This window comes from Chelonia mydas, chromosome 11 (assembly GCF_015237465.2).
Source record: "Chelonia mydas isolate rCheMyd1 chromosome 11, rCheMyd1.pri.v2, whole genome shotgun sequence".
NCBI classification, from domain to species: domain Eukaryota; kingdom Metazoa; phylum Chordata; order Testudines; family Cheloniidae; genus Chelonia; species Chelonia mydas.
This window is the reverse complement of record NC_051251.2, coordinates 42370236-42514414: the sequence shown is the minus strand read 5'-3', so window position 1 is coordinate 42514414 and position 144179 is coordinate 42370236. Positions and strand designations below refer to the sequence as shown.

Here is a 144179-nt window from a genome sequence, read left to right as displayed (position 1 = left end):
ATCCTCCAGATCATTAATGAAGATATTGAACAAAACCGGCCCCAGGACCGACCCTTGGGGCACTCCACTTGATACCAGCTGCCAACTAGACATGGAGCCATGGATCACTACCTGTTGAGCTTGACAATCTAGCCAGCTTTCTATCCACCTTATAGTCCATTCACCCAGCCCATACTACTTTAACTTGCTGGCAAGAATACTGTGGGAGACAGTGTCAAAAGCTTTGCTAAAGTCAAGGAACAACATGTCCACTGCTTTCCCCTCATCCACAGAGCCAGTTATCTCATCATAGAAGGCAATTAGATTAGTCAGGCATGACTTGCCCTTGGTGAATCCAGACTGACTGTTCCTGATCACTTTCCTTTCCTCTAAGTGCTTCAAAATTGATTCCTTGAGGACCTGCTCCATGATTTTTCCAGGGACTGAGGTGAGGCTGACTGGCCTGTAGTTCCCAAGATCCTCCTTCTTCTCTTTTTTAAAGATGGACACTACATTAGCCTTTTTCCAGTAGTCTGGGACCTCCCCGATCGCCATGAGTTTTCAAAGATAATGGCCAATGGCTCTGCAATCACATCCGCCAACTCCTTTAGCACTCTCGGATGCAGCGCATCTGGCCCCATGGACTTGTGCTCATCCAGCTTTTCTAAATAGTCCTGAACCACTTCTTTCTCCACAGAGGGCTGGTCACCTCCTCCCCATGCTGTGCTGCCCAGTGCAGTAGTCTGGGAGCTGACCTTGCTCGTGAAGACAGAGGCAAAAAAAGCATTGAGTACATTAGCTTTTTCCACATCCTCTGTCACTAGGTTGCCTCCCTCATTCAGTAAGGGGCCCACACTTTCCTTGACTTCCTTCTTGTTGCTAACATACCTGAAGAAACCCTTCTTGTTATCTAGCACTAGCAAGAGATGTTAAGAGTGTGATTTGGCCTTCCTGATTTCACTCCTGTATGTCCGAGCAATATTTTTGTACTCTTCCCTGGTCATTTGTCCAATCTTCCACTTCTTGTAAGCTGCTTTTTTGTGTTGAAGATCAGCAAGGATTTCACTGTGAAGCCAAGCTGGTCGCCTGCCATATTTACTATTCTTTCTATACATCGGGATGGTTTGTCCCTGTAATCTCAATAAGGATTCTTTAAAATACAGACAGTTCTCCTAGACTCCTTTCCCCCACATGTTATTCTCCCAGGGGATCCGACCCATCAGTTCCCTGAGGTTGTCAAAGTCTGCTTTTCTGAAGTCCAGGGTCCGTATTCTGCTGCTCTCCTTTCTTCCCTGTGTCAGGATCCTGAACTCGACCATCTCATGGTCACTGCCTCCCAGGTTCCCATCCACTTTTGCTTCCCCTACTAATTCTTCCCGGTTTGTGAGCAGCCAAGAAGAGCTCTGCCCCTAGTTGGTTCCTCCAGCACTTGCACCAGGAAATTGTCCCCTACACTTTCCAAAAACTTCCTGGATTGTCTGTGCACTGCTGTATTGCTCTCCCAGAAGATATCAGGGTGATTGAAGTCTCCCATGAGAACCAGGGCCTGCGATCTAGTAACTTCTGTTAGTTGCCAGAAGAAAGCCTCGTCCACCTCATCCCCCTGGTCCGGTGGTCTATAGCAGACTCCCACCATGACATCACCCTTGTTGCTCACGCTTTTAAACTTAATCCAGAGACTCTCAGATTTTTCTGAAGTTTCATACCGGAGCTCTGAGCAGTCATACTTCTCTCTTACATACAATGCGATTCCCCCACCTTTTCTGCCCTGCCTGTCCTTCTTGAACAGTTTATATCCACCCATGACAGTACTCCAGTCATGTGAGTTATCCCACCAAGACTCTGTTATTCCAATCACATCATAATTCCTTGACTGTAACAGGACTTCCAGTTGTCCCTGCTTGTTTCCCAGGCTTCTTGCATTTGCGTATGGGCACTTGAGATAACTTGCTTTCTTAGTATGAGGCAGGAGCCCTCCCCTCTTGCGCTCTCCTGCTTGTGCTTCCTCCCGGTATCCCACGTCCCCACTTACCTCAGGGCTTTCGTCTCCTTCCCCCGGTGAACCTAGTTTAAAGTGCTCCTCACGAGGTTAGCCAGCCTTCTTGCGAAGATGCTCTTCCCTCTCTTCATTAGGTGGAGCCCGTCTCTGCCTAGCACTCCTCCTTCTTGGAACACCATCCAAGTACTATAGTAGGTAGGTGAGGTTTTGACCTTCCTCTGAAGTATAAAATATTAGCCACTGCAAGAGCCATGATAGTTAGTACATGCATCATAGAAATACTTTTTGGAGTTATTTGGGGTCATAATAAAATCTGTTTTAGGTGGGTCTACATTCAGAAAACTCAACCCAATTAATACAAACTAGAAAAAAACCCAATTCTAATTTAGTTTCAAGTAAGTGGGTGAGGGCAGTGGTGAGCTGGAGCCAGTTCTCACGAACCGGTTTTTAAACTTTGAAGCAGTTTTAGAACTGGTTGTTAACCCGCTTCCCTGCAGGGGGCGCTGAGGATTTGATGGGCTCCGGCTGGGAAGTGATGTGATTTCTCCTCTGGCCGCCGGAGGCACTGCGCTGCGGGAGCCATTTGGGCTGCTGCCTGGCCCTGGATACTAGCCCTGTTGCTGCTGCTCCCCCGACCCTTGGCCCTGGGGTTCCCGCTGCTGCCCGGTGGGTCCCTGGCTGCTCTGCTGGGCCTGGGCTGTGTCCTGCTGCTCGGGCTGCTCCGAGCTGCTCTCCCCGTGAGCACCCACCACCCTGCCCGCAGCCAGCCCCTGTCTCCAGCCACCCCTTGCACCCCCTGCCCGCAGCCAGCCCCTGCCTCCAGCCACCCTCAATTGGGAAGGAAGGAAATCTCTATTGTGTGTCTTCCCCTCAATGAAAGTTTGTTTTGGTGGCTTCATTTATTGAAGAGACAATTTCAGAATGAAATGGCCATGCTGAGAAGCTTTTTGTTATGTATAAAGTAGGTTCTACATCCAACAGCTTCAGCTCGTATAAAGTCTTCGCTTCAGATTGTTCTACATCTTATGAAGGCCTGTTCTGAATGGTTCCGAAGTATGAAGGCCTGTTCTAGGTCCAGTAGACTTCCCCGTGCATGTGTTAGGTTTGCAAATGCCAAGTGCTTAAGCACCAGGTGTGAAACAATTACACTTCTTAGAACCATAAGTTTTAATTCCAGCAACATCCAACTAAGTCCATCATCCTTCCAAAGTAGATAGTCTTCCATGCATTTTACTATATGAGCATTTTTTCAATGACACCTTAGTAGATGAGGTCCGATGTGCTCTTTGTGGACATTGTATATCACATGGCAAGGATAAGACGATAAATAATACTGTTTGTGTGAGTGCATTTATGTATGTATGTAACATTTATAATTAAAATACATTTTAAATCAATACAAATGATGCATTTTTTAAACAGTCGCATGGTATTTTTCATAAATTAGGGTGTGGTGTTGGCCAAAAACATCCCAGCCTACGCTGTTCTGCTCTTTTCTATTCTGTTATGCTGTGGGCTAGTTGGCTGCTATCTTATTCTCTAGACATAGCTGACTTTCATTTGTGCTGTACGTACATAGGACCAGTCCTGTAACTGAATCTGAGCAGATTGAAGTTAATTTTGTTCTAGGCAGACACAATGGTCCACCTGCACAAATTCAATTGCATGAAGTAATCGGAGGTCTTTTAAGGTGATTTTTTTGTCATAAATTATGTTTACCTTGTAGGAACTGGTCCAATAATCCCACCAAAATTTGCTGTATTATTATATCGTTATTATATTCTGTACATAGAAAGCTGGTCCAAGATCCTTCATGGTCATAGACTCTGTTGTGGGGATAATTCTAGCATTAGCGAAGTCCTGGAAAGCTGATTCTAGGTGACTTCATACAGTGTTAGAGATTGTGAAAAATATTCTTGTAAACATGGATATTGGTTTAGTTAGGTTTTTAATATGTCCCTAAAGTAACAAACCAAGCAAACAGTTCTAAGAAATGATGTATGAGATTATAAAAATGGTAAAAAAAGCATATCAGTGAAGAAATCCTCTGAAGTGTTTAGAAAAGCTATGTCCAGACATATTAATAGATTCACTTTATCCAGCAGTTGATTTCATTGTCTGTTTAATGGCAGAGATATAGCAAGTAGAGCCATGCAGACTTTTAACTCCAGTACACACAGTTGTTCATGCATACTCCTTCCTATTTGAACATTTCACTGCTCCATATTATATTTTAGCAACCAAGTAAGTGTTTTGAAAATTAAACACAGTGAGTAAACTGTGTTTAAAGATGAACAGATTCTGTATAATTCATATTGGAGGATTGGAAGTTTGTTTACCATCTGTCTGCAAAACTTATCTAAAAGTTAGCCTTACTCAGGGTGTACAATGTATAAGAGTTTTCTGAAATAGCTTTTGTGTTGTAACATGTTTGAGAAACGCTTTTGTTGTGTTCAAGATAGATGCTTGATTTGGTATTTCATTCTAAATCATACATGTATACTGGTGTTGTGGGGGGAAAAAACAAAACCATGCTGTACATGATAATATAACCTAGCTTACTGGATATCTTTTGTGGCAATGTATTTTAAGATAACTGAATTGTGTACATATGAAAGTTGGAGGCACTTTTTGTGTTGCCTCTCAGGAAAGAGGACAACATGAAGTAAAATACTTTCCATGTTAAATTTGTAGTGTTAGGAATGAAATTGTATATGAAGAGTTGCTTTGGAAAAATACATTCTGCTAATGAGACTTTATAAACTACTTCACACCACTGGAATCCTGATGAAGTGAGCTGTAGCTGACGAAAGCTTATGCTCAAATAAATCTGTTAGTCTCTAAGGTGCCACAAGTCCTCCTTTTCTTTTTATAAAAATATTGCAGAACCTTGATCCTATAGGTGACCCCAAACTTTGAGGAAGTAAATATCTGGATCTGAACTTTGCATATGGCTCCTCTCTTTGAACTGAACCAAAACTGTGCGCACACTCCCAGTCTTCAGGAAATTTTGGATCTGGTTCCAGGCTTGGTGGTTTGTACATATCTCTATTTGAATGCAATACCGTATTCCAGATACTACTTAGTGTTACCTTTTATGTCGAAACAAGCATAATACAATGGTAACACAATGGAGTTAGAACTAAGCCAAGTCATTTAGAACCCAATCTTGTAGCTCAGATGGTAGATGCAGGAACTGCTGCACTGGGGGGACAAGGAGGAAAATGATGCTCAGCCTGGATCAACTCCCCCTCCCACCCCCGAACATTCCCTCCACCCTATCCAGAGCTGTGCCAGGAAGCCAACTCCCACTTTGGGGGCACTAAAACCCAGGTGGTGCCTTCTCTCCCCTACCAGTCCTCCTTCCCTCCCAAATGTGGCCTCCGGGGAAAACCACAGAGAAGAACCAGCCAGGGACTCCAACCAGTAGGAGCAGCTGCAGAAGCAGCCAAAGCATTCAGAGAGCTTTCTACAGTTTTGTCAGGACTTTTATCTGACTTGTGCTGATTGGCTGCTTGCTCTGTTTCTCTTCCCTCCTTCCCCTTCCTCAGAGCCTCCACATGTGAGCTCAACTCTATATGTGCTTTGTCCCACTCACCCCCTTCCCTTCAGTGTCCCCTCTGTCTTCAGTCTTCTTCCCATTTTGCTTATCTCGCCCTCCAAACGTGGAACGGACTTTGCCATCACATTGTTCACTCTGATGGTGTATTCTACTCCTTCCCCCACTCCCTCTGTCTTGTCTAGGTAGATTGTAAGATTTCTGGGGCAGGGACTGTCTACTACTCTGTTTGTACAGGGCCTTTGGGCACTACCATAATATAATAAATAATAATCACAAGCAGGCAAAAATGTCAGTGAAGTCAAGGGGGAGGGGTTGGTATTTTAGGCGTGGTGCCTCCAGCTGTTAGACACTGAATAAACCTGTGCATGGCCCCTGTGACAGAAAATAGCACATGGACATGGATCTGCTTCTTGTTGTCCATTATTTGTATTGCCCTAGCACTTGGGACCCTAGTCATGGACCAGGACCCCACTGTGGTAGGCACTGTACAAACACACAACAAAAATGATCTCTGCCCCATGGAGCTTACCAGCTATGTTTAAGAAGAGACAATAGATGGCAGGACTAGAGATGGGCTGAACCAAAACCCCAGATCCAACCCACCTGAATTTTGGAAATTTGAATTCAGAACAGATGTGCTGGCATCTCTGCTAACTCTAGCATGGGCTCAGCCAGGATGCGCCCAGATCCAGCTTCACCTCCCTAAATTTGTAGAAGCTTAGATATGGAATCTTAAAATCAAAGCTTACGCTAATGGACAACTTTCAAAGCAGGTTAGATTTTAAGTTAAACTATCTGAACATCAAGTAGAATGGCAATAATTTAAAATGTACAATGAAGCCAGCAAATGGCTTTTGAGACTTGCAGATAATACAGTTTAGTCTTGGGGAAGGGGCTGTTCTGCTTACATTTGAGTAATCTGTGCTTTTTTATTGCTATAAAGTAAAATTACCAAATATAGAAGTATTAAAAGGGGAATGCTCTGTGTTTCAAAGTTAGGATGTAGTCTCACCGCGTTGTACTGGAATTTATGCGCATAAACTGTGATAAGAACACACCCCTTCAACTACTGTCCACAAGAAAAGCACAGACTAAAATGGAATAATGGGCAAGGAGAGATTGAAAGATAAAATGTTAAGTGGGAAAGAAGAGAAGCAAATAAAAGACTATTGAACTAAATTGGAAGTATATGAAGGTAAATGACTCACTATAGGATTTCTTCCCCAGAAAACAAACAAAACCACAGTATGTTTCACATCTGCATGATGCTACCATCATCTTTATTTAAGGGACATGGATAATTGAAACAAAGTTGAAAGATACAACACTGACGTGTAGAGCAGTGATCCACTGCAAGGATGAAATGTCAGAAATATGACACTTTTTTGAAACATGTCTTCTCCTTCATGATCCAAACATTCAAGCAAAGTTATCATCTATGTAAAACAGTGGTGAAGATACTTTCTAGAAGACTTACTGGTTAGGTATAAGTGCTTTATCCCACATCAGACCAGTGGTCTATTTATGCCACTAGCATTATGTCTGTGATAGTTGTGAGTTCCAGATATTTCAGAGGAAAGTGCAAGAAACTCAGTATAGGTCAGCTATAGAGTAATCAATGTAGGCAAAGTTTCTTCCTAACACCGATCATTAAGGGGTTGGTTTATAACCTAAAGTAAATTGGTTTATTCTCTTCTAAATTTTTTTTAAAATCCCATCCAGTGGAACTCTGCTCTTATTATTCATAGTAATGTGTTATCCATGTTTTGAATACTGTTAAGCTCCTGACCTCAGTGATTTCTAGTGGCAATGAGTTCCATATATTTGTTATGAACTGTGGGAAAAAAATTCCTTTAATCAGTTTAAAATTTGTTGCACTTTCATTTAATTGAATGCCTCCTTGTTCATGTATTATGAGAAAAGTATAAATAGTAGTTCCCTGTTTACCTTCCAGTTTTTCAGTTCCAGTGTTTTCATCTCACATGGTACAAAGATAGCATGCACGAGAACATTGCAGCTAAATGCACTTGGCATACTTTTCATCATAGATTTCCTTCCTGATTGCTTATTAACTCACATTTGTTGCCACTATTTTGTTGCTTTTCTTGATTCATTTGTGTTGGTCATTCTGAAAGTTAGTGTGAAGATGAATGTTTATGCAGGGTAGCCACTCTCAGGAATACCACTTATCCTACTTAGTTTGAAAACATGTGCAACTTCACTGTGTTAACAGAGCCAATAGGCATGGCTTGCCAATCTTAATGATGGCCAAAGTATTACAGTGTTTAGAAAACGTTGTTACTTATAAGCCAAACAAAAGATGGAAGTTCCCTATTCTGTTGTTTCCTTCAACTTCTACATAAAGATGATGTTGATTTTTCCAGAGTATGCATTGAGAAAGACTGACATTTAATGGTAACTGTGGAATACAAGTTATTACTAAAGTGTGAGTGGCACCCAGAACAACCAGTAAGGATGCATTATGCAAATGAACTAAATCAGTTCTGAGATGAGCAGAATTACCTCTGATATCACAGTCCCACTTTACAACTCTTGTTTAGTTTCTATAGTTTCACTCAGGCTGCTCTGTACACCATAGACTCAGAAGCAGTGGACAAATCTGGAGGTGGATTAGCAATTTTAGTCCCATCTGGAGTCAAAACCAGGAGGTACTCACTCAAAGCAAAATCCTTCAAGTGTGTCCCCATAATCTGAGACACCAGAGACCAGGCTAATTTGAATGTACTGCTAATCTATAGACCCCCCAGACACCTTGGTTTCCCTGAGGGGCTGATTGAGACACTGTCTAACATGGTGATGAAGTTCACAAAGCTCATTGTCTGGGAAGACTTCAGTATCCAGGCACTGAAAACCGGTCTCACAGAAAAGCACAAAACTACCTTAAGATTTCTCACGTTCAGTCTCTGGATGCACAGATGAAACAACAGGCCATACCTTGAGCCTTTATCTCTGGATGATATGTGGGCATAAGGAGTACAAAGACCTCCTCACTGGTTTGATGACTTCCTCCTTTCGGTGGAAATGAGAACTTTCCTTGTCACATGGTAAGAACTGTGGCTGACTTCCCCCAAAGAGCTCATGTAAGCAGCCAAATCCCAAAACTTCCTCAAAGAAACCTCTCTCTAATCAGGAGGCCAGAGTGTAGAATCATTAGTGAAGCTGTGGTCATGGAGATAGATGTGATCAGTGAAGTGCAAGGGAGGTGTTTTTGTGCTGGGTGTCTGGCATCAAAATGCCCCGTCACGTGGCTGCCCACACGCACCTCCATGGTTCTTGGATTATCTGTGACAGAAACAGCATAAGGAAAAAAGATTCCAAGATGGCAAACATTTAGATTACACAGAGAGACTCTGGCACAAGGAATTATTGAAAAACCTATGCCACTTCCATGAAGGATGGGAAGAGATTCTACCACTCTTCTACCATAGAAGTAGCAAAGTCACACACTGCAGATCTCTTCCAGACTGTAAACTCAAGCTTCTCTCCACTCAACCCTAGAACTTCAAGCTGCAAAGAACTCTCGCCTTATTTCAAAAAGATGGCCTCTTGGGACAGGAACAGCAACCTGAAGAGAGAGCTAAAAACACAATACCCTCCCTCCAAGAATTTGACTCATCCACACCAAAATACTAGTTCTGGAAGCATTAATGGCAGTTACGGTTAGCACCTGCTACTGTAATCCCTGCCACTCCTAGCTAGTAAAAGAGTTAAAAATATTTGGGATCCCCAACAGAGAAGTAAACCACCTTCTTGGAAGAGGGAAAACTACCCTCAAACCCAAAGCTTGCAACAAGTTTAGTATTACACCCATACTAAAGAAGCCATCAGTCAGTGCTAAAATCCTCAGAAAGTACCACTCAGTGTCTAACCCCACTTTTCTAACCAAGCTGATTCAGAAGTAACCAATGAGAAATCTTCAGCACCTCCTGTCAATGGCCAGCATTCTGGATCCTCGTCAGGTGGCAGGCCCGTGCTCAGGACACAGATAGCACTTGTTGAGTGGATGTACAACTTCTTGTCCATGGACACGGGATATTTGTCCAGCTGGTTCCCTCTACAGTGCTGGCTGAGTAGTTGATCACCAAATACTTCCGTTCCACCTCCAAAAGCTGCAGGGATTAACAGAAATTACTTGAAGTAGTGCAGGTGTTTTTCCTCTCAGATCAAATTTACAGGCTCATCAGTGAGTAACGTCTTCACCACTTCTCAGAAGTTAGATCAAGACTGTGGAACTCTTTACCACAAGAAGATAGAATGGCTATTAATTTCATCACTTTTAGAGCTAAATGCCATCATTATTTTATTTATTTATTTAAAACCTTACAGTCAAAACAAACCAAGTAACTCCTCCCAATAGATGCTACAGTGACAGAAGCAGAATAAAAACCTACCTAGGAGGTTGCTCATTCCCTAAGAGAGAGAGGGAAGACCCCCTCTCTTGTCCTGAAGAGATGTTGGTTGGACTATGAGGTGTAATTATTATGCCATTGATATTCAAAGCCAAGGAGGATACAGGGTGGTCCAGGTATGTAAAAGCATGACCTGGGAATATCTGGGAAAATATCTGTGTTTCAGTGAGTTGTTAGGCTGAGTACATAAGAAATCCATATCCCCAAAAGAGTAAGTCATCTTTTCAGTTTATTGATACAGCCCCTTGAATAAACACATTGTGCCCCATGGAGCAATTACCACCCATTGATAATACTGTGTGGAGGAGAACGGGGGTAATTTAAACTGGGGCTGCTTTACTTTCCTCACTTTTTGTTCCATCTTCTTGCATTTCTTTTGCAGGGGAGCATACTGAAAAGGAATCTTGGTCCTGACCATGTGTAGATAGTACAAAATACTAATTAAATAAATCACCTGGTGAGCATAAAGCTTTCATTGCAGAGCATGAAAATATTACATATTAATATGTGTGGTAAATTTTCAGACATTTTTCTGATGACTTGGCTTGTCAATTTAAGTTAAACAGAGTGTCTTTCTGTTCCCAAACATATGGACATTTAAGCATTGTCTCACCTTCCAAACCCAGTCCAAGATGGTAAAAGTCTATTTGAAGTGAACATAGGTGACTCACGTTTCTTTATTCTCCCTGAAATGGGGTTACCACTTACTGTGCACCCCCTCATAGTCAGAGGAGCCTCTGCCCTGCCCTACCTTTGCTCCCCCTCTTTGGGATTCATAAGGAACAACGCACAGTGTTTCTCAGGATCACCACCAGCCACCGCTTGGGGCTGACTTAGTAACTGAAAACAGTTCAAAATTGTCCTTAATGCTCCACCTGTAAAGTCCATCATAGCAACACATTAGTTCATACTCCCCTCCAGGTCTTCTGCCACGTACTGAGCTCTTATACTGCCCTAGACTGCTATTCATGGAGCCACCAATCCCGTACTTCCCTGCAGAAGCTCAGTCATACAATCATAGAATATAAGGGTTGGAAGGGACCTCAGGAGGTCATCTAGTCCAACCCCCTGCTCAAAGCAGGACCAATCCCCAACTAAATCATCCCAGCCAGGGCTTTGTCAAGCCTGACCTTAAAAATATCTAAGGAAGGAGATTCCACCACCTCCCTAGGTAACGCATTCCAGTGTTTCACCACCCTCCTAGTGAAAAAGTTTTTCCTAATATCCAACCTAAACCTTCTCCACTGCAACTTGAGACCATTACTCCTTGTTCTGTCATCAGCTACCACTGAGAACAGTCTAGATCCATCCTCTTTGGAACCCCCTTTCAGTTAGTTGAAAGCAGCTATCAAATCCCCCCTCATTCTTCAGTCTTCTGGTTTTGTCTTTCGGTCCTCAGGGAAAAGGCAGCATATATACTGCGCTCCTTCGGAGAGCTTCCACCCCGAATTGGCTGTGAGAGAGGGGAGCTCTAACCAACCCTACACTACAGAGCTCCTGGTCCTGGGCCCTTCAGACCAGGATACTGTACCTTTCCCATCCAACTACTAATTTCCTGGGATTGCTTCCTGTCTTCCTGCTACAAGGCTGTTTCCAAGGCCTTTCTTTATTCCATTGTCCTTGGAACGGGGTCTTCTAGCCTCCTCTAGTCTTAAAGGGCCAGTATACCCCGTTACACTCCCAAATGCGTATTCTTCCCCAAAATTTTTGGCTATAAGTTCTTATTTTTAGATATCAGGACTTTCAGACTAGAATGACACCATAAATGTGGGTTTTACCCTTTCCCTCCAAAAACCCAGTAAATCCCCTCTTGACTAGAAACTACACAGGTAAACTGTTAACTAAATTCTAAGATATCTCATAACATCATGCCTCTAGACACAAATGATGTCCCAAGTTACTGCCCTTTACTTTCCATAATCAGCCTGTAGCTGTTTCCGCAAGCGTTGTGCACAACATTAAAAATTGCCACACAGTTAACTAATGTTCCGTTTAGCATTTTCTCAAAGAATAATTGACATGCATGCACAATCAATGCTGTCCATACTAACTTAAACTTAGCTGCTTCAGCTCTCATTAATTCAGCAATTGCATGAAAATGCTATATTCTTGTGGTGAAAAATTTAATAAATGAAATATAATTCCATATTGTACACTGTTGTAAGATTACGTAAAATAAACTAGGGTTTTGTTTATTTATTTAATTTGTAAAAGATGGTCCCAAAAGAGCTGAATATACTACAAAATCCTCAATGAACCTCATAGGATTTCTCTTTTAATCTGACTGTTTAACAGCAGTTTGTTGTGAAATTTGAATTATACTCCTTGATTTTAATGGTTAATCTGTTTAAAAAACTACCCACGCTTAATTGTAACATACGAAAGCCCTTATTTAGGGTACATTTCTAATTTGATTGCTGTCCACCCTGCTGTGTAAATAGTCTCTTGGGTAAGGATTTTTAAGAGTATGTGTTCTCCTTTACATTTCAGTGTATAACAATTCCTCTTTACACAGTCCTGCCATCCTCTAAGCAAACCAAGAGCAGACAATAGATACATACTAATGGAGCTGTGTATTTACCATCTGTAAGAGCAGCTGCTCTCCTGCATCTGTACAATATGTTGGAACTGAGAGCTTCACTAATCTGCATAATAAGGAGAAGGCTTATCCCACTCTAGCTAATAATCACAAGCAATCGATGCACTTCATTCCCTCACTATAGAACACAACAAAGTTTCAATATGTTTACCATATCCTCCAGATATACAGAGGTCAAGCAAAAGAGTGGACTGTTCGTTCTGCCTCAAGCTAAAAGTCACATTCCATGTCCTCTAAGCTATTTCATAATCTCACCAAAACTAGAGTTTTGTATTATTTTTGTATATAACTTAAACACAAAATAAGAAGTCCAAGGAAATAGATTAAAAATTCACTATTTACAATCAAGGATACTTTTGGGCTGTCTAAAATGTTGAATGTTTCATCACTTTAAAAACTCCCCCCTCCCCCTCCAGTAAAAATGTTAAAGTAAAATTTTAGTTGTCATTTTAAAATCCGTTATAATGCAAATAGAAAGGTGATGCTGACTAATTTCTCGTAGTATTAATTCATTACAGAAAAACACTTGTGGTACATTGAACAAATGTCCCATTTTTAGCTATCGTGCATATATGTGGGGAATTTAATATACACAGCCATTTTTAAGCTGGAGGTTTTTGTCAACAAGCATGATTCCCTTATAGGCAGAACTAACTCTAACAATATATTACACTGAGGAGCAGCAGAATGAGATAGAAAAATTGGCAGACGGTAGAGTGATGAGCAGCATTTATTTTCATTTCATTTATGATACCAGCATGATATGTATATCTCATTTCTTCCAATATCTTGTAGGAAGCAATACTGGCAGTAGCAGAAACAATGAGTACAATTATATATATAAAAAAACACTGTACGTTTGAAGGCATAAAATATCTGTATTCTTGCTTAAAAAAGAAAAGAAAAATAGCACCCACTTAAAATAAAAGCTATTCACACAGATGCATAGATTTTTAAGGCCAGAACAGACCTTTGTGATCATCTAGTCTGACCTCCTGTCAGAGGTGAAAGTAAGCCCTGGTACGGCATACCGGCAAGAGTCAGTTCGCCGTCCCAGGGAGGATTCGCTTCCTCAGGAGCAATTTAAAGGGCCTGTGGCTCCCAGCAGCGGCTGGAGCCCCCGGCCCTTTAAATTGCTGCCAGAGCCCCGCTGCCGGAGCCCTGGGGTTGCGGCGGGGGGCTGGAGCGGCTATTTAAAGGGCCCGGGGCGGTAGTGGCGGCCGAGCCCTAGGCCCTTTAAATCGTCCCCGGAGCCCCGTCGCCGCTTCCCCATGGCTCCGGCAGGCTCTGGGGACGATTTAAAGGGCCCGGAGTGGTAGTGGTGGCCAGAGCCCTGTCCCTGGAGCCCTGCTGCCGGAGCGTTGGGGCTATGGGGACAATTTAAAGGGCCTAGGGCTCCAGCAGCCGCTACCGCCCAGGGCCCTTTAAACCGCTGCCAGAGCCCCCGGCTGCCGCTATCACCCCGGGAAGGGGGAAGGAGGCACTTGCCAGTACAGGGTGGGCCGGGGCTGGCTCTAACCTCCCCCAGCCCAGCCCCTTCCACCCGAGGCCCCACCCCTTCAGGGGGCCAGAGCCGGCCCCAGCCCAGCCCCATACCGCAAAGTCCCTAGACTTACTTTCACCCCTGCCTCCTGTGTAACACAGGCCATAGATTCTTAGAGCAGATCTTTTAGAACAACATCCAATCTTGATTGAAAACTGGTCAGTGATGAAGAATCCACCACAACTTTTGGTAAATTGCTCCAATGGTTAATTACTCTCACTGTTTAAAAATTTGTGCCTTATTTCTAGTCTGAATTTGTCTAGCTTCAACTTCTGGCCATTGGGTCATGTTATATCTTTGTCTGCGAGATTGAAAAGCCCATTATTAAATATTTTGTTCCCTATGTAGGTACTTATAAACTGTAATCAAGTCACCCCTTAACCTTCTCTTTTTAAGCTGAATAGATTGACCTCTTTGGGTCAGTCACAATAAGTAGGCTTGGAAGGATTAGATTTTGTTGGTAAATATCAGTAAACATCAATTCTACCACACACACAAACTAAGAAAAATTTCATTGATAATAATCAAAATTTACAGACAGGCAAAGTAAGAAAAATGCTGCTTGAGAACATTTAGAGTCAAAATTCAGTGATTTAGACTATTGAATTAGGTTTGTTACAAATGGACTAGCAAATGAATAGTAAAAGCAGGTATGATTTATTGATTTAAGGATATTTACTTTGTATACTTTGATATGTGATGTTGACTATGTGCATTTCAACAGTTTATAAAGCTTTCACTTTCTGACTCTCAATGTCTATCATTAAATAATTGTCTGACTCCGCCCCCCCCCCAAACTTTCTGCAACTGAAAATATAAGTTGATAAAAATCTAAAAAAAATGCTTAAAATAAACATCAATATTATCCATCAAAAGTATTTAAAAATCTGCCAAACCTAACTATAAAGCATGTTTTGTAATCCTTTAATTGTTGTTGAGGCTCTTCTCTGAACCCTGTCCAATTTATCAACATCCTTCTTGAATGGTGGGCACCAGGATTGTACATAGTATTCCAGCAGAAGTGCCAATATACAAGTACAGTAACCTCTCTACCACTTGAAGATTCCCCTGTTTATGCATCCAAGAATCGCATTAGCCCTTTTGGCCACAGCATCACACTGGGAGCTCATGTTCAGCTGATTATCTGCATGACCCCCCCCCTTTTTTTTTCATAGTCACTGCTTCCCGGGATAGAGACCCTCACTGTGTCAGTATAGCCTTCATTTTTTTGTTCCTAGACGTATACATTTACATATAGCCATTCGAAACAACATACTGTTTACTTGCGTCCAGCTTACCAAGCAATCCAAATTGAGCTGTATCAGTGATCTGGTCTCTTAATTATTTACCACTTCCCTGATTTGTATGTCATCAACAAACTTTATCAGTGATGATTTTATGTTTTCTTCCAGGTCATAGATAAAGATGTTAAATTACATAGGGTTAAGAACGGATCCCTTCAGGATCCCACTAGCAACACACCAGTTTGACAATGTTTCCCTGTTTACAATTATATTTTAAAACGTATTAATTTTAAACTTTTTAATCTGTTTAACGTGAGACATGTTAATTTTATATCTTTTTTAGCTTTTAATCAAAATATCATGTAGTACCAAGTCAAATTCCTTACAGAAGTTAAAGGACATAGTGTTGATGTAATATACTTAATCAACAAAACTTGTAATCTCATAAAAAAAATCAAGTAAGTTTGACAAGATCTATTTTCCACAAACGCATGTTGAGTGGCATTAATTCCTTTAATTCTTTATGAATTGAGAACCATCTCCATTACCTTGCCTGGGATCAATGTCAGACTGACAGGCCTGTAATTACCTATGTCAGCCTGTTTACCTTTTTTATATATTGGCACAATGGTAGCTTTCTTCCAGTCTTATGGAACTTCCCTGGTGCTCCAAGACTTATTGAAAATCAACATTTATGATCCAGCAAGCTCCTCAGTAAGCTCTTGTAAAACTTTTGGATGCAAACTATCCGGACCTGCTAACTTAAAAACATCTAACTTTAGTAGCTGCTGTTTAACATCCTCCTGAGATTCTAGTGGTATGGAAACAGTGTTATCCTATGATCTGACCTCATCATATGTTTTTTCGCAAATACAAAACAGAAATTTTTATTGAACTTACTTTTGCTTTTTCTGTATTACTATTGATAATTCTGCCATTTTCATCTAGTAATAGACCAATGCCATTGTTAGGATTCTTCCCCCCCCCCCCCCCCCATATCCTTACCAACCTTTTTCTTATTGTCCTTAACTTTGTGGGTCATAGATTTCTCCTTGTCTCTTTGCTTCCCCTATCAATTTTCTACACTACCTATCTTCTTCTTTATAATTCATTACTATCAACTTCGTCTTTCATCCATTTGTTACATATTTTTATTTATTTTTTATAGCTGTCTTCACTTCTCTAAACCAGCTTGTTTTTTTTTTTTAAACCAATATGGCCTTCCTCGATTGTGGGATTGCGGTTTTGGGGACATCTAGTAAAGTGTTCTTAAGCAATTCCCAATTATCATTCACACTTTTCTAATTAAATTCTTCCTCCCAGCTGGTTTGGCTCATAATTGTTTTCAGCTTTGTGAAATTAGTCCTTTTAAAGGACAACGTGTGTGTGTGTGTGGGGGGGAAACTGGTCTGGACTTTATTCTGGTTACACATTATAAATGTGATCAAGTCATGATCACTTGTACCTAAGTTACCATTAATGTTTAGTTCTGTGATCAGTTCCTTTTTATCAGTCAAGACGAGGTCTAATATAGAATTCCTCCATGATGGCTGCAACACGCTGAGCAAGAAAATTGTCATCTCTAATATTTAGACATTCCAAAGATGTTTTAGTACTGGCAGCATGAGACCTCCAGCACAGGTCACTCAAATTGAAGTCCCCCAAGATCACAGCTTTTCCCCCTACCCATTGTAGGTAGATACATAAGGAGCTGGACATCCTGTTCCTGAGTGTGATTTGATGGTCTGTAGCAGAAAACAGCTAATCTAATCCTTTACTGTTAGAACATTGATCCACGAACATTTAAGGTAATTTTCTTCCGAGTTATCGGTGACTTGGATGCAGGTAATGCCAGTGCCACTGCCCCTGCACTTTTGCCTTCTTGATCCTTCCTAAATAGATTAGAACCATTGATTTGATTCCTTCTGAATCAGTTGCAGTTATATATATTTTCTAATGTTAATGAGAATTTAGCCTAGACTACATATAAGGGAAATAGTATTTTAAAATTGAATTAGATTTACAATGTTGAACTATATATGCAGTCACTGTAAACATAGTTAATATGTATCTCATTTCTACTGGCAACACGATTTTCAGAATGCAGCACCAGTCAACGAAATGCAGGGAAATGGGTCATCATTAGTGCAGGGAAATGGGGATCAAGTATTGTAGAAAGAATTGTTCCAAAAAGTAAAATATCTCGCTCAGCAATTGTTTTTACTTTTAATCATTTTGCCAACTTAAAACCTCATCTTTGAATGTGGAATGAAAGAAACTTTATTAAGAGGAATTCCTTGCTGCTAAAATCAATATTTCTGAACAGATACAGCAGCACAAGGAGTAAAATCCTGACAACTCTGGGAAATTACATTAGTCAGTGTTTCAGAAAAGTCTTATGCTGTGTCAAGGAAAACCAAAATAGCTCACTTGTTCCCACACATCTTGCTGACCTGCCCCGCACTGCAGTGCAATTAAACAGAGAGCAGTGCACCAGATGAGATTACAGGACCATTTCCACTTTCCCATTTTTAAAGCTGTATGCTCCTGCATGTCAAAAACTACACATTGTATTTAAAAGAATTACTAGAGAGCTGCTGAAACTGAAACACCTGACCTTCGTGAATACCTCACAGGACAGTACTCCTGGAGTATCCTTAAAAACATAGGGAAATGTGCAGGACCTATAGAAATTGATCTCCAGTTTCTGCATGGATTCTCATCAAACATGAGCTCTCCTTATAGAAAACTTCCATAGGACAAAGAAGAGAGAAAATCCATACATATAAGGAACAGAGGCAAAAAGAGTGAAGACACTTACCTGTCCTCCTTCCATCCTACTTTTCTTTACACTCACATTGTTGCATCTTGTCTTAAATTAGATCAGTGATTCTCAACCTTTTGCATACCAGGACGCTTGCAATCCCACCCCCGATCTGACCAGGATCTAGCACACTTGCTCCCATTTAGCAAAATGGGAAGGACAAGTTGGTCATGACTCCTTGAAACCTGTTTGTGACTGCCAGGAGGTTACAGCTCCTGAGCTGAGTTGGGTAATCAGCTCTTGGGGACAGGGAGTGTGTTTGTACAGTGTCTAGAACAATGGGATTGAGGCCTTTGGGTGTACTGCAATACAAATAATAAATCATAACATTAATGACGAGAAGAAAAACTGCTTCTGAACTGTGCTGTGAGCTTTCTCTCTCATGCTCTCAGGTTTTCAGCTTAGTCTAAACCAAGTGAGTGGCACATGTTTTGTTCTGCAAATGGAGTAACTGGATATAATCAGCAGGGCTCCTCTATCCTTAACAGTACAAAGACATGGTAATGAGAAAGAGGGTAGGGCATGCTTAAAGAAGGTACTAGAAATAAGGTATGGCATGTATTTAAAACAGTACTCAGGGGGTTGGTTAAAGAAGTGCCTGAATGTAAACACTATGGTAAACCCAGGACAAACAGCTACAAAAGGGGGGGGGTAGTAATTAGTCCCAGGGGCTTAAAAGGCCCCTCCCTATCCACTGAGGAGAGAGAACCAGGGGGCAATAAGGTTCAGCTGGAAAAGGGGTTGCTAGGGAACCAATTAGGTTCAGCTGACTCCAACTACTTGGGACCTTTTAAAACCCTCCCCTGGGTGGTAGGAGAGGGAGAGTGAGGAGCAGGGAAGCTGTCAGTAGGCTGTTTGTAGCAAGACACCAAACCTTCCCAGAAGGGAAGGAAAACAAGCACAAGGGACTGACTGAGGAGAGGAGTAGCAGGACCCTGTGCCATCTATAAGGATTCACCTTGCCCCAAACCTGAGTCTCCAAGGCTAAAAAGGACTGAGCCTACTGAGGCGAACAAGGTATTTTGCCACACACACCGATCTTCCTATATCAAAAATATTCTGTGCAAAGCCCACATCTGAGGACCCTCACACAGAGGCCTCTTCAGAGTGGCATTCTGCCACAGCACACCTCCTAGGAAGGTGATACTCTAGGTGAACTACTTGTTCTTGCATCCTCCCAGCTGGCCTGATGCCCAGCTTGGGCCCTCCACTCACATCGCAGTTCTTTCAAGCACAGTGCATCAAATTTATTTCTGGAGTGATGAGGCCAGTAGAACTATGTCAGGATGAATGTCCAGAAGAACTGGAAGATTCCTCTAACTCCAATAGCGTTTTTGTTTGGAAAAACTAGAAGGTACTAGCCCACCACGCTGAGATTCATGTGAAAGCTGCGACAATGCAATTAATTCACCTGGCCTGAGAAAAGCTTAGGAAAGTTGTTTTCATGCATCCATTTGTTCTTTTATTACATGTTGCATTTTTCCCAGCATGGCACTTGTTGCAGATACTGAATAAGTGGCAATAGACACCCCCATGAGATCATTGCTAACTTCCCAAGTAACTAGTTCACATTGGATTAGGGTGTTCAGTATTTGGCAAGTGGATTTCAATGGGTCATGGTGACAATAGTCTCTCCCTTTGGACTCAACCATCCTCCTTGGGGCCTGTGGGTCTCAGCTGTGGGAGCACCTATCGTTTATGTGAGCTTGTCTCTTTATGAGCACCTCCCTGTAACTGAGCCATGATGGCCTTTTATCAGACTCAGGTGCTTGTTGCTCAATTAACTGCCCTGCATGGGCTTCTTAAATTAGCTGGTCACAGGTAGCCTGGACCCAGATTCCCCTAAAAGAGGCCAGCAACCCGTGACAATCAATGTAGAAAGCAGGATGTGAATGGTTACCAATGATTTTGTCATCAGGCCCCCCAGCAGCTGGCACTGAGCAGAGACCCAGCAGTCACTGCCTCCCCTCCTGGCCATGCCTGAGACAGCAGCTCGGGGCAGACCTACGGTCGGGGGCTTGCCTCCTGCACAGGAAGTAATGAGCTGGGGTGCCTGCATCCCTGCCTAGTGGGGGAGCCTTTGCTGGGGCCACAGCGCTGTAGACTGAAGGGGAAGCACTTCCCTAAGCCCGAGGTCTCAGGCAGGACAGCACAGGGACGGGGGGGTGGGGTGGTTGCCACCCAGATGCCAAGACTTTCCATGAGAAGCAAGTGTTAGGAACCAGGGCCTGCAGCAGAGCCAGTCCCTGGGCCACCTAACGAGATCAGCTGGCCAGTAGTAGGCTGCCTGATTGGCTACATGGCCTGACTGGTAAAAAGAGGCAGCAGACCAGCTCTTAAGCCCAGCAGCAGCAGTAGTAGTTGAGTGGCTGCTCAAAGCATTCGCCCACAGCTCCGAGAGCTCCTATGCCTGCTTGTTCCCAGTCCTGCTCCCACCCTATTCCTGCCTCAGACCCAGCTCTGCCCCTGCCTTGTCTCACTCCAAATAACCCAGCGCTGACCCTTGGCTCCGATCCCTGACTCCAGCTCTGGTTCTTGGGTCTGGCCTCAGGCTCTGACCATAGGCTCCTATTCCTGGCTATTGACTCCTGCACCAACCACATGGCAGGACTGCCCACATCCTGCTGTCTGACAGCAAGGGTGATGGGGACTCATAGAGCTGCACCCGCCCTGGCACGCAAAGCATGGGCTTGGCATGTCCCAGTACTTCCTTCCCTCCTTGCAGCCACCCAAACCTGTCTATGGCTGGCTTTGCTCTCTGCGAGCCATATGCCAAGCTGAGCTGTACCCGCAAGGCATTCCACACACCACCCGTTTCTCTGCCTCATGACTGGCGTCCCCTGCTTGGGAGTAAACTACACTACAAACTGCTGCTGAAACTCCAACAGTAGATTGACTGTCGAGTTAACAACAAACAAAAATCAAACCACCATTTAACACTTATGTTGTAGTGGCAGATTTAGCAAACTGAACAATTGTCCAGGTGGTTTAATAACACGTAGAGGAGAAATTTCAAAAGTGATTAAGCGACTTAGGGGCTCAGTCCCATTTGACTTTCACTTGGATAGTTTTGAAAATTTTGCTCAAACTACAGTCTGATCACTGGTCCACGTGTCTCTGATATGAGCATGGCATAGAATCATGGGACTGGAAGGGACCTCAAGAGGTCATCTAGTCCAGTTTCCTGCACTCATGGCAGGACTAAGTATTATCTAGACCATTCCTGACAGGTGTTTGTTTAACCTGCTCTTAAAAATCTCCAATGATGGAGATTCCACAACTTCCCTAGGCAATTTATTTCAGTGCTTAACCACCCTCACAGGAAGTTTTTCCTAATGTCCAATCTAAACCCCTCTTGCTGCAATTTAAGCCCATTGCTTCTTGTCCTATCCTCAGCGGTTAAGAAGAACAGTTCTTCTCTCTTCTCCTTGTAACAACCTTTTATGTATTTGAAAACTTATCATGTCCCCCTCTCAGTTTTCTCTTTTCTAGACTAAACAAACCCAATTTTTTAAATCTTCCTTCATAGGTCATGTTTTCTAGACCTTTAATCATTTTTGTTGCTCTTCTCTGGACTCTCTCCAGTTTGTCCACCTCTTTCCTGAAACGTGACACCCAGAACTGGACACAATACTCCAGTTGAGGCCTGATCAGGGCGGAGTAGAGCAGAAGAATTACTTCTCGTGTCTTGCTTACAACACTCCCACTAATACATCCCAGATGATGTTTGCTTTTTTTGCAACAGTGTTACACTGTTGACTCATATTTAGCTTGCGGTCTACTATGACCCCCAGATCTTTCTGCAGTACTCCTTCCTAGGCAGCCATTTCGCATGTTGTATGAGTGCAGCTGATCGTTCCTTCCTAAGTGGAGTACTTTGCATTTATCCTTATTGAATTTCATCCTATTTACTTCAGACCGTTTGTCCAGTTCATTTTGAATTATAGTTCTATCCTCCAAAGCACTTGCAACCCCTTCCAGCTTGCTTTACTTCACTTCATGCATTGCTCTTCACTGCACGGTTTTATAAAGTTGCCAGATAATCATTGCTTAGGAAAATGTATGAGAAGGATCATGATAAAGGGATATGACATTTGCCATTTTTTCTTATGACTAGTAAATTATGAGGCCCAAATCACCATATGATCTAGACTCTAACATAGGAAATAAAGGGCCATTTAAAAAAAATCCAGAATGAAACTTCAAAGGAGGAACTACTTGACAGTCCTTTCCCGACTTGCTGAGACAGCCAGAGGCAGGAGGCCTGGCGGTAAGCTGTGGAAGAGATACCTCTGAGGACAGAACTAAAGACAGGCAAGGTAACTGTTGCCTTGTTGTTTTAAATTTTGATTTGCTGTATTAGGAAATGAAAAGGAAGAAAAGCCTGTCCAGAAGGACCTGAAGACTGGACAGAAGAGCCTATGAGACTGTTTGTTTGGTGTGAATGTAATGGGAGAGTTCTGAGGAGGGGACAAATTGTTAGCAGGGAACCACAGAGGCACACGGGGGTGCATGGGAGGAGGCCAACTATATGGATTTCATGACTTCATCCTGTCGAGGAGGGAAGTGGAAACTGAAGGGATACCATTAAAAGAGGAATGGATGACATTGTCCACTTGCTCACAGAACTGCAACAACCGAGTCAGGTCCTACTCCTATAACTTTTGCAAAGGCAATAGAAGTAGCAGAGGGATACAGTTTGCCAGCCAGCAGCAGTGGCAGGGGTCTCAATGCCAACAAAAGGAGCAGTTTCTGCAGTAACTAGAGACTTTTACAGGACTAATATAGGGCAGGGCAGGCCTGGCTTGGGCAAAATGGGGGCCCTGAGGATGACATTGATGCCTTTTTCTGCACCTTTGAGCAGGTCGCCCATGTTGTGGGTCAGGAAGATGCCACTTGGGCAGCCAGGGCGGTGCCATTTTTCACTGGTGAGGCTCAAGCTGCTTATGGAGCTTTGAGTAACTCACAGGCAAAACTCAGAGTCATACTCCAAATTGAAAGCAGCCATTTTAGACAGATTAGGACTGATGCCAGAAGCATACCTACATAAATTCTGCATGGAGCCATTTCCGCAGGGTGCATGGTCCCACGTGGTAGCCCAGAGGTTGTGGAATCTGGCTGAATGGGGTCTGAGTCCAGAGATGAATTCTCTGGGGAAAGTCATGGACTTCATTGTTCTAGAACAATTCTTGTAAATCCTGCCTGTGGGAGCTCAAACACAGTTAGAGCAGTTTTGGCTGGCATCAGCAGAATGGCGGGGAAGGCAGAGGCCTGGTTGGAAGCAGAGGGAGCCGAGCTGTTGGAGCAATGGGCCAGATCAGGACCACCCAATTTTAGGGGAAAGCCAGTAGCAGGGATACCCCAACCAGGAAAAGCCCACAGGGGGAAGAAGTTAAGACTAGCCCAGGAAGTTAAGACTAGCCTCAGAAGAATGATCAACAGCTCATCTATCCTGGCCGATTGGTTAAAAAAAAAAAACAAAAAAAAAAAACACCAAAACTCCATAAAGAATGGTAGAGAGACCCCCAGTAGTGTGTTTTTGTTGTAGGAAAGCAGAACACATTCAGAGGAACCACCTGTCATGGAATATGAGTTTACAGAGTATTATTTCAGCCACATGGGTAGCCTGGGGTCGCCTTCTAAAAGCCTATCCCCTCTGGGGAGGAAGGGGAGCCCCTACAAGGTATGTTTCTCATGTGATGCTGACAGATCAGGTGCCAGCTCATGCCAAGGCCCTTAGGCCTCACGGAACAGTGACAAATGCAGAGCTGGAAACCAGTCTGGCTCACCTTTGTGCTAGTATTGTTAAAATAGGTATTAGATTTATACAAATGTGTTTAGTATTTAGACTTTGTGAAATGCTTGTAAGTTGCTGCATGCATTAATTGCTGCATGCATTAATCTCAGTTATATCTTCTATACTCCATGTTATAAGGTTATATTACGTGTTTGCATTGTAAACCTCTAATTGTGTAAGTCATCAAACAGGAAAGGAGCATTAATTAATGTAAAATGCTGACTTCTTACAGAAGGTATTAGGTCCTGCTCACCAAGAAGGCCCATTAAAACTAAAAGAGCCATTTTGGAACATCAGAGGCCAAAAGACTGTTGATTACTCCTCCCCATACCCACGAAGAGGAGATGTGCAGGTTGGCTTATCCCATCAGCTTGAATTCTGGGGGAAGGGAATAAAAATCCCTGATGAAGAACTGGTTCTCTGTGCTGCTTAGACTTTGGGATGGCTAAGCATAAGCAAAGGATCCCAAGTGCTTGGCCTGGGTTAGCCCGAAAGGATTTATGGAGCTTGCTTATTATAGAAGCTTTTACCACCTTCTGGAACCTAACATTGTAACTCATTTGTGTGTGTACGTTTACCTGCTTTAACTTAGAAAAAGAAATGAGACTTATTTACAAAGTTAATAAATCTTTAGATCATTTATTATAGGATTCACTACAGGCATTGTCTTTGGTGTAGGATCTAGAGCGCAGTTGACTTGTGGTAAGTGGCCAGTCCTTCGAGACTGAGAGTAAACTGAATATTGTTGTGATTTTTGGTGTAAGGGACCATATATCACAAAGGCAGTCTTGCCTGGGTGGTAAGATAGACTGGAGACTGGGAGACTGTCTGTGACTCCAAGTTAAGGCTGTCATAGTGCTAGAGTTCACACTTGATGATTGGTTGGTGAAATCTAAATATAGAACTCACAACACATTTGCGGTTTGTGCCCTGGTTTGTAACAGCCTGTCCTGAAGTTGGTACCGAGGCTCGTGAGCCACCCAGACAGCTTGACAGTGGGATGGAAGGTCATAAGTGGAGTACTTGCTCTTTTGAAGACTGGAACCACAGGGAAGTGGGACATTGGTCTGAGGAGTACAAGATAGGGAACGAATCTTGCCAAAAATGGGACATGTTCACCAGGGAAATGTTGGTGTCATGTATAGTTTATTAGTTAAGGTGACCAGATAGCAAGTGTGAAAAATCAGGACGGGGGTGGGGGCTAATAGACACCTTTATAAGAAAAAGCCTGAAATATTGGGACTGTCCCTATAAAATCAGGACATCGGGTCACCCTATTGTTAGTAGACTTTATGAACTCCATGTATCTGAAAAGAGGCAGGAAGAGTAAGGGGTTCTGGCACACCCTATAGATATAGGAGAGAGTTTAGACCAGAAAGCCAGATCACTCAGGGAGGAAAGTTGTGAGACAGACAAAGTAGAAGTTTTAGTGTTAGGTCCCTGGCAGAGAGGAGTCCTGGAAAGCAAGTGCCGGATCAGGGGACAGTGGAACCCAAACTGTGCTCCAGGGGTTGCTGTTGGGACCCAGACAATGTCCTATGGGGAGGTGATGGGCACCTAAAAGGTGAGTCTTGAGTAGGGGTACCAGATAGCGACTGTGAAAAAACAGGACGGGGGTGGGGGGTAGTAGGCACCTATATAAGAAAAAGTCCCCAAAAATGGGGACTGTCCCTTTAAAAACGGGACATCTGGTCACCCTAGTCTTGAGGAAACAAGGGATAGCTCAAGCTCCTTCTCAGGGAACATGGGAGCAGTTAGTTGAGGAACATCAGGCAACCCTAAAGGAAAGGAGCTGGAGTCTCTGAAAACCCCGTTCTTGCATTCATATAGCCAGTGACACTGGTAAATTGTGGGTGGGTAGGTGGGTGAGTGGGAAGTATCTCCTCAAGTAGAACTTGCCCTGGGGTGGGTGATGTTTTAGGGGGGAGTGTAAGGAGGGATTACTTGTAAGGGCTGGAAGGCCTAGGGCGAGCCAGCCCTGATTATGAAAGAGCCACAGCTGGGCTGGATCAGGTGGTTTCACTATGAGAGCAGCAAGAAGCTGCAATGAAAAGGAAGCTGCTAGTCAAGGGGGTCATGAGAGTTACTGAGGCTGCTGGTGGCAGGAGGCCTGGCTGTAAGCTGTGGAAGAGACACCTCTGAGGACAGAACTCAAGACCAGCAGGGTAACCGTTAGGATGTTGTTGTCAATTTTGGTTTGTTGTATTAGGGAAATGAAAAAGTCTCCAGAAGGACCTGGAGGCTGTTTATTTGGTGAGTGTGTAATATTAGAGTCCTGAAGAGGGGAGGAATTGTTAGCAGGGCACTGCAAGGAAGCCGTGGCCATGAGGGGACCCTGCTACACCCATCTAGGAAAGGGCCCGGAGTGGCACTACATTTCACATTTAGAGAAGCTGGGAAATTTACACTGACCTAACTACTGGACACAATGAAATATTTGTAAATGGCAGGAGGAGTGGGGGAAGGCTGGGTATCTTGATGCCTGCTGGAGAAGGATAATTTGTAAGTATATTTCTAGTAATGGAACTCTGAAATCCTGACTAACATCATTGGGAGTTCTGCCATTGTTTTGAATGGGGTTGGGATTTCACGTCCAGAAAATAATATTTTTAATGATCATCACCCAAATGTTTCATAACAAGAGTATTTTATAGGTCTGGACTTAAGAAATCTATGCAAAATTAGAGCAACGTCTAATTCAGATATAACTTAATTGATGGAGAGACTTTAAAGAAATTATATCTGATGCTTTTAAAAGGAATATAGTGAACATCAGCACCAAACACAAATTAGGGAACAGGGTGGTAAACAAGTCGGGCTAGTTAATTTAAAGCCAGGGAGTACTCGTATGTCACTTCTGTCTGCTGACAGGCTGTAGGAAGCACATTTTTATTTATAAGATCTTTAGGAAGCAGACATCTGGTCTCCATATTTGTCTGCAGAGCATCTAGCACTTTTGGGGCATTAAAATAAAAAATACCATCCCTGAATGAATGAATGATTGATTGATTGATTTTTGTCTGTACTTGGGTATCCTCAGGGGACAACCCAAATCTTTGAGGCCTATCTCCAAATCATGAAATCTTCTTAACCCCTTTCCTCTGACAGGTTAGCATTCTCTCCATTTTAGCAAAGGTTTGTCACTTCAGTGCACTGCCACAAAATTCTTGTCTAACGTAGTGAGATTGACTATGTCACTCCATGTTCAGCAACATGAAAGGAGCGGTGGCTGCTGTTTTAGCTAGTTTCACTGGGTATAATCCATCAAATATACACCGTCTGCAATACAATGTGTCTGTGACACTGCCACTCTGAGAAAATGAGTGGTGCTATTGTACAGAAACAAAGGCCAACTGGATCTTCCCCTCCCTCCTCCACAACCAGACAAACTAAGCAGATCTTGTTGAACAGGAGCCAAACAGTAAATGATTACCAAGTGCTATATGTGGAGTTGTTGGCTGTGACAATATCTGTGCCTCTCTACATTTCTTTCGAGACACGAGACACGGAGGAGGACAAAGAATCTGGTTGTCTTAGACTGAGGAGTTAGTCACTGAGTCTAGCAGAGAGAAGGAAGCAATAATATTGACTGAGACTCCTAATATTCACAGTGTTTCTTCTAAGGAGTAAGAGGGTACTGGGATGGCACAAAACATGCCAGTAAGGAAAGTAAAAGGGTGTATACTTCGAAGTTTTTCAACCTGCATTATTTTCAGGTTTCAGGCAACGTCTATCTCACTAAGCATCCATTAGTGCCACCAGGGGCAACAGCAGAGAATCAGCAGGAAGGTAGGGTGGGCTGCAGTCTTATGGTTTGTTTTACATTGATCCTGAAAATACATGCTGGGTCATTTGCACTATCTGAGGCACATTAGACAATTGATGAAAGCAGGATGGATACCTAGGGATGTCACTGCTTAAATGACATTTTAGAAAGGAAACACCAGCTCTAATGGGACAAGTCCACAAAAACAAAGAGCATGGGTGGCTTTAGTGAAGAGGAGTAACAGGCATATTAGACACTATTTTAAAATCCTCTTGGATTATCTGAGTCCCCCCCCCCAAGTTTCTCTACTTTGTAGAACTTCTCAGAATGAGAACATTGTGAAACATACACACCCACATATAAACTAGAGTTCCCTTGCAGCATGAATAGCTATTTGAAGACGAGCAACACTGTGTTACATGGTATTACGGCAAACCAAAGTATCTACACAGAGCACTGCAAACTCTCCAATATGAATTAATAATGTAATTTAACATGTTCCCTAGAAAACTATTCTCACAAGTACTGACTCACTCTCAAACACCAGCAGAAATGGGTAAGGAAACACTCCAAAAATATTCCTGTTCTTCAGATCCCAGGGAGTTGGAATGTGCAACTGGTCATCCTCTTCAAAAATTCTCCTTTTTGTCCCATATAGGATAGATCTATCTTCTCTCCTCTCTTTCTCACTGACACACACTTTCTCACTCTTATTAAAATTGAAGAGTGAAACACTCAAAAGTTAGGGAATACCAGAATTAAGGTTGCCTATGCCAGTGCAATCTTAATGTGGCACCTTTGTGTGTTTTCATTATGATAGTTTTTTTAATTACATGGTCACATATTATTTTTTCCACAGGGACCTCTACCCCAGTCAGTGCACAGGATGGATAGTGTTCTCTTATTGAGAAGCTATTCAATATTTTGTTTTCTCTTAATTGTTTAATGTGTGGGTCTAAGCCTGTACTGCATGCTATTCCAAAAACAACAAAAAAGTGGAGAGGGCTCGAGAGCTTTTTGACAGGAGCAAAACAATGTATTATTTTGCTAGCCTCATTCTCAGAAAATATCAGCTAAACAGTTCAAGTTTGTCAAGTTTATAAGCAACTGAGAACATGGTCTTATAAGGGGAAGTGTCAAGCAACCTTAAGAATAGGTGGTTCCCACATCCCCTGGCTGCAGGAAGCTCTGCACCACCCCTCCCGCTGTTTCCTGCCCCCTTTGCTTCCCAGCCACAGTGGGAGCTGTCACTGGATGGGGGGACCTGCCTTCCCTCCCCATGTCTGCCCAACCCCCATGCATCTGGACTAAAAGAAAGGGTGCTAAAAGTTCACCCAGGCTGCGATTTTTCCCTAAGTCTGGCCCTTCCTCCAGATGTATCATAGGACCCATGAGACCGTACCAGGGTGCAGAATCTAAAGGAGCCTCAACAAATAAAATAATCTGAATAAAATGAAAGAAAGAAAGAACTAAACTTCTAACTAAGAACAACTAAAAGTAGCTATATCACTGCTAATTGAAGAAGTGGATCTAGGCTTGATCCAGACAGGTTCCAGTCTGTCTGCAACCATAGTTAGAAAGAACTGAGGCAGCCAAAACACCACACCTCCTTTTATAGGACCAGAGGGGGTATGTGAGATTGCTCCAACAACACTGCTGTGAAGTGTTCCACTGTCAGAGTTGCACCACCAACACTTCAAGCGTGGGAATCTGTAGGGATGCTCAAAGAACAATAGGAGGAGAAATTGATTTGATCATCTCTGGCTAGCCAAGAATCTGCATCAATTCCTACCAGAGGGCAATCGGGCAACTATGATGCATGCCTTTATCAGTTCCTGGTTGAAGTATAGTGACTTACTCTATCTGAGATGGATGGAAGGGACCTGGCTGTGCTACACTGGCATGCTACGTTGCTAAAGTGCACCCCATGAACCTCATAGGCTCCTTGTTTGATTCCAGATCCAGTTCAAGGCCCTGGCATCAGCCTACATGACTAAACTGATTGTGGCCAGGGAATCTCACAGACTGCCTCTGCACACGCATCCCATCAAGAGAGCTATATTCATCAGGGACAATGGAACTGTCAAGACCCAGGATGAAGCTGTCAGGATATGGAGGCTGAGAGCCCCTTGCAGAGGTCCCTAGACTATAGAGCACTCTGACTTGAAGAAATCATGCTGAGGCCAAGTCTCACAGTATTCAGAGCCGGATTTCTCATTGTGATGAGACAGAAGAGAATCATCACTTCTCACAAGAGGAGAAAAACTGCACCTATAACCACATCGTTTTCACCTTTTCTAACTCACGACTCCCCTGCACTGCACTGCATCTTCTCTCTCTCTCCAGCTTCTTCTTCATTATAGCTGCCTGCCACTCTTATAGTGGAACTACCTGATCCAGCCCACGTGTGGCCCCTTCTTAATCAGGGCTGGCTAGCTATAGGCCCTTCACCCCTTAAGAGCAAGCCACTCTGTTACAATGAGCTTTGTGATTCATAGATTTTATTTTTTTTAAGGCCAGAAGGGACCATTAGATCACCTAGTGCTGGCCTGTATAACACAGGCCCTAGAATTTCACCCAGTTACCCGCTATTGAGCCCATTTTACTAAAGCACATCTTCCAGAAAGGCGTCGAGCCTTGGTCTGAAGACATCAAGAAATGGAGAATCCACTCCTTGCCTGTTCCAGTGGTTAATCACCGTCACTATTAAAAATTGGTGCCTTGTTTCTAATTTGAATTTGTCTGGGGCCTTTTCCTAGTTCTTAATAGAGTACAGTAGGATACAATAAACATATAGAGTTGCAGACGTCTTTATTTTAATACATTTCAAAACATAGCTCTGTAATTTGTAGTAATTTTAGCCCATTTAGAAGCCAATAGTTCTTTAAAAAAATGGGCACATACATGTTGGGGGCTGTGAGCTGGCATGATTATTTTGAGGTCTTTGGGTAAAATCCTGGCCCTGTTAAAGTCAAAGGGAGTTTTGCCACTGACTTCTATGGGGTCAGAATTTTATCTCTGGCTTTTGTTTATAGGCACTGATGATCTGTTTGTGGGCTATTTGTGATTCTTTTTTTCTGACTGTTACCTTTGAATCACAAATTCCTATTGTAGGGGCTGGATTTGTTAAGATATTATATTTCATGTTGCATTTAATAAAGATTTTATCATTAGCATGGCAGCTTAAATGTAGAGGGAAAGCCTGTGACAGTAGGGTCAGACGTTGGTAAATCTGATGGCCTGGCATGAGGACATCATTGAAGAAAGACTTGGAGTGACTTTAAAAGAGCAGGTGATTGCTGAAGGATGGATGCATAGATGGCTCAAACCTCAGCATGCTTTTGGTATGGATTTTTTCCCTTGAGTTCAGTGTAGATTAGGATCAATAGCTGGAGACACTCTACATTAAATGGAGTGTTCTCCTTTTGCAGTTCTTTGCTTTCAAGACTGACTGAAATTATAGTATATATTCAACATGATACAAGGTTCTTTGACTTACTCCACCTTTTACCCAATCCAACCAGTCTATTCCATGCTGTCTAAAGAGAATAGCCCTTCACAACTGATGTATTTCATTTAATTTAATCCTGCACGTTTTTTCTTGTAGTCACCTTTTCCTGAGTGTGATTTCTTTGTTGTTGCAGTATTTGCATTGAATGTGCTTTTCTTCCATTTAATGTATTGTCATTGTTTTTCTGAAAGGTATGTTTGAAATAATGAAAATTAATCTAAAACCTTATTGGTGTGGCACTGTACATACATTTTACTCAGAAAAATATGTAATAGTTTGTAAGGCTGAAAGAGCACAGGGTTTGAAGACAGGAAGTTCTGAGATTTAATTCTGACTCTGCCACTAATTCATTGTGGATATGTCTACACTGCACATTAAGCCCAGGCTCTGACTCAGGTTTGAGCCCAAGCTCCCCTTCCATCCATATATCAGTCTGACTCGCCTCAGCAGTCACTCAGGACGTTGGCCCCAGGACCTGCTGGCCGGGGGTGGGGGTGGTGGTGGTGGTGTCAGAGCCCAACTCTTACTGTGGCTTAAGTCCTAGCCCTGTCAGTTTGCAGTGTGAACGCAGTTCAAGCCACAGACCTGAGATAGAAGGTCTGCATAGTGCAGTATGGGTGCATTAGCACAGCTGCGAAACCCAGATCCAGCAATTGTAAATCCAGGTTTACAATACAGTTGGAAGCTCCAGCACAGGCTTGGAAACACTATGTCCACAAGCCTGGGTCCCACAGACCCCAGCTTAGTGTGCAGTGTAGACATCTGCCTGGTCTACACTACAAACTTATCAGTACAACTACGTCGCTCAGGGGTGTGGAAAATCTCCCGTCGACATAGCTGCTGTCTCCCGAGGAGGTGGAGTATCTACGCCGATGGGAGAAGCTCTCCTGTTGGTGTAGGTATCATCTTCACTAAGCGTTATTGGGGCACAGCTGTGCTGCTGCAGCGCTGTCAGTCCTACCCTGGGTGACCTTGGGCAGTTCATTTTGCCGTTCTGTCTCCGTTTTCCCCAGCTGTCAGATGATAACACTGACCCTACCTCATTGAGGGGTTGTGAGGGTTACTTAATATATGTATGGTGCTTTTAATATATACAGGGCTATAATATGCCAAGTGTAAGTAGCAGTTTGTACTCATAAAACACATGCTTCTGTTATCATGGCAACCTTTGTCCTTTTATGCAAATGGCAGATTACATTTAAGCACCCAAGAGGGTAACTATGGATCAGTGGTGGGCAACTTGCGGCCTGCGGGCCACATGTGGCCCATCAGGGTAATCTGATTGCGGGCTGCGAGACATTTTGCTGACGTTGACCGTCCACAGGCACCGCCCCCCGCAGCTCCCAGTGGCCATGGTTCTCTGTTCCCAGCCAACAGGAGCTGTGGGAAGTGGCGCCTGCAGGCATAGGGGCCGCAGGGATGTGCTGGCTGCCGCTTCCCACAGCTCCCATTGGCCAGGAACAGAGAACCGCAGTCACTGGGAGCTGCAGCGAGCGGTGCCTGCGGATGGTCAACATCAACAAAATGTCTCGCGGCCTGCAATCAGATTACCCTGATGGGCCGCATGCCGCCCATGGGCCGCAGATTGTCCACCACTGCTATGGATAGTACTGGTAAAAGAAAAGACACTGGTCTAATAAGTAAAATATAAGTGTTTGTTAAAAAAAGCTAAAGCTGTTTGGAAGTTGATTTAATTCCTATAATAATTATTCATGTTTTACTTAGATTTTCACATTGTTTTTCAATAAAAATAAAAAGTTCTGGCAACTGCCGTAACTGACTATATGCATGCTACCTCTGAAATACAGTGCGAAGCATCTTCTGAGAGAAATACAGGGCTCCGTGTTCAAACCTTGACGTCTTTAACAGAACATTTGGATCCACAATGGACCGTCAATAGTGATGAGTTGTGTTCCATGGTAGTATGAAAGTGGGGTTTTGAGGTGGGGCAGAGCATTTGCAGGGCTCAGAAACCTCAGAGACTATAATAGATCCTAGGCAATAGCAGTGATTGAACAACAGCTCAAGATGTGGACAAGAAAGATTTCTTTGCCTAGCCTTAGCAGACATCTCCTGTACAAATCCCCTTGACTTGGGCTTTGCTTAAGAAGAAGGGATTTGAGCTTTCAATGCTCATTTTTTTAAAAATAGTAATAGTGCAAACAAGTGCAATTGTATCCCCATTAAGTGTGTCCTCGTCAGTTTTAGGCACAATGCGCTGGTGAATCTCTTTGAGTATTTAGCCCACTCTAACTGGAAAAGAGTAGCTTTAAAATATAGCAATTTCCATTAAGCTTAAAAGTTATTTAATTTTTTGTTTACTGTGTATTATGGGGCTTGTTTCTGTTTGGAAAATATGCAACAGGTGAACATATTTTTAGCTTCACGACAAGCAGTGTGTGCTTATCCTCAGGAGTCCTTGGCTTGAGTGTAAGGCCTTGGATTGGTGCCAGCAGGAGCTGTACTTAATAGACAAGGTAGAATTCTTGGTTTAAGAAATGTAAAACCACCACAGAAAATGACAGATCTCTTTGTCCTTAACATAGAAAAAAGCACTTTCTCCCTAAATCTGCAAAAGTGGGGAAAGGTTTAAAGCATTAAGTGATGCAAATCTAACAGATAGATTTAGATGGGATTTGGAAATGTGTTACCTCCACTGCCTATAAACATAATGGGCCAAATTCTGCTCTCATTTACACTGCAGCTACCCCCCTGAAATAAATGAGGTTTCCATTCTGGTATAACCGGGAACAGTATTCACAGAGTTGCCTCAGTTTAATTTAGAGCAGATTTTGCTCCAATAAACCTATTAAAATACTTTGTTCTCATTGTACCCCTGTATGCTGATAAAAGGTGTTGTCATACAGCAGGTGATTATATTGAGGTGAACTGTAATTGGCTCATATCAAAAAGAGAGATGTCGATCATGAGCTCTACAATTAGTGAATTACATTCTCTATGGGAGTATCATGCTTCCGATGAAGTGAGCTGTAGCTCATGAAAGCTCATGCTCAAATAAATTTGTTAGTCTCTAAGGTGCCACAGGTACTCCTTTTCCTTTATCAGAAAGTAGTTATCAGCCACCAGTGTCCTTGGTGGTAGTTTCTGTCAGTACACTGTTCATGACTCTAGGAAGTGCTTACACTTTTAAACCAATAGGAATTTTGTGAACAATTTCCCATTGCTACTACAACCGTGAGGCCAGAATCCATAAACTTTTCTGTCACACAGGAACAAAGTGCTGACTTGAACAGGGAGGCTGGGACTAGGAATGGGGTATTGAGAGAGGGTCATTAATAGTCCTCTTGAGTGGTTGTGGTCACAGTTTACCTTCACAGGATTAATAAAATGGGTGGTCTTTGTGCTTCTTTATTATTGGAGGGTTTTAATTTTGCATAGCACATATTTATGAATCAAAAATGGTATAGCTTTTAGCCTTTAAGCTGAAAGTATTTCATTGTGCTTTTCAAAGTAGCTATAAAACATAGGAAGGGCTTAGGGGGAGAAGACTGTGCTCCCACAGTAAATCAAAAGTGAACAGACAAAGGTCAAAATACCAAAAGCCACAAGAACATTAACACTTAGGATATAAAGATTTCCTCAGAAACTAATGCTTGTTCTTGCTTTAGATAAAGCAGACACCTTATCTTTGTGAGTTTACAAAATGGAGCCAAACTATACAAGTAACCACTTTAACTAAACCAAGGCCTGGATCTTTTAGCAGTCTGCAGTCATTAAAGCTCTCAGAAAGTCTCCCAGGAGCCAATATGCTTGCTTAAGTATATGCTGTAAAAGGTCCCTGAGATTTACAAGGAACTGCTCCATGCTAAACTAGGCACCATCTGATAAACAAGCAATTTTAGCTGCAGGCTAAATGATGCTCTTTGAGGCTTTGATTTACAATGCTGCAGATGATATATTTGTAGTTCTAGGATAAGTTCTGTTGTGGACCTGCTGTGATTACTCATCCATGAGCCAAAGTCGGGCTCAGATCTTCAACTAGGAGGTCAGAAAATTACCAGTGGAGCAAGAAATGTTTGATAAGGCTTATTTAGATGCAAAACATATAAAAAGCTTAAATTAAGCAAACAGTTGTGAATACGTGTGCTTTCTAGGGACCAAGGTACTTTGTAAGCTTGATTTTAGACGTATTTTAAGTCCAAAATATATGAAAATAAGTCCCAAATTGACTTTGTTGGCTAATTTTACTTTCATTAGATTATATTTTGAAAAGCTGCATCTACTTAGTTTATTATTATTGACATCTAAAAATAGGAAATACTCACTTGGAATTTAAATCAGTTTGGAAGTAAATAAAGCAAACTATATCATATATTTAAGAATCTTAGATTAGAAACTCTGAAAGCCTTGGGAAAAAAAGTGAAAACAGAATCCAGCACTCTGGAATTGCTTTGCTTTCATAATTCTTTCAGGCAGGTCAAGACGTGTGGGTCCCATCCTGCAAGCAGTGAAGTACATCCAGCAAAGTGGTGAGTGCTCTTAACTGTTCCTGAAGTCAGGGATTTTCTAGATATGCTAGTGACTTCCTTATCAGGAGCACATGATTAATGGATTAGAGAATATGTGATTAAAACTTGCCACTACAAATCCTTAGACTTATCCAAAAATACTATCACACAGATTATGCCTTGTCTGTTTGACCAGCAAAAATCTATAGCACTCCCTTTCTGCTTTTCAAATACAGCCCTACTTGCTTTATTTCACTTCTGAAATGCAAACCAGTCAACCAAGCTGACTTATTCATCACTAGAGCTGGTTGGGAAATGTACTTTATTTTCCATGACAAATGGAGACAAAAACAGTTCATATTCACCTAGTTTTTTCACAGAAATTTTCAGAAACGCTGAAAACTTGATTTTTTTCAGTTTTCAAAATATAATTTTTATTTTTATGGTTGTTGAAAGAATTTATGGGGTTTCAACAAGAACCCAAACACTTTCTGCATAAATTGACATTTTCACACCAAAATTTCAGTTCTGTTAGAGAACTTTTTGACCAGTTTTACTTGCCATTTTTGGACGATTTAGCTTATTAAGGACTCAGTTTTGTGAAATGCTTCATGTCCTTAACTCCCATGGGCTTCTTCAAGGAAGCATGGGTGAAACTGAGTTCAGATTTCAGTTTATGAATTCAGCATATCTGCTTTCATGGGAGGCAGCATGATCTAGAGTAACAAGCATATGACTGGAAGTAAGGAAGTCCTGAGTTCTAATTGAAGCTCTTACAATGACTTGCAATGCGACCTTGAGCAAGTCATTTAACCATCTGTAAAATGGCAGCTAGAAGTATTTAACTTCCTGGAGTGTTGAAAATATAAATGAATGACATTTTAAGTGAGCAGACAGTGGGCCAGATCCTCAGTTGATTTAAACTGACTTCAACGGAGCTATGTTAATTTACACCAGCTTGGGATCTGGCCCATAGTTTGTAAAATGCTGTGGTGTAGCAGTCATGCCAAGAGCAGATTGCTGTAGTTAAGGTTGGAAAACACTAGCATTAACCCCCTTTTCATATCTTTAAGTAATATTCCACAGGATCAAATTTAATATAAATTACACTTTCCTTGGAATGCAGCTAACTCCTAGAGCTGAAAACCAACTGATCTGCCTAAATGCCAGGTTCTGGACAGGCCAGCTACACTTAAACTCTGCCCCAATATATTGCTTTCTCTATCTTGTATATATTAACTTGCAGTGTGTGTGTGTGTGTGTGTGTGTGTGTGTGTATACACACACACACACACACACACACAATTAAGTCCTTTCACCACACTCTTTAATGGAAGTTGTAATTCATTTTTGTCACATATACAGTACTGGCTAGATAATGCAAACCACCTCTGGGAGAATTATATTCCATGAAGCTCACTATTAATGTTCTAACAGCTACAGTAAAATGATTTTTAATAGAATCAAACCAGGCATTGTGTATTGGCACCAATTCTGAGGCACTTCCAATGTCAAGGTCCCAAGGGACTTATTCTTCTCTTGATGCACTTGTATAATTCCCTGTAATGTGAAGGAGATTTACAAATGCTCTGCAAGAGGAAGGTATATATACATGCTGGCTACGGTAACAGGCTTTAATTAGCAATGTGTTGCATCAGTTAAAAGGAACTTGCTCTTTAAAAAACCTTTGAACTTGCCCTTTGAAGAAGTGCATAAGAGCAACATGGACACCTAGGAGGTTTATTCACTTGGGGCTCTTGTTTCTGTCTCAAACCATGACATGAAATAATATAATTTCTTTAAATGACAAAGATATCAGGCTTGAATGTCTCAAAAGTTGATATACACAACATATTTACATTTTTGGAAAAAAACTTTTTGAATAGTATTTTGCTAAAAGTGCTGATGCATAGTGTCTGTCCAAGTACTATTTCTAACAGTACATCTCATTTGCATGTCCTTATAACAAAAATCTATTTATTAGAACTCAGTGTGGAGAACCCTCTAAAAGTGAATTTTTCACATGCTGCTAACTCAAATACTTTTTCTTTTTTTACGGTACACCATTAGTTTCAAACTGGTAAATTATTTCTGTTTGCTATATATGTCTTTGTGGAGCCAATGTAACTTTTTACAGAAATTGTTTATGGAACACAGTATGACTCTGTATGGGGACAAGTTTACTAAAGGATCGTTACTCAGGCTTGACCTTCCGCCTTAGACATGATAAAATGTTCAAAAACTTAAATGCATGTGCTCCAACTCTGAGAGAAAACGCCAAGAAGAGTGGGGCTCGGACTTTTGTTAAGGATCTGGCTGCCCAAATGGGATTTTCAAAAGTGCTCAGAGGCCCCCAGACACTCAGCTGGGTATTTCATAACTTTGTCATGTCAGTGGCACAACTGAGCCAGCAAGCACAGATTAAGCCACTCAGGCACCAGCCTTGCCTTGATGTGGACATGGAAACAGTGAGACATGTATGCAATAGTAGGGTTAAACGTGGAGGTTGCATCTTTATTAAAACCCTTAACCAATAGGAATCATTTCCCTCAACTACCTGGCAGGGCTTTTCCAGTGCAGATTTCAATTAGAAACCAATAGCTCTGGGTTCTGCAAACCTGAAGGCAGCTATATGTGCAATGCTCCCTCTACACCCTCAAGCCCGCCCAGGGACCCTGGCTGGAAACCAAAGTCCCAGCGCATTCCCCTTTTCCACACAGGAGACAGGAGAGATGAAATGAGATGAGCCATGTGCTCCACAAGACAGGGAGGCAAATCTCTCACCATGTAATGTTGTGCTCTTGGCCATGTCCAAGCAGTCCACTGAGGAGCAGGGACCTCACCTTGTACCATATTTAAACCCACCAACTGCATTGAAACCCACTTAAGTTGTGACAATGTAATTTAAATCCTCCAAACCGGACCCCCAGAGTGTTGGATGGAAGGTTAAAAAAAAGCCACCCAGAAGTTTGCCAGATTCACCAGCTGGGAACATTCCTTCTAGACCCAAACAAAGTCTGGTGATCCTCCTAGCTCCCAGAATTGTAAGACATCTAGCTCATTAGGTAAGGCTGGGGCTGGTGACTTGCCAGCAGAAAGCAAAAGAGCTCAAAATGGCTACTCCCAGCAATAAACACAGGCAGAATTCACCCCCCTCAACCTCTCCTGGCAGGCAAGAGCCAATCAGCCAGTCCCTCATTGCACCACTGTCTGAGGGCAGCAGCAGCAGCAGGCAAGTCAAGCTCTGTTACCTTGGGCTAGCCTGCCACCTGAGGTGGGAAAGGAACCAAAAAGGAGCAGCACCCTCCTCCTGCCCTATCCACACACACTGTGTGTGTGTGTGTGTGTGGGGGAAGTAAGAGAGCAAACGTAGTATTGCCCCAACCACTCCTGCTTGGTGATCTTCATGTCCCCCTCCTGCCTTCCCACACACATGAGGGGACAGCCCTTTGCCTCCGAACCCATCAAAGTCACACCCCAGTGAGCAAGGTGAGCATTGGTTGCTCTACACATCACAGACCCGGAAACACAGTGCCAAACATGTTAAAAAACCTAAGGCACAGGAGGGATATGGGTGACACACATGCACATATATTGGCAAGAGCAATCGGGTAGGACCAGAGTAGTAGCAAGTGGGCTCCCAGGCTCTGGAACCCCAAGAAGCATATTTGATTTGGAAACACCAAAATATTCCCACTGTGGGAACATTTTGGTGTTTCCAAAACAAAATATTATGGAATTTCGCTTCCATAAACAATTTCAAGGTTTAGGATTTTTGTCCCAATTGGGGATTAAAATTTTTCCAGAATTTTTCCTGGAAGTGAAAATCAGTTTGGCTACAGCACTAGCTACACCCTTTCCGTCTGAGTCAGCCACCACCATCTCTAGCACACTATCCACTGCATCCTTTTAATGGAACAGAGGGATCGCCATTGGCATCAGCCAATCAGCTGCCTCTGCCTAGCTGGCTACTTCAATGATAGGGTGAGGCGTGCAACTGAGTAGCTAATCTTCCCAAAGAACAAGGATGACTTAGTAGAGATAATGGAGGAAACTCTATTAGACTGCCTGCTTTTCATCACTGCTAGGCATAGAGGATGGGACTCTGTGCACCTGACAGCTCTTAGGCTAGAGTATATTGCCAACAGGAAACACGCACACTCCATGAATGTGATGTATTTGTATGTGACTAAATTGCTGTTTACAACTGTGTCTAGGTTTTCCTGGATCCTACTATGACTTCTATATTCTAAGCAAATGATGCCTGCCTGCCTGCGCTGAGCAAGTGTGCAGCCATTACACTGGGTTTCAGCCTTGGCAAACAAAGATGAATGTAAGATATGCATTGCCACTGCACAGATGTCAGCAGTGAAGGGGTTAAGCTGTAACCTGTATCAGTATTGCCTCAGACTGTGCTCACAGCCCTTCAAAAGTCCCCAGATGCCAGTTTATTACATCAGTAATCCCTGCTAATGAATTCATATATTGGGTACTCTGTAGTAATGTCTCATCCATTCAATCCCAGATGTACTGACTGGTCTTTGCTCTGCATTATTTGCCTATTGTAGGCTGAAAGAAGCACATTTCACTCCTGCTCTGATGCAACTATTTCTGAGGCTCTTGTGCCCTATGGAGCCTGGATCCTAAGGGTATTGGGTTATCTTGCCCTTGGGACCCAGATTCAGCAGGCAGGGATAGCTGAATCTGAATTCTCATTAAAATGATTATGCCCCAAATCTGAATTTTGCCAGATTCTGAATGGTGGGACCTATCCACTCCCTTTGCAAGGCCTTTCATCTTGCAAAATAAAATAAATTAGTAAATCTCCATTCCAATTGCAGAAGATCAAATCCAGGCAGCTCGGAAAAATGTGGAAATATGCAAAGTAAACAGATTGTTTCTGACAGTAACAACATTGCAATTGCAAAAAGCATCATCAGATTGCAACATACACATACTAAGCTTTGAGAACAGCAAAATTCACAGTGACCTGAATGTCTACACAGCAGTTTTACAACTCCACAGCCTGAGCCAAAGTCAGCTGACTTGAGCCAGCCGACCCAGGCCAGCTACAGGTATTTAATTGCAGTGTAAGTGGGGTTTTGTTTTGTTTGGTTTTTTTTGGGGGGGGGGGGCGGGGGAGGGGAAAGGAAGGGGGTTAAATGAAGAGGTTACATTTGGGTTGTTCTTAGTTTTTGAAAAAGTATTTATATCTTCTTTCATGTAGGTACACGAAAATGCAGTGTTTCAATAAATAGGATGGAGGCACCAGCTTAATAAAGTAAATGAATATGCCATACAGCCAAAACCAAACATGGCTGGACACCCAGATCATATTCCTCTAGTACTGTATCGCTGAAATTGTTGGTGAACGAGTCTGTCAAACAAAAGAGACAGCCTACAAGTATCACAGCACCCATTTCTTTGTACATATGTGGGAAAGCATTTGTTAGAGTGCACTGTGTGCAAGAAACGTTCTTTGGCTCGGTCACTGAAAATATTGGTCAGTGATGGGAACCTCCCAAAATACATAGTCAGCTTTTTTCCCTCTTCTCTGTCACCTTCATGGATGGAGATCAGTGTATAGTTTTCAAATAATGGCAATTTAAATATTATTTTATCATTCCTGGACCTGAAAAGTGAAAGTTGCACAATCAAATATCAAAATCTAAGTTTCAAATATACGCTGTAATGAGGTTTTGTTGGTTAGCTACAGGAACACTTTTAAAAAGGAGCCATTTAAAAGCCTTCTAATGAGAAAAAGTACATACTCATTTTATTTAGAACACCTGGGGTGAAATTCTCACCTCTACCATGGTGCCTTTACCCTGGCAAAAGGGGCCAGCACCGTGTAATACGGCTCTAAAAGCCCCAGGATCAGATGCAGAGAATTCCCTTGGGGCAAGCACTGCAGATACAATCATTATGGATGTTCGGTTCTAATTATGGTCTCAGGACAATATTACGAAAGAGAAAAACATCCAGTTGCCCTTCCCTGTACAGTCTAGCAATGTTTCTCAATCTCTTTGTGCTGATGACCCCATTTAGATATAAAAAAAATCATGACCCCCATTAAAAAAAATTGCAACCTCCTACCTTCAGGGCCTCAGAGCTTCAACCCCACTCAGGCAGGGAGCTTCAGCCCTGCTGGGCGTGGGGCACAGGGCTCCAGGTTTCAGCCCCACTCTGGGGATGAGGCTCTGGGCTTCAGCCCCGCTGGGGTTCCTGGCTGTGGCTTTTCGCGATGCACAGTTTGAGAACTGCTGGTCTGTAGTGGCTCAACAATAGGACAGCATCCACTGGAACAGTTAAGGAGAGTCCAGATGTAAGGGGAGGAACTGGGAGGGCCAAGAATACTCTGAAACGTGAGGAGATTAAAAATGGTATGGTAGATACCTACTAACTCCAGGGTTGGATTATTTGCAATACTGATTTCTAAGAGTGGCAAACTCCTCCTTCTGTTAGCTAAAGGAAAGCAGAAAACAAGTTGGGCTTTTGCAGGAAATAAATTGCCAAGCTGGTAATTGTGACTGACAGCATAATAGTCTGGACCAGTGGGTTTCTCTCTCTCACACACACTTTTTTTTTTTTTTTGGCATTGTCAATGTAAATAAAACAGTTGTTAGCAGAGTGAGATTAAAAACACAGTTTCCCTAAACAGATAGCAGCTGTTACACCTAACCCTGCGACTTGAACATAGGTTTTTTCCTGTATACATGAGCCAAATAGCCCCATTTTCAGTACTAAGACCCAGCATGGGTACTTCTACTCAGGCTTCACCAAGCTCCGGCCAGAAGAATGTGTTTATATCAAGTTGTTAAAATGCCAGGTGTTCTGTGTTTGATCCCTCTGCCCCTGCTGGGTGAATTAGTAATAAGCAAATCAGTTCAGAGCACTTCACCCCAACACTCCCAGTTTTCACTCAGCACAAGCCAAACAAATTTTTTTTCTGTTAAGACTTCAAATAGTTTAGTTGACTTCTTTAAGAAGTTCAATATTCATAAGCCTCTGTACTTCCTAGTTGTAGCCAGGAGTGGGAGTGCCAAAATATTGCAAGACAACATGAAATTTTCAACAAAGGGACCCTATTCTGTGAGGCATTGAGCATCTGTCTTCACTGGGCTCTGAAGACACTCAGTCCCTTCTTGGAGCTAGGCATTCAGCATCTTACAGGACCAAGTTGGATGAGATGAAGGAATTTAAACAGCGCTCTCCCAGCTTGAGGTGAGCTCCCTAACCACTAGACTAATTCTCTGTCTCTATCCCTATTAATATGGAATGTGGAACAGCTTTAAAAAAGGAGCTTGAGAAAGCCACATCAGACTAGCCTGGTAGTTAGGGCACTCACCTGAGAACTGGGGAACCCCTGTTCACATACCTTCTCCTCCCGATGGGGGGTACAGGGGGCTGACTGAACAGAGATCTCCCACATCGTAGATGAGTAACCTAACTCCTGGGCAAAAGTTTATGTGGAGTTAGTCAGGCATGCTCTGAGTATGCCTATAGGATTAGGCCCCACAGGTATTCCTCTGCCTATCTTCCGTTTTCTGGCTTGAGGATTGCACTGGGGCTTAGGCAGGAAATAGACCCCGGGAGACTTGCCCGAGGCACCAGCATCAGAGCCGAAAATGTAGGTGCCTAGGGAAACTTTACAGAGAAATATAGGCACCCAGTGAGTTTAGGTAGCTACAGGGCTAGGAGGCAGCTGAGCAGGGGTTTTGTAGATCACAGTAGTGCCTTAATCCTTTGTGGATTTGGCCCTAAATCACCAGCAATAGTTAGAGGCACAACTGCTTTCCCCCTGTGCTAGCTTGATTGGGATGAGGAAGTCAGCTATGCTTCTGAATGTCCGTTGAAGCAGGCGGAGCTCATTACCCTCATCAGGGAATAGAAAAGGCTAAGTTCCTCTCAGAAGATTAGTGTGTGTGCTCCCAGACAGGAGTATTTATTGGTCTGCCTCCCACCCCCACCCAGTTGGTTATTCATTCATATCAGACCCCTGTTGTCACAGAGACTACTTCTACAGTCCTTATTCCAGTCAAACTCATTAGAAATTGAGGCTTCAGAATGGGCACTATGTACAGAGTCCCACTATAACTGGAGAGGGGCTGTCTGGTAAGGGCCTCTGCCTCTCCTTTTCATTCTGGAAGTGGTGACAGAGCATCTCTTCACATCCTCCAATCCTCTCAGGGCTTTGGTCTCCAGTCTTTGCTCGGAGCAGCTGGAGGAAGAGTAGGAACCAGTGCTTTCTCCTTAGTACTGCTCCCCCTTCCTCTTCTGTCCTGAGCAGAGAAGGAAGCGGAAGTGATTATTACCTTGTAATGCAGCTTTTAACGCTGTGGGGAAGGTGATAAATTCTACATTCCAAGAGGATTAGCACAGTGAAACCTACATACAATAGTGTAGTCAAGCTTTGCTGCAAGAAGAATTAAAATGCATTGAAATAACTGGGAACTTTGCTATAGGTGGAGGCTTATTGAAAGTGGCTTCCTCTGCATTACCTTATGCTGTGTTGATGAAACTGGTTCCAAAGTATAGGTATGCAAAATACTCTGACTCTTACACAGTATATTTTGTACAAGATGTCTTTAAAATCAATAAACAACCTTTAGAGTGTACAAATAAAATGGTGTGTAAATGGAAAATTGCATCATATTTAAGTGCTGATAATTGTAAAAGAAGTACAACTCCATATGTGTCCTGCTGAATAGAGGGGCTTGATTTTTCCTTTCTTTACACCTGTTTTCCATCATCTAACATCTGTGGATTTACTCCTGACTGAGATCTGAGTCTGTCTCTGTGGTCTTGTCTAGGTTGTGCCCCAACCTCTGATGAAATAGCATCATTGCCAGCCAGTGTAGACAAGAAAAGCAGCACTTTGCACAGATGGAGTTTAATGTGATTTCAAGCAGGAATTGAGTGAGCGCCACTGCTACAAACTGCTGCTTTCTTTATCCTCACGTGGGGTTTGCAGTTATGTCAGTAACTGGCTGCTAATTGTTGGTATAGGGAGAAATTCCCAATGTAGATGGGCCTAAATTTTGTCACATTTTATGTAGTAATGTGTCTTAGAAGAGGAAATTTCAAATGTTCTTTATGCAGACAAAAAGCCTTGTTGGTTCTTTTGTTTTGATCCCAACTGGTTTGGGTATTTTGAATATTCAGTCATCTGATTTTTGCTGGTTTCTTATTACTAGTTGACAAAGATGTGGAGAAGGACTCGCTGAGCACTATGAAACTCTCATCTCTGAGTATCTGGGGTTAACTTCTAAGGTAAGTAGTATCCTCTGAATTCTTACATGTTTTGGTGTATTTATATAGTTTCTGTGCTGCAGAAAGAACAAGAAGTCTAATCTGGAGCCATTTTGAAGTTGACAAGTCATGAATGTGTAACCCACATACTTTTTGGGTATGGGGGAGGAGAGGAGAGAAAGAGAGAATGTGTGTTTGTGTTTTAAATGAGTCTGCTCTACAGCCTTAGCTAAGAAGTAGTTGGCTTTTAGCTAATGCAGTGAAGGCTCATGCACTAAGTTCCAGAGGTCCCAGGTTCGATCCTGACAGATGTTTCAAATGCACTTAGAATCTTCTTATATTTACTGTTCAGTGATTAAAATATCAGAGTTTCATGGTTGGTGTCTATATACAAAAGAACAAGACCAAACTAAAAAGCACAACCTTGCAAAATGAGACTGATTGCTTTTGTGTTTTCAGTTAAGAACAAGTTGTTCCCATGATCTTTTCAGTGGAGAAAAAATATCAAGGGGGTGGGAGTTAGAGAGGAGGGAGAGAAATGGGAAGTGATGAGGAGAGAACTGGACTGAAGTTGAAAATGACCTAGCTGAAAGAGTGGGGGTGAGGAATCAGCAGGAAAGAGAAGCTGTTTCTCTTTATAAATAGAAAAAGGAATTGATAAATATGCTATGTTTGCCAAAGTTTTGATTTCTTCAGGACTGATCCTAAGATCCTGGTCCCGGAAGGATGGATCTGTGGTTTCTTTTTGCTGTCACTGAAACGATTTGGAGTTTTGCAGTGGAATTTTTAGTGGCCACAAGATTGGGTTCCTGAACCTTTTCTATGTAATCTCACTTACTACTGGGACCAGAGAATGTGAGTGTAAGTGAGTGAGGGCTCCTAATGAGATCAGGTCAAAATGTGTCCTTTCCGATAGAAGCTTGCTACAATGGGGGAAAAAAACCTAGGGCCCTAATGGTGAATGACTTGGTGTAAGTGGGTGATGGGCTTGCACAGGGGCCCAACACTATGAGTTGGCCTTTGTCATTGCATTATCACAATTTTTCTGTTTCTATTTTGAAGGGGAGTAAAGTTATTTTGATTTTTGATGTATCAAAAATAGGTCAGTAAATGGCTATTTATAAATAGTTAAACAAAAGGTTTCTCATTCAAAATGTAATTTTTTCTGTATAATATTAATCAAAGCATTATTTAAAAACATCCCTCTGAATTTTGTGAAGGATGCTGTAAAAAGTGGATCATCTTATTGTTTTAGATCATTTTCAGCTTGGTCTATTCAAGTCTTTGATTATCCTGCTCTTTGCTAGAAGTAGGAGAAGAAGGTATACCACCTCTTGAATACCACATGCAGTTTTGGTTGCCTCATCTCATAAAAGACATATTGGAATTGGAAAAGGCACATAGAGGGAGAACAAAAATGATGAGGGGTATGGAACAGCTTCCATCTGAGAAGAGTTTAAAAAGACAGGGACTGTTCAGCTTAGAAAAGAGATGACTAAGGGGGAGTATGATTGAGGTCTCTAAAATCAGGAATGGTGCAGAGAAAGTGAATAGGGAAGTGTTATTTACCCCTTCACATAACCCAAGAACTAGGGGTCACCCAATGAAATTACTAGGCAGCAGGTTAAAACAAACAAAAGGAAGTACTGCTTCACACAACACACAGTCAATCTATGGAACTTGTTGCCATGGGATGTTGTGAAGACCAAAAGTATGATTGTGTTTAAAAAAAAAAAAAGAATTAGATAAGCTCATGGAGGATAGGACCATCAATGGCTATTAGCCAGGATAGTCAGGGATGCAACCCCATGCTCCAGGTGTACCATATGACAAGTTATGAATCACTCAAAATTGTCCAGTTCTGTTCATTTCCTGTGAAGCATCTGGCACTGGGATAGATGGACCATTGATTCTTATTTTCATAAGTTGCATTTATTGGAGATGTGAGGAATATTTGATATTACTAATAAAGGCCACAAAGCAGGGGTCCCCAATGCGGTGCCTGCGGGTGCCATAGCGCCCGCCGGGGAATTTCTGTGTGCCTGCAGGACACCCCGTCGCCGAAATGCCGCCAAGAAGCGTTGCCGTTTCTCTGCGGCATTTCGGCAGTGGGCTGTCAGGCGCCCGCCACAGTATATGCTATATATATAGCAATATGCTATTCCCACAAGAAAGGTTGGGGACCACTGCCATAAAGGAAAGCACCTGATTTATAGATCATCTGATCTAGTAGTAGAGAGGATTATATAGGTGATCATTTCTGATCAGCTCTTCTAAAGCAGCTCTTTGGCTATTGGGACAAGTGGGTAAAGAAAGAAAAATGTTTGAGTCTTCAAAGCCTCATAGCTTATTTAGCAGTTAGAAGTACAGGATCAAGCCCTTAATCTGAATTTGAAAGTATGCTGAAAAGCTTCTGATCTGCTAAGACTTTCAGTTCAGAGTTCTTAGCTTTTTCTGCCACAGTTGGTGTCACCATCACCTAGAGGAGAGAGGAAAGATTTCCTTGCAAACCTTAAACTCCTTTACTGCCAGCTCCTACTCCAATCAAAGTCAGTGAAAGTTTTGCAATTGCCTTCAGAAATGCACGATTGGACCCTTGGTCACTTTAGTTAACTATTTGTATTACTGTGTGTATGCACTGTGCCTAGCAGAATGTGGCCTCTACGTTCTAAAGTAAGAGACATCCTCACTCTGAAGAATTTGCAGCCTCAACAGATGAGGCAATAAGCAGTGGGAGAAAGGAAGTGGTATTACTGTATCTACATTTCATATGTGAGAAGCTGATTTACAGAGATATTAAGTGAAATGCCCAGGGTCCCACAGGAAGTCTGTGGCAGAGTCAGGAATTAAACCTGAATCTCCTGATTTCCAGTCCAGCCCTATAACCACAAGAGTTTGTGTTTTCATCAGTTATGCTATAGCAAAGAAAATACAGTGCCCTAAATTCAGGACGTAGCCAGTAATTCAGAGGTAAGTCCTGCAGCCCTCATTCACATAAATATTATCATAATCTATCACTTGTATCATGCTAAGTCTACAAGGTGCCTTTACAGACAGATATGAAGTTGAGTTCCAGACCACCAAATGCTACAACTTCAAATGAATGAGACTACTCAACCCTAAATCCTAATGAGATCAGAAGGAACTGATTTTTCAGATATTTGGTTTGAAAATGTATTTGATTGTTTCAATTCACTGCTCAAGAAACAATAAAGTACAAATTATATGAAAGGCTAATAGATTATTCAGAAATAAACAATAATCAAGACTTAACACGGTGAAGAGAACTGTCTGCTTACGTGTGAAAACATTTTTCATTTTGTGAACCAAGATACATTTTAGCTTTTAGAAAACTGCTGGCCAATTACATTTGTTGCTATTCAACATATCTGTTATTGCATGTCTGGTTTATATTACTCTCTTATTTCAGGTTAATGATTTGCTTGTTTACATTTTTAAATATAAAACTTATATACTTTATACCTTGATCAATTTTAAAAATAGGAATGTGCAGTAATGAATCAAGATATCCTCGTGGATTAGCTGTTTTAGTGGAGTAATGATGTGTAGGTTTTGCAGTTACAACAGGATGACTACAAACAGTTTCTGACATGTAAATGCAATGCCATTCGGTATGCTTCCATTGAGTTTTGCAAAAGAGAATTGGTCTATTTGGCTTATCCCACTTTGATTTTCCCAAGAAAATCAATATAATAAAGTAATTCTTTCCTGCCATCCCCCTCCGTGCTAAGCTCTTCTGAGAACAGTTAGAAGATGTTTTTTCTTCAATTATTTCAGGCTTTGTTTGCATTAAATCTTTTCAAAGAGACCCATGTAAATGTGCTTCTTTAATAATGATGTTTCCCTATGAAATCAGCTAAATAAAATTTTACATTTAGAGTGAGTAAGAACCAGTTATGGAGAAAATTGTTCAATATCTGTTTCTTCCTCATTTCTTTTTCCATGCAAAACCTGCTGCAGCTATATATTGGGGTAAGAGTTTGCTGGTATTGTATGCATAATTCATGTTTTTGGCCTGCTATCTACCCTTCTGTTTCTGGAATCCTACAAGATTAGGAAAAATTATTTTTTACTGCGCTCAGTACAATTCGTTTGCAAGGAATGTAATATAACACACAGCACACCATACTTAGAGCAAAATTCTATTTTCAACTCTGAATGACAGATCTTGACTCTAATAATCTCCCAGTGTTCTGCACGTGTAGGGCGATCACAGTAACAGAGCTGAGATCTGCTCTGTGGAGCTTGGAGCAGAATTTCTCTCTACTATTGTAATGATGCTTAAAAAAATTGGATAGATGGATGCTTAGAAGACTTTTAATGTAGCTCTGGTGGGTATTTTGCCAGTTGGTAGGATTTAATTTAAAGTGGAATTAGCTGTTACTGATTACCACTTGGTTATATGGATCACACATTATTTTCCAAACCAAAAGTCATTTTTCACTGCCCCTGGTGTACATGCTTCTCGCTTATAGTGGTGCGTGGACCTTGAGTTTTAGGAATCAGATTGTGGTTGCTGTCATCTGATGTGTCCTAAATCAGGAAAGAAGAATATCACACCTTTCTGGGTGCTGTAGCTTGAAACAGCCAATTAGAGCTTGTCTCTGTAAAGTAGACATTTTGCTTCTATGCTCCCTACCTGTCTGATTTGGGAAGTTTGCTGTTATATGAATTTGGGTGTATTCTAGTGATGATTTGATTCAACTATAAAGATGGGGATTGTAAAGGAGTTAACTATGTTTTAAAAAAAATTAACAGTATAGCAGTTTAGTTCAGTGACAGCAACAAAATTCCAGTTGATTTGACCTCACAATATATTGAGCAGTCTCACCACTGCTGGTGTGTCAGTACTAGGGGCCTGACACAAAGTTCACTGATGTCAGTGGGAGTCTGTTAACTTCACTGGGGTATGTCTCAGAGCCTTGGAGCTAGCAGCTTAGAATTATTGAAGAAACTTTGCAACTGTATTTTTTGTGACCTCTCATATTTGAGTCACTATTTCTCCTGCTCCCCCAAAGACACTAATGGAAGAACATGCTTTTGCTAAATAATTGGAAGTAGAGCTGGTCAAATAGGATTTGCAGAATATACAGGTTGGTAAATTTGGCTTTATGAAGCATTCATGAACCAGCCACATTATCTTTCAAGCCCATTCAGTATTCTAAAGTCACAAGTAAATAGAGCAGTTTATGGATTACTCATGAAGTATCTGATGTTGGTATCCAAACTTTAAAATGGTTACCCAAGACACCAGTGGATCAAACATATATGCTCAGTGTCAGATTTGACTGAATATGTATTTGATGTTGAACACTTCTGTTGACCAAATTGTGTAGACCAGTTCCAAAGCTGTGTAAAATGCTTGAATACTCAAAGGTTCTGAGACAGCAGAATTGAGCAGAAGTCCTGGTATGGTATTGCTAACCCCCAGAGTTTAAACGTCAAGGGTCAGGCCTTCAAAAACATGAGACTGTCTTCAAATGATGACATTTTCAAAGAAGATATATTTTGGGGTTCCTTTTCTTTACTCTTTGTCTTGCATCTTAGGTTGCACTTGGGTCACGTTTTCAAGTTTTCCTCCACAACCAGGAGGACTAGAAACTTACCATAATTATAATTAATAATAAACTAAGGTTCTCATAAAATTCCAGAGCCTGGGACTTTTAAGAAAAACACCAAAAGTCATAATATTCATGACAAATATACAAGAATTGGGAATACAGGTAGCATTCAAGGAATGTGTCTGATTCTCCCTCTTACCACCCCTAATCCCCCAAGAACTAACTTGGTGATGCTATGTTGCTTGTCATTTTATTTCATAATACCAGTGACTGGATAAGAATTTGGGGCTCAACTCTGTGCTTGGGAATGTGTGTATCTGTGTGCATGCATGTGAATTCAAGAGCAGACACTGGCCAATTGATTACCTATAATTACACCTTTTCCACTATATCTTCACATTTTAATAGTATTAGCAGTAGTATACGGAGGAAATGAAATTCAAGACCAATTAAAAAATGTAGGTAGGATTGATTCTACAAACATTTGCAAAACAGAACTATGTGCATCCAGGAGACAAACACCCAGATATAGGAGGGCAGAGTAAACTGTAATCTGCTGCACTACTGTGACCTGATGCTGTGGAAGTGAAGCTCCATATTCTTGGACCAAGAGAGGGCGAGAATTAATTTAAATCTTCATCCCTACAAGAATCTCCCATGCACAACACATCTACAAAAGTACAGTGTTTGACCCTTGATATTTGGAGTATCACAGACAACGCATCACAAGCCAATCCCTCTGTGCTAAACACCTCTTAACGGCACTAGTACAAAAAGAGAGTTTCCTCTTGTTTCATCGCTTTGCCACGTCAGACAAGGTCCAAGATTTATTAATTGTTGATGAATGGGTTATTCAAATCGGTAACAGTACTTTGTCGTTTTGTCCATTGTTACTGCACTGTACTTTCAATGACAATCAAGTTACTTACTGCACACCACTAGAATTGCATCAAATATTTTGATGTGCAGTAAATTGGAAGAGTTTGTTTTGGCCCTCAGGTTCTAATGCCTGGATAATTACCTCTGTATGCAGCCATTCACCCAAGGGCTTGATCCCCTGCTTCCTTATGACAAAACAGAACATTGTTGAAGCTGTGCCAAGTGGCAAACATCTTGCAATAATAATAACCTTTGCACAGGCCTCTCTGAGACAGTGTCTTTACGAGTTTATAGAATGTTTTATTCCAGACAATATCATTGTTGCCAGGCAAAGGTTTGTGTCCAGAGTTGTCAAGCTCCCAGTATTTTGTAGTTGTCTGTTTTGTGCTCAGGAATCCATGAGTTGAACACCAGCATTCCCATTAAACTGTAGCAGATAACTCAAACCAAATCTCTGTGGTAAATCTGCTTTCAAGCACCTGGTGCATTTCCTCTAATGAAGCCTTTTTCTCTCCATGATATGAATCCATTAGACACTGAGAAGCTTGAGTATGTAAAATATTTTGTTTATCTGGCTCTCCTCAAAGGTACTGTCTGTCATCATAGATGTCTGTAGTAAATATAGCAACAGTACTGCTGAAAGAGGGAATAATGTAATAGGCAATTAGATTTATGGCAAGCATAAACTGTAAAGCTTCTAATAACCATAATTCCTAACTTCAGTCATAATACCAGTATTAAAGCCTAGTTCTCCCAAGTATTTTGTGTTTCTAAAAATATCTTAACTGTAATTTCAGTGTTTTGCCTCCATTACAGTACCTCTAGTTTGAAAGCAAAAGGAGCCTGTCAAGTGGAGACAAATATATACAGAGAGGGGGAAAAGACAAATTACTGGCTTTGTATGTTGTGCAACTAAAGTGGACAAATAGGGAGTCAAAAATAATTCTGTCAGACCAAGAGGAAGTGTATATGAGAAGTCAGATCAGTACGTGGATGGGGGTAGAGCATGCGAGTGCACAGAGAGAGCTAATGTTGAAAAATTTGAAATGTCACCATTATATTTTGAATATAATTTGAACCCCTCTTAGAAAAGCAGCAACTGACAGCTAAAATGGTAAAAAGGGAGGGTGGTAGCAGGACTCTTATTAAAAGTAATTACATTTATAAAATATGTATTTAAAGAAACTCTTTAGAAGCCCTATCTCTCCTTCACTCCAGAGCAGTTCATTGCTGTTTGATTGGCTGATGGCATAGACCCAAAGCTCAAAACTGCCTTTAGTGATTGGTGGATATCTCATGTTGGATCTTGTCACAGACTTAATTGTTTAGCAGACTGAGTAATTCTGTGCTTAGTTTTAAGGTACATGGCATCAACCCTGTCACTTGTGATAATTTTTACATCCTTTTGGTACTGCCGTGAAGAAACTGCTGTTACGATTTCATTTCTTTTTGTTCTCCCTGCCAGTGCACCAAAATTCTGTAGGCAGCAGATTGGCCATGCCTACAGACTTTCCAACTCAAACGAATATAAAGCAGTTATTAGTCAGTTAGAGAAGCAGGTTCCCTTAGAGGAACTGCAGACAATTAGTTTTACTCTATGTGGTCGATAGTACTATCATTTTAATTAAAAAATCAGTAGATCTGTTTTATAGAATTTTTGAAGCTTTGCCACAAAAACAAGCCCTGCATTGGTCTCAGTTTCCAGGCCCCAAGCATTGCACCCTTATAGGAGACTGGAAAATGTAAATGTACCATTTATAAGTTGAAACATGACTTTGCAAAGATACTACATTGGGGTAGCGGCTGGTGAATTTCAAAGTGTAAGGGATGATTGGAGGAGGTCAGGTGGGCACCCCAACATTTGAATGCTTATCTAAACCTTCTCTTCTCCCTCCCCGCATTCTCTGCACAGAGAGCCTTCTCTTTTTCTCTTCCCTGGTCATAAATCTGTCTCCTCCGGCTAGTACATCATCTCCTCCCTACAATTTGTGACAGGCACTGAATCACTCTCCGTGCCTAACCTCCAGAGTTCAAGTCATTTTTTTTCACACTTTCACATCCCTATGACCACCCTGCACCTTGAGCAAGCTATGACTTTACTACCTTTGATATTCCCATCATAGGGCTCAGCCCATCTCAGGTTTCTGTTGTGCATGGTGTTCGCTTCTGTGCCTGAGTACATTGCTATTTTCTGACAGGAAAGCACCAGAATTAGCAAGAGATTAAACTGGCCTGGGTTAACAGATAGTATATACCTCTAAAGCAAAGACTAGGGATATGCTGGACTCCACAGTGAGATCATTGAATGTACTGGCTCAGCAGTTCTCAAACTGTGGGTTGGGACCCCAAAGTGGGTCGCAGCCCCGTTTTAATTGGGTTGCCAGGGCTGGCATTAGACCTGCTGGGGCTCGGGGATGAAGCCAAAGTCCAAGCCCCACCACCCAGGGCTGAAGCCCTCAAGCTTCAGCAGGGCTTGGCTTTGGCTCCCCCCTCTCCCCCCCGGGGATTCAGGTTTAAGTCCCCCTTCCCACGGTTGTGTAGTAATTTTTGTTGTCAGAAGGGGGTCACGTTGAAATGACTTTTGAGAAACCCTGTCTAGCTACAGTGGGTGGGTGAGGTCCTGTGGCTTGCAATGTGTAGGAGGTCAGACTAGATGATCATGAAGGTCCCTTCTGACCTTAAAGTCTATGAGCTCAGAGACTAGTTTGCAAGTGCCTTAGGTTTAGACAAAGAAGGATTAAGAGTGAAGAAATTTATATTCCTTGCTCTGCTGCAGAGCTTCCTGTGAGGTTGTGGGCACATCCCTTAACCTCTCTTTGCTTTGATTCCCTCTTCTCTAAAATGGGGGTAATATTTATCTATCACAGAGTTGCTGTGAGTCTTTCTGAGATCTCCAGTTGCAAGGTAATATATAAATACAAATTACTATTTCTGAACCAGGTCACCAATTGTAATCTTCAATTATTCTTGCACAAAATAACTTTACTTTATTAAATATCACTTACCCTTGATAGAATAAAAATATTAAGGGAAGATGTTCCTAAACATTCAGATAGATCTCTATTGAATTGCTATGTCTTATGCCAGAAGCTCTCTCTTTGAAGGATACTGCAGGATATTGGCTCTGGGATGGACAAGATGACTTTTAATAGATCTTTTGTATGTCTGGTTCAGATGATTTTGATTAATAGATTCAGGCCAGATGGGACCATTCTGATCATCTAGTCTGAACCCCTGCATAACATAGGTTATTGAATTTCACCCACTAATTCCTGCCTTTGGCTCAATATTTTGATTGAACTAAAGCATATTTTAAAGAAAGATTTCCAATCCTGATTTAACAACTTCAAGTGATGGAGCATCTACCACATCCCTTGGTAAGCTGTTCCAATGGTTAATTACTCTTCTTGTTTGCTTGTTTTTTTGTGTTTTTTTTAAAAAGCATTGTTTCCAGTTTGAACTCTTTTTAGCTTCAACTTTCAGCTATTGGATCTTGTTATGCCTTTGATAGATTAAAGAGCTGTCTGCTAACAGATATGTATTTAGACCATTATCAAATCTCACATTAGTGTTCCCTTTGATAAACTAAATAGATTGAGCTCCTTAAATCTCTCATGGTAAGATATTTTCCAGAATTTGAATCATTCTTACAACTCTTCTCTGTGTTCTCTTCAATTTTGCAACATGTGGACCCTAGAACTAGGCACAGAATTCCTGTAGAGGTCTCAAAAATGCCATATTTTGAGGTAATATCACCTCTCTACCCTGGCACAGTGTTTATACATCTGTGATGGGATCCCCGGGGTACAACCTGGAACTGGGATGCCCTGTACCCCCTTCACTCTCCAGCACTTTGCTAGTGAAAAGCAGCAAACCCCTCCGGCACTGTTATCACTCAGTACAACAGCATGTGGAGCCCCACACCCAGCTAAATTGTGTGAATGCTCCATGAGCCACTCACAAATCATACAGCGAAAGGCACTCACAAATCTCCCAAGCCCTTAGCCTTGCAACCCAGAACTGTACCGTCTGTCTTGGTCAGAAACCTGGTAAGTTAATTACCCAGTCCATCCCTCCCTCGATGTGGAGAGGACACACATGAGCTTTTGTAAACTGAGCTGAGATTTCCCAAGCACTTCAACCAGACCACACTGTTTTAGGTAAGATATAAAACAGATTTATTAACTACAGAAATATAGATTTAAAGTGCTTATAAGTGGTAGGCGCAAAAGGCTAGAGATAGTCACCAAAGAAAATAAAAAGTAAGCATGCAGTCTAATTTTTAAACCTTATTAGACTAGGCCGTATTTGGATCAAGCAGTTTTTCTTATCTTACTGGATTTTGTAGGTAGGTTACAGTTCTTAATACACAGGCTTCCCCTTTAAGCCTGGGACCAGTCTCCTCAGTTCAAGTCTTTGTTTTCCTAGCATCCTTGTTGCTTCCAGCACAGGTGGGGAAGAAGAAAGGCAAAAGCATGATGCCACTGTCCCCTATTTTATATCCTCAGTGCATGTGCCTGGAAAACACTAGCCCAGATATGTCCTGCTGAGCTTTGCTGAGTAACCGGGTTGAGGAATCCCCCACTGTGTGGTGCTTTACTTACAGAATTGTAAATCCCTTGTTTGCAACTACTCTGCTGATTGATGATTGCTTAACATCCTACTGAGGTGGATCACCACCCTTGTTGTCAGTGGGGAACTTGCAACAGAGATTCTCAAACTTGGAAAATATTTCAGTAACAGCCATACTGCAAAATTTTATAACTTCTTACACACTAATGGATATACGTATTTGGACAGATCAGTGGGTTTCAGTAGATCATGACTTTTCATATGATATCTTACATGGCATGCTTTGTATGAAATATATCATAATTATATGCCGGGGTGAATATGGGGGTTCCAGGGTGCTGCTTTGAGGTACAGAGTGCCACAACTTCCAAGGATTGTGTTAGCCCTTTTTACCACAGCATTTCATTGGGAACTCATGTTCAGCTAATTATCTACTATGACCCCATAGATTGACAGTCACAGCTTTTCAGGATAAAGTGCACCATCCTGTATATATGGACTATATTTTTTTGTTCCTAGACATACTTATGTTCGGTTGTATTAAAACTCAACCATCTTGCCAGTGATCCAGATAAGTGGTACAAAAGATCTGTCCTTCTCATTATTTAGTATCCCATTAATCACTGTGTCATCTGCAAACTTTCAGCAGTGATTTTTATTTTTTTTTCCAGTAAGATTATTGAATAGCATTGGACCCACAGCATATCCTGCAAAACCTTGGTAGAAATATTTCCACTTGATGAATCCCCATTAGCCAATATGTGATAAGATCTATTAGTTAGCCAGTTTAAATCAATTTATTATGTGCCATATTGAATTTGCATAGTGCTAATGTTTTAATTAGTACTAAGTCAAACAGCATACAGAAGTCTAAATATATTATCAACCAAGTCTGCAATCTCATCAGAGAATTTTGTGTGTCTGACCTATTTTCCATGAAACCATGTTGATTGACATTAATTATAATGCCACTATTTATTGATTGAGTCTCCTATCAGTCGTTCCATTATTTTGTCAGGCTAGGTAGCCTATATTTACCCAGGTTATCCCATCTAACCTTTTCAAATATTATCACAACATTGACTTTCCAAGGTTTCCAAGATCACTTGGGTTGCATATTCATTCTGAACTAATTCTTCAAGGTACTTAGGCCCAGATCCTCAAAGGTATTATTTAGGCACCTAACTCCCATTGATTTCAAAGGGAGTTGAGGACCCTTACCCCTTGGCTAGACAGGTCTATGATTGTGCAGGAAGTCTTTCAAAGATTTTTAGTCTCTCTGTATGTATTTAATTTTGCATTTTGTCAGCTAAACTACACATCTCTTACATGGAAATCATTAGCATATAATTTATGCCATGTGCTCACTGGAGTTAGTACTTTTGTAAAGGAAATAATCCCTAATATGAATAAAAATTTCAGCACTATGTGAAGTAATAGAAATGCTTTAGATGTTTGTGATACACTGGAAAGCTTAACCTTTAAAAATGTTCTTTTCAGTTTGTATGCTTTCAAATGGCTTCTGAATAAGTTTTCTTCAGCTGATTGCTTCTAAGAATTTTGCTGTAACATCCAAATGACATTTTATATCACATATTTGTAATTTTAAGGTATGAAAGATATGACAGGAGAAAAGGCAATTGAACTCTATATGAAATCTATAGCCCTTAGGAGAAAATGAACAAGGAATAACAAATTCTTTCATAGTCTGCATTGGTACTATCAGTAGCTATCTAGCACATGGAAAAGAGCATAAATATTCTGCCATCATTCCATGTGGGGAACACTCTTTGACATCAGTGGGAAGTGTTATGTAAAAAACGGTGACTGAATTTGACTCTGGGCCAAATTCATTCCAGGTGTTAATGATATGAATGGAGTTACACCACTGATAAAATTGGCCCATAATAACTAGTTCTCCAGAGTTAAATTCTGCCACCCTTATTTATGCAAAGTTCCCTTTGGCCAGGTGTACACTAGAAATTTGTGCTAGGATAGCAATGTTTTGTGGTGGGGGAGAGGGTGCTGGTGACATATGTATACAATCAAAAGCCCTAGTATAGACACAGTTATATGGACATTAAAGTGCCTCTTTTTGTGGTTGTTTTTTGTATAGCTTATTTTGCTTGCAGAATGAATACAAGATATATTGGGAAAAGCACTTTTTGGCTGATGTATGCTGCGCCTACACTAGGAGGGTTTTGCTAGTATGGCTATCTTGGCAAAACCCTTACATGTAGACCAGGCTATTGGTGTCATTCGATGAGAGTCTTGTTGGATTATGGACTACAAGGGGTATCAGCTTTCTCCTTTGGGGTATTGCCTCCTGATCCTGCCTGCCTGCCTGGTCAGTTACTGTTTTCTAGACCTGCAGCCTGTATGCAAAGGTTTGAAATTAACCCAGCCTGCCTTAAGAGGGCTACTACTCTCTCATCCTTCCCTTTCAATAATGCAGCCACAGACTCTGCTAGAATGTACCAGGTGCTCCTGCTGCAGCAAAGAGAACAAAATCCATCTTCGATTGTGTGATTGCTTTTCTTGAGGGCTGATTGGACTCTTTGCATCCATGATTATTAATTACTGTCAGGCCAATGTTTTCAATGATTAATTGACCTTGTCTAGTTAAAACAATAAAGGCCATTTAATAAGCACAACACAAATGAAAAGGAGTACTCTTGTCTATATTTCTGAATGATCCTCAGTGATATGACCGACCTAAACCTAGTGGGAAAGCACTGAAGTGCACTAGCAATTTTGGCAGCTATAAAACCAAACAGCTTGTGTTCCTTGTTGCTGAGCACGCTGTATAGGCCAATTAATTACTGACTTTAAAGAGGTCCCCCTTCAGTCATGGCAGGCGCCTTGCTTTTGCTCCTAATTAAACTCTGATTCTCCCTGAATCTTCTACGTAAAGGGCCAGATTCTGTCATGCTGGGCAGGGAGGTATAAATGTCACTTCTCTGTGACAACCGGGTTTCCTGCACCGGGGGAAGGAGGGTGGGACTCAGCCTAAGAGGCAGGTTGCTGCCATTTCCCTTCCTCTAAATTTCTACCAAGGGATTTGGGTCAGATTTACTTTAAGGTCAGGGGGAGATGCACTGAATTGGTGCATCCTCCAACCCCCTCTCCATCCCCAAATCCTTGACAGTGCCAGTCACTTTTTAGACGTGGTTGGCCTCCTCTCCCCTGTGTGAGGGAGGCTGTGACTATGTTCCAGTGCCACAACCTCCTTCCCTGGTGTCCACCTGCCTTCTCTCTCCATTCCTCCTCCAAAGGAAGATTTTCAGCTGTTCGAGCATTGTTTTACTAGCTAAAGGGATGTTTGTGTGTTTCCTGTGGTGTATGACCTCCCTCACCCCTGCCACACATACATGCCCTACATGCCTGCCACATGTACAGCACTTATTTTTCATTGGACCCTCTTTCTGACTCTCTGCTCTGTTTTTTCACAGCCTCTGTATTTATTTTTAATACTTTCTCCTCACTATCCCTTTCTTTACCCTATTTTTCTCTACACCTGACTTTTCTACTTCCTGATTTTTACAGCCTCTCTGAACTGGAATGTAAACTCAATAATGCTCAAGTCTAGCTTCAAAACCATGATGCTTGAGGAAGGTTGAAATTGGACAAAGCTAGTTCCCTTATTCCTGGTTCGAATATTGTAGCTCCTTCATGTGGTAATGTCACTCCCATTAAAGGGTTAGAGTTCTTGATTACTGGCGTATGTACCTGTCTCAGCCGTTTGGTTCAGCCTGTGTGTTACTGCTTTTCTTCCGTGTGTATAAAATAAAATGTACTTATCTCCAAAACATACAGCTAAAAATGAAAAGCTTCTGCAGTATTTTATTATTTCTCAGTACTATACTGTCCTCTCTATTTACTTGTAGAAGTTGATCCCTCCCTTACAATATAAAAGAGTAAATAAATTGAGTGACCTGTATATAAGCTGACTTACATTTTTCCACCAGTGCTCTCTGTCAGAATGGGTGAATTACTATTGTGTGTTTGTTGTGTTATCAGAGCACCTAAGAACTCCAGTCACAGACCAAGACCCCACCCTGCTAGGTGCTGTACATACATAGAACAAAAAGTCCCCATCATCTTTTACAAATATGATTTAGAGATCAGCCCAAACAAGTTGAATTCAAACTTCATAGCTGGGCCTGCGTCTATCAAAGGCCTAAAATGGGAACCCAAATCTGAGCTCTTCTAAACTTTGGTTGTGAGATCCTGATTATATTAAAGTGAAATTTTTACTTTTGACTCAAATGAGACCAGAATTTCACCCTAGGTCTCTAATTATGACCCAAAGAGCACACCTAAATATGTCTGACTATCCTTCTTTGACGAAGAAAATTCTGATCATAGAATCATAGAATATCAGGGTTGGAAGGGACCCCAGAAGGTCATCTAGTCCAACCCCCTGCTCGAAGCAGGACCAATTCCCAGTTAAATCATCCCAGCCAGGGCTTTGTCAAGCCTGACCTTAAAAACCTCTAAGGAAGGAGATTCTACCACCTCCCTAGGTAACGCATTCCAGTGTTTCACCACCCTCTTAGTGAAAAAGTTTTTCCTAATATCCAATCTAAACCTCCCCCATTGCAACTTGAGACCATTACTCCTCGTTCTGTCATCTGCTACCATTGAGAACAGTCTAGAGCCATCCTCTTTGGAACCCCCTTTCAGGTAGTTGAAAGCAGCTATCAAATCCCCCCTCATTCTTCTCTTCTGCAGACTAAACAATCCCAGCTCCCTTAGCCTCTCCTCATAAGTCATGTGCTCTAGACCCCTAATCATTTTTGTTGCCCTTCGCTGGACTCTCTCCAATTTATCCACATCCTTCTTGTAGTGTGGGGCCCAAAACTGGACACAGTACTCCAGATGAGGCCTCACCAGTGTCGAATAGAGGGGAACGATCACGTCCCTCGATCTGCTTGCTATGCCCCTACTTATACATCCCAAAATGCCATTGGCCTTCTTGGCAACAAGGGCACACTGCTGACTCATATCCAGCATCTCGTCCACTGTCACCCCTAGGTCCTTTTCCGCAGAACTGCTGCCTAGCCATTCGGTCCCTAGCCTGTAGCGGTGCATTGGATTCTTCCATCCTAAGTGCAGGACCCTGCACTTATCCTTATTGAACCTCATCAGATTTCTTTTGGCCCAATCCTCCAATTTGTCTAGGTCCTTCTGTATCCTATCCCTCCCCTCCAGCGTATCTACCACTCCTCCCAGTTTAGTATCATCCGCAAATTTGCTGAGAGTGCAATCCACACCATCCTCCAGATCATTTATGAAGATATTGAACAAAACCGGCCCCAGGACCGACCTCTGGGGCACTTCACTTGACACCGGCTGCCAACTAGACATGGAGCCATTGATCACTACCCGTTGAGCCCGACAATCTAGCCAGCTTTCTACCCACCTTATAGAGCATTCATCCAGCCCATACTTCCTTAACTTGCTGACAAGAATACTGTGGGAGACCGTGTCAAAAGCTTTGCTAAAGTCAAGAAACAATACATCCACTGCTTTCCCTTCATCCACAGAACCAGTAATCTCATCATAAAAGGCGATTAGATTAGTCAGGCATGACCTTCCCTTGGTGAATCCATGCTGACTGTTCCTGATCACTTTCCTCTCATGTAAGTGCTTCAGGATTGATTCTTTGAGGACCTGCTCCATGATTTTTCCAGGGACTGAGGTGAGGCTGACTGGCCTGTAGTTCCCAGGATCCTCCTTCTTCCCTTTTTTAAAGATTGGCACTACATTAGATGTACACCATTCTCAATCTACCACAGTGACATTGATGTGAACTTAGTTTTTATTTATTTATTTTTTGGAAAAAAGAGCCTGTTGGGTAGGGTGACCTGATAGCAACTGTGGAAAAAACGGGACAGGGGTGGGGGTGGGGGGGGTAATAGGCGCCTATATAAGAAAAAGTCCCCAAAAATGGGACAGTCCCTTTAAAAACAAGACATCTGGTTACCCTACTGTTGGGGTAACTGAGAACAAGGTCTAGCTTAATCAAGGCCAGCCCAAGGTTTCCGTGACTTCAGTGGGAGAAGCACTAGAATTTAGTCTTGACTACAATGTCTGAAAAGAAATCCCAATATCCCTTCCCCCCCGCCCCCTTCTTCAGAAGATCAGTAAACATTTGTGGATCACTGAAATCAAGTGCTGAACTACCTGATCTTATTTAGTACTTTAACCGGAATTGTAATTGGCATCATTTAATATCTGACAGGGAAAATTACCTGGAGACACTAACACAGGAAAGAGCTCTTATAAAGTATTGTACAGCAGCAATATTTTTAGCGCAACATAAACTTTTGGGGGCAACTGTAATACATTGTAGAGGACACTGCATGCCAATAGAATTGACTGAAGCATGTTGACTCAAACCCACAATTAGACCAGAATTGGCATCACTAATATATGTTAACGATAGGATGGAAACCTAATTTTGCAAAACAATAATGATTTGTAATAGTTTACAAATGAAGCTTTTAAAGTCTTTTATAATTGGCCTATTAATGTACTCTATCTAATGCCTAAAACAAACCAACTTGATCCTGTCCTAAGCAATAGAAATAAAGTTCTGACCATTTTAAATCAAGAGATTCATCGGAATACATCCTTAGCTGAAACAGGGATTTGAAAAGAACTCGCTGGGGAAGACTGGGACAGATACAAAGGAAGTTTGGACAGGAGAGGGGAGGGAAACAGGCAGGCCAATGCCAGAGGAAGCAAGCTGTCCTCAGGAGAAAGGCTATCTGTTTGGGAAGAGAGATCCTGGATCCTACAGACAACCCTGACTCCACCACTCTAGAGCATTCTTTGGGTTGAAGAAACTGAGGCAGAAAAATGAATATAGAGTTTATTATTTTTGTACAGAGCTGTATATTTCTGGTATGATTAAAATATTCTTGCTCTTTATTTAGAATTCTCTACCAAGTGTTTATGCGTTATATGTTACACCTACCATGCGGCTCTTTGAAGAGGGAGGCTAGAAGGCTCACCCCTTTTGGTAGGGTTCTGGGAGAAAGTGGGTGTAAGCTATGGGGGTAACCTGGGGGTCAGTGCTGGTCTTGGGTCCTAAGGCAGATGGCCTTCAGTGCCCAGGATCTGTGCCAGAGAGGCCAAGGGAGCAAATAGTACTGCCCCCTGTTGAGACCCAGGGGATCTTAAAGTACACGTGGGATCCTGTGGCTGGGTCCCCACACAGCAGCCTGGTGGGCTGCTAGCAGTGACTACTTGACCTAATCTGTGACAGAGGATTCACTGAATTAAACTTAAAATTAATACTCCAAGCAGTGGGGTCTGATCAGTTTTCAGCTAGATTTTCAGTTTTCAATGACTGGCAAAAGTGCATGTTCGGAAAACTCAAAACTGCATTGGGGAATTTGTGTGGAGGCTGGAGACGTTAGCAGCTGGAAAGGTTCTACCTGGAGCTCTTGGCACATTGGGGGCGGGGGGAAGGTGTGGAGAGTGGCTTAGGGTTGCATGATAAGTAGTTTAGCTGGATGTTTCTTTTAAAATGATTAGCAGTGAAATGGCTAAGAACATTGACATTTATTAATATTGCTATAGCTGGCAGCTAGCGGGTCTTTGATCCAAAGACAATCACAGACCTGGTTAAAGCAGGTGGGCATAGTAAACACCCTACTTTCAGGTTCTGTGGAAGAAACAATTAAGCCCCTGTATGAAGAACTAAACTGAGGTTTTTTTTGTCTCAGGGACTCTTTGATTGCAAATGATGGGGCTTGGAGTTTGGTTTTGGCAAGCTGTGTGTCTTTGGATTTGTCTACACTGAAAATGCTACAGTGGCACTACCTATGCTGATGGGAGAGGAGGTCCCATTGGTAGAGGGGATCTACCTCCACCAGAGATGTAGCTAGGTTGATGGAAGAATTCTACACTGGAGGTGGGTGGGGGTGGGGGTTAAGTCGGCATAGCTACGTGTGGATTTTTCACACCCCTGAAAGACACAGCAATGGTGATGTAAGTTGCTAGAGAAGCTATTGTGAGTGTGACCCTGAAAAGAAGCAGAGAGACGCCGCTTCTTGAGCACAGAGCTCACTGGAGATTTCTCACCAAGGCAACTCCTGCTGCTGTTCGTTTCTGCTGTGTTCCTGGAAACAGGATGTTGTGTACCTTCTTTGTAAATAAACAGGACTTCCCCAAAGGTTATGTCATCCGTTTCTCCTCCAAACTGAAACACCTCTGCAAAGCCTTGAAAGCTGGCTAATTGCTCAGGCCAAAGGGACAACAATATCATGGTTAGGTTTCAAAGTTCATGTGCCATTTGGATAAAGGGGAAGTTCACACCTCTGTTGTTTGACTTTATACAGATTCCAGCAGGTATCTCTGAATCTGTTTCTGCTCAATTCTCATTTGAAAGACTTTCTTCAAAAATATTAAGGCTTGGCAATTTATTTAAAAATATTAAGTCTTAAAATTTGATGCACAATTCTGTGGCGAATTCCATGGCTGTGGAGGACACCAGGCCCTGGTTCTAGCTAGATGGGGAAACTAGAATGCTTCTGGAACATGAAAATCAGTTCTTCTGATTTTTATTGTGGTCATCCTCAGTGTTGACTACACCAACAGGAGTGTGACATGGATAAATGCCAGCCTTCATAGTGTGTGGGAGTTACGTTTATGCTTTGAACCAAATACTTTCTCAGGTTCCACACCTGATGAAATAGTTCTGTGTTTCAGATATTTGGTGGTGATAGTGCTCCCGGGTGACATGCTTGTCACGTACTTTTGTCACACACAATCCTCAGAGTAGCATTCAGTAAAATTGAAAGTGGGATGTGAGTCAGTTTCACATTTAAGCTTTTCATATAGCCTAGGAAAATGGGAATTGCCTACTGGAAAAGACCGGTCGTCCCTCTGCTCTAATATACTGTCAGGGGCCAATGCCAGGTGTGAAACCCAACGGTTAACCTTCAAATTCAGCTGACTGTGTTGTGGGGTGTTTCCTGAGCCCAGCTAGGGTACTGACTATTTTTGCAGATGGGTATAACCTTCTTCTTCTGGGTGGCTGTAGTTCCCCACACTTCTCCTGTATGACAGTAATACTAGTACTTTGCACTGATGCTGCATTTTCCATTGAAGGATGTCAAACTGTAATGAGATAATGCCACCTCTCTGAATTTCTGCATCTTATCATAAGCTAACTAGGTATTGGTCTGCGTGGTGAACCTCCCATGTGAGAAGAACTATGATTACATTGAAATTAGATGGTGCTTCAATTTTACAATTTAAATTGCCCCCCCCCCCCACTCCGCTCCCCCCACACACCCACACTTGGCTTGGCAAAAATCCTATATGCTCACCACCAAGGCAGTAGTAGCGGAGGAGAAAATGTTGAAAAATAGCATTAATTTTTGCTAAACCGACTGTAAAACGTGAAACGGTTTTAGCAGAAGGGAAATGGAAAAGCTCATCCAGAGAGCATGAAATACTTGTGTTAGTAGGGAATCATGTCACTGAGAAGGAGGGCAGATAATTGATTAGCTTGGAGCCTCTGAAGGACTCCACTGGAATCAACTAATAAGAAAAATGAGAACTTCTTCAGTAGAAAGAAGAGTGATTTCAAGACATGCTTAAAGTCCAGCTGCCACCCCACAGAATACTTTGAAATGAGATTCTGCCTAATGACAATTCCAGTTATGCATTGTACCTTTTCTGCATTTCTGTTTCCTGGTTTTTATTTTTACAGACAACCAGGATCTTTGCTTTTAAGAACTTAAATTCTAATCCAGTCCTCTAGTCACAATTCTTTGGAGTATATAATGTTATAAACTGGGGATTACAGCACCTGTATCAACATGGGAACATAGGCATTGCCAAGTGGATCAGATCTGTGGTGTATGTAGTCCAGTATCCTGTCTCTGACAGCAGTCAGCACCAGCTGCTTCAGAGGGAGGTACAAGAAACCCCCACAGGTGTAGACAATAAAAGCTGCCTCCTAACAGCTTGGCTTAAACCCTGAAGTAAGAGGTTTTATATCCTTTCCCAGCATAGCGGGCTCCCTGGAGCTGCAGACTCTGGGAACCGGAGTTGCTGAGGATCTGTGTGTTTGGGAGCTGGCATTTCCAGCTCCCTGTCAGCCTACCAGGTGAGCTGCTGAGGACTGAGGCAGGCTAGCTGCTAGGAAACCAGTCTGGTTTCCCTCTCCATGAAATATTTAAATGTCACCAATGGCAGGGTGACTAATGGGAATGAGGGTATAGAAGTAGAAATTACCACATCTGAGGGTGGAAGCCAAACTCAAACATCTTAATGGGACCAAATGTGGGAATGGGGGGCAGCGGATAATCTCCAGCCTTGAAAATTAAGGGAACCGGCATATGAAATTGCAAGCCCAATAGCAAGGATTTTTAATTAATCCATAAACTTGCGAGGGTCATATCTTCTGACTGGAGAACTGCAAATATAGTACCTATATTTAAAAAAGGGAAGTGAGGGGCGGGGGGAAGGAAGTTATCCTGTTAGTTTGACCTCAATTGTACGTAAGGTCTTGGAACAAATTTTGAAAGAGAGAAAAGTTCAGAACATAGAGGTAAATGGTAATTGGGATAAAATAAAACATGATTTTACAAAAGATCATGCCAGACCAACCTGATCTTTCTTTGGGAAGATAAATGGTTTTCTATACAATGGAAATGCAGTACATCTAATCTATCTGGACTTCAGTAAGGCCTTTGATACAGTTATTAGTTAAATTAGAGATTAGTACAAGAACTGAAAGGAACTGGTTAAAGGGGAGACTACAATAGGTCATACTGAAAGATTAAACTATCAGGCTGGAGGAAGGTTACTAGTGGAGTTCCTCAAGGATCAGTCTTGGGATCAATCTTGTATAACATTTTCATCAATAACCTTGGTACAAAAAGTGGGACTATGCTGATAAAATTTGCAGATGACACAAAGTTGGAATGTATAGCCAATACTGAGGAGGACTGGAATATCATACAAGAAAATTTGGACAATCTTGAAAACTGAAGTAATAGAAATGGGATGAAATGTAATAGTGCAAAGTGGAGGTCTTGTACTAACAATAATAATTTTTGCTATGAGATGGAGACTTATCAGTTGGAAGTGGCAGAGGAGGAGAAAGAGCTAGGTGTATTGGTTCATCACAGGATGAATATGAGCTGTCAATGTGATGCAGTCATTAAATATGCTAATACAATCCTAGGATACACTCAGGTGAGGTATTTCCGGTAGACAGGAGAGTGTTATTACCATTATATAAGGCACTGGTGAGATCTCATCTGGAATAATGTGTGCATATCTGGTCTCCCATGTTTCAGAAGGATGAACATGAACTGGAAAAGGTGCAGAGAAGGGCTATTAGGATGATCTGAGAAATGGAAAACCTGCTTTATGAGAGGAGACTCAAAGAGCTTTGCTTGTTTAGCCTAATCAAAAGAAGGCTGAGGCAAGATATGATTGCTCTCTATAAATACATCAGAGGGATAAACTCAAGGGAGGGAGAGCACTTATTTAAGTTAAGCACCCATGTTGACACAAGAACAAACGGATATAAACTGGCCATCAACAAGTTTAGGCCTGAAATTAGATGGAGGTTTCTAATCATCAGAATAAAGAAGTTCTGGAACAGCCTTCCAAGGGGAGCAAAAAAAACCTAACATGTTTCAAGACTGAGCTTGATAAATCTATAGAGGGGGTTGTATGGTGAGATTGCCTACAGTGGCTTATGCCCATCCACAACTGCTATTAGCAAATAACTCCAATGATCAGAGATGAGACACTAGATGGGGAAGGCTCTGAGTTACTCCAGAGAATTCTGCTGATAGGTCTTGCTGACTGTGATATTATCTGATTAAAATATGACCATGCAAATCATTGCTGCTACCATATAATTGCAGCGAATCTTATACAAAGTATGACAAATGGCCAGAAGGGTAAATGAAAGGCTAAATGACCCAGAGTCAACCTGTAGAGACATGTTAGAAAAGTATGTGAATGGTAATTAGGGCCATTCCATGGTAGATAGGGCAGAACTTTGAAATGCAAACTTGTATTGTTAGAAATTAGAGATGATACTAATTGTATGTGTGTATTCATATCTTGTTAAATGTTCCTGTCTGTCACTATAGATGTTGATTCAAAGATCAAAAGGGAATATTAACATCTTGGGTGAAATAATGTCATTGTGTATTTGTCTCTGTGGTGTTTAGATGTTGCTTGTAATTATTAGAATTGGGAGCACTGGCTGTTGGGAGTCTGAAAGGACAGGAAACAGGAAGGATGGGGGAGGAGTTGAGAGGCTGGGAGAGAGGTACAGAGGGTGTAGCAGCAGCTTGGTAAAGAGGTTTCCACTTTGAAAATAAAGTCCTGTTGAAGCTTATTAGTACCTTGCCTGGTTGATACAACAGTCTCTTTAAAGTTTTTGTGATAGATTGCCTAATGGATAAATTGCCTTATGTTAATGTGTGTAACTAATTACCGGTAATGCTTAGGAAATAGGCCTACTTCAAAGTCTCCATGATTGCCTACTGTTCAGCTAAGGACTCCAACCTGTCAAAGAAGGCCTGAAACTGTTGTAACAAAGTTCCGAGCCTGTATTGGTGGGTCCCGTGCTTCTGGGCAGATTCAGTGGCCTCAGAAACCTGATAAGGCCCCAATGTGACCTCCCTTTCTCAGTGTAGTGGCAAGAGTCACAGCCTATTGAGTTACTTTCATCACCAGCCAGTATGGGAGATGGGAAGGGGGAATACCCCACAGTCTCTCTTGCTTCCACTCCAACAAAACAGCAGCAGTGCTGTAAAATTGGGACTTGCCTCTGAAACTTATTGGGTTTGGGGTGGGGGGGGGACAAACTGGAATTGAGCAGAGAGGTGATAAGAAACCTGCACCAACTTTCTTTGGCAGGTCTCCTGGGAAGAAAAAGGAACAGCTAGGGAGGTGGTGGCATAGGAACTGCACATGCTCCAGCAGGCTGAGAGAAGCCTGAGCATGTAGCCCCAGATGGGCGGTGCTGGTACAGAAAACTAGCCCCAGCCCAAAGGGAATGAGGGCTGTGATCTGTGACTGAGGGAGAATGGTGTGGTGTGAGGTTGATGTGAAGTGCCCATGGTGTCCCACATGGTTGGATGGCATGGAACTGTACATTCTTGCGGCTGCTATAGAGAGCAAGGAGATCAGGACTGGCTAACCCCACAGCTGAGGAGCTGACTTGGGGACTAGACTCGGGGGGGGTTGGGGCGGGGGAGGAGCTGAGACCTAGCATGGAAGTCTGGGTCAAACACAGAGACCCAAAATCAGCACTCTGAGCTCATAGGGTAGGAGGCTGGGGTGGTTGGGACTCTGAATCAGTCTGATCCTGATTGAGGTGATTGATACTGATAGAACTGTGTGTGTGGACTGATAATGGTGTTGGTGTGATTCCTGGGTAAATTCCTGCCTCCCCAAATGCAGTCAGCAGGGTCTCAACCTCAAGGTGAGGACTGGCAGTTTGGACCCCACCACTAGCAAGCGGAGCCCCCTCTTGACAGCACAATGCATATTGGGAATATAATTATTATTTGTATTGTTGTAACACCGTACAGACCCAATTGGGAGCAAAGCCCCACTGTGCCAGATGCTTTAAAATATTAGGAAGATGTACCCCAAAGAGTTTGTAGTCTAATCTGAGACAAGGTGGGCAAAGCTTGGGAAGAAGGAATACAATGTTCGTGGAGGGTTAGTTGGTATATGTTAATTTCACTGGCTTTATCTGCTACATTCTTTTGTTGTGTTCTGCTTTTTAAAATAAAATTGGGTGGGGGAGTACAAGGGGAAGGTGGGAAGGGATGAATTATCAATACGATGCTTTCAAAGGCACTGGTTACTCTTCAACTGACAAATGCCATTTCATGTAGAGAAGCTGCTGGGGAAAGTAGGGGATCAGACTGCGAAGAAAGGAGTGGAGTCTGTCTGTCTGAAATGTCATCTTAGATTGTAGACGTATTTCATGTACCTAAGTTATGCATAGCTTTATGAACAATAAAACAACATGCAGGCTGAGGTGCTGAAAGAAAATGGCTAAAAGTTGGTGGGAGGACTATGTGAAATAGATACAGTATTGTGGAGACAGAGGCTAGCCACAGAAAAAGAGAACCATAGAAAATGAAAGGAAACAAGAAAATGAATATAGCAGTGTCCCTAGTGATATAGTATCTGCCTGATGTGCATTCTAGGGGCTAGTGTTTACTAGAATACCTGGATTACTCATGTGGTTTCATATTGCAAAGCGTATTTTCACCCTGAGTAATGAGGAGCAGCTGGGTGTTTTGGACTGATATGAGGGATTGCTGCTGATACATAATTCTAATGAATTAGAGGTGAAGCTATATGTTTCCATATGGAGAGAGAAGGTATGCACAAGCTGTTGAAGTTACACCTTGGTGCCAAGGGAGATATTAAGATTATTTAGAGTTAAACGTCATGTTGCTTAAGTTTTGAGCATGACAAAGGACTAATACAGAGCTTAGAGGCTACATCCTTTTATGCTAACCCGTTTCTGCGGTGTGAGAGGAACTCTGGTCAGCCAGGGATGGCCCAGTAATTCCCTGGGGAGGAAAAAAGAGCCAGGGAAACAGATGATAGAGTACTTGGAACAGGTGGCAATTGCTGCTCCTGTAAGAGAGATGCTCAGTCCTAGAAGTCTGTTGATATCATTAGCACAGAAAACCAAGAATAAACTGTTGCCATAGTTAGTGTCAGATTCATCAACATGATAGTGGTATGTGTAAAGGACTCACAGATGGATAGTACTGTATAGTCTGTCACAGTTGCGGGCAACTGCATTTCCCCTTCTGTGCTCCCTCAAGGGTACTATAGGCTTCAGGCTCCTCTCTTGGGCGGACACCCACATCTATCTCCCTTCTGACCAGGATTTTTCCAGGCTGCACAATTCCCAGTTTACAATATCACCAGCAAGCCAGACTGCCTAAACAGGAAAGCATCAGCGTTGTTCTTTCTCTTTGAAGGCTATGAACAGCTGTAATTGCAGCAATCACAATGTGCTTTTACCATACAGCTTTTCCAAGCAAGCATATTTATTCTTAAGGTGGAAACTTTACAGAGAAAATATGTGGTTTTTGTTGTTTTTGTTTTTAAAGTTCCTGTACACATGTTAAAAGCTTAGCAGAGGTCACCCATCAGATGGGGTCTTAATAGGCAAAAGGTCCTTCCAACCCTTCCCAATAAGAACTGGGGCCCTCCTTGGACAGAAGGTCCTGTCCATTTGCTGGATCAGAAAGAAAGAGCCCTCAGTTTAAACTCAGGCTATTTATCCAAAAGTCCTTTCTTTGTCTATTGGTCTCTCAAGAATCCAGTTTGAACCAGTAAATGTGAGACTTTCCAGGTGGTGGGATCTCTGTAGAGGTATTACAACCTGAACGAATTTGCCTAATCTCCCTTCAGTGTTCTTAGTTCCTGGAGGAGCTGTGGTCAACGTCCCGCATGGAATTACACACAATCCCCAATGATACATAAACTGAATACTGTAAGATCTCCCAGAGATGTTGCAGGAAATTGCCATCTCTCTTACTCAGTCATTCCTCTGAGCAATGTAATGGAGTAGGGATGGGCTAAAATGTATCTGTTTTAGGTCATTTGTTAATCTGAACCAAAAAAAAAATTGGTTAAAGTAAGAAAGCAAATAATTGCATCAAGGATTATGTTAAAAGGCTTTGAAAGCCATTATGGAAGAAAAAGGATGTACAAACCTTCATGTTGAGCTATATTTGAATGGAGGGTGACCAGCTAGAATGACTATGGAAGGATTGATGATGTGCAGTAGTTTGAATGCAGTCACCTTAAGACAAAGACAATATTGCCCGTATATGTGCATTCTAGATGTTGGATGAATTCTGAGCATCAATGTGGCTTACAAAGGCAAATCAGGACCAAAAAGACCATGACAATTTTTTTGCTGCTGTTTGTGGTGTAGCAGCACTAATCTGGGCTGGAAAAATTATTGATGGAAGAAATATGATCGAAGAGTCCCTAAAAGAACAGGACACTGGAAATGACAAACTGTGAATTTACTTTCATCTCTTTCAGGGTGATATCTCCTACCTCTTTCTGTTAGAGAGAGATCGTAAAAGGGCTGGTTAAGAAAGACATATTAAAATATAGAATCATCTTTCAGCATGTCCTCCTGTTGTGTGTCCACATCAGAGTCTGTATCTAGAAAGGACTCCGAGAAATATTTTGCACCAGAGTCATCACAAGCTTTCCCGCAGTGCAGCTCTCTTCAGTTTGCTGCAGCTTTTTATGGCCACTGTTATCTTCTTTTTTACACACATGGCCTACACAAGTGTATGCAATAGAGCAGCCTGAGGTAAACCTAAGGGACAAATTCTGCCCTCTGATGCCTACTAAACACCCAGTCAATGGGAGCCTTGAGTGTTTTTGTTTCAAAATAAGTGTTTCTTTTATAAATTAGTGTGCTACTCTTGGAGTGAAAACAAAAAAACCGGAAGCATTTCCTAACAACAACACATTTCTCTATTAGGTGCTTATCTACTGTAACAGGTTGGGTTAAGCCAGTTTGGGGGCACTGGAGAAGTGGTAAAAGTAAGGTTCAGCGTATCGGTGCGGCCTGCTCTCTTGACTGAGATGTGAAGTGCACAGCTGTACAATCATCCTCTCTAACGGGAAAAATTACATATTTTTTTCCAACTTGCCTAGCACCAAGTTACTTGCACACTTAACATTCAAATTAAAGTTAATCAAACTATGGTTCCCAGGGAGATGTGTGCCAGGGGCTCAGTCTTGCTCCCATTGTTGTTAGTGGAAGTTTTACTTTTGATTTCAATGCAAATAGGACAGGATTTTAAGGAAGCAGCAACTGTTATGCAGCCAATGACAATCTTCTTAAGGCTGGTATTCTTAACAACATGACTAATTATTGTATGGCCTTACAACATTTAGGATTTAAACTGCACCAGGAAAAGAATAATGAGATGGGCCTTGTGTACAGAAATACTGTGTGTACTATGTTAGCAAGTCCTGCATGTCCATTCCTCCATGCCACTCAGAAGATGGATATGGCACCTTTTATTTGAGATGCTAGTGATTCTGTTGTGAAGGGTAAAATATGTGAGGTGACATAGGACAGGTACTTCCCAGAGCTGGACAAATACCACAACATTATTTTCCATGAATATTCATTTGCATTTTAAAATAAACTCACTTTTGACTGTTTCACGCCTGTTTCTGTTGGCACTCTAGTGAAACGGTCACAGAAACAATGATATTTTACAAAAAATAATAGAAAATATTTGTGGAAAGAGAATTTTGAATTCTTAAATGCAAGTATATACACTAGAAACATAATTATAAGAGTTACGCTCAACCATCAAGGAACCAAATACTGTAATCTAGCCTTGGTTTCTATAAAGACCTGATCTACAGTACAAAGCATGTAGCAGTTTATCAGTATTGGTTTGGGGGGATGTTTTTTTCCTTTTTTTTACCAATATAGTCATACCAGTACAAACCCTAGAGTGGACACAGTTATACTAGTATAAGAGTGCCTTATAGCAGTATAGCTTATTTTGCTTCCCAAACTGTAATAAGCTACATTGGTATATCTGTTTCCACACTCCAGGTAGGGGTGGAGGTGGGGGTGTATGCTACTTTAACTATACTGGTATAGTTAAAGCAGCCAAACTTTCCAGTGCAAACAAGCCATTAGAGTGAAATGGACAAAAATAGGAAATTACCAAGCATAGTAATCTACCATTATTAGTAACTACTAATGTCTAAAAGTTTAGGTCCTTTTCAGATTAATAGTCTCTCCAGAGGATAAATTCTGATGCTTTTAAAGATCCCAGTGGGCTTATCTCTTTGATATAGTTGGTCTATCTTGGTATTGTATTGTTTGCAAAACATTTGTTTTCTCCAGCTTTGTAACCACCTCTTTTTTTCATCTTAGTCCATCCTTTTTTGTGCATTGTAGTTTTTCTTCTCTCTTTATCTTTTGATCTGTTTTCTGTGAACTCTCTTCATTCGATTCTATTTTTATAGTGGTATATATTTTTTTGTGTCTACCTCTGTCTCCTCTCGTTTACATCCCATTTCCTTCTGATTCCTGATGGTCTGCACAGTATGAATGCACAGGAATGCATCAGGCTTGGATTGTGCTCTCCAGACCAGATTTATTTCTGAATTTGCCAGCAGCATGTAGTTACAGGTATGCTTTGTTTATTCCTTAATGCAGCTGATGGCTGTTGCTGCTTTGGTTTAGAGACACAGGAGAAAATGAGGCGTTGGGTGAATAACTGCATGTCACCCTGAATAAAGCAGCCCTCATATGCCTCATCTGCAAAAAATTCAAAATAATGGAAATACTGTTTGCATAATTGCATACGCAGAGCATCTGAGCTAGTTCAAGGCTTTGGCACCAAAAGGCAAAGAATAAAGCACCCTCTTCCTTTAGCCATTTACAAATGATGGTTTTTCTCACAGTCTCTTCCCTAGTCATTTTCAAAATGTACTTGCCCCATAAAGCATACAGATAAAACGCTCTACCTATATACATAAAACATCACCTTAATTAATAAGTTCTAGTAAAATAATTCTGGGGAAAATAAGCATGTTAAATAACTTCAGCACAAGCAAACCAAGCTTCTTCAGAAGTAAAAATCTGCCTTATAATGGCACTAGTAACACTTTTGTCACATATTTGTTTGACTCTCTGTAAGATTGGATTAAATCTCAGCTCAGAAATAATTCAGCTAAGACAATGAGATGAAGTACAAAATTGCACTGAGTCATTTTTTGTCTCCCAAACACAGGCTTTGTTTCTTTCTTGCACATATTCTTTAGGTGTATTTACTCTGTGATCAGCAAAAATGAGCCCCCAAAAACATACATGCAGAAGTCCCAAGCCAGACTGAGCGCTTAACCTGTATTCTGCAGTGGTGAACCCATGGAATAGCATGAGATACCTGCCTCCAAACAACCGGTGTATGCTAAAGTTCTTGATGTCGGTTACTTTGGAACTCCTGAAAGCTGCTGCTTCTACTTTCTCTGCTGCTTCTGCATGCTCTTAAAGTGATAGGTTATTTGGGGAGAGACTCTCAATCTTCCTGTGCTACCATGAAGAGAATCTATTTTAATGTTCAAATGCTGGAATTATATATTCAATGACTCGGCACTGTTCCCTAGATTGTCAAAGCAACTCTCAAGGTTTTAGTGATAAGACTCCCATTAAAGTCAAGGGGAGACGTTCAGCTAAAATGCTATACAACTCCTTTCAAAATTGACCCCAATCATTTCTTTTATGGCATCAAAGCTCTAAAGGGAATATTTCAAAAAAGAAAATAGGTTTGCAGCAAGAACCTATACAGTAGTAATGTCCTGAGGGATACAGTACAATTCACAAACACACATATATACACTCTTGAGAGTGGAATTTTGTTTTGCACGGTCTTTTGCAGCAAGATGCAAAATGCTGCCAATTGATCTATGTTATTGGCATTGGAGTAAGGGAGAAGGATTTTTACTCTGAGATTCTCTAAGACGAGGATAAAAGACTGAAAACAATATATGTGGGCCTTGATTATTAGATACAGTGCTGTGAATTGACAAATTATTAATTATATTTTTTCATTTTTGACTAAGAGTTACACAGCTGCTGTGTATCAGAAACTTACCTTAAATGGAATGCTCACAGGCAGTGACTGCATAATCAGGCCCATAATTTTTTTCCAGAATAAAATGTTAGGGTTGTGTAAACTGGACCATATATATATATGATTTCCTCTCTTTAACAACACTGAGTACTGTAAGCCTGCTTTTCTTTCTGCAGGGTTATTAAACTACAATGAGAGCTAAATGCTACCCAGAGAATTGCACTGTAGTTCTCAGGACAACATTAGTGCTCTCAGATTCCTCAAAGAATCATGATTTAAGGGGGAAAGAGCCACTTAAGTCAGTGATATAACATCTCTAAATATTATTCAACAAAAAATTTAGATCAGACATTTTTAGCACAGCAAATACAAATGTCGTCACAAGGAGCAACTTGAGCTTCAGAATCAGTGTAGCTATGTATTCAGTGGGGAATTCCTGTAGCTGCCATTAAAAAAAAATTCAGCTTTCGTTAATCAATAACACTTAGCTACTGCAGTTTCCTTTATAAGTAAACAGGGGAAACAGTGGAGTCTCCATATACTATTATGTGGTGAATGTTGGCTGAAGTTGTCATCTTAATTTCAGCACTGAGCAGAGAAAGCCAAGACACCTGGCCTGATTCAAGTAATAAGAGAATGGGTGTGTATTGTTCTGGTAAAGATTAGAAGGTGAATTTTCAGGTTCTGAGCACCCCTTGAATCTGTGAACATTCAGACCTATGGATTTGGTTTTGGCCCATCTGTGGAAAAGAGATGTGAATTTAATCTGAGGCTGGTGTTATCCTGGGGTTTGGGCATTAGGCTGTTCCTTGTCTGATGGCTCCAGTCAAATTCTTATGCAATAAACCATTTGTCTGCAGGATTTTGTGGAAAGGGGTTTCCAGCATTTACTACAAGACATACAACTGTTATAGCCTGGTAGTTAGGGTACTCACCTGCAATGTGGGGGAGATAAGTTCAAGTCCCTGGTCTGCTTGATTCAGAGCAGGGATTTGAACTTGGGGCTCCCAAATAGTGCCCTAACCACTGGTCTATTGGCTGTTTTGAGAGGAGTCTCTCTCAGGGCTGGCCCACAACATCTTGCCACCTGTGGCGGGGAGCTCAAATGGTGTCCCCATGGCCCCTCACTTGGGCCAAAACTTTGAAAGGTCTCAGTTCTGCCTTCTTCCTGTTCTACTCCTCTCATGGTACTGTTCTGCTACCTACCCCAATAAAGGAGAACTAACAACTTTAAAGTGCCTTATTCAAAAATTTTAAGTAACACTTAACTTTCAAACACCTGAACAGCAAATGTAACTTTTCTTGTCTGTATAGTAAACTCTGGCATTTTTATCTGTTTGAATAATCAAAGTGGTGCTTTTCGTGCCTTCTTGGTTGCAAAGATTTGAACTGCTTCCTGCTGAAGGTCCACAGTCTGGGCCAGCTCATGCTATGTTGAGATGGTTGGAAGGCCAACCAGCCTCTCCTGTGGTGTTGTGGAGTGTAGATGTGTTTTTATTAACTTCAGCTTGGAGAAGCTGCATTCTCCACTGGCAACTGTTACAGGAAGCGTTAGAAGTATGCGCAGAGCAACAAAAGCATTTGGAAAGAGGGTGGTCATCTTATTTGTGCACATATATTCCAGAACAGCCTTTGGAGTTGATCCGCTGAAATGTATCTTGAAAGGGCTTTCAGTTCATCACCTAAATCACTCACATCAATATCATCATGTGTCAACACTGTCTCTAGTGCCCTGCATTGCTGGTGTAGGTCTTCTTCAGGTATAGAGAGGAGTTTTGGAATATCCTACAACATCCCATATATACTGCTGTGTTCCTTGAGCTGCATGAAACGTTCTTCAGCTGACTGTATTGCACAATCTAGCACCTGGTTAAAGAATTCAATTTTGAATTGTTGTTTGGGGTCTGTTATGGGATTATCCCGTGCCTCATAATCAAAATGTCGTCTTCTTCGGTGACTCTCTTGTATTCTTGAATGGGTGGGAAAATAGCTTCAGTGTGAAGTTCCTCTGCCAACTTCTGTGCACTCTTCAGATCGTTTTGAACTCCCTCATCTGACCAGTAAGACTGTAGGTATGACTTTGCTTTGTCCACTTGTTTCATTGCTCCAGATATATAAAGGTCAATACCTTGGAGTCTCTTGCTTACAACATTTATTTCAAACAGTATGTCATGCCACAACACTAAGCCATACAGAAATTTGAAGTTATGTATGTTTCTGGTGATTCCATTTCCTTCTGCCACTGTTCTCCCACGAACAGTTCCTGTCATAGCATTATTCTCCATAATGGCAACTATGGCATCATCTGTCTTCCCAATTTGGTGTTCGATAGGCTTTATCGCCTCCCCTCGACTTTTCCTCAGTGGTTTCAGTGTCAGAGAGGATGTTCCCAGATGTTCCTTCAAAATTTGCCATCAAGGAGTTGATGCAGAGAAAAATACATAGATGCCTTGAATTACATTAAAAAAATTCAGCCGTCTCACTAGAAGCTGATGCTGCATCACTGACCACCAAGTTCAATGAATGAGAACTGCATGGGACAAAAAAAGCTCGAGGGTTTAACTCTCTCAGATCCGTGTCTGCACTCCTCTTTTCTTTCCTCTCATGTTGGCACCATTATCGTAGCCCTGACCTCTCATGTCAGCTATCGCAATTCCCGTAACTTCCAGCTTTTTAGGAAGCACATTTGTCATACCAGCTCCTGTAGTATCATCAATGTCAATAAATTCTAGAAAATGCCCTCTGACAGTCACCATTGCAGGGACATTTTCACTAGGTTCTGTTGTTGTTGTTGTTGTTGTTACAAAATGCACCATTAAAGTCATTTGTTCCGTGTGGCTGTTGTCAGATGTGCAGTCCCGAATAACAGAGTAATATCTTGCTGACTTCAGATCTGCCACAATCTTCTGTTTGACTTTTGTTGCCAGTAACTGTATGATCTCATTTTGAATTGTTTTTACAAGGTAGTGGTGTGTGTACTCTTCTTAGATGCTCCTGGAGTACAGCATCAAACTCAGCCATCAACTCCACAATTTTAAGGAAGTTTCCATTGTTTGGCACATACAGATGATCTGAAGTGCCACGCAGAGCAGGTTTTGTGTAGCAAGCATTCTCACAATGGCAATGAGCCTTTTCAGAACATTTTGCCAGTAAAGAGACTGTGATGCAATCTTCTCTTGATGCTGATCATCTATGGTGCCTTTAACCTCAAGCTCTTTTCACCTATGGAATGCTCTCTGGTGATTTGCTGCCTTCTCATGGCATGCCAGATTTCTAGCCAGATTTTTCCAGTCCTTTGTTTCTGTAGAACCCAATGTGGCTGGAACATTAGACTGGAAGAGTTTGCAACAAAACCAGTATGCAGCATTCTGGGTTTTTGAGTATATAAGCCATGGCCTCTCTTGGTAACCCATTCTAGATCTTACCTATCCTTGTCATTAGAAAGTTTTCCTAATATCTAACCTAAATCTCCCTTGCTACAATTTACTTCTTGTCCTACATTCAGTGGACATAGAGAACAAAGTGCATGTTTGAGGGAGGAATTGGAGTCTCTCACTGTATGGCTGGTATTATAAAGTGAGATTTACAAGCAAACTGCAAAATGCTTTCCCCACTATTGTTTTCATGGCATTTCACTCCCTTTTCTCCCCTTCTTCAGTAAATAAAGGCTCCAAGTTTCAAAACGTAGTGCTTAAAATTAGGAGCCTAAATTCAATAGAACTGCCCTAATTTGCAAAGGTGCTGTTCATCTTTAGGTTCCATTGACTTGAATGGGAACTGGAGTTCAACAGTACCTCTGAAAATCAGACCAGTTTGATTTTTAGGAATTAGAAGCCTAACTTTAAGCACCGAGCTTTGACACTTTTGACCCTAAATCTCTTATTTGTACCAAATGTATTCTTCTCTGATTGTGGGAGTCGTTCAATCCCTGTCAAACACAAGTGTCCTATAAAATAAACTGTTTATAAATAATTGGAGAGTCCTGATATTCTAACCACATGAATATTAAAAGTGGACTTGTCAGAGTTAAAATTTTTTTACATCTTAAAGCTACCTCACTCTTGTATATGAAAATTGGTTAAGCTTCTTTGTGTATATGTGAAATAAATAGGTTAGAGAACCTATTTAATTTAACTCTGGTGTTTGAATGAATTAAACATCACACTTCCAACCTGTTAAAACTGCTACATTCATCATACAAGATCACACAACCTAAAATTATGGGCCAAATTCTATGATCAAATCCACCCCCTTTGTGCTGCCTACACAATGCAAAGTGATCAGAAGTCCTCATAAATCCTCTGATGCCCTATAATGCAAGATTCCCCATGGGCTTACAGCCAGCGTAATCATCTTCTATGTTTCCCTCCCTGTAGCGCCGATGCAGAAAGCTTTTTGGGGAGAAGCATGCAGTAGTCCTAGCATGATGTATTGTCTTTCCCCAGCTGGTGGACAATCCCTTTCAGATTGTTGCCAGCTGGTACAAGTTAGAGCAACCATGAGATTGCTCAAACTTGTACCAGGGCTGGGGTAGATAATCCGAAAGCTCCAGCCAGCTCCCTGACAGCCTGTCACCCACTTTATCTGGCCCTATGATTTCATTTTCCATACTCTTTGAAGATAAATTTTTGACTGCATATGGCAGTGACATGGTTTTAAGCTTAAAGAATATTTTGTCATACACAGAACAATGAAATACAAAACAGTCCTTGCAATCACTACTTTATTGTAATTGAGGATTTTTTTACTTAATGAGAAAAAATCTATACAGCAGCTGCACTGAGATCAGGTTAGGAACATAGGAGTTGCCACCTTAATAACAGATCGATGACCCATTTAGTCAGGAAGAATCCCTACCAAAATGTACCTGGCTAATTCTGCAATACTGTATCACAAGGGAAACATTTCTCTCTGACCCTTCTTATTGACTAATTTATGCCTAAAAACCCTCATTTTTGTTCTAGGAAAACTTCAAATTCTGTTCTTCTTCAGATACTGTGAACTGGATATAAAATAATGTAACCTTCAAAGATGTCCTTGAATGACTCCAGCATACTCTGTACTTAGGGGTAGCTAGGATATCTATAGAGATCTCTATTGTTAACAATTTCTAGCACACTTGTTTAGCACTTTCCTAGTACTAAATCTCAAAGGTGGGGCACCATCCCCACGTTTATAGATTGGGAAACTGAAGCACAGAGCAATTATGTGACTGGTCCATGATCCCACACTTCTGAATAGCAGAGCTGAGAATAGAGTTGTCCTTAAAATGGATATCTGGTAGTAATAATTTCAGCGTTAAGTGGGAAAACGTTTTCTGCATCTGAATCACTTGCTTAGTTTTATTGCATGTGCTTTGCTAGTGTGATTCCATTTTTTTCCGGATGGAGTAGATCAGATTTCAGACCCCTGCAGGGAGTACCCTTGCAAGCCTCGCTATCATAGAATCACAGAATATCAGGGTTGGAAGGGACCTCAGGAGGTCATCTAGTCCAATCCCCTGCTCAAAGCAGGACCAATCCCCAATTAAATCATCCCAGCCAGGGCTTTGTCAAGCCTGACCTTAAAAACTTCTAAGGAAGGAGATTCTACCACCTCCGTAGGTAACGCATTCCAGTGTTTCACCACCCTCCTAGTGACAAAGTTTTTCCTAATATCCAACCTAAACCTCCCCCAGTGCAACTTGAGACCATTACTCCTTGTCCTGTCCTCTTCTACCACTGAGAATAGTCTAGAACCATCCTCTCTGGAACCACCTCTCAGGTAGTGGAAAGCAGCGATCAGTGTATGTCTATGTATCGTCACAGTTTATATCTCGGTATAGTTTAGCCTGCTTTTAAATTACACTAAGGGATTCTGATCATTTTTAGCCACCAGTGCAGAGTTTATTATTAAGAAAACAATCTAGGTTTACATCATACAGCCAACTGGCTGCCCAAGTCATATACTGATCATGGTAGTGTGTGCCCAAAATGCTTACAGTGCAAATTCAGCTCTGATTAATGCTGGAATCACTGAGCATACATTGGTAGCAGGAGATGTATACCTTGTGGATTTGAATAGTACTCAAAGACATCTGTTTTTGAAATTGTAGACAAAAGTTACATGCAAACAGTAGATTCAGATTTGGTTTAGAGCCTTGTCCCTCCCCTTTCTTCAAGTGGATTAGTAGCTGCACTTTATTGAAAAGTAGTAAATAAATACTGTTTCCTTTCTATATGTAAGCCTGTCTGAAATCCATTCTCTAATGTATATGTCTAGATAGTAAACACAAACTACTCAGCTACAAGAAGATTGAAGTATTTCTCAAGGAAAGCAAAAAACATGAAAGGCTGACCTCACCAAAACGAATGGGTGCTCAGCACCTCGCAGATTCTAGCCTCAAATACTTTCATGTTTTATTCCAGAGCAGTTATTTAGAGGACATATCCTCCAGATTTTCCTCTTGGTTTGTTGGTGGAGGACGTGATATTCCTACTTGAGGATAGGGAAGATGCTCAAAGGTCTGATAGCGTGGACTAAGGTAAATAATATACCGTATTTAGGAAACAGTAATGCAAACTGCAGGAAAATATAGAGGAAGCAAAGGAAATGTGTATAATGGTTAGGAATTTAAAGATGATGAACCAAAACCTGGAATGGGCAAAGAATTTCCTTGAGTTCCCCTACTAGAGCTAGCATGCCAGGACCTTCACTTACTCTATTCTCAACATCGAAAAAATCCTGTTAAATTAAAGAAGAATAACATTATGATGTACTCATGCTAATCTGCATGTGGTTTATTATTCTGCAATTCCTAAACCAACCATATTTGCCGTTGTTAATTTTATCTTCCTGTACTGTGCAGATAAAGCCTGCTTTGCCCATTGGGAAATAGAAGAGATGATCCAATAGGTCTTTTCCATCTAATTTATAAAAGTCTATGAATCTCTGAATGTATCTATAGCATATACAGAGAAAGGAACCCTATATGGTACAGTAAATAGCTTTTACAGTTGGACAGCTTAAAGAATCTAAAAATAAACCAAAAGTAGTTGTTGCCATTTGCTTTACATCTGTCATGCACAGCATGTATCCCATTCTTGGTCCCATCAGTTCCTGCAGAACTTAAGCTGTATTTCAAATAACATTATATACCTAACCTTATCATTGCGGATTTAATTGTCCAGCTGTGAACCAATTCAGTGTGTTCTAGGACAGCCTGAGAAATGTGAACTACCCGCTTCAGCTCAATGGAGTGACTGTAAAGTCCATTATGTCCACATTAATAACTATTTTGCTTATTTTATTTCATCTAATGTGCTCATCCAGTGTGGTAGGGTAACAGAAATTTTAGCTAGAAAAGATCTCTTAAATCTCCCCCCATCTTCACATATGTCTCTGGTGAAGTGGAGTACAGGTGACTGGGAGCAGAAGAGAGCTCTTCTCTGTGTGCTAGATAGGTTGGGCACATCTGGGGATAACGGTTATCAAATCAGGTTGGAGAGCTCTGTGGAAGGCTCAACATTCTCTTCAAGGCTTTTCTGTCATCTCAACAGAACCCTAATCAAGTTGAAATTGCCATATAGGGGCCAGATTTTAAATTGGTTCAGTGATAATGAAAATCTCAAGCCTCATCCTCACTGATGGGATTTTGCAAGTCAAACATTGTACTGACCAGCTCAGAGGGTTTACAGATTTGAGTCTGAGACAAATGATTATCCAAGGAAAAGAAAGACATTTAATCCGATGGCATCACACTGCAGCTCCACTAATGCAGGGAAAAACCTCTGCTTTGCTCTGGCGTCAAATCTTCTGATTAATCATCAATAGCACAAACACTTAGTGGAAGTTTATGAAGAGCTCATGAGTCTGGCATTAGCAGAAAGCTAAGCAAAGGCTCCAACTTTCTTAAGAACCTACTGGAATATGTGAAATAGCTTTCTTTGCTGACACCAAACGAAATATTGCTCCTTCTATGGTTGGAGTGAAAAAAATGGCATTTTGCTTTTCTTCAGCTTTGTTTGTGAGTTAGAAGCTTCCATATTAAAGCTCAAACTTTTTAATTGTCTGCTTCAGAAGCATGACTTTTTCCACATTGACATATTCTCACAAAATGAGAGGCAATTGTTCTTATGCTGAACTGATTAAGAATCTTCAAAATTTACTTGAACAATTCATCTGTACGTTGTTCCAGTTGTTTTCCAAGCTGCGTGTGGCTGGAATTAATGAAACTGATGGCAATGTTGAGCTAGAACAGAACCATCATCAGAATCAATCTTCTCCAATCCAAATTTGTGAAGGAAACTTACTAAATTTCTATAAATGCTTGCTGAGTTATCTACAGCCCTAGTAATAAAGCTTTTTTTCTACAAGCTTTGTTAGAAGAACTTTTATTTGTGAATAGACCTTTCTATTTATGATTGTGAATAAATCACCACCACCACAATCGAATAAAAGATTCAAGCCTGCATCCCAAAATGTATGCGGCTACTACAAAGTCCTTGCTTACTCCTGAGAATTTTGGCACGTTAATGACTGTGTGGACCGTCTAGCATACCTGTAATACCCAATGTATCTCACACAGCTGATGCTGACATGGGCAATCGCACTCCCTTGTAGATTGCATTTGCTCTGAACAAAGGTAACTAACCCACACAACGTGTCCATGACTGTCAGTCACTGGTTCAACTGGTCGTCTTAGTGCAATCTATGTCTCAAACAGGAAACCTGCCGGTGTGTGTCCAAAGCCGCTGGAATGGGAACAATTGACTTGTATGTGGAAGACCTGTGTTTTGTGGCATGTCATACCACAACTGATAGTTTATGAATTTTAACTATAACTTCTGTTTTAAGGATGTTTTTTCACTGTGTGAACCACATCATTTTTCCATTCGGTAAAAGGGTATAAAGGGAGAAGGCTAACAAGGCTGCTTGGGGATTGGAGGATTTGGGGAGTGGGACCCTTCCCAGACTGATGGATCAGCAGGGGAAGGGATAGTCCTGAATAGGCCTCTCCCAAATTCAGTTGATGCTACCCTTCTCTCGATACAATCCCCCTTACCCAGAGGGCTCCACCACTGCTGCCCTCCTGGACCCAGCAGGCCTCAGCTATTCTTTGGCAGCCCTGTGCCTCTTGCCCCACTTTCTCTCTGTTTCCTGTCCTTCAGCCACCCTGCTCTCCTTCTCTCTCTCAGGGGGCAGAGAGGCCTATGAGGTAAGGGGCAAAGCATAACTGGAACAGAAGGGAGCGGGAAAGAGCAGGTTGAGCTGCCACTTGTTCCCACAAGAAGCATGGTGAGATGCAGGGTGCAGAAGGCGCTATTCTGTGAAGGAATGAGAGCAACTGAGGTATTAGTCAGCTGCTCCCAGCACTGCAAGCCCCCCTCGCACTGCACCATCTCTCTTTGGCCCCTACAGGTGTGCAACAAGACCGTCCTGTCACCTTTGCTTTTCCTGTTCCCCTCCACTTCCACCACATTTTGTGCTATATATAGCTTGACTCACCTGCACTTTCCTTGAGATTTCATATTTATATGTATCTAGTTTTATGTACACTATATGAATTGAAACTTTTTTGAACTACACAAAAGATGCCATGATGCTTTTCTAAATGTTGTTCAATATTTTGTACTGGATCACATGATTGGAGTCACATGGCATAAGTTCTAGTTCCCTGATTGGTTGTGTCATAGCTGGTGTGCTTAGAAAGCATTTTCACATTGGTTTTCAGAGCTGGTGTGTGCTTTTTGCAAGCTGTTGGAAGCTACTGCAAAAACCTATTATTTCTTTATTTACAAGTAGTAAAAATGGAAGTGTTACTATTCCCCTGTGGCCTAACCTGTCATCCTGGCCTGGGACTTCCTGAGCCCTGATATTTCAGTTATATTAGTGTATTTATTAAAGACATTTCAGTTCACCGTATATAGTACTGCTACTATAGTGAACCTTTTTGCTAGTATAAGGGGAGCAGTCCCCCAGGATGCACTCAATCCTGACATTTCTTCTGTACTAGTGGTACTATAGTACTTTAGTCTGACTTCCTTATGGTTATATAGAAGGGAAAATGATAATCCTATTAAGTTTTTGAAAAGTATCTTTGCAAAGGACACAATTTTTTCAAACTTTCGCTGTTAGGTTTTAAAAGTAAAAATGAAGAGAGCAAGTAGCAGCAATAGTGGAGGAAGAAGTGCTGAAGGAATGGGTATTACTAAGAAAGTAGGCAGCAGCTGGGAAATGAGAGTCTGTGGCCTGGTCTAGCACTTCCCAGGGAAAAAAACCTTCATGCATTGAACCACAGAAAGCAGCTTCAGAAAAGTTTTTGTCTTAGCTGTATAATGTAACTGGGAGGAACAGTGAGCAAACGGAGATAGGGTCACTTCTGAGAGCCAGACTGTGGCCATGGTGATCCTAGGAAAGGAACTGTCACTAGTGAGAAATTTCGAGAGAACAATTTCCTCTGCTGCTGTAGATAATGATGAATGGCTGACAAGGTTGTAAACGCCCCTTTTATTTTTTCCTCCTTCACTTCCCAGCCCTACAAAACAGAGGAAATAAGGCACAAATATTTAACAGTCGTGTTAATTAACCATTATAACACTTACCAAGGAGTGCAGTAGATTCACCATCACCTGAAAATTTTAAATCAAGATTGAATGTCTAAAAATATGCTCTAGCTCAATCAATAGGAATGGTCTTGATGCAGGAATTGCTGGGTGGAATTCCATGGCCTGTGTTATACAAGAGGTCAGACTAGATAATCATAATGGTCCCTTCTGACCTTAAAATGTAAGAATAATATTTCTAAGATGGCACTATGTTACATTTGCTTCAGTCCAAAATGGATTTCATTTTGTGATGGAACACATTTTGTTTCATGTCAGAATTATTTTATTCAGATTTTCCATTCCTCATTCTTAACTTTGGCAATATTAGGTAGAGCTGGAAATGGGCAACATAAAAAGGATGAAAATATTCTGTAATTTATTTATAAAACGAAATGTATTCTTTTGTTTACCTAACCTAATAAATGTCATGCACACTCTTTAGGTAGAAATCTTAGTTGAACACAGTGGAATGTGCTCTTAAGTCTTCCTGGAACGGTAAAACAGTAGCTCAGCTCAGATCTTCCTCCTTGTTCTCTCATCCCATTTCAGCTGAACAATTCTGTACCAGGTATTTTTCTCGTGACCCTAATCCCTCCTGTCTTCACACCCTATACACTACTGTAGTTGTATGCATACAAAATATGCCTTGCGAGGTATCATATGAAAGCTAATAACATGCTGGTTATTAACATATTGTAAAATGCATGTATTAACATTAATTAAAACATGTTTAAGACCAGACAGCCTAGCCTAGGTAAAGGTGATAAACAGATCTGTCCTAAACAAAGGAATGGGGGTTTACCTCAGTTCACGTATTAGCAGTAAACAAAACCATAGAGCTAAACTGGCAGGGGTTATCTTGATCCTGAACTCACTAAACAGTCATAATCCCAACCCATTGTGCTGTACCTATAATTTTTTTTCGATATTTACTAAATATTTTTCTGTATTTCTATTTACTGCTAATTTACTATAACTCCAAGTTACATTTCATTTCATATATTCTATTAATGAAGTTTATAGAAATGTGTATGTTTTACAGATTTTCCTAGAATTTCTTAGTTTGTTTGCCTGTATGTTACTTGTATGCAGATCATGAATACCTTGGGACATTAAGATTGAAGGTCAAAATCAAGTCATTACAAATCTAACCTTCTAAAGTTGAGTGCCATTTAGTATGGTTTTCAATTCCTGATAGTCAAAGAGGTTTTCTGATCAGCCATTCAGACATTGTTCAGGGAGCCCACACTTCGTACGGGATGATAAAGCACATCCGGTTTTTAAGTTAAAGATAGATAATTTATCCAGCTATTGTATTAGAAACATTATTAATTAAAGAAGTCAAAATCTAACCCTTCTCCAGTGTGTGCATGATCTGTGAGAATACATATGACAGTTATGCCTTGATAAGAGGGCCTAAAATGTTTATCTGAAGGTGAGGTACTGCCCCAATAGGTCTTTTCATTTTCTAACTTTCCCATTGTACAATCTACTACGTTTGCATTGTAAAAAAATGGGGAACCATTAAAGGTTAAAGAATATCTTATACTGACATGTACTTTCATCTAGGACGCTGGACATTTTAGAACAAATTGTGAAGGAAAGAATAATTAAATTCATGTAAATACATGGAAAAGGGGATGTAATGCAGCTGTGGTCTGCCACTGGTAGATCATGTTAGACTAACCTGACTTTCTTCTTTGATAAGATAACTGATTTTTTTTTAGCTCAGGGAAATGCAGTAGATCTAGTATACTTGGACTTTAATAAGACATCTGACCACATGTGAAATTAGTAATTATAGAAGTTGGGGATTAGTACAAGAGTTGTAAGATGGGTAAGGAACTGACTAAAGGGAGAAGCCAACTGGTTGTGCTGAAGAGTGAACTATTGGACTCAGGGGAGGATATTTGTGGAGTTCCTCAAGGATCGGTCTTGGAATCAATTTTTTTCAGTATTTCCATGAATGATCTTGGCACAACAAGTAGGACAGTGCTAATGCAATTTGCTGATGATACAAAGTTGGGTGGGATCATCAGTAAAGAGGAGGATTGTAATATTACACAGGATGATCTGGATGACCTTGAACGCTAGAGTAACAGAAATGGGACGAAATTTAGTAGTATAAAGTGTAAAGTATAATATTTATAACATATTAATAGAATAGTATATTAATATATAAATTATAACTAATATAATTATTATACTTAGGGTATAATAATAATTAATTTATTCTATAAGATGGGGATTCAAGAGACCTGGGTGTTGGCTGACCACAGGATGACTATGAGCCACCAATGTGATGTGGCTGTGGAAAATGGCAAATTTTGATGTATCAAGCAAGGAATTTCGAAAAGAGAAAGAGAAGTATTAATGCGATTGTACAAGGCGCTGGTAAAACCTCACTTAGAATACTGTGTACAATTTTGGTCACCTATGTTCAAGGAAGATGAATTCAAACTGGGGAAGAGCTTCTAGGATGACCAGGGGAATGGAAGGTGTGTCTTATGAGAGGAGATTGGAAGAGCTTGCCTTGTTTAGCTTAGCAAAAGTAAATCAGAGAAGGGATAAGATTGCTGTGTATAAATACATGAGGACGGTAAATACCAAGGAGGGCAAAGAGCTATTTAAGCTAACAGATAATGTTTGCACAAGAACAAATGGATATAAACTGGCCATGAACAAATTCAGGGTGGAAATTGGAAGAGAGTTTCTAACCATCAGAAGAATGAGGTTCTGGAACAGCATATCAATAGAAGTTATGGGGGCAAACAACGTAATTAGTTTAAAGAGAGAGCTGGACAAATTGATGGGTGGGATTGTAAAATGGGATTGCTTGTTATGGTTCTCTCCCCTCCCCCCAATGAATTCTGGGTGTGGTTGTGGGAGTTTTTTCCTACTTCTTCTGAAGCAAGGATGGCCACAGCTGGGAATGAGACACTGGGCAGGGTGGACCAGGGCTCTGAGAATTCTCTGTCTCAATTGCTTGGCTGGCTGGTTCTTGCTCACATGCTCAGGTCTATCTGATCACCGTATATTGGGATTGGAAGGAATTTCCCCCCCATCAGATTGGCAGAGATCTTCGGTTCTCCTTCTGAGGGTTCAGGTCACTTGCAGGGATCATTTGGATGTATCTCAATTAATTTTGTGCTATTGCAAGGGCCTCGGGCATTGGTGCACCTCAGTCCATACTGTTCTCTGCTTGTGGCTCATAATAGTTTAGTCTCCTGTGGGCTGTAGTAGTTTGGTCTAATTTTTGTTGTTGGGTTTAGTATGTGGGTTCTGGGTGATTTAGGTGGCCTGTGATATACAGGAGCTCAGACTAGATGATATGGTGGTCCCTTCGGGCCTTAAAGTCCATGACTCCAAGATAGGTTGTGTAGTGCCCGCTAATAGCACAGACTCAGTAACTGAACAAAGAGCTGATACCTCTCTCGATGGCAACTAAGCAAATGTTTCCTGCCTCTCTTGATTCCACTCCCTGTATTGAGATGGGTGAGTGGGAAATGAGCACTAATCTAAATAAAAAATTGATTGATCACGTTAAACAAAACAGTGTTATATTCTGGAGAGTGTTCACTAAGATTGTGATCGTGACTCTGTTGTCAAGGACCTTGAATATGGATCTAGGAAAGGGCACTGGAAGGGCATGTGTCCTTCCATGCTCCAATGTGGGATGGGGTTATGGGATGTCTGTGCATGTGTGGAGAGACCTCTCCAATGAATATTTGTGATGTCATTGTGTTGTACCTGTGTTCTTGTGGTGTTTTTTCATGGTTCTAGAAACTTAAAATAATGGTATCTGCAACTCTATGGGTGGGGGGCGGGGGGAGGGGGAAGAGACCTGGAGAACAGCTTTTCCCAGGAATAAGATATGAATAGGGTTTCTGATTTTAGGTTTTAACCAATAAACACTAATTAAAATAACCAAGATACAAAAAATGAAACCTGTTTTATTTGGAAGAACACCCAAAATAGTTACTTATATCTAAGGACTTGTCTACATGGAACAGTAATGCGGACTACAGGAGTATGATTTCTCTAGCGAATTAATGTGTTTCCCATTAATTTGTTGCCTGGCGCACACTAAAAATTGCCTAGTGCTCTTTAACATAGGACTGTTTGAAACAATACTACGTTAAAGTATACTTGGGAATCTCCAAAGAGATTACTCATTACAGCATATACTACTGCAGGGGTCTCAAACACACGGCCCACAGAGTTATTTCCTGTGGCCCGCCAAGCTCCCTTCCCCACTGAAGCCCTCTCCCCAGCACGCCGCATCCCCACTTCTCTGCCTACCTCCAGATGCTTAACGCTTTCCAGGAGGGAGGGGGAGGAGTGGGGAGCCACATGCTCAGGGTGGGAGCGGAGAAGAGGCAGGGACAGGGTTGGAATACGGGCAGGGAGGGGGCGGAGTTGGGGTGGGGACTTCGGGGAAGGGGTTGGAATGAGGGCGGGGAAGGGGTGGGAAGAGGTGGGGCAGGGGCGGGGCCTTATGGAAGGGGTGGGGCAGAGGCAGGGCCAGGGGGCGGAGGGTGTCAGTGATGCGGCCCTTGGGCCAATGTACTAGTCCTCATGTGGCCCTCCTGGTGATTTGAGTTTGAGATCCCTGTACTACTGTATATAAAATACATTACTCAGTACAGCATACACAAAGAGAGAGTCCCAACTCCACCCCCACCCGATTTTTGGGCATTTATATAGAACTCAAAAATTGTTCATTTCATTTTTCAAGATTTATTTTTAATAAACCCCCCAAAACAGAAGCCAGAGATATGACGTACCTGGGTATTTATATGGTAATGAAATAAAGACTCTCTTGGTTTGAATCTGAAGACTAAGTGAAAGGTTTGCCCATGTATGGCATGCAGGAGAACTCTGTCTCTGTTTGCACATGCACAATTTCTGTTTAAATACTACACTAAAACAATTCTGTATGTAAGTATAAAAAAACCGAGTCTTAGAATTCAATCTTTTTCTTGAGCTCTTCCGCTCAAATACACCACCAACCTTAACTCTGCAATTTGGGACCTCTGAAAAGATCAATTAGAAAAGATACCTTTACAACAGAAAAATGTACCATTTTCACATTACTCTTAACAAAGATTTCAGTGTAAGAAAGCTATGAAAATAGCTCAGTGACTTGACTGCCACCTACTGTTAATCATGCCACATGTATTTTAGTTTCTGTAGCAGTAAGGATGATGCTTTGGTCAAATGTTAAAGAAAAAGTCTTTTACCACACATGCTTTATTGAACTAGAGAGTGACTACAGCTGAATTTCCAAATATTAGACATCCCTAGCACTTTACAGTCTATATATTTCTACCATAGCCAATACTGGAGAATTCAGTAAGGCATATAGCACTTCATTCAGGGCTGGTGAACTTGGAGAAGCTTCATCCTTCAATTACAAAAAAAAAAACCAGTCTGTACATTAAAAGAAAATTAATTGTTTCAGAAGATTTTTGACCTTTAACATTGCAAATAGGAATACTCGTAATATTATTATTGTTTTGTTGCTGTCACTTTCCATAAGTTCATCTGAGTACTAACTCGGTTAAAAGAGAAAATATGGAATCTGGCCGCAAAAAGTCTCTAGTAATTTTGCTCAATAAAGGCCCAATCCTGAAAAGTGCTTAGTGTTTTTTGCTCGTACTAGCCTGAGTAACAATCAGCGCTATGCAGAGTGTAGCTATTGTGCAGTATCACTATGACTTTGGATCTTGAGAAGCAACAGAAAATATTTTTCATGACAATATTTTTAATAAGATATTTTTAATCACAATAAACCAGCCCACAGTCTAAAATGTAAAGTACCATACAGAGTAGTTGTTGATACTTTGTCTTGAGCCTTCTGAGGCTGATATTAGATGCGATTTCCATACTGTCTCATGTCTTATTACTTAATTATAGAGAGACACTGTACAGTGTAAAACACTGTAAACAGTTATAAAGTTGCACGCAAAAAGGAGAAGTAAGCTGCTTGTGTAATTTTATATTAATATAGGGAATAGTTATTTACTATTCAGACCAAAGGAGAACTCATGTAAAGGAAAATATTAATGCTTCGCTGGAAATATAGCCTGATACTTTAAATAGATGAATCACCCTAAAATTATACACTATACACAAAAACTATACACTATTCATTGTATAATGCTATCATGGTAGGACTGAGAGATTAAGTTAAGTTTGCATCCTTTTGCACATTTTCACAAGAGGTGGGAGGAAATTAATGAAAATTAAGTCTACCAATTTACTATGTTATGTTTGTGAAAGTTCATTACATACATCAACATAGGATGAATACGTTTTTATTTGTTGGAATGTCAGGAAGCAAAAAGTATTATGCTGCTATTCACAAGAGTTTGCGTCAGAAGCATTAGACAGTTTTGCAAAATTTTTACTCAATGCATTCCTTGAATAAGTACTAATATTCACACATAACCTGTGAACAGAAGAGAGACTCCTGTTTATAAATCTCAGATCATCCAACTGGGTTAAAAAAAACAACAACCCATATCACTTAGGTGACTGGTCAGATGGTGCAAATAGTTAATAACAAAAATTCATAGTGAACTGTATATAAATAATGCATAGCCCAAAATGTGTTCATACAAACTATTCACTGAAAAATGTCAAATAGCCAAAGCTCATGACCTGGTTGTGGATTATTTAGGAACAGAAAAATGAGCTAAATTCAACAGATTGGTGTCTGTGAGTAAGTCAACCAGTTGTACTTATAACTTTAAGAAACATTAATCTTTTGGGTTGAAATTTTCCATATTTGGAGTCTCTCTGAAAGTAAATGCTTCTTTTTTAAGCTTGAACAAAATCCCCCCTTTTTTGTTTTAGTTATGAGAGGCAACATTTTTCCTGCTTTAAAAAATTCTGACCGTTCCCCTCCATCCACCCTTCCTAAGGATAACAAGAAAAATAACTGAACTTTGACATTTCAACGTGGGAAAATAAATAGGCCTCACGGAGGACTGCTTGACTTACTAAATTTGCAACAGAGAGGTATAAAATAACGATGAGCACTGGAAATATTTTGTTGTTAGCTGTACTCTTAAAAAACAGATGGAGAGTGCACGTAAGTGTGCAGTTCATTGGTTAATGGAATTTACCCTATATTCTTGTAAGATGTGAAGGCCCAACATGACTGAAGGGAAAACAGTTGAACAAATGTCAGACTATTTTACAGCACCTAAAGGTGTGATAGGCACCTCACAATACATATAAATGGAAACACGTGGTCCCTGCTCCAGAAAGCTCCCAGTCTCATTTCACACACGACACAATGAAAAGACAACAAAAAAGTGTGGTGGAGATGGGAGGGAAGGCAGGGGTCATAGTAATAGGATTATGCGGTTACTCAGCAAAGGCACTGGCCACAGCATGGCTGAACAATTTGGAGCGAGGTAAGGATATCTTATAAAAAGAAATGCCTTCATTGAGTCCCTTCCTGAGGTGTCTCACTAGAGGTGGTTTTTATGGAGAGATTTGAATGAGGAGTGGTTTGTGGCCTGGCACTGGGTTCAGGAAGGGCAGTTTATGCCTAGGATTGGGCCCATATATATTCTATAAATCCATAATAGCATGTGGCTGTATGAAGTTTTCATGGTACAATTTAGGGCTGTCTGCTTTCCCCAGGAATGCTAAAGTCATGAGTGAGTTACACATTTTGTTCCAAACCAGTGCCAGTGAAGCCTTTGATTTTGAATCACCTAATGACACAGCTGACACATGCATCATAGCTGTACAGTTATCCTTATTTAGACTGACTCTTACACTCAGACCATTATATAAAGAGGTATTAATAATATGTTAATTAAACTAATTAAACATTAAGCAAACCAAATGTTAAAATTGTAGGATGCTGCATCCATTCCAGTAATACATGACTTACTCAAAGCTAAACAAAGAAGATTTTACTTAAAGTACTAGTAAACTAGCTGATAGAATAAAATTAAGATGACCTTTTGATAGATGTCTGTTTATTGATTTAAATTCACCTTTTTGTGAGCAATGTTGAAGAGGTCTGTTAAAATACAAGCATGTATAATAACATGAGCTAAACAATTTTTATTTCTTTGTGTGTCGTTATGGAAAGATTGAAGCAAGCTTCACCTAAGTGTAGTGATGCAAAAAAAAATAATAGTATCCAGTCTGGATGTGCAACAGCAGAAGAAAACAGGAGCTTCATATTAAAGTGCCTTCTAGGTAGCTGACATGATGCATCTAGTCAGACGTAAATAATGACAGACGGAAACTATCATGAGGTCTGTGAAGCATCAACATGCTGCCATCATTTTCTTTCTAACCTTGCCTTGCTAGGAGCTCTCAGACTTACAGGCTGAGAGATCATTTAAAAAGCAAATCCTAATGATGCTGCCCACTGTAACAACAGCCAGTGAGATTGGCATCAATTTAGCTCAGTTTAGAAACTCAGAATAGCAGTCATTGTTGACTCATGACACCCTAAAGTCACATTGTTCTTCCCCCACCCAATCTCTCCAGCTATTTATGCATTTTGCAGAAAATTATTTACCTGTATGGAGGAAGGGGAGTGAATAGTCAATCTCTGTTATTCACCTGCATCTCAAAGTATAAGCGCTTTGATTATTTCTTTTTACTTGACTGGTTTATGTGGATACAAAATGCCTGGAAGATGTTTTACTTTTCTTTGTATACATTTTTTGTACATTATGTATGCATAGGGTAACAGTGAGTAAATAACATCCCATTGTCCCTGTAGCTTAAGCGTAAGACTGTTATGATGCAAATAAACACATTACATGGCTGCCATAATCAATGTGGAATGGCAGAGCAATTTTGCAGATGCAACACAGAGAGAAAAAACAAATTAGTTGTGTTGTCCAGATTCAATAGAATCTGTTCACCAACACAACCTACAATAAAACAGTAACGCATTTTGTTAAGCCAGTCACTTTATTTGCAAGCTACTGGGAGCTGGAGCTGATGTGCAATAACATAATGGCATTATCACTTTGCAAAGCAGAATGTAGCTTTGGTTGGGTGCTAGCAGGGCACAAGGGCTCAGACAGACAGATGACAACATGAAGAAAAAAAAAAGTAGATCAGACTGCTTGTTTTTGATTGTAAACATTATTTTCATATACAACATTGAATTTCATCCTATTAGCTAAACCTGACCCAAGGCTATATACTGTGTTTTCATTGTTTGTATGTTTTGTGGGGGATGACAGGTATGCTTGGCGGATCTTTCCAACACTTTAATCAAAGCAAAAGCATCTTATCTCAGGTTAAGAAGATGCTAATTATTTTTAAAAGTAGCATTTAAAAAGACTTTTTCTATTTCACAGTGTTGTTAATACTAATGCAGAATTCGTGACGCTCAAAGAAAATAGATGGCCCTTGATTCTGTTGATATCAGGTACTGTATAGGTTGATTTCCCCAGGCAGATGTGAAAAATGTACTATTTGGTCTTAAAGTTAGACTTAATAAATAGCTAATTTAGGATCTTGTTCTATATGCAAGGATATAATCACAAGGCATTCATTTTTAAAAGGTTTCATTTATTCTTGTGAGCTTAATTATTGCAAGGAAACTCTGAGCAATTTGTTTTTTTTACCAGTGTCTGATTTCTGAGAATGGTTATTAAATATTAAATGGATGCATAATTCAGGCAATTAAGAAAGTAATCACACAAAGTAATGTAATGGAAGTTAATTATTACTGCATAAGCAAATAGTTCATTAATGCTAGTAGTTGCTATGGCTGCATTCTTAATACATGCAGAACTGAAGCATGAATCCTGTGTGTATTCAAAGAAGTACTAGGAAGTATGGTACTGCGGAAAGAGTGTTCCTACTGAAAGGCATAGGCAAATAAGGTCTTTTTGACGCCTGACTTCTCTAAATAAGGTGGGATCATCATTACTTAAGAGAGTTTTATTGAAACCATGGCTGCTTTAGATGCTTATAATCTTTTCTGTTTGTAGTACAAACCATGGCTTAAATCAAGGAAGAACTTAGGGAATTCAGCTTGTTAAAAAAAATCACCAATCCTACTTCCCCTGTTAAAATCCTACCCAGTGGTGTTCCACTTTGTTAAAAAGCTATAAAATCATTATATGTAACTTAAAAGGAGTGTACAATTTTTCAATACAAAAGCACAATAGCTGGCAACCACCCTTGTTAGATTCTCTTCCTCAACGACTTGTGCAAAATCTGACATTTCTTTGCTAACACTGTCTCCCTAAAGCATAACATTTCATAAAGACTATTTTAAGTTACGTCCAGACACACACACAAGCCACTATATTCTTCTCAGTACTTTGTGATGCAATAATATTAACCTTAGAGCCATATGGTTCAGTAAGAGATGAGAGTAGCTGTGGCCTAGGGATGAATAACCCAAGATAATGAGTCTTTCCCCAGCATCAAATGGCATGGAGACCAGATAGGCAGTCCCATTCATTTTAGGGGCTTTTAGGGACATGTTGCATATCCACTTATTGTCTCTTACTCTTATCCTTTGAGGCACTGGGGGAGAAGACTGGTCTATATCCAGCACCTGAGCAACCATTATGTATTGGACAACTGATAGCTAGTGTCTGCTGAGCATTATGATGAAAGTAGTACATATCTAGAGGTTCTTGCTTATTGCTGCATGGCTTCCACAGGTGAGAGTTGGTAGGTCTTGGAACTGGGTTCTGTTGCTAACTTTGCCACTTGGCACAGTTGAAAAGTGGGCATTATGTTACCCTTGGCATAGATTAGTTAGACTGAGGGCTTCTCTAAATTGCCCTGGCTGCCTGTTGCCCTCAAGTGGCCATCTGCCAGCTGGGGGCAATCAGAGCATAGTGCCCATCAGCGACACCACCTCCCCATTTCAGAGGCTGCAGGGAAAGGAGGATGAGGTAGGAGTATGAGCTGACTACGCTGGCTTAATGCCCACTAATTCCCCAAAGGTGGAGATCAGGAGATTTTCTGATCCTTTTGTATCGCAGGAGTTGAGCTGTCCATAGAATCTGAAAATAGAATCATGTCAGTTCAGTGCACGCACACGAGAGAGGGCATGGTGCACTATAGGAAATGTAATCTGGCCATGTAGTTGAGCCCATAGGGGAGAATGGGAACATAAGAGACATGGAACTACAGCTCCCAAGAGGCACCATCATGGCTTAGCTGGAAACAGAGATTAGCGTTAACCCAAAATGGAACATTTCAATCAAAAATGTCAAAGTGAAATATTTTTGACATTTCTGAATATACATTTTTAGGAATTTTTATTTCTTTGAAAACTCTTTTGATTTTGTCCCCGAAAATGCAGAAATATTGGAAATTCCTGTGGGAAGGAAAATTTGGGTTTTGATCAGCTCTAACAATGATGACAATCCCATCAGCAGGAACAATCAGGCAGGAACTCAGCCACCTACAAGAAAGCTCCTTTCACTGTGACGCTTCCTGGGGTACCTAGCGTTGTCAGGCACCTTGCTGCCACCTGTCCTTAGCATGAAGAAGACCTGTCTGTGCCTGCTGTGGCTCAGCTCCCTGATGCCCCCAGCCTCTGACAGCAGAAGCACTGCCTTCCCAGCTTCACAGGCCTTGCTCTTTCTGTACAGGTTTGTGATAGGCACCCACCACCCTGAGTCCTCCAAGTGCCCAGCCCCTGGTCTACTGAATGCTCACAGAACTCAGATTACCAGATTCAACGCAGGATCACCACTCTGCTTAATACTTAATAGCACTTTAGATAAACTTAGTCTTGTTTTCACTATAAATATATCATCAAAACACAGATTCAAATGATAGTAAGAAAGAATACTGGGGGAAAATGACTGCATATAAGACAAAATGATGATGTGCTTTCTAGAGCCTGAACTTAACTCAGAAGACCTTCCTTGGGCTCCTTTACAGGATTGCTTACCTCAAGTCCTTCTCCCAGTGTTTTAAACCAGGGTGGCTGAGATCCTACTTTCATAAGATTAAGCCCACTGGCAGTTTGTCTTCCCGGATTGACGGATCCCAGGTGTACCTCTGTTCTGTCAGTTCCACCCCAAACATGCATTGTCTTTACTCAAACACAAGATAACCCTTCCTGGTTTTGTTTTCTTTCTGCAGCACTTGCAATCTATTCAGTAGCATTTAACTCAATAAACAAATAAACTTCCACTGTAAATACACAACAGTCAACCAGGAAGATAAGCATGCCCACCTCCTGTCTGGAGAAGTCTATCTCAGTGCCCGCTACTAGTGATCTGCCTTTAACTTCAAGGCTTTAAGAACATAATTTTCAGTATACAGATATAACTCCTTACACATTACAACCATTGTGAAATGTACAGATAATGACCAGTATGACACATACTTTCAATAGAGACCTTACATGGCCCTGTTTGGTGAACCCAGGGGATCCCTGTGCCCTCTGCCCAGTGGGCATCAAGAGATCCTTGAGTCACATTCACTCCTTCTCCATTTCAGAAGCACACTTTCAACCCTTTCTGAAAATCCTATCAAACAGATGTATTTTGCACTGTGCTCAGAATGGCACAAAATTCATCCTAGTTCATATCCAGGTGTTGGGAAGCAAGTTCCAGAGTTTTGGAGCCCTCCCAGAGAATGTCCAGCCAACAGCTGCAGGAAAGGCATGTAGCTCAAATGTCTCTTGCTGACCACAGCAGTTGGTAGTATGGCACAGGGATATAGATGACCCCTCAGCTAGGCAGGTAACAGACCAGTTAGGGCTTTATAGATCATATTCAACACCTTAAACTCTACCCAGACACCAATGGGCCACCAGTACAGATCCCAGAGCACTGGTGTCATGTGCTCCCAGCAAGATGTCCTGCTCAATAAGCAACCCACTGCATTCTACACCAATATCAGTCTCCAAATGGCTTTAAGGTGATGTACAGTACATTGTAATAACTATGCCTTTGTTACCTCAAAAGTAGACTAACAGTGGCAAGGTCCTCATTCAAATGGAAGATCACAACCTCCTACTTAGATAAAGATGGTAAAAGCTGACTGAGTTACTGCTATTACATGATCATTGAACAGCAGGTGGAAGTCTGAAATCATCCCTACATTATGAACCCTACTAACTAATGGTGGACATACTACCATAATCAAAGGATCCTCCTTCATCTTCTCCAGCTGCTTCCTCCATCATCACCTCAGTGTTGTCTTCAGCCAGCCCCATCCATGCCCCAATTTTAGCTAGGCATTGGCTGAGGAGCTGAACCATATTGTTTGACTAGGATGAGATAGAGACATACAACTGAGTGTCATCAGCAAACTGAATAAACCACATCTCCTTATTAATACATCTGGTGACCCCATATACACATTGAACAGACTGGTATCCTTCAGGATCCCACACTCGATAGTTCTTCAGGAAAAATGCCCATAATTAGCTGTTGTGCAGCCCCATCCACTTCTACCAAGGGTTGCAGGCAAGTTGTCAGCATCTCATGATCAATGGTCCTAAAGGCAATTTACAGATCTAATAATACCACTATGGACTCCTAGTCTTCATCCATCACCAGGAGGAGAGACTCCTCCAACGTGACCAATGCAATCTCTGTGTCAAAGTTAGGTCTGTACCCAAACTGACAAGGTCCAAGGACATCAAAGCCATCTAGATACTGTGAAGACTGTCTCACCATACCTTTCTCCACAATTTTCCCCAAAGTGGAAAGATGTGATACTGGTGCATAATTGGCTACATTGTCAGCATCAACTAGTGATTTCTTGAACACTCTTCCAATGTGATTTGTAAGTCTTTATTTGGACTGTGATTGATCAGCTTAGTCATATGACGTTATTTCTGCTTCCTAAGTGGATTACTTCAAAACTTTCAGGATGTGCACAGGAAAACTTCTGGCAAGAATGTTGGCAACACATTCTGGCAAACACCAATTTGGTGAAAAGAAATTCACTCATGTTGTCTGAAAATGAATAAAGGGGTCACAAATGTTGTCGAAATGAATTTGCAGATTTATTTGAATGAAAATTTGCATGTATAAATATGGACCCACAAACTCTTACTCTCAAGAATATTTCTATTTCAGTGAAAACACTCAAGCAAGAAAAGGTTTCCAGCATTGAGCCCAAGAGCAGTAATCATTTGATGAAAAAGTATTATGCTCTGAAAAATATTAACTAATCAGTATAGTGAATATGCAGTATATCTTTAATCAATGTTCTGAATTCAAAACTTACTGATGTGTTGTTCTTAGCAATATGGTATGGTATACTCCATATATTCTACTGACAAACTGTTTAGAAAAATAGAGTACCATTTTATTTTAGATAAACTTTTTCATTCTGATAGACATTCAGAAACTTTTTTGCTTTTTCAATATTCACTTCCCTATACTGTGAATTGCAGAAATTTGTTTCCAATTTCTCATTTGTCTCCAAAAAAGAATATTGAAAACTTCATCTCTTATGTAATGATTTGGTCTTTTTCAAGATAAAATAACTTGATCTACAATAATAGATTGGTTTCAACTGAAACCATTTTGGCAATTATTAAAGTTCTGGTTTAATGTGCAGCATGACTAGTGGACATTTTTCTTTCATTAACAGTGAATATTTGTTCTGAAAGAAAATCCCAAATCCAGAAGAAATAATTTACATTAACTCATACAATGAAAAAGGTCCAGCATTGAGCTCCTTGTATTAAGGGTAGAGAACTTCCATTCTTCACTGGGCTCCACGCCCACACTGCTTCTGTTCAGTTAATTAGCTAGACCTCTTATAATCTGCCTGACAACAAGTTATCATTTAAATTCCCGAATGAGTCCTTCCACTGTATACAGCGTATGTAGAGTGGTGGGCAGAGCTCTACCATTAAGTATGCCAATCTAACAAATCCACAGACTGGAGTAAACATGGCAATAAAAGCCAGCTGTCATGATAACAGTGTATGAGCTTCGGCCCTGCGTGGCTATATGTCTTCGGCAATATACTAACGGGCTCTAAAGATGCATGATTACCATCTATGGGTGGCTACCAATTTCTATGTTGTCTGTGCCAACCAAATAGCAGAAACTGAGGCACTTTGAAGGTGTACACAGGACATGGTATAAATTGTATTTTTTTTTCTTTTAAAGGCCACTGAACTAGTAGGCCTTTTGACCATTTAATTGTAACTATTACCTAAATAATCAAGGCAAAAGTTTAGAAATAATTGAGGCAAGTCTGTTTACCTCACTGCAGAATTCTCCAACTAAAGTGAAGAAAAATCTTATAGAACCTAATAAAAATTCCCTGGAAAGATGGAAAAATCAATTGAAGTAAATGAGAACAGTTTCATTCTTAGTGGAGTTGTAATGAGGTAGTTTGCTGGTGAATCTCTCTGATTAAGAGTGTGCATATTTAGCATGACCACAGCTTCCTTCTCTGTAGAGATCAGACACCTAATACAATTAAATATTGTGGGAACGTAGCTCTGTAGTGTCATGTCCTTGCTAAAGTTATGAGATTATATGCTAGCTAGAATAGTGGCATAAAAATCAACACCTTGCTGGGGCTAGAAAAGAGAAAGCTGCTTTGATATTCTATTTTTTAAATGTTTGCCCGAAGATGATTCACTAACATCTAGGGTTAGCCATGTAAAACATATTTTTATCAGCCTTTCTAAAGCCACATTTGGTGTTCCATTAACAGCATGCAGTAGGCCCATGTGTCCTCTGCATTACACTAATTGTTTAAGCATGACAGGTTATTACTTCAGTCAGAGGGTAATGAAGATTGGGGAAAAAAGTAGGACACAAACACAATTTTCTAGTTCTCAAGAAGCAATTATAAACAGATGAGAAGCCATAAAAATATTACACGTGGGAAATGATCTTCAGTACAACTGAAATGGATGCTATGGCAGTAGACTGAAGAGCAAGATAGGTTTTAAGCTGACAAACTGCAGCTGGTGATTAAACATAGCCAAGGTATTCTGCAGGAAAGTGGAATAATACAGATTGGAATCAGAATTCTTAAAACACTTTTTCATCAGGAAAATTGCTTTCACATAAAACCAAAATTCTGGAGAACTTTTAGACTGATCAGAGGAGAGTCTGAAAGGATCTAGTTAAGGTGTTTTTACAATAATGAGGTTGTGCTTATGAAGTATGCCAGACTGAACAGGAGATAGCATGAATCATAGAAGATTAGGGTTGGAAGGGACTTCAGGAGGTCATCTAGTCCAACCCCCTGCTCAAAGCAGGACCAACTAAATGATCGTAGCCAGGGCTTTGTCAAGCCGGGCCTTGAAAACCTCTAAGGATGGAGGTTCCACCACCTCCCTAGGTAATCCGTTCCAATGTTTCACCACCCTCCTAGTGAAATAGCGTTTCCTAATATCCAACCTAGACCTCCCCCACTGCAACTTGAGACCATTGCTCCTTGTTCTGTCATCTCCCACCACTGAGAACAGCTGAGCTCCATCCTCTTTGGAATCCCCCTCCAGGTAGTTGAAGGCTGCTATCAAATCCCACCTTACTCTTCTCTTCTGCAGACTAAACAAGCCCAGTTCTCGCAGCCTCTCCTCGTATGTCATGTGCTCCAGCCCCCTGATCATTGCCCTCCGCTGGACTCTCTCTCCAGTTTGTCCGCATCCTTTCTATGGGGGTGGGGGGGGGGCAAAACTGGATCAGTACTCCAGATGTGGCCTCACCAGTGCTGAATAGAGGTGAATTATCACTTGCCTCGATCTGCTGGCAATGCTCCTACTAATGCAGCCCAATATCCTGTTAGCCTTCTTGGCAACAAGGGCACACTGCTGACTCAGCTCCCTCTTCTCATCCACTGTAATCCCCAGGTCCTTTTCTGCAGAACTGCTGCTTAGCTAGACAGTCCCCAGCCTGTAGTGGTGCATAGGATTCTTCCATCCTAAGTGCAGAACTCTGCACTTGTCCTTGTTGAATGTCAGAGTTCTTTTGGCCCAATCCTCCAATTTGTCTAGGTCACTCTGGATGCTATCCCTACCCTCCAGCATATCTACCTCTACCCCCAGCTTAGTGTCATCTGCAAACTTGCTGAGGGTGCAATCCATCCCATCACCCAGATCATTAATAAAGATGTTGAACAGGACCGACCCCTGGGGCACTCCGCTTGATACCAGCTGCCAATTAGACATTGAGCTGTTGATCACTACCTGTTGAGCTCGACAATCTAGCCAGCTATCTAGCCAGCTTTCTATCCACCTTATAGTTCATTCATCCAATCCATACTTTTTTAACTTACTGGCAAGAATACTGTGGGAGACCGTATCAAAAGCTTTGCTAAAATCAAGATATATCATGTCCACTGCTTTCCCCATATCCACAGAGCCAGTTATCCCATCACAGAAGGCAATCAGGTTGGTCAGGCATGACTTGCCCTTGGTGAATCCATGTTGACTGTTCCTGATCACCTTCTGTTAGGATATAGATATTCAGGCCTGTCTGCAAAGGCCTGTACTTTAAGAATTTAGGGGTATTCTTATCACTTGGCTAGTTCTAGAGGTATAAAAGAAAGAAAGAATCAAAATCACTGTCTGCTGGTGTAAGGGCCTTCTCTTACTGTGACAGTTTGAGGCCCTGTGCTTAGGCTAAGGCCTTTGGCTAAGCAGCAGAGGCAGCCATAAGCCAGGAAGTGAACAGTCACATCCTCACATTCCAAACTAGTCACATTGAAAGAAGGTGCTATTGGGCTGTTAGGAATACAATCCTGTCCTGAATACAATCCTGTCCTGATAATTCCTATCACCTCCAGAGAAAGGGAAGTGCCTAGAAAATGTAAGCGGAAACTTAGTTTGATAGCATCCTGTCTGGCAAGAACTCACTTATCAATAGCTGGGATGTGAAATCCTCACTTCTGTATTGTTTTGTCATTAGAGTTCCCACTTTGCTATTGTTTGTCTGTATAATCTCTGTCTGGTTCTGTGATTGTTTCTGTCTGCTGGATAATTAATTTTGTAATCTAATTAAGGTGGTGGGATATAATTGGTTAGCTAATCATGTTACAATATGTTAGGATTGGTTAGTTAAATTTCAGTAGAATGATTGGTTAAGGTATAGCTAAGAATATTACTATATAAATTAGGGGCAAACAGGAAGTAAGTTGGGATTCGAAAATAAGGAAAAAGGAACTTGTATTTAAGCTTGCTGGAAGTTCACCCCAATAAACATCGAATTGTTTGCACCTTCGGACTTCGGGTATTGTTGCTCTCTGTTCATGCGAGAAGGACCAGGGAAGTGGGAGAGTGAAGGAATAAGCTCTCTAACATCTTCCTCTCCTCCAAGTGCTTCAGAATGGTTTCCTTGAGGACCTGCTCCATGATTTTTCCAGGGACTGAGGTGAGGCGGACTGGTCTGTAATTCCCCAGGTTCCTTCTTCCCTTTTTTAAAGATGGGCACTATATTTGCCTTTTTCCAGTCATCCAGGACCTCCCCCGATCGCCATGAGTTTTCAAAGATAATGGCCAATGGCTCTGCAATCACATCAGCCAATTCCCTCAGCACCCTTGGATGCATTAGATCCGGACCCATGGACTTGTGCATGGCCAGCTTTCCTAAATAGTCCTTAACCTGATCTTTCACCACCAAGGGCTTCTCACCTCCTCCCCATACTGTGTTGCCCAGGACGGCAGTGTGGGAGCTGACCTTGTCTGTGAAGACTGAGGCAAAAAAAAAAAGCATTGAGTACTTCAGCTTTTTTTACATCATCTGTCACTAGGTTGCCTCCCCCATTCAGTAAGGGTCCCACACTTTCCCTGACCACCTTCTTGTTGCTAACATACTTGTAGAAACCCTTGTTGTTAGCCTTCACACCCCTTGCTAGCTGCAACTCCAGTTGTGTTTTGGCCTTCCTGATGAGGTCATCAGTTTATCCACAAAACTAGTGCAGCAAGTATGAAAGTTTCTCCACACAATCTAGCAAATTTACATCAGCTTCAGAGACTATTTATGGAGATGAAAGTTTAGGTAAGGTTACATGTCCATCCGATCCTTAGTCTTGGCTAAGACTACGTCAGGTATACCAATCAGTGAAAACTGGGGTGGTGATTTGTGATAGAGCCTCTGGTGACTGGGAACTGAAAATTAGACACAGTGATTTCACATTAACCACCAAGGAAATATCCAGTCACAGCGATATGAAAACTCTACATTCACACACAATGCCCATGTATTGCCAGGCTCTAGGTTGGGTTTTTGCTATTTGCAGGGAATTGTACTGCTGAAGGCACAGGTGGATTTTGAATAGCCCTGTCTATTCTTAGGTGCTTTCTTATTTTTGCCTATTGAGCACTCCCAATCTCTATTAAGACCACAGCAGCTCTGCAGCTATTGAGTTTTGTTTCCCTCATCCAGGGTGCTAGAACTAAGGGTACTGAGGGTGCGGCAGCACCCCCTGGCTTGAAGTGGTTTCCATCATATCCAGGGTTTACGGTTTTGTCCATTTTCTCTCAGCATCCCCTCTATACAAATTGTTCCAGTGCTACTGCCCTCATCTTTGTGATTGGGAACAGATACTCCCTACTGTCCTGCCCACCCCTTCCTTTTAAGAGGGAAGAGAGATCATGGAAACTAGGTCTTAATTCCCTTCCATGGGATGGGGAGGAGGGAAATGGAGAATCTGCTTCTTTCCAGCTGTCTTCTCTTCTGGGATTGGGCCTTTGACTGGTTTCCCCCTTCTGGTGGGGTCTTGCTTTCCGTAGGAGGAAGGAAAGGTTGGAAAGGATGGCTTGGTAGTAAAGGAGGTGAGAAGAAGGGCTTTTGGGTAGAGACTGAGGAACAGACAGAAAGTGAGTGAAGAGAGAACTGGGAACAGAAACAAAGTGCTTAGTGGGAGATTCTAGGGAGGTATAGTAGGCCCACTGAAATGCTGCTGAGAGGAGAATGGGGTATCCGATACCAAAGTATCGACAGGATAAATAAGTATACCTTGAGGAAGCAGGACATGAGGTGCCCCATGATTTAGTGGCTGAGGGAAATTGGTTTCAGGCTAGAGAACCTCAGAGAATGGGGGTGGCACAATGACTGTGTCAGATGGTAACAAGAGAACTGGTGACCTACAGGTACATGATTCACTAATCTGTTACTAGTTCCCTCCCAGCCCTGTTCCTGACAGTGTTTAAAGAAAATATATTTTTCTTTCTTTTTGGAATAAACTTAAGTTAAAAATAAAACCTTTCCTAACTTTGGGGGTCTTGGTCCCCATGAGGATCATGAACAGGTGTCAGGAGGCTGCAACCACCTTCTGATATGGTTATGGTCCTTGCTATGGGAGAGGGATTCTGGGTTTTGTTGGGGGTGTGTGTTGGAATGGGGGGTACAATGTCAGTTACAAGGCTAGCTGCACCTCTGTCCTCTGAATGCACACTGAGGTGTCAGGCCTCGTACATTTAGTGGTGAAGGGGGAGTCCTGCAGTTCTCCTGCTTTTAGACCAGGCCCTGGCCTACAGTGCCCTGTGCCTCAACTGTGCTTATCCAGCAGGTCTGACTGGGATCAGAGTTCTTCCCTTCAGGAGTCTGATCATTGGTGAATACAGTGACTAGAGCTGGCAGGAGAGGGGAATTCACGTTCTGCAAGAAATTCTGAAATTCCAATTAAACACAGTAGAAAAAGGAATTTGACATCCCCTGGAATGGGAATTCTGGCTTTTTTTTTTTAGGAAAAAAAATGCATTTTGAATTTTCTGAAGTGTTGCAAAGCCTCCTTAAGCTGCCCAGAACCCTGGCAGCCCACCAGGTGGAAGCCCGGGCTCTCTAGCAGCCTGCCAGTTGGACTGTTGAGGAGCCAGGCAGGTGAGCAGACATGAAACCAGGCAGAGTTCTCTCAGAATTTCAACACCATGGACATGTTCCTGCAAACCATTTAGATTTTGATCAATCAGCGTTTTCAGACGGAAAAATGTTCTGTCAAAAGAGTTCTAATAATGACCAAACAGCCTTCTGAAACCCAAAGTATTGATTAATTTTAACAGTGGGCACAAAGCATTTAGAGAGAAGGATTTTGAAACAGTCTACATGCATGTCTTTCTTATCTATAGCCTTATCAACCCCTGATGGTAGTCTAGGCAGGCCCAGCTGCTTCAGGAAAGCTAAGAAGGTGCCTGAGTCTACCTGAACAATTCCCCGACAACCACCTCCCCCTAGGGTGAGAGAGAGAGAGTGCCCCTTTTTATCCAGCTATAGTTCTCTTGATTTTTCTGGTTCCCAGCCTTGTTTTGCCACACACAGCCAAGTTTTGTAACTTGTCTGAAGCCCAGAGTGAGAATCTTCACAACTAGTAGCTCGGGCATGGTCTCTTAAGCACCTTGCAATGTTTACCATGGGATATCTTATCTTGAGCCATTGCTTTTCTTTCCTGTTTGTTTTCCAACATCCCTGCTGATTTAACCCAGTAGAAACATCCCAATATAGCTATATGGTAAATATCCCATTAACCAGATCAACATACAGTATTAATAAATAATTACAGAGGAGCTCCACATCCATCACACACAACATAGAAAGCGTTAAGAACCACCGCCTTACCTTATTTTTTATTTTCCTTCAGCATATACACCTATTTGCTGTTGTCATATTACGGGCTATTCCTAGGAGCTGGAATGCTCTCACTAAATGCAGAGGAAAAAAGTATGTGTATCTATAGTGCATGCACGCGTATAAATATAAAAATACCTGACTTTGCTAACAGAATAGGGAGAAGTCAGCTGAATCTTCAAATACATGTACTCCTTTTACTTCAGGGTTGTCAAATTGCATCCTTTTGCCCTTCCACATTTATTTTCAAAGTTTTCAATAAGCCTAGAAATTGAAACTGTCCAGCCAGGAAGAGGACAAAACAAAGCACTTTGTGTGATTTGTTTACCATGACATTGCTTTGTTTTCAATTGTTAGTTGTATTTACTGTTGTTCGGTATTTATTTATATTGTGAGGCTCCTCATTGTCCCTTTACAAATACATAAGACGACACAGTCCTTGCCCTGGAGAGCTCATGATCTAATTAAAAAAGCAACTGCCTTAACAAGTGAGCGTAACAAACAGTAGGAGGGAAGAGGGATGAGTGATGAGCTGAACAAACTACATAATGTAACAGTTCCGAATCAGCTAAATGTTCAGCTTCACAATTATCATTCTGTTCCTGATCAGGTCATAACCCCCATGCTCCCTCAACATTCACCTCACTCCTGCCCCCTCCTGGAAACAAAATAACACTGGTCTTGCTTCCTGTTCAATGGATGTATTGATTGATTGACTCCTTTGATATACACTGTCTCCCGTTGCCGCTACCTAGGTAATATTTCCTAAAAAGGAACTAATCTTATCTCCTTAACTACCTCAGACAATGGGCTGTTGTCTTCTACCAAAGCCCCAGCCCGCTGGGCTCCATAGAATTCCCCACTATTTAGAGGGAATGGAGAGATCCCTGCAGGTATCAGGTGAAAGCTCATAGAGAACACAGTGTTATGTTACAGCATACAGGTTATGAAGGTGTTGCTCCCATTCAGCTACCCACTTTACTGTGCTCCCCCAACAGCCAATCTCCCAACCCCACAAAACAGCTCAGGGTCCGGAACTGTCAACCACATCAGGGCGAGGTTAGAAACATGCTATCCCCTAATGCTGCTTGGAGCAAGTGGGGAGGAATGGACCTGTAGTGCTTCACTAGGCCTGGTTTCACAGGGAAGTAGGGGGGAAGGCAGGCTCAGCTAGCTCCCAGTCCCTTCCCCCTGGCACGGCTGGCAGCTGTTACTGCACAATAAAGTTCCCAATGAATTAGAAGGTGGTGCAGCTGCAGGAGTGGTGAACAGCTTGCTGTCTCAGTTTAGACATTGATTATCTCTGCCTTAAGCATCGAGTGTCATTCTAGTCAATGGCATTACAACAGGGAGTTCGAGAGCACAGAAATAAAAGAGCACACAAAAGCACAAACAATACTGAACAAAGAGAGAAAATGCTAAAGATAAAGGTAGAGTGAAGTTGCTGGTGAATTTGCACTGTGTACCTGCAGATCTCTGTCTATCTGGTGGTGATGATAGCGGTTTGTGTAAATTTGTGGAGAGTGTGATTGCAGTAGGGGATAGAACTTGATATATTTTTAGACCTAGCCTGCTAGGTCATTACTATCCTGCTTTTAGTCTTTCCCACTCCAGAAGTAATGCATCCCCAAATGTCTGCAACTGATACAGTGTTTTGTGGGTGGATAAGGAATGACTAAAACAATTCAGAAGGAATTACTATTATTATTTATTGTTTCTGCCAACAGTGTGCTTAACATCATACCATACACAAAAACAAAAGCCAGTCCCCATTCTGAAGAGCTTATAGCCGAAAAGATGAACACATAAAAGACAAGACACTGATTGAAATTGGAGGGTCAAGCTAATCCAAATGCTAGAGCTATTCCCCAGTTATGGAGAGAATATGGTCATACTAAATATTTATGGCAAATATTTTCAAAATTCTTTTTGTGCCTTTCTGTGGCATGTCAATGAAATATAAATTGGATGGCAGATACTTTTTCATTTGTGAAGTAACTTAAATATATTTTAGTGCATTGTGTATATATGGACTAAAAGTAAAAAGGCTTTCTATAAGAATTATTTTCCAAACCCTCAATCTTGTTAGTGAACCCTTAACATTGCTTCCCAGAACTTGTACTTGAGTTGGGATATTGATAGACTACCTGATGTTGGTCAGTGAGGTTTTCTGAGCTACTTCTGAAGAGCCTGAAGTCTGAGTGGACCAAGATTCCAGTCAATTTAGGAACCAAGTTCTGCCCTCCTATTGCTTCAATAGGAGCCATCCCTGGGCATTTAAGGGCAGAATTTGGCTACTAAGAATGAAACAACACAGGATTTCTGATTTTTTACTTTGCAATCCCAAACAATAGAAGATTTCCCTTTAAACAAAATTAAAAAAAAAAAAAGTGTAGCAGCCACAGCTGTGGTCCCTAAGAGTCCTGGAGTCATTTAGGATTAGCTCAGATACAGGAGAAATTTGGCCAGACTGGCTGTTACTTAATATCTTTAATTAATTCAATACAAGACAGTATCGTGGTAGAGGCTTTTAGTAACAGTGTACCCAAGTTATTTCCCTTCCAAACAGTGCAAAAGTTTGTGTGTGTGTCACTTTCTAAAATCAAGTTAAAAAGTCGTATTTTAAGTAGGAAACTATTTTGCCTGAAACAAGAACCAATCCAAATGTTTGTCTTCAACTCAAGCAAAGCCTTTTCTGCAGTTTCATAAAATTCAGGTAACTTTCTCCCCTCACCCTCATGTTTTTCATTTCATGCACTGCCATTATTCAGCAGCACTCTGGTTCAGTCTTGCAGCTCTAGTGCCAAAATACAGGCAGACTCCTTCCAGACCAGTGATGCAGACTCAACATACGTGGATAAGCTTTGGTTAAGGGTTACATATTTATATCGTAATCTGAACCTCTGAACATTGTTTCCTCCTGTCTTTTGTGTGTGTCTCTACTTGTTAGACTTTTGGCAGCTGGAGCAGTCTTCAGATTGGTGCACTGTATAGCACCAAGCACATTGTCCGTATTTAACGGTTAATATAATAGACTATTATGTATGCATGCACAAATACAGACATGCACACTTTGTGTGTATATATAAAGTAGACAAGTAACTTAAGATATTGCTTCAACTAATACAGCAATTCATAGTGCTGAAAGTTTGCTAAGACAATAGAACTTTAAAAAACTTGAGTGAGGAAGACAAATTAGGCTGGAAACAGGAATGTTCCTGGTTTAGCTACAAATTTTATTTTAAGCAATTTTGGAGCCAAGGACATTTTGAGGATCATTTCCAAGCTAGCATTGAGATAGACCAGTGTGTATGTAATATGTAAAACATGAAAAATAGTTTGCTTATAAGTGTTCTGGGTGTCTGGGGTCACCCGGAAATCATCTACTATGCCACATCAGTATCAGACAGAAGTCTCAATAATAATAGCAAGCAAAAGTTTACTTTAGTTTGTCCCGCCAATTAACAGTTTATACCTTTCTTAGACCAAATATGTATATACGGGAGTGTGGCGGGCTTTGTACCTCACCAACCCCCATCAACCGCCTCTCTACGCCTACCTTCGTTTTCTAAACCCCCACCTCCCCTGGTAGTCAGCACAATGTGGCCCAATGGCCAGGGTCCATCTACGGCCTTTTCCTGAGTGGAGTAGTGTGGCCTAGCAGCCATTCACTGTGTCCCTAGGGCAGTGCAGCCCAATGGCCAGAGCCTGCCTAATTCCCCTTTCGCTAATGGGGTATTGCAGCCTCGAGACCAGAGTCCCTTCAATGTGCCCCTAGGGCAGTATGGCCCAATGGCCAGAGTCTGCCTAATTCTTCTCCTCTAGTGGGATAGCATGGCCTAGCGGCCAGTGACATTACAGCCACCTTTGGAGGCAAAACAGGGCCTAGTGGCTGGTTCCTGGGGGCCGTCACAAGGGGGTGGGGGGGCCCGGGCCCACCTGACTCCACTGGGCCCCGACCCAGGGCCCTGACAGCAGCGGAGCGGTCCACCACGGGGTCAGTAGGGAATCCTACTGAAACACGCTGACCTCATAAGGGTGGGAAGTACCACTCCCTCACCCTCCCTGGGTCACTTCCTACAGCTCTCTGCAGCAGTGGTCCATATGGTATTGGGGTCTCCAGGCTCCTCAGCACCAGACACTCCCTGAGGTTCCAATAGCAGCAGGCCTCTGGTCCAGGTTTCTGGCTCTTCAGCTCTCGTAAGTAAGGGCTGTAACCAGGGCCATCCCTAGCTATTCTGGGGCCCTATGCAGCCCCCCACCCCCACCATGTGGGGTGGGGCCCCTGGCCTCCACGGGTGCGGGGGCGGCTTGGGAGGTAGGGGGGAAACCACCCCCCAGTACTCACCCGTGGCGCGGCTGGGGCTGGTGAGTGCACGCCCAGCCCTGCTGCGGTCCTCAGGGGAGTGGGGGCAGAGCTGGGATGAAGCAGGGGCGGGGGCTTTGGGGAAGGGGTGGGGCGGGGGCTGGAGCAGAGCAGGGGCAGGAAGAGGCAGGGTGGGGGGGGCCATGGGGAAGAGGTGGAGCACGGGCTGGAGCAGCAATTTCCTGGTGCCCTATGCAGCTGCGTACTTTGCCTATGGGTAGGGACGGCCCTGGCTGTAACAGCTCCTGGGCTGGATTCCCTGCCAAGTGTCCTTCCTCCTCGGCAGTCCACCCTGACTGAGCAGCTCTGCAGGATTTTATACCTGACTTCCAGGTGGAGCATGCCCAGCAGAGCCTCAGGGGTGGGGCTTCCTCTGCTAGGAGGGAAGGATTAATCCCCTCCGTACCAGTGTGGGGCCGATCCACCCCGTCACAGGGCGAAAAACTGTCACCTTGGCTCCAGCTTGCCTAGCTCAGATAAAGTAGTAATAAGATAACATACCCATGTGCATTAGCACAGAAGTGTAATTCTCAGGCATTATAGCTTCCCCAAAATGTTAGTTGTAAAGATAATTGACTGACTGGTATATGGATCTATACGGAGGTTATGATTTCATCCGTGTACATGTGATCAGTCCTTGGAGGGACTTTAAAAAAGGTTTTGACATTTTAATGATATTTTCTCCTTAAAATATAGCCTCTACACCTGTGTTGTTTAGGAGTTGCCTACAGAGCTATAGTGCTTTCCACCAGAGCACTTCACAGGATTTTAGTGTTAGTCATGAATTTCATCTCACACCACAGTGTGGGGGAGGGAAGGTAGTGCGAGGCAATTTTTTGATAAAAATTTTGTTTCAATGGAAATTCTCTGATGATCTGTATAGGTAGGACCATATTAGAGATGAGGAAATTGAGTCTTGGAGAGGTTAAGAGACTTGCCCAAGGTCCCACACAAGTGTCTGGAAGAGCTGGAATAAACAAACTCACTCCCCATTCTATGGCTTGGCAACAAGACCACCCTCCTTTACTTGTTTGGTGGTGATTATTTATATTTCCATAGTACCCACAATGTGACAGGTGCTGTCTAAATCTATAGGAGGACATAGTCCCTGGGATGAAAAGCTAGGAGTTTAAAAAGACAAAGAAGAGCTACACCCAAGGTGCTCCAAGCTGAATTAGACACTTATCTTTTTAGTTTCCCCTGCCCTTTTTTCAAGTGGGGAGTTGTTGGGGTTTTCTGGGGGTCATCAGTGGGGGTGGTTGAAATATAGGAAAGAAAGAGAAGAGAGGAAAGTGAATAATGGATGAGAAACTATATGAGAAGAAGGTGGAAATATGAAGGGGCAGAAAGAGGAGAACATTCCATTAAGCAGGGAGTCAGGCAAGGGAGCTGGGTGTTTGCAGTGGTAGGAGAAGGCAAATCTGCAAAGAAAATAGAAAATGTATATCCAGAGTCCAACATTCAGAGCTGAGTGCTGATGCTGAATCAGGGGAAGGTCCTAACAATCCTCTGTTTGGCCCCTAGCACCACTTGGGAGAGGGCACAAAGGTATCCAGTACCTTTGAAGTTCTGCTTCTTGGGGTGAATGTCTGGTCCCAAAAGAGCAAATCAGAGCAGCTAAATTGCATTGGCTGTGATGATCCCCCAAGGGCATTTCAAGTAGACAGGGATTACTGGAGAGCATTAGCAATCCAGCCACATCTCATTTTCTTTGGTCCTATATCCTGTGCCAGAGTGGAGGCAGGATGGGGTCAGTTAGGGTGTGTCTACACTGCAGTTAAACACCCGCAGCTGGCCCAGGTCTGCTGATTCGGGCTCGCAGGACTCAGGCTACAGGGGGTTGTTGAACTGCAGTGTAGACGTTCATGCTTGGGCTGGAGCCCCAGGAGGGAGGCTCCAGCTTGCCTAGCTCAGATAAAGTAGTAATAAGATAACATGCCCATGTGCATTAGCATAGAAGTGCCATTCTCAGGCATTCTAGCTTCCCCAAAATGTTAGTTGTAAAGATAATTGCAAGGAGGGAGGGTCCCAGAGCCTGGGCTCCAACCCAAGCCCAGATATCTACACCACAGCTAAACAGCCCTGTAGCCAGAGCCCCACGAGCCTGAGTCATCTGACACAGGCCTGGTGCAGGTGTTTAATTGCAGCGTAGAAATACTCACAGAGGCAGATACACTGGCTCTATGCCATCCTGGGCTCCATTCATGCCAGGAAAATCCCCAGATAGCTGACTAAAGTAGGTTTAGCTGGGGCATGAATCTAGCTCAGTGTTCCTCATATGCGGCCACCAGGCCTTTCCTTGCGGACACAGCCATCTGGGCTGTGATGGGGGGGGCTGCAGAGAAGTGGTCCCTCTCCCAGGGCCCCCAACAACAGTTGGACCCTCCCCCTCCAGAGAGAAGAGCTCTGGAGGTGCAGGCAGCTGGTGAATTCCCCACTTTCCTCGGGGTAAGGGAGGCAGGCTTTGGCCACGGGGCTTCGGACTCCATTCACGCGGTGGCAGGCTCTGGATCCAGGCTCACCACCTCCACCATCATCCCTGGGTCCCACTGTCTCGCTGCCCACATCCCCATTCAGGACTTAACTTTGTCCCAGGGCTTGCTGGGGCTGAATAAGTCTGCTGTGAAAAGTGTTAATACCACTTTTCACAGCAGAAGACTTACCAGTTAGCAAGTCTTAGAAGGAAAAAAAAAAAAAAGCAAAAGAAACAACAACAAAACAAGAACATGCAAAGCACCTTATTTGTGTTTCTATTCTGTTTAGGTCCAGTGAAGAATACATACAACTGCACATTATTTTGATTATTCAGTCTGTAAAAAACACCCTACATAAATAAGTTACAATGATTTGTATGTATATGTGCATATTTATTTGTTTTTCCTAAAGTTAATTTAAGTATTTCAGCGCAGCCACCAGCAAGCGTTGGTGGCCGCACTCGGAGGCCACCAAAAATTTTGTTGTGAGAATCCATGTCTCATACTATCCTATTTGAACTCTAGGCCCAGATTCTCAAAGGTATATAGGTGCCTAACTGCCATTGAAATCTGGGCGTCAGTTATGAGGACTGCAGGGCAGGAGCAACAAATGACCTACTGTTGATTATTATGTATTATTTGTATTATGATAGCACCGAAAGCTCCTAAATGAGATTGGGGCTCCATTGTGGTAGGGACTGTACAAATAGACTTTCAGACTGTCCCTGACCCATAGATACACAGGAAAATTCAGTGGCTTGCTCAAGGTCACACAGTAAGTCTGTGGGAGTGGTTGCTGAGCTACTTTGATATGCTGTCCTACAGAGTCCTAGGTCTGCAAGAGCTCACCACCCCTCTGTTAGACAGCCACTTACCTTAGCTTCTCATTCACCCATGTGCAATCCCAAAGGACACTAATGCAGGAGCTCCGCCAGGGTGACCTGTGCTGTGAGGGGAGAGGGGCATGAGAATGGGAAGCTTAGTTTCTACCTCCCAGAATCCAGTGCTTTTGTTAGGAAAGTTTCTGAGAGGAGGGAGGAGGGCACTGCTGACACTAACCCCCAATTGTTGTGGTTCCATTAGTGATGGAGATGTTGCTTGACCATCTCACTGTATTCCTGGTTTTCAGTGAGTAAAGATGAACCTCGTCTTCAGGCTAAGGTGTTTTAAGAAGGTGTTATCTTCCCCCAGTGTCACTCCATGATGACCACACTGACCTATTTGATATTGTGTGAGGGCATGGAGTTTGACTCTACCTCAAAGATAGGTGCTGCATCAGAGCTTAATAGAGCAGCTCGGTGGTCACTGCTAATTCAAATCAAATTTCAGCAGTTTAAAATTATACGTTTAAAAAAGAAATATAACCCGTGTGAATTTAGTTAGATGCTGCTGTGACTTAGCAATAATTATAAATCCTTCCAAAGAGAATGGGTGAAAGCCGCTGCAAGTGCTGTCTGGGACATTCCTGAGCAGAAGAGAGAGCTGGCGCCATTTTTATAGTTATGCCTGTTAAGATTTAATAGATGGAAAGTTTCATTAGTGAACTGTGTTGCAATTAACTTCAGGTAGGTTCCAGCCTACTGTATGCAGTACTTGCTGTCAGAAAATTGTTTACATTTCCTTTTGGAAATAATTTATTAGATTTTCAGCACCTGAATGTTAATGAATAGTAAGGGCCACAATTCAATGAAAAACAAACCCAGCATGTTACATGATTTTCTTATTACTCTACATATTAAAGGTCAAGCTATAGATCCTTTTTATTTCTCAGTGAACACACCAATTGATGACAAGACAGTGCTGAGTTGGCTTTAGGGGCAGGTTTACAAGATTCTCCACAGTGTTGGTCCAAGATTCTCCACAGTAACATCAGTATTAAGAATCAGTGGGGTAGTGATCCTTTATTCCTCTATGTACAGATCTGCCCTATGGCCAGGCCCTGCTTGCCTTACTCTCTGGATAAATGACTGATGTTTATGAGTAAGGTGAGTGGGATCCCTCTGAAGATCATTTAAACAGGTGCCCAGTGTGAGAGAGGCTGGGCACCTTTACCTCCCACTGACTCTAGTGGATGTCAAGGGTGCACCTCTCAGGAGTGATATATTTTATACTAATGTTGAGCTAGAATGTAGGAAAATTCTACTTCCTCTTCTCACTTTTTTAAATTTAAGCAGAATCATAGAAATGTAGGGCTGGAAGGGACCTTAAGAAATCATATAGTCCAGCCCCTCACTCTGAGGCAGGACCAAGTATACCCAGACCATCCCTGGCTGGTGTTGGTCTAGCCTATTCTTAAAAACCTCCAGTAATGGGGAGCCCACAACCTCCCTCGGAAGCCTGTCCCAAGACTTACAGTTAAAAGTTTTTCCTAATATCTAACTTAAATCTCCCATGCTGTACATTAAGCTGATTATGTCCTCTCCTACCTACAATGGATATGGAGAGCTACCAGTCACCATCCAAAGATACAGTAGAGCAGGGGTGGGCAAACTTTTTGCCCCGAGGGCCACATCGGTGTGCGAAACTGTATGGAGGGCTGGGTAGGAAAGGCTGTGCCTCCCCAAACAGCCTAGCCCCTGCCCACTTCCCGCCCTCTGACTGCCCCCCTCAGAATCCCCGACCCATCCAACCCCCACTGCTCCGTGTCCCCTGACCGCCCCCTCCCAGGACACCCCCACCCCTAACTGCCCCCCCAGGACCCCATTCCCTATCCAACCCCCCCTGTTCCCCATCCCCTGAATGCCCTGCCCAGAATCTCTGCCCCATCTAACCACCCCCGGCTCCATGTCCCCGGACTGCCCCCCAGGATCCCCTGCCCCATATTCCAACCCTCCGGCCCCCTTATCACACCGCTCAGTGCAGCATGTCTGGCAGCCGCGCCTCCCAGCCGGAGCCAAACACGCCACCACACTGCCCTGCATGAGCGCACAGCCCCGCTGCTCAGAGCGCTGCCCGCATGGCTGTGGGGGTGGGGGGACAGCAGGGGAGGAGCCGGGGGCTAGCCTCCCCTACCAGGAGCTCAGGGGCCGGGCAGGACAGTCCCGCGGGCCAGATATGGCCCACGGGCCATAGTTTGCCCACCTCTGCAGTAGAATGAGGTTGACATATGTCCGTGCATTCATGTCTGCAGAACTTGGGAACCTGTGCGTCAATTTAAAGAGAGAGTGGGACTAGCCTTTCTGGCCCATATATGGGTGCTGAAAAAGAGGTGAGGTTTCTAATGTGCATCAGTCAGCACTACAGCAAGCCCTCCCTTTCATCAGGGCCAGAAAAATCCTGTCCACGGAGATGAGTGCAAAATTCTCATTATAGTCAGTGTACATGTGGGGGAAGATTTGGCCTCATATTTACGGCTAAAACATACACTACCATTATTCTTTGTGTTTGTCTACTGTGCTGGGAAGAATACCTTCAGATGTCTGACCGGAACTTGGGAACAATTTAGAAGAGGCTGGTCCCAGATATTCTGTCTCAGGTTTTATATTGAGCCCAGTGCATATTAGAGCAGGACTTTAGGTGTTTAGTCAATGCAGTATGAATATTCATGCAGTGCAGACATGATCACTAGAGCTTATAGTTATGTACCTCATTATCAAGTCACACTGCCTTGATTTAAGGAGCTCCCAGTAACCTGGGAATACCAGAACTTTTTTTAAAGGCAGCACAGTGGAGGGGCATTCCAGTTTTCATTGCACAAACATCTCTTCTTTGGGGGATATAATGAGGAGCTGGCAAGTTATTAACAAGAGCTAAGAGTTTTGTTATATTATAGATTGCAGCCCATGGTGTTCTCCAGCAGATTTAAGCATTTCTTACTTACTGTTAGGCATGGCAGAATTCTATTTTTGGTCATTTCAATGGACAATATCTATATTTATTTTAAGCACTTTTAAAATTGTATTAATTTAAATTTTCAGTTGCACAAAGTTATCGGTTTTAAGTATTCTATTTTGATCTATTTAAATTTTCACTGTTGTGTGAGATCAATCACACAACAGTGAAAATTTAAATAGATCAAAATAGAATACTTAAAACCGATAATTTTGTGCAACTGAAAATTTAAATTAATACAATTTTAAAAGTGCTTAAAATAAATATAGATATTGTCCATTGAAATGACCAAAAATAGAATTCTGCCATGCCTAACAATAGTTATATAATGACAATAAACATTGAGATTCAAAAGGTTAAAGCTTTATAATTGTTAAAACACAAATTGTCAATGTCATATGTCAAAATAAACAGAGTAAATATTCTTAAATCAAACTCTAGTAATTTATCAAGCAGCATTTTTCTTTCTTTATCTGTACATTTTGATTATTATTAATGGAAACATTTTTTCATCGGTTTGTGTGCGTACGATGAAATAGACATTTATCAACATTTACCAATTAAAAATTTAATCCTTCCAAGCCTACTTTCAGTTCATGGGGATTCTATGTACAGTAACTAGTGCATGATGTGTAACTTGTTCTTGATTTGGTCCCATAATTTCTAAATGAATGAACAGAAATAAGGAAGGTATTATACTGTTTTATGCTAAATTAACCTCACTGTAGAGTACTAAATATCTATCTCTGGAGACATATCATAAAAATTAAGTATTTTCCCCACTACAGCAGTTTTAAAAAGTATTTAGTATTATACTGCCAGGGTGTAAAAATTACTAATCAAGATGAAGAAAAGAGTAGAAGAAAATAGGAGAATAAGAACCACTCAAACAAGTTTCATTTCTTGCTGAAACCACACTTACTGGTCTAATTCCCTTTTTGTTTGGTCAAATATTTTTGAGGTGAACACTTTAAGACTGAGGTGGGTTTTCCTTCATAACACCACAAGTGATAATTAGTGCTGGGGTAACTTTAAAAGGCAAGTTATTAAATTAAATAGAGCTACTCATCTACATAAGAATTATTCCCATGAATAAGACATGCAGTATGAGACCCAATCTTTGGATTTTCAAGTTTAGAAAAACAGCCCAAAGTTAAGAAGTGTCCAAATCTTCTGATGCAAGATAATCTTCTTTAACAGGGTTACTGGCCTACTGGATAGGGGGGAAGCTGTGGACATAATATAGCTTGATTTTTAGTAAGGCCTTTTACACAATCTCATGTGATATTCACATATGCAAACTAGAGAATTGTGGTCTAAATGAAATTACTATAAGATCGGTGCAAAATTGTCAAGGTTAAGTCTGAAGCGGTAGGCTCTTAGAAATCTGTTGCTGCTGCTGTTTTTGTTTTCAGTAAGCTTAGAAATGGAAACCAGGGCATCAAAATATTAGATGCAGAACTTGAGTATGCAAAAACTGAGATGTGGAAAATAGTGGTCCTTTGAAAAATGTTTCCTGTAAGCAGGTCGTGCTCCCAGGCTGCCCTGAACAACATATGTGTACACGCTGCAAAATGTCCCAACTTACTTCTTTTATGGAGTTGGACTTTATTGGTAACTCAGATAATAACAGAACACAATCCTCAGCCTAAGCTTTCTCCCTAAAATTGACTGTTCCAAGGGCTTCCTGGCAGGACCTTTCAGTCTGTGCCCTTCGTTCCCTCTAGAGCAGAGAGATTCTCTGCCCCACCTCCTAGATTGAAAACACCTGCTCTAACTTCAGAGAGACCTAATAAAAATACATGTCCATCTCTCTATTTCAAGATAACCCCCAACAGAAGATCCCTGAAGGGACTCCCCATACACAGCCCTAGAATCTGTCACCTTAACAAAACGTCTTTCTAAGACTGATGTTCTAGGTTCAGAAGTTCAGCAAAGCTAAACTTAAATTTAAAAATTATGTTTTGGGTAGGTTTTCCTACACTTAACATGCTTTAATTAAAAGAGCATTAAGGGCCAGATTCTGTCACCCTTACGCATGCTGTTGCAGTACTTTACTCTGTGAGTAGTCTCATTGTTCTCAATAGTACTACTGTACTATTCTGTGTGTCAATGAATTCAGCAGAATCTGGCTGTAAGCAAATATGATGAAGCGTTATGATTAGGAAAGTATGAGACTCATGCTCTGAAGCTTCCCGTCACACCTACACTAATGTACTTTCAACAGCTAGGATCAGCAGCTGCTATTTAGACCTGGAACTGCTCTGAGCAGAGGCTAACAATTGTCAAACTGTGCTGTGGTTTTTGTGATGTAGACAAAAATCACTCCATAGGGAGTAGGTTGAGATCATCAGACTCATTTCATTTATGGCCTAAGCACTGTTGGAAAATGGCTGTTCAAGGTGAATGCTAATGCATTAGTCTATAGCACTGGACAGCCTGCCAACATTTCTTGGTTCCCCCCCAACAAAATTAATCATTGTTTTTGAGTAAGTGTAATTCTAAAAACAATACTTCCAAATGGCCTGAAAGGAATGTCATGCAACATTTATTAGTAAGTCACTACAACAGCGACTCCTCCAACTTGCTTTGATTTAGTGACACAACTTGTGGTTAAAAGCTTCAGGCAAGGCCACACACATGCAAACAGTGACTGGTGATTCGGATAATTAGTAGGAATGGCAGGGCCCTGTCTCTTTACAAGGAGGTTAGCAATGACATGCAATTAAAAATGAACTACAAAGGTACAATCATGGAGATATAAGGAACACAATAGACCAGGTTGAGTAAAACAAAATAATAGCTACCACAATGAGAACATAGAAAAGATAATATAGCATTTCTTTATAATTTGGTAAAGAAATTATTTCTAAAGGTGGGATGGGAAAATCCACACACAAATACTTCTCTGTTATTATATTGGTGTAAATCTGAACTAACTCCACAGAGCAAAATTTGGCCCTCATGTCTTAGAAACTTATGTTTACTTGCTTTTATAAGATGTTACTTAAACACAGGGACTTTGATAAGGGAAAATACTAAAGTATCAGAGTTAAGCAGACAAGAACAAAGAACAGATTAATATTTACTCTTTTTTCAGAATTTTTCTTTCTTTTTCTTTTAACTTGCCAGGTTCTACAACCCAATCTCCCTTCACTTCAGTGGAAGCATGTGTCTACAGCACATCTGAATAAGGATTGCAGGCTGTTTAAAAAAATCAGTGCTTCACTCTCACTGCCTATCTGGTCTTCCTTATTTGACCGGACAGTGTATTCGTAAAGCTGAATTTCTGACATCATTCTATTTTCCTGATAACAGCCTGTGAATTGAAATTATAGGAGCACAAGACTCACTTTTTTGTAGGGTGATTCAGAAAGAGATCCTTGGATTAAAAACTTTTGTTAAGTCACAAAATTAGATGGCGGCAAAGGAATACAAATCTCTTGGCCAAGTAGATTAACCATAAAAATCTAGGGTAGAAATGATACCTTAACAATGCCAAAGTAATGGTCTTACACTGTTGACTTTTTTGTTTTAATATATCAAATATATCATGTCCATTACTAAGTTCAACCTCCTATGTGTTGTTTGTTACTATGGTTTCTCGCCTATTGGGGTATTTCACCAGCAGCTATATATGAGGCTACTGTAATACCTTTCATCATTAGAGTTGTTTGAATAGCTTTTTTTTTTTTAAAAAAATGAAAATATTTTCACAAGTAAAAGCACAAGATTCCAATTAGTATGATTTATGGTATCATTTCTTATTTGTAAGTATTTTGAGAGTGGCTGGGTATTCATGACATTTCACAGATTCTATTTGAAGGGGTTATTTTGTTCTTACAAGAAGTTCATGCTATTTGTTACAGGCTTCTTATTTTTCTGGATTTTTAAAGCATGTCATCCAGTCTGGACACACAAATCATACCATGTGACTTACATAACTAACCATGAGTCATAAACAATGAAGAGCAATAGATAACATAAACTGTTTACAGACAACCTAGAGTCTGAAAATTATTCTTCCAAACCATGCAGTAAACCGAAACAATAACTACATTCTTAAAAAATCAAGATCACTTTGCTGGTGGTTCACTAACTGAAAGAGGGATTTAAGTCCTTTTAAAAAATATACTGCCAACTGGACCGTGGGCCCAGGTTGGGATATACAGGGGAATACATCATTCTCTTAGACATCTTCATGGGCTACCCAGACCTTGGGTCTGGGCATGCAGGGGTAAAGGGCACTGCATGCCCATTTATTTCTCCAACCCTAAAGCAGCTGGGGGGAGGAATGAGGATGAAAGGGCAGAGAACACAGAGTCTTGGTTCCAGTTCCCTAGTGCACAAACTACAAAGATGAGCTGGTGCCAAGATGAGATTATAATTGGCTGGTAAATCCAGCAGCAAATGAGCACCTCCTGGTACAAGAGAAAAGCAGAGAAGGAGGTGTGGATCTCTGAGTCACAATTCCTTTGCTGGGATGCTCCTGGGATAGCACAGCAATGACCTGGCCCTTACTATGAGTTGTGTCCACTGGGACACAATCTAGCCCATTACTTGCTATGAATAATTGCACTAATTCTGTTAATTATCATTAAATCAGTGCTGCTAACTGATGAGAAATTGAGAGAAATGTTCTGGAGCACAGTGGGGGTGAGGAAGGGAATCATCAGCCCTAAGCCTTTTAAAATGTTCCAACTTGCAGCTGACTTTTTCAGGGTTTGGGGGACTGGCAGATTTGGCTCGCTATTTCACAACATGGTGGGTTTGGTGAATATGCTAACCATGCCTCGCCAATCTTCAGCTTCTCCCAGCTCCACTTGGTAGTGCAGAAAGCCACCAGAAATACTATATTTGCAGTGCAAAGGTAGTTTGCCACTGCCTGGACCTACTGCGTGCTGCAAATAACATATTGCAGTTTCCATAGCGTAGAGTTCTTGTAGGGGAGCAGAAACTTCATTAGGGTATGACTAAAAGAATTTAAGATGCACAGGGGGAAAAACAAAACCAAATCCACCTCATAGATCAGTCCGTCCATCTCTTGCTTATGCATACTTGACTTTGCTTACCACTATGCTATACCATTGGCTACTTTGCATAGCCCAGGTTAAAGTGATCAGATTTTTTTTTGTGACACTAAAAATATGGCTCCCAAGGATATGATTATGAAGTAGATGCAGTTTATTAAGATTCTATCATTACTGTTGACCAGATGCCTTGTCCTGTTTAATAATCAATAAGTATTGGTACTGCTGCCTGAACAGATGGGGCTGCCCTAAAAACAGACCATCTTTTATGACTAACAGAGAAAACCCACTTGACAAACCCTCTTTTGGATTAGTTACTAGAATACTGTAATAATAGTTCAAAGACAAGGGTTTCTTCTTAGTAGGAGTCTCACCAAACTGGTAGACCATGGGAAAGGATTCTTGACTGCAAGTTTCAATCTATCTTAGGGTTTTATACTGCTGTCCATCACCACAGTATCCGAGTGCATTCCATGTTAACCCAATAGTCATGAAGTCTTTTGTGGATTTCATGGAGTATCTGGCTCGCCTCCATTTTGGGGTCATCCTTTGCTCAGAGCTTTTCTGTCAGTTGACTTTTCTTTTTTGAGGGCAGGGTGTTTAGGAAAATGGAGGTGTCAGTGTTGTTATACTTGCTATGAGGGAAAGGTTTTTTCAAAGAAGTATACCAAAGTCTTAGGAAATTATTTAGTACCTTAGTGAGAAACATATCCACCATAGCTTCAATGACTTTGAAAAAATATATTAGCTTTGTTCAACAAGAGAAAAAGCTGTCGGTTATATTCAGCATTAGAGGAAACATGAAGATGCTTATCAGACATTTCTAATAAATCAAAATGACTTCATGGTATTTTGAGTACTGCATATTTATATTACAGCTTTAAATCTTTAGAATGAGGGAGCACCATCTAATCTGTCTATCCAATGATATAATACAGAAGTCTTGACCACTTGAAGTTATTAAAGATCCCTTGACATGTATCACAAAAGGAGTTTTAACCCTAGTGTTCTGGACAAATGGATGATAGATATTCCTGGAGTAATTATATTCTGCCTACCTATATGTTTTTTGAAGATTCAGTTTCATATAGTGTTCTAATTCATTTCCATCAACTGTTGTATAGTATTGACTGTGTGTTGTCAAATGGCTATTGTGCTATACAATGCAGGTAACTGCATTTCAGTCATGGGTGAATGACTTTTGTGTGTAAATATATATGTATGGTATATAATAATAGTTCATAATGGTATTTTTAGAATGTAAATGACATGCGAGTACATAGTCATGTCTGCTTAACTGAGTGTTTAGGCTTGTAAATCATTAGCATTATACAGTATTCTTTCTGTATCTGCCATTCATGCACCAACTAGCCTAAGATCATATTAGGGCAAAAATCCTGACCGGTTTCCCCTTGCTATTATATATCACCAACAGATGATATCATGACACCTTCTGATTACTGAAAAGAAATGCAACTGCAATGAATCATTATCTCGTCTTTCATATTATACATGTTTATATGGTCCTTTCTTCCTTCAGTGACAACACCCTTTAAGGCACACATTGGAAGGATGTGTGCCAGAGGAATGGCAACGTTCAACTATTTGTGAAGGAAGAGAGACTGTTTTACTTCTAGAAAGCGACCCTATTAACTCAACGCTCGAGATTATGTGAGAGGTTTCTCTCCAAGTTGTAACAAGCCTCTCTTAGGCTTCAGAATTGGAGAGGAAAGAGTCTTAAAGTGCATTAAAATAAAAAAATCTTATTTGCCTAGCTCTGAACTAGCTCTTAGCTGCCAACCTTTTCTTTTCTAAAATCTACAAAAGTCTCTCTTTATATTGTAATAAGCTTGTAGCCTTGTAGAAATGTGCAAGAGCAGGAGAGCCCTAATTCCCCTCTCATTTAAAGCACCATTAATATGGAGAAATTCATTTGAAGTTAATGGAGTTATGCCAGCGTGTTGAGGCCCAATATATCTGAAGAGCTCTGATTTACTTGAATGTATTCTAGTGTATCTGAAAAGATCTCTAATAATGGAATGCCATCAAGTGAAGTATGGATTACTAATGTGTGCATGCAAAAGCAATACATGGTCTTGAAAACCCATGAAGACTGGTACCTCAGATCAAAAATCCACTGCCTAGTGGCCTGAGATATGGCAGAGGAGCTGTTGTTAACAACTCTTGATAATACTGCCTGGCCTGGACCTAGTGGCTGGGTCTGTGACCGTGCGGTACAGTTTAATGAGAAGGTGAAGGAAAATGATGAGGGGATACTGAGGACAGCTTTGTTGTTGTGGGTCTTCTTTTTAATTAGATTATTCCTGTGAAAGTGGGGAGTAACTGGGAATATAGTAATGATGATAGAAATACAAAAGGAATGGGGGTTCTGTTTGTTTTGGATAAGCATCCATAAATCCTTATGCTCATCTGAGCTTAGCCAAATAATCTAAACTCTTGTTATCTACAAAAGTGGTGAGGAAATCTCAAGAGTTCTAAAATTATTTGCTTCTCTATGGGATAAGAATACTGCAAGAATGGTGTGTGTGTGTGTGTGTTCTTGTTTTTGTTTTGTGGTATTTCAGCACGGTCTCTCCAATTCTTGACAGAAACAGACGAAATAGATGAAAATCAGAAGTGCTGTATAATAAACTAACCAGACAATTTTGAACTTCTAGAAAAGGTTTGGTTCACATGTGGACAGAAACTTGGGATCTGATTTCCTCTGACTCAGTTAACTACTCTCTCTGGAATATACGTATCTGGGAGGGGAGAATGGAAGAGCAGCAAATATAAGTCAGGGGAGAACTTGCTGCTTTGTGATATGGCTGTTTAATTTTATGCTGCAAAAGAAGGTGACAACATCAAGTCTACATTAGACTAGCTCTAAGGTGTGTTTGCATAGCACCTGTCTCAAGGGGATCTTGATGATTCCATGACTTGATCCTGGGCTCTTGTCCACTATCACAATACAAATTATTATTAATAATAATAAATGTACCATAGGCTTATGAGCCTGGAGCATTTGCTAAACCCATGTATTTTCCAGCATTTACAGCTTGACCAAAAACATCTGGCCTTCTGTTTGGATCAATTTCATTGATATTTTTAGCAAATGTGTAGGTAATTTTATAGCTGAGAACGGATATAGCAAAAGAATCTGACCTACCCGGACTTGACTCTGGTATTTTCCTTTCTTTCTGTGTCTATTTTGCTATTCATGTTTCCCTAAAAATGAATGTATTTTGTGACCTATGAAAAAGAATTGGGAATGTTTTAGGGTTGTAATTATTGGCTGATTTGCATTTTTAGCTTAAAGGAGCTCCAAGCTAACCAATAGATTCCGCAACACTTCTTTCAATTTAAATGAGCAATTCTAAAAAGCCTCCCATGCATCCCTGTTTGTTTAACTTGGCTTTGTCTCTTTGATCTCATGTTAACATACCTTAATGGCAGGTAATGATTGATAATGGTGTATTGTAAAGTTCAGGCAATAAATACTGCTTTACTCATAATAATGCTGAATAATGTACTTTTTATGACCCAGTTTGATGGAAAATTTCCTTGTCAGCTCTGCCTAATTGTCCAAACAAAACCACCCATTACTTGAAGAAATACATGTCTAACCTAGACACATTAATTAGGGTCATGACTGAACTACACAAAAGAATATCGTAACACTTCAGTTATCTTTAAGTATGATCTTTGGACAGCAGTCCTAATGTTAAACTAAAGTTTAATAGGAAACTGTTGTTTACGCTATCCTTTTGTAGCTCACAGATGTGTGTTTGGAATTTCTCCATAGTGGCCGTGCAATGGGAAAAACAGTATCTCCCTTAAGGTCTTTAAAGGTCATAAACAGTATTAGTCTGAACATCAGAAGTCACAAAATCAAGTCACCCTGGATTGAAAAAAGAAGAATTTTTTTTAGCCAGACAGAAACTGAAGTTAGTAAATATCACATTGTATTGAGATAAGAGTTAAAAAGGGCCTTAGTTTCTAGCTGCTGACATGCTGGAATACTGTACATCAAAGTGCCCAGGCAAGCCCTACATGAGTGCTGGCACTTTCATGCTATTTAACCCTCTTTGAAGTTAGAGATTTTACAGAGAATACAACGAGGATCAAGAACATAACTAGACAGGCTTTTAGAAAAAAGACCTAATTTAAAAAAAAAACACCTTTCATTTTCAAATTGGCTATCTCAGAACCTTTTCCAAGCAAGTATTTTTTTTATTGTAGCAATCATTCAACACATCTTTGTAAGTGCAGGGGCGTGTCAGTCTTATTCATTGTTCAGTATAAGGAAAATACATACATCATACCAGGGATTCAGAAGCAATTGCCATCTCATTTGGGTATATATCATATTTAAAAATAAATGTTCAAGAAAACCCTTTCTAGATAAAATTTTCAGTCCCACTCTACTCTAATAATTTCATTTTCTGTCATGGCTAATCTGTATAGATGACTTATTCCTTGAGCGGTTATAGCCTTTATCACTTTCACTGAAAGTAAGCACTCAGATTTGCTTATTATATTGAATAACACTCTGCTTGAATTTCTATATGAAAAAGCAGCAAAAGATTCAGAGAGATTTCCCCATTAAAAATATCTTCTTTTGTTTTAAAACAATACCTGCTCTTAACAGTCTGGGGATCCAATCATACTTATATTTAAGTCACTGGTAAAATCCTAGAGACTTCAAGGAAGTATGATAGGCTCCTTAGTGGTTAACTAAGCATCAGGCACTCGCAACTGTCAGAGGACCAAATACTGAGCTAGACGGACCATTAGTCTTACCCAGTATGGCCATTCTTATGTTCTTAACTCTTTGCTCATTTTTCTTCAGGCTCACAGGAAAAAAAAGGGAAGCTGCATTCTTTGATCATTTAATATATTCAGATTATAAAGAGCTTTGCATCTTTGTGTGACTGCTTTGCTTTTTCATTTGGATTTTTAATATGTATATTATATAAATCCTTTTGGATTTTTACATAATAAAATCCAAAAGGAAAAAGCAAATCAGGCACACACAGATACAAAGCTTTTTATAATAATATATTATGATATTATGTTTATACATAAAAATAACATAAGTGCATGGATATATTCTGGTCGAGTTATAGAACAGATTCTCAGCTGGTATGTTCTTAATAACAATATCAACAAAGCAGTAGTTACTAATGAACTGCCTGCACTTTAAATAAAATTAAACAATTGCATTGTCTTGTCTGACAGAAGAATAATGAGATAGATCCTGCTCTCAGTGAAGTCAATGAGAGTTTTGTCATGGATTTCAATGGAAGTTGAACTAGAACCATGGTTGATTACATGAGATCACAGATGGCATCTACAGGCCAAAGTAGTAATTTGATAGGCATATTTAGGGCATGCTCTTTTACCAGATGAGTGTACAGGGAGACCTTTTCCAGCACTTACAGTGGGTTTCAGGCCAGCCCTCTGAATGGTACCATTCTCTCTTCCCATATTCAGGATCTGAATCCATGCCTGGTCTTGGGGTGATGTAGACTATTCACCAAACCTACTGGGAATCCATACAAAAGGTAATATAGTCCAGGCTGTGTCCAAAGGAGCCATGCTGACTGGGAGCCAGAGAGAGACGGGCCTGCAGGCAGCACAGAGCCTATACGCATATGGCCCTATGCCTCCAGGTCATAGATAGATTAACAGAATTTAGGATCTGGAACACTTCCCTTCCCCACAGCACCCATAGCTTCTTTGTGGGGAGGTAAACTCCAACTTCCCTAACAAAAATGGAAGACTGTGTTGGAAATTCCCCCAGGGATACCTGGCTGTCTCCTTGCCTAGGAACATAGAAATTGCCAGAGCACCCTATGTGGTCCATCTTGTCCAGTATCCTGTCTCTAACAGGTGGCCAGTGACAGATGCTTCAGAGGAAGGTGTCAGAAACCTTATAGTGCATTGTAAGAACTAACATGCTCATAAAAGAGAAGTTTCCTCCTAACCCCTATCAGTTAGTGGTTGGCTTAAGTCTTAAAGCATGAGGGCTTACATCCCATCTAAAAAAAAATTATCCCATTGAATGTAATGGTCTATGTTCTCATTATCCATATAAATATTGAATCCTTTCTAAAATCTTGCTAAGCTCTTGGACTCGATATCTTGCGGCAATGAGTTCCAGAAATTAATTGTGTTGTGTAAAAATATTGTATTTCCTTTTGTCACCTTTAAACTTTTTGCCCATCAATTTCATAGACAGTCCCCTTCTTTTTGTATTGTGAGAGGATAAGCATGAGTGCTCAATATTTCTTCTCTATACCATTCATTATGTGTCATGTTGCCTTTTCTTATTTATTTTTATTTCCTCTCAGCTAAACATCCCAGGTTGGTTGGTTGGTTTGCAATCTCTCCTCATACGGAAGTCTCTCCAGGACTCCAATCATCATTGCCACCATCTCTAGTAGAAAATAAAACCCTTTTTTGGGAGGTGGGGTATTTATGTTATTTTAAAAGAATAAAGGAAATATAAGTTTTGACTTATAATTCTAAAAATAGAGGTCTTTCCTCCTCCTCCTTTAAATTCCTCCTTAATACTCTTTCATGAAACCTTCCTATGTTGAATTCTAATTAACAATACCTCCATGCCTCATTCAAACAGCTGTTCTGAGTATAGAGTTTGTCTGGGCTAGACTGCAATATCTTCGTCGTAGAGATCCTACATTCTATTAGTTTTGTAAAACTTACTATATATCACTGGCCCCTTATAAATAATAACAATAATATGTGAAATCAGAGACAATTGGATTACAAACTGATCATTATTTTCTAGGTAAAGCAGTGTAGAAACTCTGTATCCCAACAGAAGCATGATTCATAACAAAGCACGTGCTTAACAATCATAACATTATATATACTGTGTTGCCCAAAATTATAATGAACAATAAAATTGCAATTCTTTATAATGATGAGCTTCTAAATGGAAACTGTCTTATAGGTCTGAACAGTTTTTAAATAAAGAGCCCCCTTGATGCTGAATTCAAGACAATTGGACCAAAAAAAAAAAAGGCATGTTTCCCCATGTCATACAAGTGAGCATGTGACACTGCTGATTGAAGAGAATTTGTATTCTCCCCCGCAAATCCCATACAAGAAGGCATTGCCTGCCTGAAACAAAAGTATAAGGTTCAGTTTAAGACTGAGTGTTGCTTGGAATAAAATGAAAGAGCACCCCCAAAATCAGTCACTATATGTCCCATTCCTATCTCTGTTGTTTTCATTCAGTATTAAGAGTATATGCAATGTCTTGCCAAAAGGGATTTGTCCTTTTTATCTAGTCAGAAGAATGCTTTTGCTATTTACATTTCTGAATTGCTTAGCTGCCCAAGCATGCTTTATGTGTGCTGCTTGAAATGTGTCATTGAATCATGTGACTGCTGTTCTCTAGCTGATGTTGGTCTTTTGTCAACAAATATGGATTATGTTAAAGTCGGTTCTGAATTGACGAGAATATGTTAATAACTCCCAGATGGGCATCTTTGTGTTCTCCATCAGGGAAATGCAAGCAGTGTATGGCAGGACCTAGTGTTTGGCAGGTCCATCATTCCGTCATTAAAGGCCACATTATTACTTACAACTATGCTTGCATGAAAATTGCTTGCATAAACCCAGTCTCCCAATAATAAACACATAGAATTTGCTTTTAGGTATATTTTCCTATTACAAGGAACTTATTTCTGCCAGCCAGTACTCTTTTAAGATCAGGGGAGTTTATGAAAGAATAAAATGAATGAAATTATTAATTCCACAGATGCATGTGTAAGTTCTGTTTTCACATATCTGGTAAGTCTAGTACAAAATTTTGTAGAACAGACACACCTTCAAATTTTCACAACGTATATTTATCTCCAACTTGTGTAGTGTTCAGTGCCAACCCTGGTGTCCTGGCTAGTTTGTATAATTTACAGTAGGCCTATCTAAACTCCACTTGTAGTTACAATTGGATGCAGTATTTTTCATTTCCTATCCTAAAGTGTTGTGTAGTGTTCCTGTACACAGTTATACATATGTCACCTTCCACCCTAGAGTCAGAGAGCTGCATTTCAGGGGTGGGTGAAGTGGTGTGTATATGTACATATGCACAAACACCACACGTGATACGAATGTATTTATGGTTTATGCAACTTTCATAACCTCACTTGTCCTCTATCCATTAGTCCATCTCCCCAGAACATTCCATCCCCCTGTGCAGATTTAAACAGCCACCTTTTAAAAAAAAAAAAAAAAAAAAAAAGAAATTAACCAGAGAAATATTTCCTCTTTCACCCCTCAAATGTGGATTCCTCCCCCGCCAAAAAACCCTACTCCTGTGGGAGCCTGAACGTGGGGGGAGGATGGCCAGAGACAGATTTTCTAAACATAACAACGTCACTGTTTGACAACATCCCTTGCACCCCTTCAGGGCTAGAAATGGGAGCTTTGGGCCTTGAGAATGGGAGACTTCCAGAACCCAACTGGTGCTCAGCACTCTTAATCTTGAAATAGCTCAACGATCGTAGGCTTAGAGGTACGACATCTGTATGTGTATAAAAGCTATTTTGAGATACTTTTTATGGCACCTTCTGAGCCCTGTTCAGTTGGGTAAATGGTACCTATCTTCAAAAGCACTTGGCTTTACAGGTGGGAGAATATGAAAAATAGTCCCAATATATATATATGGCAAAAAGAGAAAGTGTGGTATATAGGCTTTATTAGCACACTTTTTTGGGATGATCGACATAACTCCATCTCAAAGACATGCTGATAGAATAAAATTTTATTCCACAACTTTGTGTATTCTACAGGTATGCATATGTACATCCCGAATTTCACAGTTAGATTCAGATCTGAACTTTGCCAGGCATAGTGATGATAATTATTTTCACTCTATTAACAACAGTGGAGTAGGATATGTTCTGAAATAATGTCATTGCGTCGGCCAATCTGAATTTACATTGCTGCAACATCCTTCTGGACAATACCACTTCTGGGGCAGTATTTTCTGGTGATGACATCCCAAAATAGCAATACCACCTATGGTTTGGAACTGACCCAAGCAGCGAAAACATCAGCAGGATTCCACAGATCTTGGTGCCTGCTTCGTCTGTTTCTACATACTGTGATATTATCCTTCTCTAAACTGGCACTCAATTTTCTTGGCTCTTAAAAGGAGCTTTGTAAGAGTAGTTGAATGTGGTATTTTAATATCGTGACTCTTAATGCTACATAAAACCTTTGTTTCCTACAGGTTTATTGAGCTGGTGTATTAGATTTCCTGCTGCATGAGCAGGAAGATTATGGTGGCTTACGTCTAAGTATACTTTTGGGAGACATTTTGTATTTTCTCTATAAATAGTCGTTCTAAAACACAATTGTGAAACTATTAATGTTTATATTGCATTATACATCTCTCCAAGTTTACTGTACTGAGTGTACACTGTGGTAGCAAAGGAAATATTTCTGTCTAGGAAATGTTTTGAGAATTGTCATCATTAAAATGCTACTAAAAGATAAGTCTGTTACATTTATCCTTTTAGCTGTATGATATTTTTGGCTTATAACACCAAGGAGCCATGCCAGTTTTCTCTCAGATATTTAAGCACTTCGGTAGAACTTGCAAATAGTGACCTTACAACAGAAACATTGAGGTTCTAGTTATTCCTAAGATGTCAGAAAAATGTGAAATATGTCAATTTCTATGATAAACTCTTTACAGAAAAAAATGAATTGATGTGATCCTGCACATACAGCAAAGATTGTATTGCATAAACATTGTTGCCTTAAATAAAATAAAATATTAATTTTCATATTCTTTTAAAATATATACAAATAGACAAGATCCTCTGTTCTAGACAAATGGAAAAAGCAGGGTGGCAGGAGAGACAAACTGGTAAGACTGGTTAGTGCTTTATACATAGGTTACATTAGACTGGCAACTGAAATGTATTTTGTTGAGGGTAATTTAATGAGCAATTTCTTCACATTTATAAGAAAATGCCACAGGCCTAACTCTACAAGGCTCCCTAGAGCCACTTATTCATCCACACACAAATAGCCAGTTTCATTATTTTTAAAATGTAACATGAGCAAAACAAATGGTTAGTGTTGTTACATCCAACAAAATGAAAGATTATCATCTCCAAACAGCAGAAATTAGATGTATTGGGTATACCTCTGAATCAGTCTTAGGTTCAGATGTAACATGACGTATGGGTAAGCTGCAATTTGCTTGGGGCATTGTTAGCATGCTTTGCCTCCAGGGTAGGATTTTATCCAGGCCTCAAGCAGATGTGTGCTCAGCTATACAGGCACATTAAGTATACAGAACACCCCGGCTATTACCCAGGTGGAACTGGTGCCAAAGCCCCCGGTGACACAGAGGAGGTATTAGGTCAGATGAGTTACATTAAGTGGCAAGTGATAAATTCAAGATGACAATTGAAAACAGCAGTGTTTCTTCTAGTAATTAATTCCAGTGGTGCCTGAGGCAGTGCTTAGTTACTACGACTAGTGTGGCCAATGCTGAGTGGCTAATGAGAAAACATTATAGCAAGGATTAGGGGCCTGTACATTCTGGCAGGATGAGGTCACTATGATTAGAAAATATTAACATAGACTTAATGTAATAAACTAAGTATACCAAAGAGATTTTATTTTTTATTTTACTCATGTCAAAATGGTTTAAAATGCAAAAAATTTATTGTGGTTTTTCCCATAGATGGTATGTACATGGTCTAGTCTGGTGTCAGTGAGTGCTGCTTTGCTGATGGTGTCATAGTTATGTAATAATGATGAGGGATTGTGTTTCTTTTTTTAAAATTGCTTTTTTGTTGGGTGTAACAATGAGCTCTGAGGATAAGGGGAAGGGACTTCTTAAGCTGTTATCCAATTAGTAGACAAAGTAGAAAAAAATACTCCTTCAACAAACTAACCTGCATGACTTCAAACTATATCCTAACTAAAGACTGGCCTATCCAAAAATCATCCAAACTCCCCCATTCTTTGGGAGAATCCGTGTCAGGATTGAGTATTACAGATGCAGCCAATCTTATTAGTGAATGATGGGAGGTAACTCTCTAGCTACCTTTTGATAGGTGCATTCATGAAGAGGGAAACAGGCATAGTGGAGCTTAAAAAAAAGTCTCCCAGCAAGCTTTTCTCACAGTCCTATACTATCTCCTGTGGTTGCAGGATTTGTGTTATGAATAACTATTGATGTTATATGGTGGGTTAACAGAGATGTGTGGCTTGTAATATGCTTACTGGCCACTTTTAACAATAGCACTAAAAAATGATCTGTTCCTTATGAGTCAAACTTATTTCTTAACTGCTTTCAATAAATTGGGGTCTAGTATCCAATACCATTTTTTTTGCTTTATAATGAACTTGGGTATGAATGAGAGTCAAGATGGATTAGATATTGGGCCACTTGCATTACCTTGCTATCTAAATTGCCTACATTTTACTGGAAGCTCTTTAAGTTTTTCCTTTGATTGTTTTGTCTTGTTGCTATATTAGGTGACAATCACCTCTGAATAGAGAGGAAAAGAAGCCAAAAATCAATGTATTTACAAGTTTATCTGTTATATAGAACAGATAATAGTAGTCTTTCATTAGAACAGTGAGACATCAGCCAGTCCCATGTGTAAAATATTATAGCTAATATGGCAATGCTTGTGGCCAAATCCTCACATTATCCAAAGAGAAACAGGAAGTACCTGAACTATCATGAGTGTGCCTGCTAAATTTCTGACATTAATGGAGGTGCATTTATAAATTAAACAAAAAACACCCTGTAAGAAGATGTTTCCTACTCCACTGTGACAATTGCATTTCCCTTTTTCTTCACCTGACACACACATTTTAAAAGCTCAAAAATGTTTAGGGAAACAGTTCTAAAACTAACCAACTTCTCTTATGTGTTTCTTTCTATACACTATTGAGCTAGTGTGTTGAAAATATATGGCCTCCAATACAAAACTTGGAACCAAGGGTTTATGAACTACAGTTCAAATGAGAGATGAAGAAATGAAATACTGAATGTTATATTAAATACACTGAATCTTTCAATAAACCAGCAATTTTAAATGACACTAATATTATCCCTCCGATGACTAATAAAAGTGTCAGCAGGGTAATATGCACTAATCTGAGCTGTAACTTGATAAGTGGCACTTGTTTCCTGGGTATTAAAATCTTTTTGGACTTATACTTTGTTCTGCTTGTAAAACAAGCTTGTCACTTTTCTTCTGGCTTTATTATTTTCTTTCTCTAGTTAGACAATGGATGATTACTGGGTCTTTGTTTCATGCAAGAGTTAAAACATTCCATAATTGCATCTCTTTATCATGCAAGCTCAATTTCTAATAAACTTCAAAATGAATGGAAAGTCATAGTTCAAATATATTAAATGCGATATATTTTCTTAATCACCATATATCATTTATTTTAATGTGAGTATTTAGGCCCTGATTCAGCAAAGCACTTATTTATGTGCTTAACTTTAAGCATCACTATTTAAGGCCACAAGTCCTTTTCAAATGTTAGGTATCACATTTTATTAAATTTCCATCACCCTGGTGACTTGACAAATTTTAACACACCACCTACATTTTAAAAGGGAATATTCATTTTCACAGTAGGCAGGGTTTCTGCTTTCCTTTAGAGTAGGAATCATCTGACTGGAATAATTGTTTGAGTATTGGAGTTTTTTCCCCTCTCAGAAGTTGGCATAGAAGCAGCCAGTCATGTGTGCCTAGCTCTGTTCAGACTAGTAAATGTCTAGTCATTAGACCACAAGACAATATCTAGGTATTATTATTATTTATTAATAATTTATGACCCATATCAGACCCCACAATTTATTTGCTCATTAGAGTTTTCTGAGCAGATGGAAGGGTGACTAGACATGCAAAACATTCAGTTTAGGTATTACTAAAGCTGTAAATTTAATGTGATTCCAGACTCTCACCATTTTTAAAGGAGGCATTTTGACTTTCTTTTCATTCACCAATAGTTACTGTATGATTTGATGTCAGGCAGCACAGGAAAAGAATTATTGTGCATAAGTGACATAATGGAACACTTACAGGAAATGAGCACCTATACTTTAGAAGCCTAGTCTTCTGTTGGTGTACGTGGAACACAGGTAATCCACAATAACACTAATGGGAGAGATGCACACCCACTGATGTCCTACTAGACAAAGAGATTTACTGCTGCAGATAGTCTCTTTAAATCTCATATTTCTTCTTTTAAGACCTGATCATTAATAGTAAATAATTAATAATGAGGATAATTTAAAAAGAAGATAAAACTTATCTACTTTAGAAGAGTGTTGTGGGAAATGATTTGCTAACATTGGGGCAGCAGTTTTAAGATGTAAAGCACTAAGTTCTAAGTAGATTATGAAGTTGCATTTGTTCACATCTTAAATTGTACAAAGGATGTTCTATGTTACCTTGGAATATCTGGGACATGTAAATTCACTGAAAGTTATCTAGAAGAGGAAACTTTAGGGGCTGTAACTAAAAACTAATTCCAAAATGTCTCTTGAATGTAGAGGTAGTCATATCAAATTGTGTCTCTGTAAAACGTCCTGTTCAAAATGTGAGCTCAGAGCTTAGGCATTAAATATAAAAATGTTAATACAGTAAAACTTTTTAATTAGATGCTTACCATAGACAGGGAACATGCTTTTGTACTAGACAAGGAGCCTGGATTTCAGTTAGCCACCAAAGTTCAGGGGGTCAGGAGAAAGAGTTTCCATTCATCCCATCTCTAGATTCAAACCAGGGTGAGTTTGGTTTTGAAAAAAGAACCATCAGGTTTTGGTTATGCAAAAACAAAACCAGGGATAGTTTCTATCCAGATCCCATGTGATCCAAAGTAAAGTTTGGATGATGGGGGCAGGAAAAGAAATTGGATGCAAGGATTAGGGTGACCAGATGTCCCGATTTTATAGGGACAGTCCTGATTTTTGGGTCTTTTTCTTATATAGGCTCCAACTACTCCCCACCCCCATCCCGATTTTTCACACGTGCTATCTGGTCACCCTAGCAAGGATCCCTTTTTTTCCCCATCTGTGATTTATACTGCCTAGTATCTACCTCTGCATATTGTTCTTGTCTTGCTTAGTACCTGAAAATACTGTGTGCACTCGGTGTACAGACTGGTGAACATATAAGCATTGAGGGATGACAGGTTTTTGCTGCAGTAGAAAACTAGGGAATATATAATTACATCATTTTCTCTCATTCTGTTCCCACCTGTAACTTGCTTAAATGTCATTTCAAACTGCAGGCTCTCACTCTTTCTTTCCTTGTAAACCTTATTCAACTTGTGCTCCGAGATCATGATAGCAGTGCCTTAGCCCAGATTGCAGAGGCACCACAAGGGAATTCATATTCAGGCATCACCGATCGTTGACCTGGCTATTGTTGTTTGTGATACTTACTGGTAAACTTTCACAATCAATACAACATCAGCCCGCATAGCTCCTGGGAATGGAAACCTGAAACAGTGCACTTAATCTTGAAGCCAGCTTGTGCTCCCTGCTCTGTTGCTAAACTGGGTAGTTGGCCTACTTGATGCGACATTATTGCTGCAGAGGTCAGATGTGAGCTGGCTTGGCAAGTGCTGATGAATGGCTGTTTGTGATGAAGCACCTCTTCCGTCCAACAAGAGACATTTAATAATGATGGACCATAACTGCACACACACAAAAACCCTTGTAGCTTGTTTGTGAGCTTTTATAGTGGAAGCTGGAGAAGGCAACATGTTGTTATGGAATAAGTCTTAGAAATATAAAAAATAGAACAAAACATAAATATTGTGTTAAGAAATATGAAGAGTTAAAAAACTTTTTGGGTCATAATAATAATGCACAAGCAGACAATTTCCTTTTCCTTTACTAGATTTTTTTTTAAATAAAAAAGGAGGTATATTCCCAAGGAATATTTACGTTGGAGAGTGACTTCTGATCTATGCATAGAGATGCGAAATGATTTAAAGGACTTGTATTTTTTTAAAAAAGGAAGTAAATATAAAATATCTATTGCAGGAATTTAGCTGCACAATTCACATTCATATTAGCGTAAGTTGTACAACTAAACAAATCCTGTGCATACCAGTGCCAAATTTCCTCTACTGTTTCAGGTAGACAATGTGGCCCTAAAACAGACTTCAATAATCTCTTGCAGAAACTAGAGGCTCAGTGTTCCCCTCCAGTTCCTCTGGTGGAAGAGGCAGAAGCCTACATGTGGCTTTTACAGAAGAGCTCACCTTAAGCATGCAGAGGACTTCCTGCTGGGGATGCATCACACCCAATCCTCCAGTTGCATCCATGAACGAGGACACCTACATCCCATGGAGCCCTATTGAAGTCATGGGCGTCATTGCAGGATGAGAGCCTAATTTTGGAGTGGGTGGGCTAATGGAGGGGAGCAGCCACACTCTAGGCTTGTCTAGGCTGGGAAAATGAGCAGTGCTTTCAAAAATGTTGGCTAATATCTTAATAAGTTGTTTAGCACCACTTAGCACCTGTTATAGACAAAGACATGACCTGGTCGTGTTTAACACCCAGGAGGACTTCTAGAGCAGCCTTCTGTGTAGTTTCTCAGCTCTGTGCTTACTGCTGACTCAAAGCTTTGTGCAAGTCATGGACAAGGATGCTAGAGCCTTGAAGGGGGCAGAGAAGCACTATGGCTGGAGACCCTAGAATCAGTGAGATTTTTCCTGAAGTGTTCCCAGGTCAGTGGGGTTTAAAGGCTTTGCCTTTTGCCTCCTCCATGCAGCCTCAACCCATTCCCTCTTCTCCCTGAGGGCACATCTGTACTTGAATTTTTAGTTGTGTTTTAAGACCTGTCCATGTGAAATAACATAATTGAAAATTCTAGTGCAGACAGTATGACAGATATTGCAAATTTCCTACAATATCCATGGAAACTCTTATTGAATTAAGTTTAAGTATCTTTGGAGATCATTGGATTAAATGCAAAGTTTATGTATTATTGTGGGCCTGGACTATCAAAGGACTCTATTGAACAATGCATCATACAAGAATGGTCTTTTGGGACAATATGTGAGAAGTGGATTTCCTGGGAAATATCTAGGGAGAGATGAATGCAAACTACCACCTGTGGTTATGAAAATCCCAGCCTTTTGAAGCTATGCCTTGAGGAGGAGACCGTTGTTTGCTGATTACCTGGTAGCTGAAGATCAAAACTCCAAGCTATATAAAGCTTGGAAACACTAAACTATTCATGGATATCGTTGTTCTGAGCTAAGGCTGTTATGAACTTGTAACCAGAGAAACCCCCCTTCTTGGGGTTTGACTCCTACTAGAGCCCATATGGGAATTGGGGTGATCTCTGGTAAGCTTATTAACATGCATGTAGGTTCTCTTATTGTGCCGATGTTTTCACCTTAGGAATCAATGTGCTTGCTTAGAAAGAGCAGTGAGGTAACTTATGACTGCTGGCAGTTAGAGCTGTTCATGGCTTCCAAAGAAAAACCGAAGTGCAGGCAGTGGCTTGTTCCAGCAGTCTGGCTTGCTGGGGAACTGTGCAGTCTGAAAAAAAAAAAAAAAAACTCAGTCAAGAGGGAGAAAGACGTGGGTCTCCACCCAAGAGAGGTGATGGCTGTGGAGTTGGGAGCCTAGAGTGGGAGCTCTTGGTAGACCATGGATGGGGAATACAGGTGAAGTTGCCTGAACTATGGACAGATAGGACACACAAGTTTCCTGCTCACCATGCTTAACCCATCCTAGCCCAGGGATAAACAGAACTATCAAGAAAAGTTTACACTAGACTTTACAATGGTGTTACTTAATATGTGTTAACTCATGTTGAAACATGACAAATATAGTGTCAATCTATAAAAAGGGGAATAAGGACAACCTGGAGAATTACAGACCAGTTAGCTTAACTCCAGTCCCCAGAAAGATAATGGAGCAAATAATCAAGCAATCAGTTATCAAACACTTAGAAGATATTAAGGTGATAAGTAGCAGTCAACATGGATTTGTTAAGAACAAATCATGTGAAATCAATTTAATAGCTTTCTTTGACAGGGAAACAAGCTTTGTGGATAGGAGGGAAGTGGTAGATGCGCTACATCTTGACTTTAATAAGGCTTTTGATACAGTTTCGCATGACCTTATTTTGAACAAACTAGGGAAATATAGCCTAGATGGAGCTACTATAAGGTGGGTGCATAACTGGTTAGAAAACTATTCTAAAAGAGTAGTTAGCAGTGGTTCACAGTTAAGCTGGAAGGGCATATAGAGTGCAGTACCGCGGGATAGGTCCTGAGTCCAGCTCTGTTCAATATCTTCATCAATGATTTAGATAACAGTATAGAAAGTACACTTATAAAGTTTGCCAATCTGGAAGATGTGGCTAATACTTTGGAGGAAAGCCTTGACATTCAAAATTATCAGGACAAACTGTTGAAATGACCTGAAGTAAATAGGATGAACTTCAATAAGGACAAATGCAAAGTACTCCACTTAGGAAGGAATAATCCGTTGCACACATTCAATATGGGAAATGACTGCCTAGGAAGAAGTACTGCAGAAAAGGATCTGGGGATTATAGTGAATTACAAGGTATACATGAATCAACAATGTCACACTTGCAGAAAAAACGAACATAATTCTGGGATGTATTTGCAGGAGTGTTGTAAGCAAGTCACAAGAAGTAATTCTTCACCCTACTCTTGGCTGATTAGGCCTCAGATGGAGTATTGTGTCCAGTTCTGGACATTACATTTCAGGAAAGATGTGGAAAAACTGGAGAAAGTCCAGAGGAGAGCAACAAAAATGATGAAAGGTCTTGAAAACATGACCTATGAGGAAAGATTGAAAAAATTGGGTTTGTTTAGTCTGGAGAAAAGAAGACTGATGGGGGGTCATAAGTTTTCCAGTACATAAAAGCTTGTTACAAGGAGGAGGGTGAAAAATTGTTCTCATTAACCTCTGAGGATAGGACAAAAAGCAACGGGCTTAAATTGCAGCAAGGGAGGTTTAGACTGGATATTAGGAAAAACTTCCTAACTGTCAGGGTAGTTAAGCACTGGAACAAATTGCCTAGGGAGGTTGTGGAATCTCTTATCACTGAAGGTTTGTAAGAATAGCTTAGACAAACACCTGTACAGAATGATCTAGTTATTACATAGTCCTGCCTTGAGTGCAGGAGATTGAACTATGACCTATTGAGGTCTCTTCCATTCCTACACTTCTATGATTCTATGATAAAAAATTCAAATGTAGACATACCCTGAAAAGGGGAAGCATAAGGTGAAAACTATACAATTCTGTCTTCATAGTGTCTTCTATGAGCATTTCCCATTCCTGAAAGCTTTTCTGCAGGAGAGGAGAATTTGGCCCTGTGTCTGTGTGTTTCCCATTCAGTCCAATAATTTTCTTAATGGCTAGATAAGAGAGAGGAAATATTTGGCATCACCTAAATAGTCTTTGTTTTAAATGAAAGCAGATTTACTAAAATAAATCACATCAGTGTTTGTACTCTTAAGGTAATAATTGCATTTTTTAAAGTTACCTGGTGACAAATGTACCATTATTGTTTTGGACTCTCTAGAACAATTTTCCCTCAGTGAAACATTTTGAAGACTCTCCTTTCAAATGAAAGCCTAGATTCCATAGAACTGATTGGGTTCTGTAAGAAGATACTCAGTCTTTCAATTTCATGAATTTCAGCACCCACTGATCTCTATTGTCCGAGGCCATGTTCTATATTAACCGTACATGAACACTTTTTCTGGTGCTGGTGACTTGTTCTTCTTCTTAGAGAATCAGGACAGTTTGTAGAGCTTCCAGGAGTCATCCCTCTAAAAGATGTGTTCCATCCACGCACTTACTATGTGAATCTTCACAACTCTGGCCCAACATTGAAAATGCTTATTCTGATGTAACACCAATTTTACTTCAGTGGAGCGGGTCCTGATTTTTGCAGTGTTGTGAGATCAGAATCGGGTCTTTTTTTCTTTTTCCTTTTTTTACTGCTCGTTACAATGGGCCTTTTACAAGTCAGGTGTGATGTCAATGAAGAATCCAGAGAATGCAAGCAAATTGGGGAAAAGTACCTATACCCTTTGCAGAAGAGGTTTTGTAGTATCAGAGTGTAGTGTCCATCTGACATGTCATCTCTGGAAATGAGAGCAGAACAAATAATTCATAGTGAGTAACGTATTGAATAAGTTCTTCCTCTTCACCAATTACCCATGAACAGATGGCTGTGAGCCAAATTCTATTTTGGTAAATTGGTGTTAGTGTGAGTATGAGTTAGTGCAATTTACATCACATGGCAGAAGGGATTGCAAGAGGAAAAGTAACCAAAAGGAAATTATACGGTAATATGGCAGTGGGAGCTGCTTTCTTTTATACCTTTCACACCCTCCTGTTGATTTCTCTTCCTACTACAACCTGGCCTTTCCACCTCCTTAGCCTACAACAGCGTTTTGCAAATATTTTGAGAAAGGTCTCTCTCAAAAACTTCCTCCTTACTCTGTGCTAAAAGTCATGTCACTACGGAGCAGGTGCTTGCAAAGAGGAGTGGTGAGTGACTAAACAATCCTTTCCCCGCCGCCCCTGAAATGCACAACCATAACTGAGGAAGAAGGTAATACCATTGGGCTAACACACACCTGTTAAGGGCCCTAGCAGCTCTTCATAATAGTAGTTAAGACTCTGGTGCTGAAAAATATAGTACAGTGCTTCTGAAATTTGAAGTAAGGAGCGGAGGTGAAGGCTCTGTTGTGTGTTTGAGTGATATCAGCTGCTTTCCAAAATTCTGTTCATCTGTAGCAAAAAGCAAGCCTGGAAAACAGTCACTGGACACTTTCCCTCCTAATACACTTGTAAAGTGCAGTTCATTATTTGACACTGACTACAGCTATTATATAGAGACATTACCTCTGGAAAGCTCTAAATTGCAATTTAACACTATAGAATTATTACCCACAGTATATTCTCCAATGCTTTGTCCAGTCTGGCTTTAAATAGACCAATGAAAAGTCTCCTGGTATTTGCTCATTTTCATCCCAGTACCCTAAGGTATAGCCCTTGAATCACTCCATACATTTTCTTTGCCTCTTTCTCACTTGGCTTCAACCTTGCCTTGCGCTCTGCTGTTTTGTGTGTGTGCAAGGACGCTACAGGAACATAACAGGCAAGGCAAGTTACTTCCTGGTGAACAGGGGTGCACGATCAGGTAATTGCAGCCAATGTGCCAACTCAAGCACTGCATCTTTCTTCAGACGTCCAAGCCTCCAGCCCTGTAAACCATTTTTGTTTTCTATTCTCTAAGTTCCCTCCAATCATGTTATGGTTTTACTTTGGCTCTAGTGTGGATAAGGGTACAGAAACTTCAAATTAATGTTCCACTCTGCCTCTCTTATACACACACTTGTTCATCTTAGCAGTTATCTTTACAATTGGCTTGCAGAACCAGTTTTATTTTTGCTGATTAAACAAACTCGCTCTCTCCATGGTGTATGGCCTTGAGATTTATAACCTGTTTTCCCCCCCCCAAAACCTATCTTGAGTTTTCTACAAGGAAATGTATTGTTAACTATTAACCTGGTAAAGCCAGTTCTGGATTTATACTAAAAACTACCCCAGTTCTTACAACTGCCTCTCT

At 41.1% G+C, this 144179-nt stretch overlaps 2 long non-coding RNA genes across 3 annotated transcripts; one reads left to right on the top strand and one right to left on the bottom strand.

Moving 5' to 3' along the window:
* Positions 1–40854: 40854 nt before the first annotated feature.
* On the bottom strand, positions 40855–43549 carry LOC122462245. Its single transcript, XR_006284690.1, has 4 exons — positions 43102–43549; positions 42120–42188; positions 41820–42022; positions 40855–41355 (listed from the first exon to the last, which is right to left on the bottom strand). It is a non-coding gene; the product is annotated as an uncharacterized LOC122462245 (long non-coding RNA).
* LOC122462246 lies at positions 41884–125290 on the top strand. 2 transcript variants are annotated; one of them, XR_006284693.1, is made up of 3 exons: positions 41884–42947; positions 44921–44996; positions 125039–125290. It is a non-coding gene; the product is annotated as an uncharacterized LOC122462246 (long non-coding RNA). The 2 variants fall into 2 exon arrangements; XR_006284692.1 differs by lacking the exon at positions 41884–42947 and adding an exon at positions 43898–44261.
* The last annotated feature ends 18889 nt before the right edge of the window (positions 125291–144179 follow it).